Genomic DNA, 142320 nt, shown 5'->3' with positions numbered 1-142320 from the left:
GAGCTAGAGCTAAGCCTTCAAATGAGCACAAGGAGAACCTCCTGCCCACAGACAGGAAAATGGTAACCTCCTTCACTTCCTTTGTGGCTTTAACCTAAACCACAACTCCTCCCTTTGGGTTAGGAGTCTCTTCCACTCATTCAGATGTTTGTCAGCTTGTCTCTCGCTAATACCCAGCATCCATCACTGCCACATAGGAAAAACAAGCTCTCCTCCTTTTTCAACTTTCTCATACAGCCCTTTTGCAGTTTCTTTCCTAAACAAGAATGGCTTCAAAGTACAGCAAAGCAAGTCTAAACTACAGCTCTTCAGGCACAGGCACAGAAATTAGCAATCGCGGCATGAGGGTGCAGGGAGAAAGGAGACATTGGCATACATGCTACACCAGCATTTGGGAATGCTGGCAGTGACGAAACATTGCTGTCAGCAGGAAGAGTGACGCCAAACCAACTCACAGGGCTTTTCCATGAGTGCTAGCACTCCTTCCTAGCCCGGGGCGCAACACCCCTCCTTATTCGCCAAAGAGTTTCAGAGCATGGACGAGGTGCTGAAAGCCAGGGGTGGAGGGGGACAAGTGCAAGGAAGAGCTCTGCTGCCAGGGAGGAGGTCCTTTGCCCATGCATACAGAGGTGAGCTGGGCAGGTCCTACCCCTAGCACGGGATATTCATTAGGGAGAGGTGGCAATTTCTCCCTCATTGAGATCCCATCATCTGCTGAAAGGAGGTTTAACGATGTGAGAAGGCAGTGGCTCCCACCCAAAACCCTCCTGGTCCAAAGGCTTAAACTTATGATATCCAGGTGATACCTGTTTTTCTTTAGAGAGAGTTGGGCCTTGAGAAAGATCTGAGCAGTACTGCACAGGTTTTTATTCTACCTGACACAGTAGAGCATAGGCAGTATACCGGGTAGTCAGAGAAGTACTTGGTGGGTAACCTCACCCACTGTTCCCACTCCAGCGCATGGGGCAGCCACACACGGTGTCGAGTGATGCAGACACTCCCTTGTCACCTTCCCCTCCCAAGAATTTTCAGGACTGTTTAGGCTTAGACACTTTTTATTCCTTCAAGAATTTCAGAGATTTCAAATCATTGTTCTATACCTGATCAGGAAAAAGAAAGAAAACACAGCCTATACCTAGAAATCATGAGCAAGTGAATCAAACACAGGATTTCATTTTACCTTCCTGAAGCACTTTACTTCATTTTGACAGCTTCAGAAGTTTGCTCCACTTTTTTTTCCAAGCTGGGATACAAAACTGGAATGAACTTTTCCCAAAAATAGCAACAGTTTTGGCAAATCAGCAATTTTCTAAGAAAAATAATCACTGGAGAAAAATCCTAACAAAACCTAGTTCTATTATTTGTACGCAGCACCACATAAGAATATGCCTCCATGGTGTAATTCAGCTTTAAGTTCCATAGCAACTCTGATTCAGACATATTGCACACACAGATATTAGAATATGCCTTTGACATCATGAAAGCAATGCAAAATAGTTTATATACAATATGGCCAAGCAATGCTGCTATGGAAACCCTTGCTTCAAATTCCTGTATACGGGGTGTTTAAAATCTTATCCCTAATATTGCTTTAACAGAATTTTGTGTATTTTATTTCCTTGCTCAAGTCACCTCCCTCCTTCTGGACTCTCTTGGAAAAGAAAGATGTTTTTGTGAGTGAAGCAGAAGGTGATGAGATCTGTACTGTATTCTAGTGCTGCCATACATACCAGCTCCATGAGCTACAGCAAGAGAAGTAACTGATCTGTGCCTCAGTTTCTGCAGATGTAAAGTGGAAATGAGCTGACATCTTTCTTTGGCTATGACTCAAATGTGCTTTGAAATCCTTTGTGACAGCCAGAAGATGCATGCATCCTTATTCCTATTTGTTACTTGCTGTAGGCGAGGAGTTACTGTCCTCTACAGACCTATGCTGATGATCTCTCTATATTGAAAAACCAAATCAGGAAGTACAGGCGCCCACTCATGTAGCAAAGAGATAAGTAATAAAGCAGCACACTTGCCAACAACTAAGGAGGTGGTTTCTTAAAAAGACATAGGAAGCTTTCGTGTTTTAAAGCTGACTAATTTCAGAAAGTTCCCATTCCTCTTTTTCTTAAAAGTCTTCAAAAAACATCTGTTTTACCTGCTCTTCTGAAGTGTCTTCTGCCAGGGAGGGTCAGACTGGCTTTAAGATTTAAGGTAGCACTGGGAGCAAAGAGGACACTTTATCTGTCCATTGCCTCCATTAGCAGGGTGCTCCTGGTGACCCTAGTGGTACCTTTCAGGTCTCAGCCCAACAGAGAGGACACTTGCAGCCAGCAGCAGCCATCTGAATCTCTGCTTTGGGGTGCAGCACATCCCAGGACACACGGCACCACCTCCTGCAAAATCTGAGCAGAATGTGCAATCTAACAGTGATCACCCAGCAGCTAAACAAACTCACCCATGCAATCCAGTGATGGCAAATGCAGATTAAGGTGCTTGCATTTGTCTGACGGTGTAATTGCCAGACTGCACTTTCAAATGACTATTTGTTTAACTGTGTGATATACAGATAGAGCTTATGCACTTGAGGCCAAATTCACCCCGCTGTAATTTCCCTAGCTCCAGTAGCAATTACTCAAAGGATTAATTTGGCCCACAGTGCTTCCTAGTATATGTGATTCATCATTTCTTCCCTATAACAAAGAACAATACACTGTTTCAATCAGTGGTGATGTCCTGGCCTCCTTGAGGCTGCCGGACTCCCTGTTTAATCAGACATAAAACAAATCACTTGCAGAGGCAGAGGCGTATAAGCATGCTTTAATTACAATATTGTAACACCAATTAGAGATCTATCTAATCGAGGACTCAGTACTTCCTACTCGGGTATTACTCCCATGTTGGGATAATTACTGCTAATTAAGCTTGGAACTAATTAGGCCAAATGATCTCATTTATACCAACATAGATGACTTCTAGGAGTTCACACGCACAAAAAGAAACCCAGGGCGATTTTGTCATTCCTGGACTCATCAGCACTTCGCTTTTGAAATGGACTGTCCTTACCCAATGGAAAAGCTCTGTTGAAATTCAAATTTGAGATCTCAGATGACCTCAGAGTCTTCCAAGGTAGAAAAATGTTCTCTGAAGTCATTTCCATTGTTTGGCCCAAGTCACCTTCTACTCTAACAGACACAGTGGATTAACAGAGCTGTGTCCCACCACGGCCTCGTTCATTCTAAACCTACAAACCGCTGTCACTCAGTGATGGTTACAACTTCTCAGTGCACTTCAAACTATCTATAGCGCCATGACTGCTGCACGGAGTCAGGAGATTTGTTGTAGGGTGGTGTGCAGTGCTAAGATTTACTATAACTTAAAAAAAATATTCTTGAACACACACACACACACACATGCACAGACAGCCATATGTACTTGCATGATTTGCATCAATGCTGCATATGATTAGAAACTACATCCCAGCACTGTTTAGTAACAGTGGCTCAGCTGTGCTGTATGTGATGGCTGAGGGAAGAGGCTGATTCGAGTTAATGGAGATCCTTGCAAAGCCCGTCTGTGCTACAAGACTCACCCTATTCCCAGCCTGACTGTATCTAACAAAGTTGGCTTTACACTGCAGTCAGAAAAATAAAGGACGGCCCACGAAGCTGTGTTTACATTACAGCTTCTCTTCCTCCTCTCCAGCTCCAAAATTTCTGTGCTGGCTCAGCAGTGAGATTCTCAGGTAGAAGCGAGACCAAGGTAACTACCATTTAGAACTGCCCTTGGCTTACGGAATCAGTTGCAGGCAGTGGGTTGGGTAATTCCCCACCTAACGCTGACACGGCTGAATGGGTGGGTAAAACAAAGCTTAAAAATAAAACCTCTGAGTTCTGCGTTTTTGTGTGAGTATTTTGAGGACTGTGAGCTGGCCAGTATTTAAGCAGTTGCTTCTCACTCAAAGACGGGTTGCACCAGCAGCATGATTTCCTCCTGCAGTATTTGCCGATTTCAATTTCATGGCTCAGTGAAAGAATACCAAAAGACCAGTCCCGCCTCTTGGAGTGACTGGACACCTTTCAGATGCAAGGAAGGACTAGTACCCAAGGACTGCCTGGGAGCACCTATCCTGGCACCCATCTGCCTGCTCCACAAACTCTACAAGTGCACACGGCCGCCTGTCCCTGAGCAGTCCAAGTACCTCAGCACCTCTGCTTAGTCTGTCGTGTCTGCTAAGGCTGCAAGCTGGTGGGTCTGTGTTATCGTACAGTACACAGAAGTCAAGAATGGTTCAGTTACATTCTCTTCACAGGCCATCTCTTTCTGTACATCCATTTTTCCAACTCCTGCCTCAAATTCAAGCCTTCCAGGATTCGCTTCAAGGCACACCATGTAGTGAAACCTGCTTTCCTTTTACTTTTGGGTTTCTCCCACCAGCTGCCTTTACTGCTCCTAAAAGCTTCCTCGTAAACATTTCATTTTCTTATGCTTGCTCATACTTCAGGCTGGAATCCTGAAGCCACTGAATCCAGGAATTCACCATTGTCTCCAGGTCTTCTTCCAGCCTGCCCCTTTATCCTCGCAGCAATCATTGTTCCCTGGTGAGTCACAGACACCCTCCCTTCTCCCCTCCAAATGCCTCATAAACAATCTTCTCTTTTCCAAAGCCTGTCAAAACTCAGCCCAGCAGGATTCCCTACACCAACATGACCTGGTTACAATACCTCCTGGAACTGATCCTCCAGCTGTCTGTGAAATTCCTGTAGAAGTGCCACTTCTTTATGCAGTACCATTAGGAGAAGATTAATAAGTAATGCACAGGAATAAAACAATCCCCAATAAACAGTGTAGTGCTACTCCTCTTTTCTTAAGTGAGCAACATGGATCCTAAATCTGATCTCCCCCTCCAGTTGTTACCCAATCCCCTTCTCAGCTAACAAACTCTCTCCTCCCTCCCCTGGCAAGCCTGTCATTCCTTTCTTCCCAGCTGCCAAGGCCTTCACTGCTACCTCCTCCAGCCTAAATACAGTAGCAGACATGAATGCAAGCATCCTTGCACATATCAAGTCGCATGTTAAAAACGTACGTGCTTCCATACCTTGCAATACAGCAGCCTGCAGATTCATATTTATTTGTGTATCTGCTGGAACCTGTGCAGGAAGAGGTCAGTTGGAGAAGACCTTCTAATGGAAACAAAATCACTGAACCCAAAGTCTGAGCAAGACAGTGGTAAATAGATGATGAGGGCAGCGTTCAGCAGACGCACACACGGGGCCCAGGAGGCCTCTCTGAATGGCATCTTTAGTGTTAAAAGGGAGGAATTCAGGAGCTGTAGATCAGAAGTGCATCCCAACTGGGCATTAGACTCTAATAAATAAGATGCTTTACACTGACAAAGTGCCAGAAACCTCCTAAGGTCCTCCCCAGGCTCTGCATACAGGCATCTCTTCAGTCGACAGTGGTTTGGATGGCAGAAACCAAGCAAACAAGCTCCCTATGTAATAGAAGACAGAAGGGAAGCAACATCCTGGTGGAGGAACAGCAAGCCACAACTACTGCAGAAAGCACCATGACTGCTCTAATTTGGGACTACCATAGGTCCTTCAGACCAGGGACTGTCTCTTCCCAGTGTCTGGACAGCACACTGCACAATGGGACCCCAGTCCCATAGCAGCACTTCAGTATGCAGTGTACAAACACTTACTGTCACCAGTGGCCTGCAAAGAGAGGCCATCCCAGAAGGACCTCCCCAGGGGCACCTGGCAGGGTATGATGGAGGTTTGAGTTGGTGACCTGAGACCCAGACCTGGGGAGGTTGCTCTGAGTCACAGTTCACTATGACCCCATTCCACAACTCCCATATTCATATTCAGGGTCTGCCTACATGCAGAGGCCCAGCTGATGGCCAGCCTTGCTTGGCCCTACATAGCCAACCCTGTATAAGAAAAGAAGAGGCAGAAAGAGCAAGGAAACAGCCAACATCCAGAAATAATCAAAATTTTGCTCTCCCAGAGTGCTAGCCATGGGAAAACATCCAGGGTCCCAGCAATAAGATAGCAGGAGAGTGGGGACACTGGCCCTGTCCCCTCCCATACCGAGTACCTGTGTTGGTACCAGCTGTGTTTCCAAAAGGAAAGCAAAGAGTCTGCTGCTTACTGCAGGCAGCTCCCAGGTTCGTATCCTCAATCCTCCCAAGAGCCCTTGCTCAGGCTCTTGTTGCATAAGACAGGGACTCATCCCTAAGTCTGAGGTTTAGAAAGATGTATTTATTTGTTATTATTTTCAGTTATCTGAGCACAGTAAAGGTCAGGACACTTATCTCCTGGGTTCCTACTCCCACTCATGTGATTCAAAACCAACTGAATGATTTTTTCCATACTTCTCAGACAGAAAAAATCCAGTGGGAACAAAACCTGATACAGGACATTTTCTGAAGAAGAACTGTGGGAACCAAGGATCCCCTGCAACGGATGGTCTTGTGGGCATCCCTGGGTACCTCCTCCCCAGCCTCCACTAGACACAACAAAACAAGAATCAAGACGGGTGGGAAGGCCATGTTTTTTTACCTAAGTTTAAACCTAAGTTGATCTCAAAGACCAGAGAGGTCAGTATCACCTACACGACACTCCCAGAGCCACATTTTGGGTGATAAGACTCAAGGACATAGCTGCACGTCCCATGCCCTGTACACCGGCTGCTCCATAATCTCCAAGATTAATTTACACAAAGCATGGGAAGATGCGCTTTTTCGTTTTGCAGTGAATGACTTCATTAACCTTTCAGGAGCTTGCCAATAGTTATATAGAAGCAATGGAAAAATCATTCTTCTCAGGGAAGGAGATTTCTGCTACGCTGCTATCAGCAGATACCTGGGAGAGGCCGAAGACACCAGGATGCAATGGACCCTGATCTAGTCATGCTCTTCCTTTCCCTTCTGCTCTTCCAGACACCCTCCAGTCTCTGCCTTGCTCTTACAATGTTCCTTCTCCCTTAGCCGCTGACAGCTCACAGCATGACCAGAGAGACAGGGAAGTCAGATGGGAAGGCAAACGAGGCAGAGGAACATGATTTGGGAGTCTGGAGACAGACCTAGCCCAGAGGCAGAGCGGGAGGGAAAGAGCAGGTAAAACAGGTGAATCCGGTATAGAGCGGGAGAGAAGCGGCTGTGGGAAAAATGGGAAAAGGTGTATGGTACCTTCATGGACTGCAAGGGCTACCACTTCAGCATGCTAAGGAAGACTTGGGCTGTTGCAGAGACAGAAGAAAGAAATCAGGAACCGTCTGGTTAGGAGAGCTGAGGCTCATGGCTTTTATGAGCCCAGGACTGAGTCACGCCTGGCAGGGGCAAATGTGGTGCTTCCCAGAAATAAACTCCACCGGAGGCCAGAAAGGCACCATGCCCTGTCTTGTAGGACACTGGATGACAATCAGCGCACGTCCATGTGTGACCTCTTGAGGCCTTGCTGTCAGGAACACCTGGTGAGCCTTGATTTGGTCAGCTCTTCCATCAGCCTAGCTGCAGCCACCCATTCCTGCCCTGGGGAAAGGACTTCTCCACACCACGTCCCCATTGTGGAAGGCAAAATAGAGTCCATAAAGGGATATTAAAAAACCCCACTGCCTTTCAACTCTTGCTGCTGGCCAGGATCCTTGCACTCAAAATTCTGTTCCTGCAGGGATGTGGTTAAACAAGCTGCATCCACTCCAGTTGACCTGGAGGAAACTCTATCCCATATCAGATAGTGGGATGGCCTCTGCGTGGGATCAGGTGGCTCTCTCAGGCATATGGGAGACAGGTTCTTCCTAATGCAGCAACCCCGCTGCCCCTGTCATATCCAAAGACCAAAGACCAACTATTGTCCCCTGCTAAGCACACGTCTCCCACAAACAGAGCACAGGTCTCCTGACCCTTTGGGTGCTGCCTTGCTGGCTCAACACAACTCTTGAGCAAGATGCAGAGGCTTCTCTAGACGTTTGTTGCTAGTCCTCTCCCCCTTCCATCAGGGCTTTCCCTGGCAGAGCATGGGACCTCAAACTCAGCTGGGAGCGATTCAGGAGGACAATCACACTCTTCTTGACAACCACGGATGTCTCCAAGCAGCCAGGCAGAACGCAACCCACGTTTTCAAGGCAAAGTGCCTAGAGCCAGGAGGAAGTTGGGGGAACAGGTGTAAGACAACAGGGCAGGACCAGAACAAACCACGAGGCCACGTCCAAGGAGGTAAGGTGATACTAGGAAACAAAATTTGAGACTACAGACTTCATCAGGCTCCCAGGGAGAACTAACGCATGTGGACATTGAAGTGACAACCACGCTGCAGCTCAGACCAAGACCAAAGCCAAACCTGTGCAAAGGCAGGGGCAGACAAGCAGAGGGAGTCTCACCTTTCTCTGTCAGAGGGCAAGCTCCAGCCCGCCTGGCCGGCTACGGCCACAGTGGGGGAGCTGTCTGGCTGATCCCATGCCCTGTCCTTCTTGTTCAGGCCCTGGCCAGCCAGCCCTGCCAGTGGCTCCCACGATGCTGGGACATGCAGCTGGGGAGAACAAAAAGGGGTCCACAGCAGAGAGACACACAAGGGAGGAATTTGGGGAATAAACTATAGAGAGGCGATAGGAAGAGTGTGCAATGCATGAATAGTGGGGGAGGGTAGAAGATACAGGGTGAGAGAAGAAAATGACATGAACAGAAGGAAGGGAGCTGCAAATAGAAGGGGATGTGGAAACAGCAGAGAGAGACAGATTGCAAGAGCGGTGGAAGTAGAGGAGACCTGAAGGGACAGAATATAATAAGAACTCTTAAAAAGAGAGGAAAAGCGGGGAGAGAAGAAGAGAGGAGAGAAGGCAATTTACGGTCTCGCAAGAGAAGGAAGGGAAAAACCTTCACTTTTTTCTCCTTGGCTTTCAAAGGTTTTATGAAAGCACAGTGAAGAGTTGTCATCCTCATTTTAAGAGGCAACTAAGGCGTAGAGACTGAGAGAGGCAGTGTATGAGTGAGACAGTAGAAAGGAGATTAGCTCCCTACTTAAAGTCTTTGTCAGATACAGGTGAAGAACAGTCTTGACTTTCTTCTCCTGAGCACACCAGAGAGAGCCCACTACCCAAAGATGGCAGGAAGAGGACCTGCTAGAAGAACAAGAGACAAACCAAAGTAATATAGGAAAAAGAGCAACATCTGCTCTTTTTCACTAACACCAAAGTCTCTGGAGATGTGGATTTAGACTTATTCAGAGTAAATTAACCTAGAATGCACCAAAACAAACACTGTTTGAGTGCTTACATGGAAAATTACCCACAGGGAGAAGATGTTGCAGTGGGGGTTCAGGAACTTGCCAACCCTACAAGCTTAAAACCAGCTGCAAGGAAAATTCTGAGATGAAGGGCGCACAGGAGGCTGCGTGATGGAGGCTCTGCTCCTGCAACACTCTCTAACACCCTTCATTTGCACAAATTTGTTTTTAAGTGTCTAATGTTTATCCAGTTTAATTTGTACCACCTTCATGTTTCAACTGCCGCTACAGAAAACAGGCTTTTCGTGCATACAAAGGAACACCAAGTTCCCAATGCCACGTACGCCCAAGCCAAATATAGTTTGTAAGAGCCATGAATAAACCAAATACTTGGTGCCTATTTGCACTCCTATACACACATGGGCAAATAGAGCTTCCCCGTTACTCCCTGCACACTTGAACCCAAGGGATCCAGTACTTTCCTAACCTCAGACAACACTACTTCATGGCTTGCTAGTACAGGAATTGTCTAGGATTCCCTCATCAATGAGTGGCGAAGGTCTCTGCTATAAACTGATGTTAATGGCAGGTTGTGTACCTTGTTTGTTTATTACCGAGGAGGAATGTTTGTCATGCCTGTCAAGTTTATAAAAATATTTCCATGACTTCAGACAGCTTGGCATTTTTACATGCAGCTGAAAGAGTGGGTGAATGTACAGATGAAAAATTGAAAGAACATTATTAAGGGAGGAAAGAGAATATCTCCTAGCACCACCAAGATGGCTTAGAGAGGCCAGGGAGGTCAGAGACATTTCTGAATAAAATGCATTTTTCTTCCCTGGGGGTTTCTGAAGAGCTAACAATAATTAAGCTTTACAACACCTTTCTGGAGCAGATAAGTCAGCTGAGGCCATCTGAGGTTAAAGGACTTGCCCGTGATCACACACAGCAAATCAGTGGCAGAGAAGAGCATTAAATCCAACAGGCTTAGTTTCCATCACCCAAGTCATCCTACACACCTGGCCGACATTCAGATCAAAGGACAGGAGCTGTGCCGACTGTGGACCTGACCGCCAAGCACGGATCCTCCTCGACAGTATAGCAATTGGGGGAAGAGCTGAGAGGCAGGCATCCACAGTAACTTAAAGATGGTAATTGTGAAAACAAGTGACAGAAGGCTGGGAAGCAGTGCCTAGTTACAAACTGCAGTGCCAAGTGGATTAACTATACATCGATAGATTCAGTTACAAAGAGCAGCATGCAAAATGGAAGTGACTGCAGTCAAGGACCCAGGATGGCAAGAAATAATCCCGAAATAAAATCACGGGGTTTGGTAGGAAGAAATCCATGCTTCTGGACCTCATGGAGAAGGTGCAGCCTTGTGTCTCCAGGGGGGCTGTCCCAGGCCACCCCAGGCAGCAAGCGGACAGTGACACCCAAGCCTCAAGGGCTGGTGAGAAGCCTGAGGGACTCAGGTTTACCGGGTTGAGAGAGATCCGTATCACCTAATGCCGAGCCGCCCTTTGTTATCGCTGTCACCAGAGAAGCTGGAGAGTGAAGTGGTGGAGAAAGTGAGCTATTTTCCTGGCCTCCCCTGGCCACCCCCCACTTGTCAGAGCAGGGCTGAGATGCACGCTCTGAATAAGCAGGAGGAAACCTGTTCCGCACTTGGGTCTGCGCTGCCCTGGGCTGGAGATGAAGCAGCCGGGTCGTCATCACTGTCGATCTTCAGCCCTGCATCCATCTGTGCCCAGATGCCTATTCTGTTTTGGGAGGCCCTGAAGGTACCAGATTTTGCAGAAGGCGAGGCCAGATCCTGACACTCAGCGGTTCAGTACTTCTTGTCTGTAGCAGGAATGGAAGCTTACCTCTTCGCTTTCTTTCTTCGCCCACCCACCTCCTTAGGATTTCAGAGTTACAAAATTACCACTGTAACCCCCTGCCCAACTTCATCCTGCATTTACGAGGACAAATGTACCACCCCGATTGCTAGTAATGATCTAATTTCCTCCTTTTTGGTGCAAAAATAGTCATTCAGCACACCATACACACAGCTAGCATCTGAAAAAATGCAGGTGAATGCAGTTAAATGGCAAGGCAAGTACAATCTCAGACCATTTTTTGTACCTGGAGAACTAGACCAGCAGTGTTTTGCATGCAAGATTACAGGTCTGTGTGTAGTTGCATTTTCACGTTCCATTACTGCAATTGCACACGGCCAGTTACGTGTCTTAGCAGCAGCTTACAAAAGCAATTGCTGCTAAACATACAAAACCCAGCCCCCAGATGCACACGCGCAAGACTAAAAAAAATGATCCTTATTTTTCTGCTACAGTAAAAAATATGTATTTGCTAGCTGCCTGCCCCCTGCACAAACACCGCCCCAGTGTATTTCCTTGCACTTATACTCCTATGTTGATCTGCATATTCATTCAAGCCTTGCAATAATCTATAATACATACATCATCTTGCAATTAGAAGCATCCCAAAAATGCAAAAAAAGACCCAGCTTTTGCATAAAAGACTCTTCTCCCAGCAGGCAACTGTAACCACCTCTCTGGCTAGAATGTACTGTCTGTTTAAGGCTCCAGAGAAACACAGCACTAACCCTTTAAGACAGTAAGAGATGAATACTTTTTTTCATTTAAACTATAGGGGAGTTTTACCTAGATAGACTGCAATTTCCTGAGCTCTGAGTCTGGCAAAGTGCCCAGGGCTAAGACCACCTCCTCCCCCCTCCCCTTCTTTTGGCAAAAATCACCATGGCGTCTTTAATAGTCAGAAGCAGGTTTTAGGGGTTTGTTTTTACAAAAGATGCCGAGACTAAAGCCAGTTGTATGCAAGCCCAGGTAGTGCAGAATTTCTTCCAAGGACTAAACTGACGTGCAACGGTCCAAAGCGCATTGTCCCCAAATACCCTACCGAGGGATGGTTCAGGACTGAGTCAGAGGGAAGTGGGCTGAATCACAAATACCCATTCCCGCAAACTGCTCTCCCCCTCCACCCCAAGTTTACAACCCGAGCAGTGACCAGGTTATGGTTAGCTTGGGAGAGCTGATGAGATCACAGTCTGGGGAGATACAGCCTCAGACAGCCTCAAGTTTTTGTTAATCGGCTCCTTGTTTTGCGTGGAGGCAGGGACAGCAGTTGTTATACCAGGTTTACCATATGTTTATAATATTGTTGTTATGGGAATACATGTACAGTTCGTGTCGCTGGCAAGTTGCGTTGTTTTCTGCTGGAAGGACAAAACAGAATTCACTGCCCAACAGAGCGCCGAGTGTGCGCATACTTGTAGCAAAATTTATCGTAGCATGACTCACGCTCGGTGCAAAACCGCATGCTTTGTTTGTGCGATGGGGTGCGAGCCCGCTGTAGTGTCTGCAACAGGAGCATGCAGCACTTTGCAACCCCACGCAAACAATTCTGTGTGCTGCTCCTTCCCTGGGAGGCAGGCAAGCATTACCCCTCATTTTCCAGATTTCAGCAGGAAGGTTGATCCCAGATTTAAAGCAATTTGCCTAAGGCTGCCCATCGATTCAATGACAGGATCTCAAGTTCTGTAAGATCTCCATGTCTGAGACCGCTGTTTCTCAAATGGGACAAGTAAAGGATAAAGCAGGGATGATGTTAACTCAGGTTATATACGCAAATCCACATCACATCTCAGAAATGTTTGCTTCCCCGTGTATCCCAAAATGGTGCTTAGGGCAATGAGTTTGCCTAGAGGACAAGGGAATAATGTCTTTGTGTGCGAGACTGTTATCAAACCTTCCATGCCTGAGATGCCAGCACCCTTAGGTGTAAGGCAGGGCTCATCGGTGGTGCTTGCACCTCGAGTGGGCAGGAGCAATGTCAATGGTTTGAGTGGCTCTACCGCACAGGAGCAGCACTGAGGAACTGCTGAGGAGGAATCCTGTTGTCTGATAGTCCCCAATGACACAAAATCCAGGCTGAAGGAGTGAAATGTTTTGTTTACTGCCAGCCCCACCAACTCCTAAGCCATCACTGAAGATCTCAGAAGCAAGAGAAGCTGACTGGAGCAATGCACAAGCAGTTCAAAGGGAAACCTCTTTACCCATTTAGACTCCTTCTAGACATCAGCAAACAGTGTAAGAAATGTCCAGCTCCCCTCCCCACCCCCCAGCCCTGACACGTTGCCATTTTCTGTCTGTCTCCATGTGGCTAGTCACATCCTGTGCCGTAGTTGAGGAGCGGCATGCAGGTTTTGATTGTGCGCACGCCTTCCGTGGAAGGGCAGCAGGAGATGCAACCGACTGTCCACAAAGGAGCACGAGCAGGAGGCCAAGGCTGCTTATTGGCCTCAAGTCATACTTGCTGATCAGCGTGTCGAGGATTTTAAAGTGCATAGCTGATCAGATCAGCAGCTTGTCCTAGAAGGAGAAAAGTGACATAAAATATGCACAAGCCTTCCTTCTGTCCTGACAGCAGGTTGAGTTTTCAGATGATGTGGAAACAGCAGCCTGCTCTCCTCCCCCCAACATGGTCTCCTCCCATGCCTTTGCTGCAGCGCTGCCGTCTTGTTTCCGACTCTGGAGCCTCCGCTCCCTCCCCAGCCTTTGAGTGGAGGCTCAGGCTCCGGCCAGGGGGCTCCACACCGCTGTTTTTATGCCTGCTCAGCCCTTGGCCTTTCTTTTCAACACGCCAAGCAGGGGCTCATTAGTGTTCCCTGGTGTTAAGCTTTTGTGGCTCAAGCCCATCCAGCGCCAAGCTGGAACAGAAAGAGCATCAAATCACCATTTGAGGGGGAGGGTGGTGCAAAAACTTCCCCTTGCTGCCAACCAAGCTGGAATGCAAACAGGTGATCCTGGAGTGGAAAGATGGAGCACACATACATACAATCTGTGTGTGCAGGAACAGTATGTGAGCTCTGTCTGAGATAAGCAGGCGCTGTTGTTCTGCCTTCGGCTTCTTCCCAAAGAGAGCAACTTCCAGTATGTTTGACCTGACATCAGTCCTCTGCATGTGTATGTGCATAACATTTTTATGGCATCGTTTGTGCGTGCAATGTCTGTGGTATGAGCCTGCTCTGTCACGGGAACGCTGCTGTCAACGGGAAAACCAAAACATGGCACATTCTGGTTTTCAGTCTCAGCTGCCCTGCCCCTCACACCGTAATCTGTTGCTATCGCAAAGTTGGCTGTAAAATACCACCGCTACCAGGCTAATAGAACAAGCTATTACATAAACTGAGGAAAACACGAGAATTGGGCTGTGTCTGTGCAGGAACCACGCTTAGAACATGTGCACATTGCCCCTCAGGAGGAAGAATGTGCTACACGAGCAGGTGTGTTTGCACAAGCTTGCTGTTCCCATGCATGCACAGGAGCAGGGTGTGCAGGAGTACTCATGAAAATGCTTTAATTCATTCACACACCTATTTTTCACAAGGGATGGATATTTTCTCCTTGATGTTGCCAGATTCCAAAAAAACTAACGGAAATTTACAAAGACATTTTAGCACAAGGTACCCCTACCAGAGAAACCACCTATGGAAAAGGCAAGTCACACAGGCTCTCCTGCCATCCCCCCAGCTCTTCCTGGAGTCGGTATCGCCCCTTGAGCTGGCTACAAAGATCTCTTCCCCCCACAGACCGCCCCAAACTTTGCCGAGTCAGAAAACTCAACCTCCTTTTTTCTTCCTTGCCACAAAGTCCTGCTACATTACATTCACCTTAGCTACACTCCATCCTTGCTCGTGTCCTGATTCAGTTCAAAATACTCCTTCTCCTTAAAGCCCTCCAAGAAGCCCGTCCAAGGTCTTCCTTGGGCATCCTCCCTCACCGCTCCCCCATCTATCTACATCCTCTCTCCACAGGTTTTCCACATAGCATCAGAGCCTCCTCCTCCTCCCCAGGTCCAGCTGCCTGGAACAGGCATTTTTCCTCCCTAGCTCACTGCCTGGCAATTCTCCTTTCAAACATGACCCGATACTTCTCCCCCTCCTGTGACGAAAACCCTCAGAGTCTTTTTCCCTGCTCCTCACATACCTCCATCACTGGACTCCCTGACTGTATAGCACGCGGGAGAAAGGTATCACGGAAAACGTTACAGCAAACCACGGGGTTTTGCTTTGATTCTTTTCCTGCTTATTTATTTATTTTTTGAAGGGAGGTAACAAGTCAGAGAGAAGCCGGCTGAGATTTCTGCTGTACATTTTTTTTTTTTTTTTGCAGCAAGATCCTCCATCTTCCTTGCTGGATTGCATAGGGTCTCAGGACAATTTAGACTCCCTCCCCCATCTCCCATTCCTGCTCAGCCTCTTCCACACATGATGCTCTCCTCCCAGCCTCGACTGGCAGAGCACACATCCTCACTCTCTCTCCCGTCTTTCGGCTCCTGCCTCACTCAGGTTGTGTCAGGACATTAGGATGACGAACATTCGTGCGGCTCCGATTCCTGCCGGTTATTTTTTTTTTTAACAAAACACCTAGAATCAACGAAACCTGAACGACGGTCAGACGGCAAAACTTAAACAGACCTCCTCGCGAGGAGGCAGCGAGCGGGCTGCGTGGCTTTCTGCATCCCACACCGAAAGGGGGAAAAAAAACAACCCTCCGAATTGTAACTGAGGTGTAATGAGGGCGGGCGTGAGGACGGGGGGGTCTCTCTCCTCTCAGCCTTTCATTTTTCTGTTGCTTTGGCACATTATCACCTCCCCAGCAGCAGGTTAACAGCCACAAGCCCTCCAGCCAGCAGGCGAGCGAGCCGAGAGATATTTACCCGCTGATAAACGGCAATTGTAAATCCATCTCAGCGCATCTCCAGGCATCCAGGAGGAGGGGGAGGAAGGAGGAAAAACCCCTCACCTCCCATCCCCGCGGCACTTTCCGTGTCCGGCCGGCTCCGGGGGGCAGAGGGGTGGGGGAGTGACAAAAGACCCGGCTTCCCACCCTCCTCCTCGGCTCGGGGGGCGCCGGGCGGCGGGGAGGTGTCCCCCCCCCCCAACCCCGAGGCGCCGGGACGGCAGCCAACAGGTGGGAAGAGCTCCCCGGCCCGCGATCTCTGGGGATCCGCCGCGGGGAAACTGAGGCACGGCCGCTGCCAGCGCGACGCCAAACTTTCCGCACCTCCCCCCCCCCCCCCCCGTTCACCCCGAGTTGGACCGAGCCGAACCGAGCCGAGATAAACAGAGCCGGGCCGGGCCCCGGGGGCGGCGCTCACCTGCTCAGGCGCGGGGCCGGGGCCGCCGCATGGCCGGGCGCGGGGCGAGTCAGGGGGACGCGGCGCGGGGCCTATTGTCTGCGCGGGGCGGCGGGGCGGCGGGGCGGCCTCCCCCCGCGGGCGCCGCCGCGCTTGGTACGGCCCAGGCATTCATGCCAAGCGGCTTTCACACGCCGAGCCTCGTCTGCGGCGGCCGCTGACGAGCCACGAACGAGGCGGCCCCCTCCCTCCTCCTCCTCCTCCTCCCTCCGCTTTCCCTCCTCCTCCTCCTCCTCCGGGAGCGGCGGCGCGGGGTCCGGCGGGGAACCTCGCTCCCGGCGCCGCGCCGGGGATCGGCAGGCGCCGACCCTGCTTCTCCCCCGCCCCGACGCGGCCCGGGGGCTGCCCGGCCCCCCCTGCCCGGCCCGCGCGACAGCCTGCGGGGAGCCCGCGGGGCCGCAGCATCGCTCCCTCGCGAGCACCAGCGCTAACTGTAGCTTCACCAACGCTAACCGTCCTCATTGCTCTCTACAACTACCTGAAAGGAGGTTGTAGAGAGGAGGGTGATGGCCTCTTCTCCCAAGTGACAGGGGACAGGACAAGGGGGAATGGCCTCAAGCTTGCCAGGGGAGGTTTAGGCTGGACATTAGGAAAAAATTCTTCACAGAAAGGGTCATTGGGCACTGGCACAGGCTGCCCAGGGAGGTGGTTGAGTCACCTTCCCTGGAGGTGTTTAAGGGACGGGTGGATGAGGTGCTGAGGGGCATGGTTTAGTGTTTGATACGAATGGTTGGACTCGATGATCCGGTGGGTCTCTTCCAACCTGGTTATTCTATGATTCTGTGTTTCTATTCTATGTTTCACCAACGCTAACCGTGTCTTCACCAACGCTGTCTTAACCAACACTGTCTTAACCAACACTGTGTCTTCACCAATGCTCATTGTGCCCGAACCAACACTGTGTCTTCACCAACAGTCTTCACCAACGCTAACACTGTCTTAACCAACACTGTCTTCACAAATGCTGTGTCTTCACCAACACTGTGTCTTCACCAACGCTAATTGTATCTTCACCGATGCTAACAGTGTCTTCACCAGCAATAACAGTCTTCTCCAATGCTGTGTCTTAACCAACACAGTGTCTTCACCAACGCTGTCTTCACCAACACTAATAGTCTTAACCAACACTTAACCAACACTTAACCAACACTAGCTGTCTTAACCAACACTGTCTTCACCAACGCTCACAGTGTCTTCACCAACACTGTCTTCACCAATGCTAACTGTGTCTTAACCAACACTAATTGTATCTTGACCAACACTAACAATGTCTTCACCAGCACTAACTGTGTCTTCACCAATGCTAACTGTGTCTTCACCAACACTGTCTTCACCAACACTTTATCTTCACCAATGCTGTGTCTTCACCAACACTAATTTTGTCTTCACCAATGCTAGCAGTGTCTTCACCAACACTAACAGTGGCTTCGCCAACACTAACAGTGTCTTCACCAACACTAATTGTGTATTCGCCAATGCTAACTGTGTCTTCACCAGCACTAATTGTGTCTTCACCAGCACTAATTGTATCTTCACCAATGCTAACAGTGTCTTCACCAGCACTAACAGTGTCTTCTCTGATGCTGTGTCTTAACCAACACAGCGTCTTCACCAACGCTGTCTTCACCAACACTAATAGTCTTAACCAACACTTAACCAACACTAGCTGTCTTAACCAACACTGTCTTCACCAACGCTCACAGTGTTTTCACCAACACTGTCTTCACCAATGCTGACTGTGTCTTCACCGACACTGTCTTCACCAATGCTGTGTCTTAACCAACACTAATTCTATCTTCACCAACACTAACAATGTCTTCACCAGCACTAACTGTGTCTTCACCAATCCTAACTGTGTCTTCACCAACACTGTATCTTCACCAATGCTAACTGTGTCTTCACCAATGCTAGCAGTGTCTTCACCAACACTATGTCTTCACCAACACTAGGTTTGTCTTCGCCAATGCTAACTGTGTCTTCACTAACACTATATCTTCACCAATGCTAACTGTGTCTTCACCAACACTAATTTTGTCTTCACCAATGCTAGCAGTGTCTTCACCAACACTAACAGTGGCTTCGCCAACACTAACAGTGTCTTCACCAACACTAATTCTGTATTCGCCAATGCTAACTGTGTCTTCACCAACACTAGTTTTGTCTTCACCAACACTAATTTTGTCTTCGCCAATGCTAACCGTGTCTTCACCAATGCTGACTCTGTCTTCCCAGACTGCGGCTCCTCAAGGGTTGCCACCAGCACAGGAGCCGGTGGAGAATTTGCTGGGTTGCCCCGAGGTTGTGTGGGTAACCTCACACCCACCGGGGCAGGCAGAAGCCCAACGCCTCTCTGGGAAAATGGCAGGTCCTACTTTTCCCCCACACTGAGCCGGCCCTGGGAGTTCCCAGCCTCCCACTGCATGTGCCCAGCATGCCCAGCTCCAGCAGAAAAGCGAGCGGTAAACCTGCAAAGTAAATAATGCAGGTCCACAGCATCACTCCCTCGCAAGCACCAACACCAACTGTGTCTTTGCCAATGCTAACCCTGTCTTCACCAAGTTCGCTGTGTCTTCACCAACACCATGTCCTTGCTAACACTAACCGCGTCTTCACCAACACTGGCTGTGTCTTCACCAATGTTAACTGTGTCTTCCTGCACTCTGGCTCCTTGAAAGCCGCCATTGGCAGAGGAGTCGGTGGAGAATTTGCCTGATCGCCCTAAGGTTGCACCAATAATCTCACACACCAAATGGTGGAGACCCAGGGCATCAGGATCAGCTTGATCCTGCAGCACTGAGCCCACTTCACAGCATAACCTGAGAGAAGGGCAAGGAGAGGTGTCACCCTGAACAAGAGGAATCAGAAAAATAAAGACCTTAGGGGCTTCCAAAAACTTTTGCAGCCATCCGAGGTGTAAACAATGGGGACAAAGGAGCCTGGTTCCACAGTGGGACAGCCTTTTTTCTCCAGCCATGGTCAGCTCTGATGACCCAGGAGAACCAAAGAAGATCTTGTCAACCATGAGGCAGTGCAGCACGCCCGCGTCCAGGCTGACAGAGATTGGGGCAAAGCTTTTTCACAGAATCACTAGGTTGGAAAGGACCCACAGGATCATCGAGTCCAACCATTCCCATCAAACACTAAACCATGTCCCTCAGCACCTCATCCACCCGTCTTTTAAACACCTCCAGGGATGGTGACTACCACCTCCCTGGGCAGCCTGTTCCAGGGCCCAGTGACCCTTTCCGTGAAAATTTTTTCCTAATGTCAAGCCTGAACCTCCCCTGGCGGAGCTTGAGGCCATTCCCCCTTGTCCTGTCCCCTGTCACTTGGGAGAAGAGGCCAGCACCCTCCTCTCCACAACTTCCTTTCAGGTAGTTGTAGAGAGTTGTAGTACAGTGAGGTCAGCTGACAGGGCTCCCTGGATGTTCTGGTTTGTGTGCCCCTCCATCCAGCAAAAGCTAAACCAAAACACAGCCGTTGTGAATCATTAAACTCTGTGCTGCCTTACGCATGGGTTCAGCAGGGTTTACTCGGCCCAGAAAGCAAACCACATGACCGACCGTCATACGTTTCATAACGAAACCGCAAAACTCAATCTCAAAAAACACATCCCTGTCCAGGGACAACAGACAGTTTTTTCTGTAAGTCTCAGCGAAAAAGGTCTGTGGAACCCAGAAGAGTGTTGCACAAGCATCAGCTGGTTTCATTTAATAAAAATAATTATAATAATCATAATAATCACCACTTGGATAGCTTTTTTGTCCAATGATCCCAAAGGCATTTTATTAACCTAAGCAAGTATTTTTATCTGAATTTAACAAGTGGTAGAACAGATTCAGGCAGATGAAGTGACCCACCCAAGGCATCTTCTGAACCTGTAGCAGAAGGCGCAATGCACATTTTTTAACTCAGATGCTCAACAGAAAAGCCACTTCCCAAGTACAGAGCTCCTACAGTCCATTCCCCCTCCAAAACTCGAAACTGTTATGCAAGTCAGAATCTCACTGTGAGAAATTTTAACCAGGTCTAATTTGTACCTTGGATACTAGGGCAGATGCAGATGAGACACTTGCCAGGAAAGAGAAGTAGCAGTCAAGTGGGGAGGGAAGACTGCGACCAAGAATGACTGAGGAGAAAGGAGAAGGGGAAGAGTGAAGCCAGGAGAGAAGGCTGGAAAAACAGAGACAATCTTAAAAATTTCCTGACTGAAAGTGCAGGGTGGCATCAAGAATTCTGTGTGAAAGGACTGCCAGCAGTGTGCTCAGGTGTACATGAAGGCCAACAACATGCTGGTTTGTATCAAAAATGGTGTGACTAGAAGGACCAGGGAAGCAATTGTGCCCTTGTGCTCAGTGCTAGTGAGGCTGCACCTTGAATCATGCGTTCAGTTCTGGGCCCCTCAGTACAAGAAGGACATTGAGGTGCTGAGGCATGTCCAGAGAAGGGCAACAAAGCTGGTGAAGGGGCTGGAGCACAAGCCTTATGAGGAGTGGCTGAGAGAACTGGGATTGTTTAGCCTGGAGAAGAGGAGGCTGAGAGGCAACTTCATTGCTCTCTACAACTACCTGAGACAAGGTTGTAGCAAGGTGGGTGCTGGTCTCATCTCCCAAGTAACAACTGATAGGACAAAAGGAAATGGCCTCAAGTTGCATCAGGACAGGTTTAGATCGGGTATTAGAAAAAAATTCTAAAATTTCAATCCAGCCTGGGTTGGCTCAGCTCAGCTCAGCTCGGTCCAGCTTGGAAAGAGTGGTGAAGCATTGGAACAGGCTGCATAGCAAAGTGGAGGAGTCTCCTTCCCTGGAGGTGTTTAAAAAAAGTGTCAATGCGGCACTTTGTGACATGGTTTAGTAGATAGGGTGGTGATGATCTTAGAGGTCTTTTCCAACCTTAATGAGTCTATGATTCTATGACTGAAGGCAACATGCAGATTATAAAAAATGTAGAGGAACATACAGTTTAGAGTTTGACAGGCAGGAAGACTGAATCAAGCCATTTGCAATCAGGCACCTGGGGGTTGGTAGAGCGCATGCTAACCAAAGCCTCAAGCAAAGGTGTCAGTCAACCCCCCTGAGCAGGCTGCTTCCCGCAGAGAGACAAGGCACAGAGAACTCAACAGGACTGGCAGCACTGTACTACAAGTTCTCAGAAGAGGATGGCTGACACACTCATCCTGTTGAAAGCAAAGCCAGATTATACCTGGCTCCTGGAGCACTTCCCATACAACGGCAAAATGAGAGAGTTGGGATTGTTCAGCCTGGAGAACAGAAGGCTCCCAGGAGATCTCATAGCGACCTTCCAGTACCTGAAGGGGGTACAGGAAAGCTGGGGAGGGACTATTTACAAAGGCTTGTAGGGATAGGACATGGGGCAATGGAAATAAACTGGAGAGGGGCAGATTTAGACTAGACGTAAGGCGGAATTTCTTCACAATGAAGGTGGTTGAGGCACTGGCACAGGCTGCCCGGGGAAGCTGTGGCTGCCCCATCCCTGGAGGTGTTCAAGGCCAGGTTGGATGGGGCCTTGGGCAGCCTGGAATTGGATGATCTTTAAGGTCCCTTCCAACCCAAACTATTCTATTATTCTATGATTCTATGATTCTATGATTCTATGATTCTATGATTCTATGATTCTATGATTCTATACACAGAATGGTCATCATATCCAGCTGCTTCTCCTGCAACCTTCGCAATGGAACGTAGGACAGCACAGGGTCTGCAGCCATGTGTGCTCTTTGCAGCAAGGCTCTGGCATGTCTCCTGAGCCTAACATCCAGCTCAGGATTTCTGAGTCTTTTAAGGGAGAACAAAAGCCTCGCTGTATTGCCACTGGTTGAAGCCTGATCATTTCAAGTACCCACATTCTGCTAGTAAGGAAAACCAATCCAGGCCTAAACTTACCTTCTCTGGAAACAGCTGCGCCCAATAGATAGCCTTTTTCCATTGCTCCAAGTCTCACACTTTCAGATCATTTTTGAACCTTGAAGAAGATGACATGGCTTTGTTTTCCAGTCCCTGGACTTCCTAATGCCTAACCAGTTCAGGGTGAGGCCACATCTTATTGCAGCTGAGGAGAGCTGCTGCTCTTGGCAGGGTGGATTTTCCCTCTTCCTTCATTTCCATAACGTTTCTCTTTTGTTTACTTTCCCATTGCTCTCCTCATGGCCCCAATTCAGGACAGCATGTAAGCACATGTTTAATCTCATTGATCTCATGGCACTCCATGTACGAAGGAAAACATGGGTCCCTTTGCCCAGCGCCTGTTTATGAATTTTATGTTAAAGACACATGAGGTAGAAGTCTGAAATGGTTGCTCTAGAGTGGACTGGAGCGTGGGCTTTCCCTTGCTCTCCACTGAAACCTCAAACAGCCAGGCTGGTGATTCCTGCAGATCCTTCCTCTCCAGTGTGTATGTGTGCCCGGGGATGCCACAACTCTCTTAAGAAAATCATAATGCTTTTGGCAGAAGAGGTGAGCATGCCCTTTCTCTCCAAAACAGCTGGCAGCTCAGGAGCTGGAGCACGTCCATGGGAGATGCAGACAGGAAAGCCCTACGGCAGAGGAGTCAGCGCAGGTTGGATCTTCCATCGCTTCCATTGGTGCTTTAACCCCCTTTGGACACTGCACCTTAACAAGAAGCACCAATCTCTGTAGGGGCATGCACAAAATCCATCCTGAAGGCTTTCTCCTTTAGGCAAAGACAGGTTTCATGGCCAGCTCCTCCTGCTGCTGCTATTGTGCTTAGCCTTGTCAAGTGAGAGGCTTTCCCAGATAGGTGCAGAGTAAAGCTGCTGAAGCCATGGGGCCTCACTGACAAAATCTGGGGGGCCTGAGGGTCTGGGCATCCCGAGCACCAGACATGAGCTGAACAAGGGTTTGCAAGATCATAATTTACACTCAGATGTCTAAAATTCACCTGTGTCCTGCTTTAGGAGACTAAGAGCTTCCTTTTATTTGGCTCATCATTTGTCAAGTGGGAATTACAATGTCCCATTCTTGCAGTCTTGTTAATTTAGATTAAATGGTGCGGGACTTTTGCAGGGAGCAGGGACATAACACATTTCACCATGTGCATGTACAACAGTCTTCTTTGACAGAACCTTGACCCCAGTTATATTGTTTAGGTGGCTGCTATAGAGCAAGTAGTATGTAATAGGATAGTCTAGCCTCACACATATGAGTGTACCTCAGTTTCCTTCTCTGCTGCACTGAAGCATTCAGTTGTTCCCTTCTTTATGAATATACCAAGAAAGTGTAAAATCATAGAATCGTAGAATACTTCGGGTTGGAAGGGACCTTAAAGATTATCTAGTTCCAATTCCCCTGCCATGGGCAGGGACACCTCCCACCAGACCAGGTTGCCCAAGGCCCCATCCAGCCTGGCCTTGAACACCTCCAGGGATGGGGCAGCCACAGCTTCCCTGGGCAACCTGTGCCAGTGCCTCACCACTCTCATAGTGCCTCACCTCTGCTTCCCTGGGCAACCTGTGCCAGTGCCTCACCACTCTCTAATGTCTAATTTAAATCTTCCTCTCTCCAATGTAAAGCCATTCCTCCTTGTCCTATCACTCCATACCTTTGTAAAAAGTCCCTCCCCAGCTTTCTTGTAGGTTCCCTTCAGGTACTGGAAGGTCGCTGAACAAGCCCAACTCACTCAGCTTCTCCTCATATGGGAGGTGCTCCAGCCTTCTGATCTGCTTTGTAGCCCTCCTCTGGATCCATTCTAACACTTCCATATCCTTCTTACGTTGAGGATTCCAGAACTGGACACAGTACTCCAGGTGGGGGTCTCACAAAAGCAGAGTAGAGGGGCTGAATCACCTCCCTCAACCTGCTGGCCACGCTTCTTTTGATGTAGCCCAGGATATGGTTGGCCTTCTGGGCAGCGAGCGCACATTGCTGTCTCATGTCGAGCTTCTTATCAACCAGCAACCCCCAAGGCCTTCTCTGCAGGGAGCTCTCAATCACATCAGCCCCCATTCTGTATTGAAACTGTGAATTGCCCCAACCCACTTGTAGGACCTTGCATTTGGCCTTGTTGAACCTCTTGAGATTCACACAGGCCCACTTCTCCAGCCTGTCCATGTCCCTCTTGGTGACGTCCTGTCCTTCTGGTGTGGCAAATGCACCACTTATCTTTTGTTTATCCTGTCTTCCAAGCGGGAATACATACACCTGCACTATATAAATGTTCTGCACATGCAGGGTAGACTAGACACCTTTTAACGCACTGTGCATACCGCACGTGTACAGATCATCTGCACAGCATATGCACAGCAGGTCTGACAATTTTTGGATTTGTTAGACGTAGTGCGTGCATGCTCTACAGTTCAGCTCCCCAGTGTGCAGTCAACCTACCCTGAATTTCTGGATGTTCAGCTGCCCGGCTATCTGAAAGGCCTGGTGGACAAGTGGAAGCTCTGAATAAACACACACAGTATTCAGATTTCATCCCACCAGAATTCCCTGGAGGAAGAAGATGAGATGTCCAGGAAAGTGCGCACAGGTAGAAGCTCATGATGTTGAAAAAGAAAGGGTAGTTCATCTGTACCTTTACAGCAACCTTCCATACCCCCTCTGATCTCTGCTGTTCTACCTTGCCTAGTACTTGTTCTTCTCATCTGAATGCCCAGGCTGTTCTAAAAGCTGGGAATTTTGTGCACACTGTGCTGCTCTGAACTTGCATGGCGCTCTGTGGTTGCCTGTACACAGGCGTGCAGTCTCATAATGTATAGGCTAGTTGTGATTGCTGTCTGCCCTGTGTCCGTCCCTTGGAGTACATGTTATGAAATGCTGTGCTTGGTCACATTTTGCAGCACTTTGGAGAGCCTTCTGCTCAGGCCCATTAATTTTTTCCATTGTCAATACAGCCCACCTAATTCCATTGCCATCGATGCATCATTCCGGGTCAGACCTCAGACAAAATATTCTGAAGAAAATCTCGAGAATCCCATTATTGCCAATTTTCGAGCCATCTGTTACTTTTCTTTAAGTCCCTGATCTTGGATTCATGAGCTTATGCAAGAATCTCAGCCTTCGCTAAAAAATGAGAAGTAACTTTTCTAGCTCATGAAAGGCTCCAACGCTGGAGTAGGACAAAAGGACCCTGAAGTGATCATACATTTATTTTTTAAATCAGATTTCTGAGCTCATTTTTGCATGTCCTCCCTCTCAGTGTTGCTTTCTGGGGGTTTACAGTGTGCTCTTTGGTTGGTTTTAGACCTTCCTGCTCGAGGCAGAGCGTGCTCCATGGAGTGTGGTGAGAGGAGGATGGCGGCTCTGGAGCAGTGCACTAGAGAGGTATCTTGAAGTCTCAGCCAGAGGAGGGACTGTTCCTCTTGTAGTTGCATTGTTTTATGGTGGTGTCATGCAATGATATGGTGCCTGTTGTGGTTGTAACCAGCAGGCGGAGCTGAGCTGAATAAACAAGAGCGAGCTATTCATAGCCATAAAGAGGGCAGAGCACTCCTCTCCTAGCAACACAACCAGAAGAAGAGAAGAAGAGCTCTGCCCAACTGTTGAAGAAATGTCTGTGCAAAATGTTGATGTTCCTCCCTTCCCAAGCAGTTCTCACTCCATTGCTGTGCAATGCCTGGAGACCTCTCCACCTGCTCTGCTCCCTAGCTTCAAAACCTATGTCCTCAGTGATGCGCTTGTGCAGGTGGTTGGCAAGGCCTGTTTCCTGGGGTTTGATCGGTGAAAACGTTCTTTTCTTGTTTAAAAGGACAAAGAGATGAGAGGTGAAAGGCAGGGAACAAACCTGCGCTGTGGGCTGCGGCAGCTGGGAGCTCCTCACAAGAGTAGGAGAAGCAGGGACGCACACTGCCCTGCTGCCTGTCCCAGAGTGGGTGCTAGACCATCCTTGGTCAAGAACGCACACAATCTCTTTGAGGGCTGCTCCATCATGCAATTTCTTCACCTGCTTTTCCTTGTCTGAAGGCCAAATATATAAACACCCACACATAAGGCCTGATTTTTTATAGTGGGGTAGCAAATCCTAGGTCATAGGTCTGGAAGCTTTGGGTGCAGGTTTGTAATAAAGCCCATAGCTGGGCAATAATACCAGGTGAATGTGCTGGGATGTTTTGCGAAGGAAGCCATCACACCCAGCCATTTGAAAAATTAGGCATGTAGTAGCAAGGTACTGACAAGTGTTCCACACACCTGTAACACCGCCAGTAAATCAAGGGAAAGCATTTGTCAGCTCGTCATTAGGAGACTAATGAGGTAAGCACAGTAGAATTTAGGGCAAGCAGAGAGACCAGCATCCGTCTGCAGGAGATATTACCAGAGACAAAGAAGAGTCAAAGTTTTAAAGCAGGCATATAGTCTCCAAACCCAGTCCCTAAAGAAGTGCATCCCTTGCTCTGACTTCTGCGTGGTGCAAACGTACAACCGGGCCTCTGGGAAGGACCAAGTCTGCCTTTGTCCTGCTACAGCCGTGTAATGATAGATGCAGACTCCTCAGCCCTCAGGACCATGTGCCTACGATTGCATCAGTCCATATGTGTAACATATTACCCCAAATCAGCACACAGATATTTTGACCACTGGCACACCGCAATGAACAGATTGTAAACGGGCATCTTAGTTTTCCAGTAAGTTTTCAATGTGTGAATTTAATAAATCATTGGAAACAAAAAAAAAAAGTACAGGGAGGGGGATAATCATAGACACAATTACATCATCTATCTGAAAGGCTGCATACTAGACTTGCAGATCTCTTGCAAAACATGCCACCACTTGAACTCCAGGAGTAATTATCTTTTATGGAGTTTGGCGAGGAGAGAGGGCTTCCACTCATAGTTTACCATTTGGTTACAAACTATTTGCTGCATAGCAGGGGAATGATCAAACTCAGGAATCCTAGGTTCTGCTCCTAGCTATAGGACGTAGAGGTTAAAATAGCAGAGGGACCAACCAAGTGACATAGATTTACCCTATCCAGATGAAAGGCAGAGTAACTGAAGGGGTAAGAGAACTGTATTCTAGTCTCTTCTTGTTGATTTTTGCATTGCAGGAGTGCAATGCAAAAAAAAAAAAAAACCAAAACAAAACAACAAAAAAAACCCAAAACCAAAAACCCCCAAAAAACTAAATAACCTGTGCAAGGGGTCTCAGATCAAAGCCTTGGTCAGCAAATAAAGTTAGAAAGTGCCCTGATATAGAAATGAAATAGCAGTAGGGGAAAGCCAGTCATACAAAGCATGCTTGCTCCCTCAGTGTAGCCTCCCTGAGTCTGCAGAAAATTTGGCCTGGGACTCTCACTGAGCGTACCTAATTCAGCTGAAGAAGCAAAAGCCAGGTACAGCTAAGAGCACATGATAGAAACAATGATAAGACAAGAGAGAGCAAAGAAAAAGGAACAATTGATTTAATGCCGTCCTCATTCGTATTTAAATAAATAAAGATGCCAATAGAAGGCTCTAGGCACCTTACCACACAATTAACACAACCAAAGAGAAACCAAACTATGTACCACTCCCAAGCAGCATGAAATGATTATCCAGAATGTGCTCTGCCGCTTCCCAGAGGAAAAAAAAAAGCCTTGCTCCAACCCTCCCAGCCTTGCTTTCCAAGGAGTGCCATTTGCAATGAGCTTGTCCTGTGGACTTCTGCTGGGAAAGAGGGGCAGCACACCCCCAAGAGCTGCCACGACCCTGACAGGGACCCCCCCCTCACCTTCTGCCTGCCCACAGACTGAGGACACAGGCGATGCTCCTACTGACTAGCACTTGGGAAGAGGACACAACGTGCTGCTTTTCCTTCTCTGGCAGTGCTTAGCAGGAAAAATGTTGGCTCGCACATGATCCTGTTGACACTGAGGAGTATTTTTGGCCCCAGTATAACAAGCTGAAAAAAAAAAAAAAGAAGAGAAGAGAAGGGAAGAGAAAGTTATTTCACTGGCAGTTATTTCACTAGCAGGGCTGTTACAAGCTCAAAGCTCATAACGTTGTTAGCATTTCCCTCACTGCCATGCAGTTTGAATTGTTTCTGTTTTCCATTAGCATCTCTTGCCCAACGTTGCAGCTGCACACACCCCCCTCTCCCCACCAGCACGGCCAGGGCTGGAGCTGTTGGCCGCCTTCCCCCTGCGACAAGCACTTGCACCAGGCAGCCAGCACCGACACCACTGCCTGACACCAGGCTCCATGACACAGGGTCATGCCAGGCACCAAGGATTTGGGCAGGGCTGTGCGTGTTTTGGGTGCAGTGCCTGGGTGCTCGCAGCCTGCCCGTCGCTTATCCCACCAGCAGCAATTACACGGTGGGAAGAGGTCAGTGCTTGGGCACAGGCGGATGACCCTAGATGACAGCCCTTAACCAGAGACGGGTTTTCCAGCAGTCATACCCAGCACTAAACCAGCCAGTCATACCCAGCACTAAACCAGCTGCCAAGTCACTCTTAGAGCTGAAACAGAGTGATTCAAAGTCAGCTGCAAGTGAGCAGTTTGTGCTGCAGGAGGGTCCATCATGTCCCCTCTCACCAACCCCAGTGATCTCCCCCCAGGAGCCCCCAAGACTGCAGGATGAGCTCAGGCCAGGACAACGGATCAGAGACTGAGATGAAGTACAGGAATGGCATGTACCTGTCTGTATGATGGTCCAAAGAAAGCTAGCAAAGCTGGGGCACTCAGCTGGGACCCAGAGTAGAAAGGCATAGAGTCTGGGTTCCACAAGTGGAGACAGCAGAGGAAATACATTTTCAAACTGCTAACTGATGTTTTATTGCTGATTTTTTTTTTCCTGCCCAAATATCTATTTCTATTATCAGGCAAATTAACAACCTCAGTTGTTGGGAAAAAAACTCTGCTGCAGTAGTGGCTCTCTGCTGTCATCTGTCTACCTGCTCCCAATTCGGCACGAGCTGGCATCTAGACTGTTGAGGTTCTTGCAGAGATAGCAGGTGGCAAGCCTGGATTGGCATAACGCATGGTGCTGAGCGCTGCCGGGTCAAAAGAAAGATTGTACCCTTGTGGGTGCAGTGAGGACCAGCACAGTAGCTAGTTCTCTAGATCTCTGGCAGATCTGGTGTGAAAAGGAGTGCAGCCTCTGAGTCATGTGTGAGCTGGGTATGTGAGATTGACATCATCTCCAGCCTTGGTAGACTGGCAGAACTTGAAAGCACAAGTGGTCTTAAATGAGAGAGAGTGGTTTTGCTAAGTAAATTCTTACATCTCCTCAGCAGTGGCTCTGCCCTCATCGTTGACCTCTGACCATCTGCTCTGACAAACACATAAAGTCTTGCAGCATGAAATTACGAAGAGGAGGCTTTCAACACTCCAGTTATTTCCATTTGTCTTCGGGTTCTCTGCAGGTTCACAGTCACCAACCACAGCAACCAGAGTGATCCTTATGAAGCAGGACAGGGTTGCCAGACTGGGGGCAGGTCTGAAGGTCCTTGGGAAGCACAGTTAGATACATCTCTACAGTGATGGGAATGACACCTGATGACAAAATAGTCCTTTTGAAAGCTGCACTTCACACCGATGACAGGTCAGCCAGTGTCCCAAGAGTTAATCTGCACAGTCCTGCAGTGTTTGCTATGTTGGTGACAGTGACGCCTATGCAGTTCAGAGAGCTGACTCTGCCACTGCTAACTGTCTCAGAGCATAGCAGCATAGCAGAGATGGTGGGACACGAGTTATCTTGGGTCCAGTACTAGTCTTGCTTCCTCAGTTCAGCAGTGCACTTTCTGTAACATGTCTCAGCCTTACTATTTTGTGCACAGCTTCAAAAAGAGCTTCAAAACGACTACATGGGATCAAGGCCTGAGCTATGAAGGCTTATCAGGCTTTGTGATGCTTTCACAGGCACAGGAGCTCAGGTCTTCACCGGCATGGACATCCTTGCACCACCTTTTACATCACGGTGTCAAGTCATTTGCAATAACCAGGGGAACGAGCGACATCAGGAGATTTGTTTCTGGGGGGCAGAATCCAGAGAATTTGCCCTAGAGTGATCTCAGATATGTTTTGTCACCTTTCCCAGTGCTGGGTGTGCCTCAGTATGCACACTCACTTGCTCCCAGCCTGGCAGTCATCATCATGTGTACCCTCAGTGAGCGCTGCCTGGCTGTGAGCCTTCTCCTCTAGTTTCCATCAACCGCCAGAAAAGCTCCCACTCTGTTGTCCCTGGTGGCCAAAGCTCACATTTGGCAGGCACAGCCTGTCTGTCCTGTGGTAAGGCGTGCTTAAGTTGAGGGGCTGAATATCTCTCTTCCCTCATACAGTAGTTATTTTGCTTCCTCTCCTCTTTCTAGGTCCCCAGCCTGAGTGCCTCTGCGTGCTTGCACACTGGATGTGGTCACAGCAGTGCTCAGTCCTCAGCTGAGAGCACCCACAACCACAACATCAAGCACAATCCCTGATCCCAAATAGCACCAGCTGTCACCACCTCGACCCACTGAGACTCAGTGCAATGCGTTTTTTCTAGTTCTTGTGTTCTGGCTGCCCCAAGCCTCGGAAACACATCTGATCTGCTCATTAATCAGCAAACTGCAGCCTTAACCACCATCCCAGCAAGGAGAAGCCACAGTTACTGTGCTGCCTGCTCAGGGGCAGACAGAAGGAAGAGGTAACCCTCCTGTGGGTCAGGGAAGCTCCTGGCAGTGTCTCAGAAGGTCCCTGGGCAATGGGCTCACCCCATCCATGTGCGGCCAGCAATCACTACAGAAGTGCTCCCTGGGGAGCTCCAGTGGCACACCTGGAGGGGAGAGGGAGCCAGGGCAGGTAGCGTGGATGTACTCAACCTCCGTGGGAGCATGTATAGATGGAAACCTCTCCTATCAAACATCTAGCCTTGAAATCGTATGGGCGACCTCATATGCCTCCCAGTGTACTCTAAACATCGTTGGGGTTGATGACAAAACTATGCTGCTTAAGGTGGAAGAGACTGGTCCCCTTCCAATATATTTCTGCCAGAATCTCTTTTCTGGCTCCGGGGAGGACTGGGTTGGGGCTCAAGGGAAGGAGAAGAGATGGGATGTGGTGCCACCACAGAGGAATCAAGCTGCACTCGTCAAAGCCATGCCACCGTTCTCCCAGAGGCAGAGATAGCAAGGGAAGAAAATCCAGAAAGGGGAAAACTGACATGTGGAGCTATCTGGCTCCATAATTCTTTGTCTCTCCGATATTTATTGTTTGTACAAGAACAGCAATCAGCACCCAAGATGATGTCAAGGCCTGTCTGTACAAGGCATTGAATAGGTGTAATGAGAAATAGCTCAGGCCCTGAGCAGCTCAGCTGAAGAGGAGACTAAGGGAAGGGCGACAGGGTTGGGGAAGCAAATTGCTTACAGTGGCAGGGGCTCAGGGGAGAGCTGGGATCACAGACATGGGTCTCCCTGCCTCCCTTCTCTCCCTCTCCCCCGAGCCCAGCACCCTTGGCAACAAAACTGCACTGACACTCCTCCACAGCTCTGTGTGGCTGCACAGTTAATTAGTTAGGTCTGTGAATTAGTTAATTTCCAGGAGCGGTTCTTTCATTACAAACACCACACAGCAGGCATTTTACATCTACAGCTACAAGAGCAGCCTCTAAGCCCACAACCCTTTGTCAAGAGTAAAAATAGAAAGCAGTCACAGTAGATAGGAAGACAGTCAGGAATAAGGCAAGGGCAGGGAACGATGGAAGCACTACAAGTTCTGCAGAAGAATAAAGGCTTCAGAAATATCCAGTTATCTCTTGATAACTCCTGAGCGCGCTGCACGTTTATTTCAGCACAGCAAGATGGTAAAGACAGAAGCTCACGGCTACACGAAGCCATCTCTAACAGTTGTTTGGATTCAAGCACGTTAGACTCATTACAAAATAACAAGGGAGCCCATCCTAGACCAGACATCACATCTTTCCACATTGACTGCAGCTGAACAAGGCCCTTGCATTTCCATCTCATTGGGGTCCAGAGGTCCAACAGCATGGGGGGCTCTAGCAGAGGTCGTGGGCCCAGAGGTGAGGAGCAGGCAAGGCTGAGGAAGGAAGCAGCAGGCAGGGATGATGGAGAGGGGCAACAACTGTAGCCCCCAGGAGCCCCTGTGGAGGAGTGATGGGTAATACCAGGGCAAATACATCCTTGGGGAAGGACTTTCCTGGGAGATGAAATGTTGCAGGAAGGACACTCAGAGAAGGGGGCAGTTCAACCCATAAGCACAGCTATCCTGGGACAGATCAGTGCTCAGGGTAGCCCAGTTGCTTGCCTCCAACAACTGCGAGCAGGAGATGCTGGAAGACAAGCATGTAGAGGGCTGGGCAGGCTGTAGGAAGGCATCTCGCCTTCCTGCCTGGACCACGGATGTTTGTCTGCAACAGAGGTGGCAACGGTGTGTGGCCTGTTCACACGGGGCGCTGAGGGGAGGTGAGCAGGGCTGAAGTGCTGCAAAAGGGGATGTTGCTGTGCAGTCAAAGCGTATGACAGGCAGGGAGCAACTGTGAGGTCAGGGGGGTGTTTCCATGGTGGGGAGCTGGGGAGGTATTGCTAAGGCACAGGAAAGTGTTGGGTGGCCAGAGAGAAGGAGACTGAGAAGGTATTTTAGAAAACCATAGAAGAGAGAGATTAGGAATGTAGAAAAAGGAGATCGATAGATCTCTAGAAGATAACACAGTAGGGAAGGAAGAGGCTTTGGTGAAAGGTGGTGGTGGAAGAACAAAGCAGAATAAAAGAGAGGTGGTGTGAGAAAGAGTATGAACGGAGTCAGGCTGAAATGAGAGACTGAAATAATGGTGGGGAGAGCACCCCTCAGGCAGCCTTCAGAAAAGAAGCGACAAAGAGAAAAAAAGAACAAATCCCCCATAAAACACAAAGGAAAGACGTGGATATCGTTTTATCATTGAGTGTAAGGTGATACCGGTGCAGGAACCCAGTGAGTGAAAACCACAGGCAGAACAGCAAAATTCCCCAATATGTGCTTGGACACCACAGACACAAATAACCAGGAAGGACTGTGTGTTAAAACAGGGTGATCTGCAGAAGCATGGCCTGCTGTCTTTTCTTTGCATTTTTGTGCTGGGCCTGGAGCTCAGGCACAGATGAACCCCAGGCAAGAAACCCTGTGTCAATGGTGCCCTGGCTCTGCAGTCTGCTGTGGGGGCTGCTGCCCTGCTTGTGTAGATGCCAGCCTTGCAAATGCAACTATCTTGCCTGCAGGGAGCCAGGACGCTGAAAATGCTGGGCTGCTATGAACAGCAGGGAGCTTCATCTACTCACCTTGGGTGATCTGCCTTTCGCCTACGCTGAAGGCTTACAACAGCCGCAGGGTGATGATGTGAACACCACTCAGGGTTTGCCTGGGTTCCTCAGGAGAAGTGTGAGGATGGCCTCAACATGTAAAGAGAGGAACCCAAACACCACATGTCTATGGTCCCTAATCCAGCGCTCCGGAGAGGGTACAAAAATCAGCTTCCCCTTGTAACTTCCTTTTTAATATTGCTAGCAGTTTGGGCTGGAAAACGTGACTCGGGAAGAGTCTGTGGAGAGAGAAGAGCAGAGAACATCAGAGAACAGAAATCCCATCCCTTGTCATTCAGATGCCTCCCAGGAAGACCAGCCTGCTGCTGCTCTGGAGGAGGGCTTGGGCAGGGGAGGGTTGGTGTGCTCTGCCACATGCCGTGGGTTTCCTCACTGAGGGGATCAAACTCATCATTTACAGCTGCGATTATCAAAGCTAATCTTTCTGTTTCATTGGTGAAACCGAGGAAATCTCCCAAGTGCTTGTACTGCTAAAATAAGATCTTGTTTGCCCCATCTCTTTCCAGGCATATTTTGTTAGCAAGGGATTAACTAGGAATGTTGACATTTAAGTTGTTGTCACTGCGTATTTGAGGCTGAGTGTACATTAATTACAGGGCAGTGCAGCTCCCAGCCTCAAAGCTCCTTGTTACCAGGAGGAGGGACACAGGGCTGTGCATTCCCTGTGCGTGAGAGGGGACGGACCTACAGAGTGCTCCAGCAGACATTTCGAGGGGGCAGATTAGGGAACAAGAGGAGAGACTCCTGTGCTACAGAGGCAGCCCCAGCTAACATCGTATGCAGGGGAATGGGGCAGTGTGCACTGATTATAGTTACTGCCATTTCAGGTACCCTACAGACACAGGCAGGCATCATCTTTCCATATTTAAGGAACTGGGCAATTACCAGAGATTACTAGAGGTTCTTTGATTACAGAACCATATCTACCTCCAAAAGAAAAGGGGGGGAAAAGGGAAAAAAAAGGATGATGCCACTTCAGTGACTTGGTATGTCTTCATGGTGCTTGGATGGCAGGTAATGTGTGTGTGTGTGTGTGTGTGTGTATGCTTGCTCTCTCTCTTTTCCCCCTGATAGGTCCTCCCATCAATATCTGGCCTGGGCATCTCAGATGACTCTGAACTAAGCCAGCTCAAAATATCAATACAACCATCCATCAAATCTCATTCATGCTGGATTTCAGATCTCATCAAGATCCAAAAAAGGTGCAGGCAGAAATCCACAGTTTTGTTGTTGTCCTAGGATTTCCAGCACGAATGCTTTCAAAATACCACAAGAGAAATGGTGCCTCGGCACACGGACATATGGCAGGAACAGAAAGAGCTGCTTCGGTGCAATTGTTCAGCTCCATTTCACGGAGAGAGCAGCACAGAGGGAGGGCTGCATGGCAGGGAGAGAAACAGAGAAGCACACCAGGCTACACAGAGCTGACAAGAGAGAGCAGGAGGAAATGGAGAGAGGGCAGCAAGAGACGGAATGCAGCTCACAGGGAGAGGCAGCAATGACGACATGACATGCCCACCCCACAGAGAGGAAGAAAAGGGAAAAATAGGGGTGGGGGAGAGAAAAAAAAGAAAAAAACAAGAAGGAAGGAAGGAAGGAAGGAAGGAAGGAAGGAAGGAAGGAAGGAAGGAAGGAAGGAAGGAAGGAAGGAAGGAAGGAAGGAAGGAAGGAAGGAAGGAAGGAAGGAAGGAAGGAAGGAAGGAAGGAAGGAAGGAAGGAAGGAAGGAGAGAAAGAGAGAAAGAAAGAGAGAAAGAAAGAGAGAAAGAAAGAGAGAAAGAGAGAAAGAAGGAAGGAAGGAAGGAAGGAAGGAAGGAAGGAAGGAAGGAAGGAAGGAAGGAAGGAAGGAAGGAAGGAAGGAAGGAAGGAAGGAAGGAAGAAAAGAAAGAGAGAAAGAGAGAAAGAGAGAAAGAGAGAAGAGAGAGAAAGAGAGAAAGAGAGAAAGAGAGAGAAAGAGAAAGAGAGAGAAAGAGAAAGAAAGAAAGAAAGAAAGAAAGAAAGAAAGAAAGAAAGAAAGAAAGAAAGAAAGAAAGAAAGAAAGAAAGAAAGAAAGAAAGAAAGAAAGAAAGAAAGAAAGAAAGAAAGAAAGAAAGAAAGAAAGAAAGAAAGAAAGAAAGAAAGAAAGAAAGAAAGAAAGAAAGAAAGAAAGAAAGAAAGAAAGAAAGAAAGAAAGAAAGAAAGAAAGAAAGAAAGAAAGAAAGAAAGAAAGAAAGAAAGAAAGAAAGAAAAAGAAAGAAAGAAAGAAAGAAAGAAAGAAAGATGAAAAAGAAAGTAGAGGCCAGCTCCCTCCTCTCTGCAACCTCCTTTCAGGTAGTTGTAGAGAGCAATAATGTCTCCCCTCAGCCTCCTCTTCTCCAGGCTAAACAACCCCAGCTCTCTCAGCCGCTCCTCATAAGACCTGCTCTCCAGCCCCCTCACCAACTTCATTGCTCTTCTCTGGACTCGCTCGAGAGCCTCAACATCCTTCTTGTGGTGAGGGGCCCAGAAATGAACACAGGATTCAAGGAGTGGTCTCACCAGTGCCGAGTACAGAGGGAGAATAACCTCCCTGGACCTGCTGGTCACGCCGTTTCTGATACAAGCCAAGATGCCATTGGCCTTCTTGGCCACCTGGGCACACTGCTGGCTCATGTTCAGTCACTGTCAACCAACACCCCCAGGTCCCTCTCCTCCAGGCAGCTTTCTAGACAGACTTCTCCTAGTCTGTAGCACTGCACAGGGTTGTTGTGCCCCAAGTGCAGGACCCGGCATTTGGCCTTGTTAAACCTCGTGCCATTGGACTCTGCCCAGTGGTCCAGCCTGTTCAGATCCCTTTGCAGAGCCTCCCTACCCTCCAGCAGATCGACACTTCCACCCAGCTTAGTGTCATCCACAAACTTGCTAAGTGTACAAGTAGTACAAGCTGTGTGCATTCTTTTTGTTATTTTTTTTCCTCCCCCTGTAAGGGACTCCCTTACTCCTTCTCCTCCTCAGCTGGGTGCTGGGAAGCCTCGTGCTGAGCGCTGGATGCAGCAGCAGCAGTGTGGCTGACTGCCTCCCGAGGCCCTCCTGCTTGGGTGCAAAGTGAAGAGGGCAACTGCCTGTTTACAGTGAGAGGGTGCAAATTAGCCTCCTGGAAGGTCTGGGCTGCTAATTTCCCTGTAGCTCAGGGTTGAGGTGGGGGGAAGACAGACTTCCAGCTGAGGAAAACAACCAGGAAGGTGAGTATCTGCCATTTCCTAGGGGGAGAGAATTCAGAGGAGAACTGTCTGAGTCTATTAACTGATGCTGGCTCCTGCGGAGAGATGGTGGCACACTGGTTTACTTCAAATAGCCTGTTTCCATCTCTAATACCACCTTCAAGCAATCAAGCCCAGCCATATAAACTTCCTTCCCGCTACCTTCTATGGTGTGTCTCTCACCAACATTTTTATTTTCATAACAGGAGACCCAAAGCAGGGTTTGCAGTAAATGAAAAGAACCATGTCCATTTGCATGGTTGCATAATCACGTTATACAGGGATCTTTCAGATGCTGGAGAGCAGAGCAAGTGAGAGAGAGGAAAGTGGGACGTCACGAGCGGGAGCTAAAAGCCAGATCTCTCGATGAGATCAAGGAATAGATGTGAAATCAGTCAGATGGAGAAATGTCTGGATAGCTCTTAGAAACAGCGAGAGTTACAGGCTTAGCTCCGAACATAAACAAAGCAAGATGTTTCTGGGGGTTGGGCTTGGTTTTGTATAAACTCCGTTTCCTCTTCCATCATTGAAACCGGATGAGAAGAACAGGCTGTAGCCAGGACCCTTTGCCTCTCTGCTGAGGGCTTACATAGGGCTCAATCCCAGGGTGGTCAGGCCAGGATCTTTCACCAACATCATATTCACTGCAGAGAGAAAGAAAAATCACTCGCAACCGTGCTGCTGAATGAGAAGCTGAAGCCAAGCATCGCTGAGGAGCAGTATTATGTATTCCAGAACACATGTTTTCCTCTTACTAGATGGTAATTCACCAGCACTGATGATTTTCCCTTTTGGATTCCCCAGTGACTGTCGGTTAGCCCAAGCCTCAGCCTGGGGTCACCAGAACCGCAGCCCTCTGGGACAGAAAGCATCACTCAAAACATAAACACCATTAAACCAAAATGGCAAATTTTGACAGAAATTAAATATTCTCTGAAACAAAGGAAACCAAAGCCAGGCAAGTGAGCCATGTCCTTTCTAAGTATGAGAAATTCATTTTGAAACCTAACATCACCCATTTACATCCCCATTACCCTGAAACTCCCACCTCCTCTCCCTTACTCCATTATTTGTTCTGATGTGGGCAGCAGGAGGTTAAGAACTTCTCCACAAACAGTTAATGGTCCACTTTTTAACTCAAGTACTCCTGTGAATTTTTTAAAATTTAGGACATATATCCATCCAAACCATTTTAAATGTTTAACCATCTGAAGGATTTCTCATCTGCTTCCTTGAGTGTGAAGTCAAACATCGCCTATCCTGTGGAAAAGAGAGAGTGGGAGGACATGTTTTTTACATGTTGTACCTCCTCACCTCCTTTGCAAAGTCTGATTTCTTGCTCATGGAGCAGGCAACGAATACAGCATCTAAAGGAGAGCTTTCCTCAGCCAGAGAGGACAAGGGAGCAACAGGTTCCCAATCTAAATTAACTGTATTACCCCTAGGTCCAAAGCTGTCATCACCAGCCGTGAACCTGTTACATGGCTAACGTGAGAGGCACAAGAGAGCTTTCCCTCTCCGAGCAACCTGCAGCATATGGCAGCAGGAGCCTGCAAGATTTCCAGGGGCACGAGGCACAAATGGCAGGGGCTGCCTTCCCTTTGACGCTTGGGCCTTTTTGCAGCGTTCAGAAAGTGTGAAGAGGCAACAGGCAAAATGTAAACCTGGCCCGCTGTGCTCACATTAAATTCCTCGACATGTGGTGTTTCATGAGAGTGGGATAGCTGTCAGACGTTGCCTCTTGAGGAGACACTCCTCAGCAGATTATGGCTGCTCAGAAAATCCTGGATTCCTCCCCTATGCCAGGCAGCTCCCAGTTACCTGTCTCCACACTGCGGTGCCAGGTTCTGCTTGCTGCAACTGCACCGTGAAAACTGGGTCATTTATCAGTACCTCCGTGCTCAAGGCAGACACAGCTTAGCTAAGTGCATCTTCTTTCACGTCTTCACCACAGTTGCGATCTCCCATGAAAGGCACCTACACCTCTCAGGGACCGTGAACAGCCCCAAGAGTGGGGCTAAAAAATAAGCTGAGAGGGAAGGGTATGTCCACAGTGCGCACTGCTGTGGAGGGGAGGGATAATCCAGTTACCTGCAGATGAGATTTTTGAGGCTCTGGAAGCAGACTAGGAGCTCTGGAAGAAGACTAGGAGGTACATTCACATGCTGCTTGCAGCTGCAAGCCACTTGACATAAAACATGATGCAATTGGCACTGGAAAGGATAGGTAACTTACAGATTTTGCAGGAAGTAATATATTACACACCCATTGCTTGAGATGTGAGGGGCCAAGTTGTCTGCAACATAAATATGAACAGGACCTTTGTAGCAAATTTCCTACTAGTTTTCTGGCTGGGATGCCAAGAGGTCTCTCATTACAAGAATGTTCCTTTTTGGCCCAGACTGTGCCAAATACGTGTTACATGCTGAAACAGGGATCAGGTACTACATAGGGGGAAACTCCAAGCAGTGCTCAGTGAGAGATCTTTTGAAGCTGCTATGAAGAGCTAGCGTCACAGCAAGCTCATACCATGCCCAAAACGACGGGGGTAGCCTGAAAATGTGAGGGGGCAGAAGTAGGGAGGGAAGGTGACTTACTTTGCCTCTGAATAGCTCAAAGGCTTCTGCTCTGCTTGTGGCTGAGCACATCTTCTGGATGGCACCCATGAAACCAGTACAGAAGAGCACAAGGAACAAGCTTACTCCAGGTGAAGCATGACCCACACGGAGAACGGCTTTTGCTGCAGCAGCAGTCCAAGCAAGACAGCTTTGGTAGCTACAGGGCACTACAGAAGTGCTGAGCTGTTAGGAACTGCTTGATGTCTAAGGCTAATATTAGGAGAGCTTATACCAAGGAGCTCACCAAGCCTTGCAGCCACAGAAATCCTCCCCGCTGCACTACAGCCAGCAGGGCAGACTCCATGCCTGGGTAAGCCACAGGGAATCAGAGCTGCAGGATGCGGCCAGCATACGAAATGGTTTTCCTGTTTCAAAAATGTTTGCCAGTGTAGCTGGAACAGAGGTAGGCAAATAGCAAATGTCTACGAGACAAACTGCCAAGGAAATAACACTTGGGTGTACTGGATCAGCTCTAACATTCAGCACTTTTCTCATCACTGTCACTGCAAGGATGACAAAAATCACCAGGGAGAGTACTACCTGAAGGGACAGGTGGCGTGGAAAGCTTAGGAAAATGAATACCATTGTCAAGGTTTGATTTCCCACTTAGGCAAAGATTTTTTTTTTTTAATCCACTGGCAAAAAGGATGCAAGAAAATAATCAGTGTGTAAACAGTGGGAATATCCTGTGGAAACAACCTTAGCTTCTCTAAAGAAATTTCCAAACAATGGACCAGATCGCCTTCAAAGTGACATTTAATCGGAAGAAAGAAGTGGAGCTACTCAGATTTAGACAGGAAATGATCCCATTGTTCTTATGTTATTTCGTTTTACTAATGTTATGAGGAATTGGCTCCCTCTCATTTGGATTTTTCCATACTGGCACAGGACAGATACAACAAATGAAGAACGCTAGGAGGGCTATAAATGGAACAGAACTGTAGTGTCTACACTTAGTTATGCATGTATCTTGCATACCAGAACAAAGAAAAAGACAAGGGAGGGGAGCTTCATTGATACAGAGTAAGGGCTGAGAGTTTGTCTTAGTAAATTTAGGGTGAGATACATCCCAGAGAACTGTAAAACCACAGAGCTTAGCATTAACTTAAATAAACAAATTAAAAAAAACCCTTCAAACAAGAACTCCCATAGCTCTGGAAATGCAGAGTTATGGGCACCCAAAACAATGTGATCTTGATATACAGTGCCACTGTTAACCAAAAGCATGACTATAGGTACGTTATTTTGACATTTGAAACCAAGAACTATACCCTCTTCTGCTAGTCACCATGCTAATTCCTCCATGGCAGTGGGAATCCATCCCTGCATTTTCAAATACCTCCATCTTTGGTTTAACCTTGAGCCTGAAGTGCAAAATTTCTATCTGTAGCACATCACATAGTTACTTCCATCCACTCACAACAGTTTTCTATGAAGTTTACATTTCCATCTTCAGATGTTCCAAATCTGTTCCATAATAACAATAAATGTTTCAAAATTCCTGAAGATACATGTTTCGTGTGAGATGAGTTCTACCCTATCAAAGATATCATGCTCACTAATTCCCACCTGCATCAATAAATACTCACATGGGTATTTATTTTACTTAACCTTAAAGCAAAGCAGCTCAGCTTTGTTGTGTAGACGATCCTTATATTTTCTTGGTTTTGCGAATTTGTATACAGATAAACAACATTCAGGATCTGACATTTCATTTTGATTGCAAGTTGCTGTAATTAAGGACCAAAGCTTTATGAATTTTAATCATCAGCTGTAAGTGGTACATTATCTCTAGTTCACAATGAAAGCAATCAAGTGGACAAGATATTTTTAGAGACATTACTGTGGTAATATTACATTAAGTAGTGGTTAGTACACCATTTTCACACCCAGCGATTTCACACATTAATGCGGCTATAGATCAGCATTAATGACAAGAGAAAGTTATTTTTCAAGTACTATGAGAAGGGTGGTAAAAAGAGCTGCTGGGAATTTACACTTCAGCAGCAGGAGGGGCACCTCAGCAGGGCTGCAGCTGAAGACACTCCAGCAGCAGGGGCTGCTTCCATTTCTCCTGGAGACCAAGGCAGAAGCCCCCGTTCTCCCAAATGGATATGGGTTAATGACAGGAGCAGCATTTCCTTCCAGCTTCTCAGAAGGGAAAGAAGGACAGGAGGGGAGAGCAAGACAAGTACCCTGGTGCTGTCACTTAACCCTAGAGCTGAGTAGAGAAATCACATACCACATCTTGCCCAAGGCTGCCACTTCAGCAATGCAACATTCCCTCCTTTCAAGGAGGGTACAGCAAAAAGCAAATCAGAAACACCATACAGCTTAAAGGAAAAAAAGGCAGGGGGTCTGGCACATTTTAAAGTTTCGGTGTATGCTACTCCACATGGATACAACATTGTCTAGATAAACCTGTCAATACAGACATCTTTTCTTTCAAGGCAGGAGACACTAATGCACAAAGCATGCAGCCCCAAAAGGAGCTTTTAAGGTACTACTGTCCCACTAAAAGATATAAATTCATCCAAAAATTGTTTAGCTGAAACTAGGGCTAATAAGAAACACCGTTCTGGGAAGAAGAAATTCTTCTTTCTTCCTGAAGTCTCATATCTGGGATAACATGACAAGCTCCAGCAGCCTCACTCCAGACCTGCAGGCTGTTTTATTTTACTGCAGAAGTCCCGCAAGGATGGCAGGACTTGGATTCAGAGAGCTCAGCAGCTGGTTGTACCAGAGACAGAGTATGCTACGCTGTCTGCATGTCACGGTGGCAGACAGCTGTTGTCACAGAATCTTGGATTCTGTTGTCAAGCCAGTTCAGCTCCACAGAAGGTGGCACTCCAAGGCTGACACCTTTACAGCCGGGACTTGCTGTTATCAGCATCGTGGCAGCACTTTGCAATTCCAGTTCAAACCACCTTGTTGCACAGGGCAGCTGTTGGTGACAGGTCACTGAGAAAATGCATAGGGCATCCAGATGCAGTGATATAATGGCCTCCTTTGCTACACTCCCTCCCACAGCACTGGTGACGCCCCAGTAACAGGCCAGGCCTCAGATTTGGTCCAGAATTATTGAATGTTGTTATAGAAAGATTGGACCACTACTGCTCTGTGATATAGAGAAGCAGTATGGGAATACCAATCAGACTTTACACACACATTAAAATATCCCTTACGATGTTTGTTTTCTTACTTTTGTTACAGGGTAACCCAAGCTGCCCTGTCACAGAACAACATGAAGTCAGAGCACAAGCAGAGCGCCAGGTTCTAAACCCCAAAGTAAGAGAGGAATTCTATGACTGAGCAGTCGATAATGCTCTCTGCCTTAATTGTAAACTATATATTTATTTGTTTCTCAGCATCCTATAAATGCCTTCAGAAAGCAGCATTTAACTACATCTCCGCGGCCCGTCAGACAGACTATATTCATAGAAGCATCTCTGCATTGCACACAAGGACTGTACAACTTGGAAGAAAACGACTCGGTTGAAATAAGAAATAGACGGAACATGAAAAGATCTACCTGGGAAGCTGAGAAAAATACACACAGTTTTACAGAAAAATCCAATACGCTGTTTGCCCATTGCCTAGCTTCTGAGGCTTCGCTGGGTTGTTTCCACGTGGAGAAGAAATCAGTTGCATCAGCAGAATGTTTCTTGATACACAGCCTCTGTCTTGCATTCCAGTTCCATCTCCCTACACATCGTGGAAATGCATAAAGACAGGCAGTTTCCCTGTACAGAAACTGGAGTCTGCCTTTGGAGCAAGCGCTGCATCCTCTCCCTCACCAGACCGTGCTCCCAGCTCTTCCAGTGGACATTCCCACAGCAGGTCCATAGCTCCCCATGCCCTGTTTTTCAAACAAGTCGTTTGAAATTAATGGTACTCTGTGCTCAGAGCCGCAGCTTGGGGCACTGGCTTCATCTGCGTCCTCTCCCATTACGGGAAAGAAAATGCAATTGCTTCATGATTAGGTCGGGATGGGGATGATTTACATACCCATCTATGCCTGCAATTAAAAACATAATGATAGGAAAACATTAACTATAATAATAAAGGATAAAGTGTATAACAGAACGAGAGAATTCTTAATTATGTATCCAGACCTGTAAGTATAAAAAGGTTTGGATTTATATCACACAGACCTTTCTTCACTGCTTCATTTTGCCTTTCCAGAGTTAGTTACGTGTAAAATGCAAATTTGGCATCAGTTGGCACATGCAGAGGTGCTTCTGCTAAGTGCGAGAGACACAGGGAACAGACACCTTTCTCTCATTCCCTTACATCAAAATGCAAATTTCTCCTTTGGACTTCTGTGCAAACTGGGACTCAAGTCGGTGTTCTGTTAACGATGGTGCCACATATGGATGCTTTGGAGGAACTTATTGTAAGAGTGTTCCTGAGAATCACAAAAAGTGGGAAGGGACCTCTGAAAATTGCCTAGTCCAACCCCGGTCAGAGCAAGATCAGCTAGAGCGGGTTGCTTACAGCTGTATCCAGTCAGGTTTTTCTAACATCTTCACAGACAGAGACTTGACAACCTCTCGTTCCAATGTTCAAACCCTCATCACAGTAAAAAAAGTTTCTTGTGTCTCAGCTTGTACCTGTTGCCTCTTGCCCTTTAATTATATACTATGGAGAATAGTCTGGCTCCATCTTCTTTACTGTGCCCCTCAAAGTCATTTATACACTTTGATAAGATCCCCCTCAGCTTTCCCTTCTCCAGGCTGGACAGTCCCATCCCTCTCAGCCTTTCCCCAGATAAGAAATGTTCTAAGCCCTATATTATTTTTCTGGCCCTTTGGTGGACTTGCTCCAGTAGGCCATGTCTGTTGTGTACTGGGGAGCCCAATACTAGACACCACACCAGATGTGCCTCACCAGTGCTAAGCAGAGGAGAAGGATCATCTCCTTTTATCCATTGGTGTTCTTCCTTGTGCAGCCCAGGAGCTGTTGGCCTTCTTTGTCTCAAGAGCTCCTTGCTGTCTGATGATCAACTTGGTCTCCGCCAGGACCCACGGGGCCTTGTCTGCAAAGCTGCTTTCTGGCCTCTCCACCCCAAGGCTGTACTGGTGGCACGGAATTATTCCTGCCCAGGGACAGAGCTTGGCATTTCCAGTTGTTGAACTTCATGAGATTCCTGTTGGCTCATTTCTCCAGCTTGTTGAGGTCCCTTTTAACAGCAGCACAACAATTTGGAATAATCTGGTGTCTGCAGAACACTCTTCCTGATACCAAAAAGTTAGAGGTTGGCTTAAATCTTGAAGATAAAAAGCATCATTATCTTGCAAAAATAAAGCACTTCTCATGGTCATTTGAATGTCTAAGCACCCTTAGAAGTATGTCTGAGTAGTACCTGCTATATGCAGACCAACGTACCATCACTGTGAGATCACTGTATGACCCAAGAGTGAAAAGTAGCAAACCATGAAAGCTTTTTTCAAAGAAATAAAACCTTTAAGGAATTGTCAGGCTTTCAACAGAGGTCATACCAGTCCTACCAAAAGACACAAATTCACAGGTTTTTTTTCAACAGCCTGCAGGGACTATTTCTGTAACACTCCAGCTTTAAGGCCAGGAGGTGTCTTGGCCTGGTAGCTCTCTGGCAGGGTGCCGTAAATACTGAAAGAATCGTCTTCTACAATCTATGAGTAAATTCTGCTCTTAGGTGTATTCTATGCTTCCTCAGTCTTTGGAGACTTTTCTTCGTAACAGATTTTAGACTTGGAACACTTCACAGTCTGTGAAGGCAAATCATTCTTAATCATTAGTTGGGGGAAGGGGAAATTTCATACCCAGTGAAGTTACTGCTACTTCTCCATCAAACTGCAGAGATGCATCAAGCAAGATTTTTGTAGAGAACTCTCCCAGAACTTGTATTATTCAATATTTTCATTAATGACAAGAATGAAGAAACAAAGGCTGAGCTTATTAAACTTTTAGATGGCACCTTGCTGGGAGGGTCTACAAACATGCTGGAAAATGGACTTAGTATTCAAACCAGCTTTGATTATCTGAGAAAGTCTGAGGGAAAACAAAGATGTTAATCAAAAAAGACGTGCAAAATCCTAGAGTTACTTAGGAAAAATCAGCTATTCAAATGCAGTAGCCAGTGGCAGGACTAGCTACACAGGAGTTACAATGCTAGCATTGGAAGACAGGATTTGGACTTTCTAATAAGCAAACTAGTCTGAGCAGGCTCCATCATTGCATGTCTTTAAGAAGAGGGTGAATGTTGGTCAAGAATGACAGACACAGCTAGCCATGCTATCAGAGAGGAATGGACTAGAATGTATCTCAATGCATCTTACAGTCCTATTTTCTGAGTTTTTGGTGATGCTGTATTGACGAAAGAAAAGTTTCACTGCTTGTTTCAGACTGATGGGTGTCTCTGACCCAATAATCACAGGTGGACCATCTCAGTATTCCTTTTACAATAGATCTAGCCCTCTGATGACAGGAGGTAACAAAAACCCCAACAACTACTGCTTTTAGAAGTGCCTTCTAGAAGCTCTCCTCTGACCAGTAGAAGCCTTTCTCAAATTCTCTACCTACACAGAGTCAAAATCAGTCTCTACCTTTCCTCTTTTATGCCTCTTACTTTAATTAGCAATTCTCCCCATGCTTTCAGCTTCTCTTCTAGTCTTCTTGATAAACTTCAGTAACCAACAATGCTATCAGGATAGGATTTATCTTGCTTTGAGGACTGAATAAGCGTAGTGCTTTTAGCCTTGTGGGTACTCCACATAACACAGCTGCTTGCAGCACATGGTCCAAGGGTCTGGAATTCTAGCCCAAGGATATTCTTTTCAGTCCTTTTACGAGAAAATGTCCCAGGTTGCTGTAGAAGATGTCCCAGGTTGCTGTAGAAGAGTACAAGCCATCTGCTGAACTCTGTGCCAGCTGTTTAAATTCTCTTCTGGTTGCATTCATCTCTTGCTCCTCAGATCTTCTCAATATCTGGTAATTATTCATCCTTTATAAACTGTAGGGTTTGTGTGACAGGTAAAGTACAACTATTATTTTTGTAGCACGGGCAGTGCAGAGAGTATTCTGAGGTCATGTCTTAACATTGCTAGCTTAGTGCCTGTTACAGACTGGTGATTAGTCTACAGCAAAACAAACACAATCAGGAATGTACCTTATGGTCTGCAAAGGACTTGAAAGCTTTTGAGATCACTGGTGTCTCTAACGACACTTCTGTAATTTCCTTATCCTTTCCTGATCTCCCTCCATGTGTCTTAACTTTTATTTTCCCAAATGCAGATAGAGACTGACCAACTTTTTGCTATAACCATCCCCTTTCACATTAGTGATAGATCATTCAAGGTGCCCAAGTCCCTGAATGCTCTCTAACCATCTGCTCTACAAGAACATCAGAATATGATGTGGTACTCTGATGTTACAGCCAATGTGCTAGTCATTTAAATAATGCAATGTGCGGCAAAGTTGCAATGGAAGACTGTGTCTCTAAAAGAGAAGTTCAGCTCTGATAACTGTTCAAGTCAATGGAACTAGTAGGGATGAAGTAGTAGGGATTAAGCTAGCCTTAAGACTTTACTCGTGGCAAATTCTTCTCAGAAAGCAGGTTGCTCTCTCTCCTCAACTCCCATAGACATGGCTACTGGAGAATCCAGTTGGTTCATAGGCCAAAAGGTGTGCCAGATCTGAAAGAAGCCTACAACAAGCAGGAGGCTTAATGGAGAAAGGATTTTTTAAGCCTTGGAGAAGTTCTGATTTGAATTTGCTTCTCCCTAAATTTAATTCAAGCTTTAGAAAGAATATTCTAGATGTTCAGCTAAGACGAGTATCACCATGAAGGGAAGAACCCGCTCCTGGGAAGACATGAACTAGTACTGCTTTTGAGACCTTCCTACCCTATTAGATATGGAATAAGAAGTTGTCTATCTTACTGCCACTTGAGATCCAGCTCTTACAAAGTCTGAGGAAACTAAACTAATCACCATTAGAAAACAAAGGTCAGTAAGTGATAATTAAGTAGCTTGGGGATCTATTAAAAATACTTTAGAAATCAATGTTTACACTGTGTAGTTACAAATTAGCTTCAATGGGCATTGTTAAGAAACCATTTTTATAAGACAAACACTGAACATGTGCACGTTAGAACAGTTCTCCCATGATTAGAAATCACAGCACAACTCATTTGATCTCTTCCCTAAATTAGAAACTTAATACATTGGCTTATTAGCAGAAGGAAATTCTATTACATTCAAGCAATGCTAAGATACAGAAAAGCATAATTTTTTTCAGCTCTGCAAAAAAAAAAATAGTTGGAACAAAACTGCTCACAATTACAGTTCAATGCTTCAATGGTTTAACAACTTGAATGGATTAATGTCTAAGGAGTCACAAACATCTAGCAGTTCTCCAGCGATGGTGATCTTCAGGAAACAAAGCAGATTAAGCAACGACACTGAGACTTCAGGAAGAACAAGAGCCCTCTCAACACTCAGAACTTTGTACACGAACACGTCATTTGTTGACAGCTGAATTAGTACGCAAGAGCTCCCATATTTCACACTGTTTAGGAATTACTCCTAAGCAGGAACCCAAAAGAGCGTTGCACTAATCATTATGTGTGATCTAGCTGTTCAGTGTGTTCAGTGTGAACCACTGCACAATGACACCTCCTCTGAGAATTTCAGAGAGGTTCAGATACCCAAAGTTCTCCTGGGGAGCCAAGTTCATCTACACCAATTAATGGACAATGGCAAGTATATATACAAGCTGTCTGTTCCGCCTGATAAACGTCCTGTTGTCCCAGATGTCCTGTGTTGTCATCTGTGTCCTCTGGAAAACCTGTACTGCAGTTAGGTCGCAAAAAAGCTCATTACTTTTAGCCTTTCTGGACTATAGCTACTCTAACCTGACACCATGAAAAGCAGTAATTTACCCTCTCCTACTGCCCTCTGGAATTTGGGAAACATGCATCTGTTTCTCCACAGCATACACTGCCTACAACAACTGCACATGATCACAAACTCTCCACAGAGCACACCCCATCTGTAATTGCTTCTTGCTGTTATGATGTACCTACCTCACTTGCGAAACACTGCCAATCCCAGACTACAAAATCATACCACGTTTTTATTCCACTTTTTCTGTTTACTTATCTCAACCAACCCACCCATGTAGGCTATCAGTTTCTGCTAGCACAGACGTGACTATCCACTGCAACTGAGCCGCGCCAGAAGTGCAACAGATTGACTCTGCCCCCTTTCTGGCAGTATTTCAACATTGCTTTCCACCGGTGTGGTAGGTTTGGGCACAGGGAATTAGCTGCAGCACACATGAGCTTGCGCCGGACTGTAGTCCTTCGACAGACGTTGTTGTTACGCATTTGAAATCTAGTGTTAGCAGCTACAAGCGACCTGCTCCCTTACAGTGCTGTAGAGCCTTCCAGCGAAGGCTACATGAAAATGGCTGCTGAGGACTCCTGCATCAAGCTGATGCAAGCCTACTTCGTTAACTTCCTTCTAGAGGGTGTTTTCCACCAGCACACATTTAACATCACTGTATTTCTGACTATGGAGGGAGGCAGAGGAGTCTCGTGCTGCCTTCAGGCTCTAAATGGCTTTCTGCATCTTTATTTTCCTGCAACACTTCAAGGATCAGTTTTCTTCATGCCTCAGAGAAGTGGTATCTAAATCGTTTTAAACTGAAAGAGGGACAGAATAAGCTGTGCAAATCATTTTCTAGTAGAACCTTAATTACATCCTGCAGTGTCTCATCCTCAGCAAACCACTAGCAATAAAATTCTGCATTTCATTTGAGAACCGACAGGGCTGGGTTTTTCTGTTGTGTTTTCCCCAATTGACATATACATAATCTAGCCTGGGACTTTGTTCCACAGCATTTTTGTCAAAAGCTCTAGAGAGTATGCCTGCAACTACTAAATCTTTCTCAGGTTCACATTCAATTTGCAAGTTATACAACTGTAGCTAAAGAAAGAGACGTTCTGTTTGCAGGAAGGTGTTTGCCAGATCCCTGCTGGCAATGGTAAAAAGTGATTTATGATCAGTTTTAGTTAACATGGCCTCTCAAACAGATTTTTAAAAGTCTTTACAGACATGGTCTACCTCCAAGGCCTTTTCTATAGGAATATACTCAGTTCTATCTTGTGTTGCTGCCCTGCGACTTAAATGCAAAGGCAAATGGGTACAAATATTGCCAAAAAAATACAAAAATATGACATTTTCTTGATGAGACAAAGGGCTTTCTACCTTCTGAATCTACCAGATGCCCCCGTGATCCACCATTACAAATCTGTGCCTTTTCCAGCTTGTTTTTTGGTGCAGAAGTGTAGATGATTTTTAATCCCTCAGTTCACCCTTCTGTGCAAGACTCCTACATTTTCTTAAATCCTCCAAGAAAGGTGGATTTGCCTCTTCTCATTTTTAGGGCTTCAAATAGAAAGGCTTAAATATATTTCTGGGCCCATGTTTGTATGTGCACTCACACATACGGTTCACACCAAATAGGTGTCCTTCTTCCTTTCTGTGGCTGCTACACTCTGTTCCCACTATGAAAAACTCTTTATAATACTGTCATCACTGCCATGAGCACAGGCTTTCCCTGCCACATACAAACTCATCAAGGGATGAAATCACTGCCGTTCTTGCATCTTCTCTCTATAACCAGATGTGGCTGATTTGTGTTGCTCCCACAGCACGCACAAGTACTTAAACTTTAACCTCAGACGAGCTACAGACACCTTGCCCGCTTTTTCTTGGAACCTCCAGTGTTTCTATTGCTTTCACAAACCCTCAGGCTGGGCTGAGGGCTGGATTACTGACTTCATTCACTGCTAGACTTGGATGGGGTTTCATCAAGACAAAGCTCTGCAATCTCCTGCATTTGTTTTGCCCAGTCCAAACCAGCGGTTCTGCAGGCTCTGCAGGGTCTTGGTCTGAGCCTTAGTTCATGACCCCAACCCTTACTGGGTGTCATATTCTGTTCCTACACTTCTCATGCAATGCTCCAGTTACAGTAACAGTTTCATAATTAGCCTCATTTGCATTAGATAATTGAATATTCAACACCAAACACCCCCAAGCCTGGTACTGAAGATGTGGCTAGCTTCACGGAATCCTGCCAGCCACAGTCCAATACCTCCACAGGGCTAGGTGTTACAGGACACGGCTCAGAGCCAAAGGGGAAAGAAGCTCCATGAGGAGCTCATCAGCTCAGACCCAGAAGCCTGCTAACATCAATCACAGGTTTTGAACCTCAGTGCCCTGTATAGCTTCCTTCCTTCCTGCACTGAGCTTTGAGACTACCTAAGGCTTTTGCAGCAGCCTATCCCCATTGATCCAGCATGAAAGCTTTAAGAAAAGCCACACATTATCTACCTCACAACTACTGGAAGCTTCATTTATAATGTCTGGGTATTTCCCCTTTATACTAGCACCACCTTTTCCAGCTGCACAAAAATCTTCTCTAGTTGTCCGTTCTTCTGGGGAACTTCAGTGAAGATAGGATGACCATTCTTCATATGAAAAAGTCACCATTATTTGAGGAGCTCAGAAAACCTAGGGCTTCTGTTTAGCACAAAAGGGTGAATGAAAGGTGAAAATCCCTCACCAGCACCCCAGCAAAGGCAGACAGTAGTAATTAGAAATGCCAGACCAAAGCTCTGAGAGAAACTGAAGATATAGGAAGCACGTTTTCTTTAGCTCAGTCTTACAACCAGCTTAAAGAACCAAACTCTTTCCCAAGCACCTTTCTTCTAACCTATGTTGAATATGTAAAGCAAGGACACCAGACTTACAGCCAAGTGATTTTCCACTCCAGGCACATGGAACGTGATGAAAGAAAATTTGTGGGTGTTTGTGCTTGATTTGGCTGAGAAAAAAATATGAGGGAGGGACTGGGTTTGAAGGAGGGTATCGAAGATCAGAGCCAGATGCTTCTGCACAGAGCTCTGGATTTGCAGGAAGTTAAGAAGGTAGAGAAGGTGAGGCAAAGGCTGTGTTTGAAGTGGAAGTCAAGGGGTTCTGAGGCTTACAACCATCCAAGATGCTCGGGGGGAACTACAATGGGTGCCAAAACCACACCATAGTTGCCCGGGGTGCTTTCATTATACAAAGCCTGGGAGAGCATAGGCTGTAAACGTAGCTTCAAAAGGAGCTTCATCTTAAAGTCTTAGCTCTCAGGGCCTATTAAACATTAATGCTGACTACCACTCCTACTCTTTGCCTCAGAGAAAGCACCCGAAATAACCTTTGCTGCAGAGAAAACTACCACAGCTCTACCAGCTGTGTAGGAGACTAGTGAGGAGCTGTGAGAAACAATCAGAAATGGTGTTGGAACAGCACTCTGCTGTCTCTATTCAGTTAGCTAGGAAAGAAGCAGAAAATCTGGTGTGGAACCTGAGAGGCAAGACAGAAAACTGTGCAAGAAATGATGGGCAGATTAGCCATTTAGAGATGGCTAAGGCTGACTGACACCATTTGAGGCAAATGCAGATATGTAAAAGTATTGGCAATTTTTGGTTTTACCTTACTTAAAGTTCACACTTTTGGGTGAGTCTTCAGACCAGCCTCCAGTTTTGGATCTATGACTACTGCAGCTGCAAAAGAGACTGTAGAGGAAAAGGAAGAAAGCAGATCTTATGCAGAAACCAAAAGGAAGACAGAAGGACTCTAAGAGAAGACAGAAAGCAGGGATAAATTCCCCTGATTTGCTTAAAAATTCCTTGGGTGTGCAACAGGAACTTAGGATGAGACAGACAGAACTACTCAAGGTTTTCACTCTACGAAGCTGTTACCACTAACCGCAGATAACACGTACAATGTTCACTTATTCCCTCATAGTTCATGCATACAATCACCCAGCTGCCCAGTTGGAGGACAACCCAAGCTGTATGCTCAGTAGAGGGTTGTGCTAACACACTAGCAGCTTCCGAGTAGGTGTTCAGAAAGTCCCTCAAAGTCATTTGTTTCAACAGATGTACACAGAATCCTGCAGTCTTTGTCTGCTTGCAGAAGATGCTGCCTTACAGTCACACAATCCTTGGCAGATACCAGCATTCACTTCTGATCTTGCCCAGACTGGGTAAACACTTGGCACCCAGGGTTTATCAGCTCTTGAAGGTTCAGCAGGACTACCAGCCTCCAGAATTTATCAGTCCTCGGGAAACCTTCATGTTTCTTCTCAGCACATCTTCCTCTTTGGTCTGTTTTCTGGTCATTATTTCTGCACCCAAACTTACAAATACCTACAGGACCAATTCAGTTTCACACATAAAAAGGCCTTTATGACAAATGGAGTTGGTGGCTTGTACGGCTAATCACTCAGTGTTCACTCTCCAGGTTGAAAATTAACAGAAATGCTGCTCCTTTTTATTATGAAGCAGCCACAGCGCCTCATACCAGAACCCAAACGAACCAAGTTGGATCTGGGCTAGGAAAGATGAAAGTTGACATGGTTTAGTAGACATGGTGGTGTTTGGCTGACAGCTGGACTCAGTGATCTTAAAGTCTGTCTTTTGCAACCTCAGTGACTCTATGATTCTACGTTTCTATGATTTGAATACACAGACTCCATGAAGAGAGAACAGGCCTTCCCAAACTCAGCCTATGGAAGAAACATTGATGAGCTGGTCTGGGTTCATGTTAGGACAGTGTCTGATTAGCCCTATCCTTTCTTACTTACGTTAATTTGGCTGCTTATGATTGTGGTTGTGACATCCAGCACTGGATAAATGAAACTGTCTCCCGAAGTCTGATCCAGGCTCTAAGTTGGGGGCAATTTTGAAGACTGTATTCTTATGAACTGTTTTGGAAAGAGAAGGTCATACATGTAATGTTGATGGCATTCAGTCACCAATTCTCAGTCCTGCTGTTTTTCTTCTTTCCTGCAGTTCACATCTCTGAAGCCACAGAGGAGGTTATACAAAAATCAATCTAAACCTTTATACTGTTACGGTAAGATTCATGACTTAGTCCTAACCGATCAAATTGACTCAGACCTTAGTGACAGCAAGAGGCTGGGCCAGGAGAAAGACCCTCTTACAGTTAGGATAAAATGCTTCATGGATTCAGGTGTGCTGGGAAGTTCTCTCTGCAAAAACCCATAGGGAGCACGGGCCACCAGGTATGCAAGATGCAAGTATACAGATAAGCGACAGGCCACACCTGGACTACTGTGTTCAGTTTTAGTCTCTGCTGTACAAAAAAAAATGTGGACAGGCTGGAGAGGGTTCAGAGAAGGGCCACTAAAATGATCAGAGGACTACTATGAAGTAAGGCTGAGAGAACTGGGTTTGTTCAGCCTTGAGAGAAGCAAGCTTGGGGGAGACCTTATTACTGTGCATCAGTACGTAAAGGGTGTCTACCAAGAGGATGGAGACTCCCTTTTTACAAGGAGTCACATGGAAAAGACAAAGGGTAGTGCGTGTATCGGTCACTCCTGGGGAGATTCCGATTGGATTCCAGAAGAACAATTTTCACCATGAGAACAATTAAACATTGGAATAATCTCCCCAGGGAAGTGAATAGATTCCTCTACACCGGACACTTCTAAGGCCCAGCTTGACAGGGTGCTGGGCCATCTCTTTAAAACTATACATCACCTGAAAATGTTGGACCAGATGATCCTAGAGATCCTTCCAGCCTGACATTCTGTGACTCTATTATATTAGATTCTATTCTCTATTCTATTCTCTGTTCTATTCTCTACTCTCTATTTTCTATTCTATTCCATTCCATTCTCTCCCCTCCCTTCCTCCTATGTGTACGTCCCCGTGAGCCAGATGAGAACAAAGCTCCCATGATCCAAGAGGAGGTGGTTAGAGACTTGCTTGTCCAATTAGACACTCACAAGTCTATGGGGCCAGATGGGATCTGAGGGAGCTGGCGGATGTGCTTTCAAAACCCCTTTCCATCATCTTCCAGCAGTCCTGGCTGACTGAGGAAGTCTCACTTGACTGGAGGCTGGCTGATGTTGTGCCCATCTACAAGAAGGGTTGGAGGGAGGACCCAGGAAACTACAGGCCTGTCAGTCTGACCCCAGTGCCAGGGAAAGTCATAGAACAGGTGATCTTGAGTGCTATCACGAAGCACATGCAAGAGAACCGGGTGATCAGGCCCAGTCAACACAGGTTCATGAAAGGCAGGTCTTGCCAAACTAACCTGATCGCCTTCCATGACAAGCTGACCCACTTAGACAGGGGAGAGGCTGTGGATTTAGTCTTCCTGGACTTCAGTAAAACCTTTGACACAGTTGCTCACAGCATTCTGCTTTGGAAACTGTCAGCCTCTGGCCTGGACAGGCGCACACTCTCCTGAGTGGAAAAGTGGTTGGATGGCCAGGCCCAGAGAGTGGTGGGAAATGGTGTGAAATCCAGCTGGAGGCCAGTGACAAGTGGTGTCCCCAGGGCTCAGTGCTGGGCCCAGCCCTGTTCAATGTCTTTATCAATGACCTGGATGAAGGCATTGAGTGCACCCTTAGCAAGTTTGTGGATGACACTAAGCTGGGTGGAAGTGTGGATCTGCTGGAGGGTAGGGAGGCTCTGCAAAGGGATCTGAACAGGCTGGACCGCTGGGCAGAGTCCAATGGCATGAGGTTTAACAAGGCCAAATGCCGGGTCCTGCACTTGGGACACAACAACCCTGTGCAGTGCTACAGACTAGGAGAAGTCTGTCTAGAAAGCTGCCTGGAGGAGAGGGACCTGGGGGTGTCGGTTGACAGCAGACTGAACATGAGCCAGCAGTGTGCCCAGGTGGCCAAGAAGGCCAATGGCATCTTGGCTTGTATCAGAAACGGCGTGACCAGCAGGTCCAGGGAGGTTATTCTCCCTCTGTACTCGGCACTGGTGAGACCGCTCCGCGAATCCTGTGTTCGGTTCTGGGCCCCTCACCACAAGAAGCATGTTGAGGCTCTGGAGCGAGTCCAGAGAAGAGCAACAAAGCTGGTGAGGAGGCTGGAGAACAGGCCTTATGAGGAGCGGCTGAGAGAGCTGGGGTTGTTCAGCCTGGAGAAGAGGAGGCTGAGGGGAGACCTCATTGCTCTCTACAACTACCTGAAAGGAGGTTGCAGAGAGGAGGGAGCTGGCCTCTTCTCCCAAGTGACAGGGGACAGAACAAGGGACAGTGGTCTCAAGCTCCGCCAGGGAAGGTTCAGACTGGACATCAGGAAAATTTTTTTCACGGAGAAGGTCACTGGGCACTGGAGCAGGCTGCCCAGGGAGGTGGTTGAGTCACCATCCCTGGAGGTGTTTAAAAGACGAGTGGGTGAGGTGCTCAGAGACATGGTTTAGTGTTTGATAGGAATGGTCGGACTCGATGATCCAAGAGGTCTTTTCCAACCTGGTGATTCTGTGACTATCTGGAAGGGCTGCACACCCACACCTGCTCTGGGTCCCACCCGCTGAGGCTCCCCCCGCGCGGTGCCTTTATTTCGGCAGGCACAAACGCGTCTCCCCTCACGCCGCCCTTCGAGCGGGGAGGGACAGCGCCGCCACCCAGCCGCCGCGGGAACTACAGCTCCCAGCAAGCACCGCGGCATAACGCCCTCTTGCCGGCGCCGCCGCATCACTTAGCGTGGCCGGCGGCCGCCATCTTTATTGGGGGCACGGCCTGTTTCCCCCACCAGAGCCGCGCACGGGGCGGGGCGGCGCCGGCCGGGGCCGCCATCTTTGTTAGGGGCGTCTCCGCCGTTCCGGCGCGCTCGGACCCGCGCGCGGGCTGGCGATGGGGCGCGCGGGGCTGGCGCTGTGGGCGCTGGCGGCGGCGGCCGCGTGCGGGCTGGGGCCCGGCCTGGCGCGGGGCGCGGCAGGTGAGCGGCGGGGCGGCCGCCTCCACACCCACCTCCTCCCCGGTCCCGCCTCCGCCTTGTCCAGCACCTTCCCCTGTCCCGCATCCTCCCCGTCCCGCACTCACCCCTCACCCTCCCCTTCCCCGTCCCGTCATCTCCCCCCTTCCCCGTCCCGTCATCTCCCCCCTTCCCCGTCCCGTCATCTCCCCCTTTCCCCGTCCCGTCATCTCCCCCTTTCCCCCTCCCGTCATCTCCCCCTTCCCGTCATCTCCCCTCTTCCCTGTCCCACCTCCCCTGTCTTTCACCCTTCCCCGTCCCTCGTCCTGCATCCTCCCCGTCCCACACCCTGCCCTGTCCCACCTACGCTCATGTCCTGCACCCACCCCTCACCTGCACCCTGCGCTGTCCTGCCCCTACCCTGCACCCTCCCCTGCCCTCCAGAATGCCAGGCTGGAAGGGGCCTCTAGGATCATCTGGTCCAATCTTTTTAGGTGATGTATAAATGAGATGGCCCAGCACCCTGTCAGGCTGAGCCTTAGAATCGTCCAGTGTAGAGGAATCTGTTCACTTCCCTGGGGAGATTATTCCAATGTTTAATTGTACTCATGGTGAAAGATGTTCTTCTGGAATCCAATTGGAATCTCCTCAGGAGCAACCGATACCCACTACCCCTTGTCTTTTCCATGTGACTCCTTGTAAAAAGGGAGTCTCCATCCTCTCGGTAGACACCCTTTATGTACTGGTACACGGTAATTAAGGTCTCCCCTAGTAAGGCTCCTCCCACTTTCCCTTCCAGCCCAGGGACCACAGAGGGGTGCCTGACCCACTGCCCCTTTTCTCCATCCCCTTTCATCTGTGTGTCCCCTCTCCTTGTCCCTCACGGCTCATCTTTCCCTGCTTGCTTTAGGCATGCTACAGTTGAACTGCGTGGACCAGAACAGCACTGGGATGTGTTAGGGGGCTGTGGTGTGTTGGTATTGCCAGCTAGACCAGAAATCCTGTTTCAGCTCCCGCTACTTGCTGTGGTAGTTGAAGAGATTAAGTTCTTTTGATTTTTCCTTCCTGTGTATTTTAGATGCCAAATGGAAAACAATAACTGACCAAATTAAGAAAGCTGTTGAAGTCTATAAGCCGTGTGTAAAGGAGAATTGCAGCTGCCACCAAAGGTAAGAGGTTGGCTTCCTTTTGACTACACTGGCCTCTGTTTGCGAGAGGGAATACTTTTGCCAGCACCGATAGATGAGAATTAGCTAGAGAATATTTAGGCTCTAATGGGTCACATCTGTAGCCATCATCATGGGTCATGGTGCTTACAAGAGGAAGGTTATTAATGGCACTGTGTGAAAGAGGTTGGCCTCCATAGGTCTGATGGGTTTGTCCACCTGCAAACTGATTTCTCTCCTTGTTGTCCTCTGTGATTGAGCAACATGCACTATGTCAGCATTTCCTATATGATCATGCAATAAATCCATACACAGTTGGTGGTATTATTGTGTTAACAGTCCACCTTGGCCTTCTTTCTCGTGAGCTTGTAAATTGGAAGAAGTCAAGTATGTGCGAAATATTTTAAAATAACTAGATTAGGAAAGGTTGTTAGCAAACACGGTCTGTGTGTGATCACAGTTTGATGTGACAGTGCTATGTACTGTGCTACTTCCTGTGGTTGGACAGGGTTTCTAGTGGAACAGGGGAGGGGAGAGTTGGAAAAGTACTGTTTCTAGGAAGTTTAGCTCAATGCTTGTGAAAACTGGAGTGGCAGTGGATTAACTGCCTGATTTTCACACGACCATAGTATGATCCAAGAGGAGCTTGTTCAGGAAGACACAGGTCCTGTTTATTCTTTATAACTATGGACCATTATGCAAAATACTAGCATTCTGCCTAATTTTCTTGCAGTGATCTAGTGCAATGACGTAGAGACCTATAAGCAGATGTGAGACTACTGTAGGTGGTACAAATGCAGAAGTAGCCAAGCCAAACTTCCCTTCTGTTCCCACTGGTAAAGCATGACTTCGTCATGGAGACTATTACAGGTGCATAGATCATCACTCTTGTCTGGGTGGGGACTGTAGGACTAGGTTTTTGTGATATCTGTAAAGAGAGTTTTTTATTTAAAAGAGAAGAGGCAATACAAAGAAGAATCAAAATATTCTTTCGTTCTTAAGGTTTGGATTCCAAATGCAGAAACACAGATGCTGAACTTTAGGCCTCCTATTTAAAAAATACCAGAGTGCTCACTCATTTTGGGGGTGAGATTGAGTGCTATGCTGACTTTTAATATCAGATGAGTCACACTGGGCAACTGTTTGTACACTCTGGAGTTCTAGTTCTTCTCAAAATACTTGCTCTTGAAATATTGATGAGGAAAAGCCTCTTTTAGTTTAGCCTTCCAGTCTTTTTCCTAGGTTCCAGTTCAGATATAGCCTGAAGACATCTCCTAATCTTTAAATACATACTCCACCACCTCCTGCCCACCTTTGAGTAGAACATCATCCCAGGTGGTTACAACCTCCAGATTTGCTTCAGAATGTGATACTTGATAGAAACACAATGTTACGTTGCTGTGTGTCTGGAAGCCTAGTTTTCCTGAAAGCAGTAGTTCATCGAAGGGTTGTTAAGGATCACTGCTATAGTGACAGGCATAACAACAGGGTCCAGGGAGATCATACACTACATATGCTGTGTGACGCTTAAGAAACTCGGTTCAATTTGAAAGCTGATTTGGAGGTATATAAATATGCAGCAGAACACTAAAAGCTAGTACCTTTCTCCATAAAACACATTCTAAGTTTTCTGTGACTTAGTGCCCAAGGACTGAAGGTCCTAACTTGGTCATTGCTACCTTTCAGTTGTCAGTTAGTGTTACAGTGACATGGGTGTGCCATAAAACTACCAACTTTCTTCCTGTTCTCTATCTCATTACATCTGCATCCCTGCGAGACTGCTTATCCTGAGATGAGCTCACCTAAACAAGGGCAATTCTTTACATAGTTTTACACTCTTCTAACTGATTACGAAACAGCAGAACCCTGGAGGTTGGATGGAACCTCTTGAGATCATCAGGTCCAGCCCCTCTGCTTAAACAGGGTTGCCAGGACTGTGACAAGTCAGGTTTTGACTATCTCAAAGAACAGAGACCCTACAGCCTCTCTGGGCAACCTGTACCAGTGTTTGACCACTCTCACAGTGGGATCACCCCAGCAGTGTTGCATTAAACTAAAGCATTGATGCAGTGTCTACCAAGAAATGGGAAGGATGTCTCCATGGCTGTTACAGTCTGACAGTGTTCTTTCAATATTCTGAGCACTTAGACCTGACCTTTAGAATACATTTATCTAAACTGCATCTTCCTCCTGTCTTCCCTTACGTACATTAGGTTTATGTTTTCATACTGCATTCCTGGAGCTCAGTGTGATGCACAGATATAACAGAATGCAGGCTCTACGTAGGCCTCTTCTCCTTGGCTGCCTTTCACTGTACATAGCAGTGTTATTTGACGATTCTGCTCCTTGTGACTAGACTCTTGCCTTCTTTTTCATGTCTCAATAGTGTGATGTTGTGTGAGGAGTTTGGTCTTGGTGTGGCCCATCATTCATGAAAAGCCAGAGCACAAGCTTCACAACCCTAAGGTTGAATGAGTTGAAAACTTTTACCCGTAACCTGCTTGGGTATATAAGGTGCTTTCTGGGAGAGTAGCTGGAGTTTTCCGTGTTGATTTGTACTCAGAGTCCAGTGCTGGGCATTCTGTTCAGGCAAACAGCACATAGATAGTCAAAGAGTGAAGTTTGGACCTATGAATCTCTGAGTAACAGCTCTTCCAGATGCCTTAGATTATATTCTTCATTATGCCACGTGTAGCAGAGCTCCTGGAAGGCACACGGAGCTTGTTTATCTAGAGGTCTGTTCTGTACAGAACAGTACTTTAATGCACGGTAGCCTCTGTGTTGTACATAATAATGTCTGATTGTTTTGTTTCAGTGTCTGGAAGCAGGACCTGGCTCCTTTTCGAAGTGGCATTTCCAAGGAGATAATATCAGATGTGGTGAGCCGGAAGCTGGGGACACACTACCAAATAATTAAGAACAAATTGTACCGTGAGCAGGACTGCTTGTTCCCTGCAAGGTAAGAGCTGTGCAGAAGGCCTCATCTCCCTAGCTGGGAGAGAGGAGTGCTTCCAGCTGTGCTAAACTGAAAGTCATTGAGCACAACGATATTTCAGAGGGCTGATTTCCTCGTCAGAGCTTGGAAAATTATGTATGAGGCTTACATGTAGCAGGAAGTAGGTGTCATTGTTATACTCTAGTATACAAAGGGTTGGTTGGTTGTGGAGTGCCAGAGAAAACTGCAGATCAGGCCAGGTTTAACAGGATGGGTTGCTGTGTTGGCGTCCGTACTGTGGTGGGGCTTAGAGGCTGCTATAGGCAGTTCCCAGCCTGCATTGTGGTGTGGCTCAGTCTCACCATCTCTTCTGCTCCTGCACAGAGAGGAGGGCCTGGAAGAGACCGCAGGATTCTGTCCTTACAGCTCTTTGCCGTATTTCTCTGCAGATGCAGTGGAGTTGAGCACTTCCTTCTGGGGATCATCAACCGCCTCCCTGACATGGAAATGGTGATCAATGTGCGAGACTACCCCCAGGTCCCCAAGTGGATGAAACCCATTATCCCAGTCTTTTCCTTCAGTAAGGTATGCACACCTTTAAAAGCTGAGCATTTCTGAGACATGCGTGTCCTCCTTTTTCTTAGGAAGGTATTTTTGAGGATGGCTCCCCACAGATATTCTGAGAGTCAAAATTGCTTGCTCTTTTTTGCTCTTTATTGTTTCCTTTTGCTTCTAGTTTTCTGGCAGTCAGACTTGCAGATTTATTCAATAGAAGAGTTTTTCCCCTCGTTAGCTCCTCTTCCAGGTCAAAAAATGTACCTCTGCCACAATGAACTAGTGCACAGCTGGATGAGAGATGTGCCAGCTGTCATTTGCTACAATGCCTCTGTTAAAATTGTAGTTGTAGTTTATCAGCATTGTTAAAGACTTTTGATCATCAGTCAGCTGTCATACAGTTAATCTCATTTAATACAAATATTTTAGTCCTCCCTTTTAGTGCCGCAGATAAGTGTTTCTTATCTTCTTTTCTGTAATATTATTGTCTCCTGCGAACCCTTTTCCACCGGATCCCTTTTCCACCTCCAAATGTGCGCACACACACAGAGGCACATTTGCTATCTGCTTCTCCTCTGCCAGGCTCCAGAACCCTGCTGTATGTTTTCTGACCTTTCCCGTGGTTAAACCTGACTATAGCATAGTGTCTCGTCCTTTCCAACAAAATATCGTTACACCTTCAGCTTCAGCTAGTCTTGCTTTGCTGTAGTGTATGCTCAATATGCCCAAATCCTGCATCCTCACTACCTTACCCTGATCATGATCCTAAGCTGAAACCTAGCAGACAGCAAAAAGCAAAAAGAAACAGTAAACCATTTGCTTTTGCTAGTTCAAGCCCTATTCTGTTTCTGCTAACTTGTAGCATCTCACTCTGAACCCAGGTCTTCAGCTCATGCAGTCTGAATCATAATACGATCCATAACTATTGCCTAGTCCCTGGCCATCCTAAAACTCTCCCTAGAATTACAGTACAGCATTGCAGGCACTGTTCTTCAATAACCAGGTGTGCTGGCAGATGTAGTAGTAAAGCTAATTGGCTTGCCTCTTGACCATTGCACAGCCTTAACTCTCACCAACAGAACTCATGCTGGTGCAGAGCAGATTACAGAAGTTTAATCTTTGCAGTCATAGTCATCGTCCTGCCTTGGGGGTGCTCTGGTCACCTCTGTCCAATATCTTAATTGTAACCTCAGCCTTATCCTTAAGTGAAGCCTGGTGACCAAGGGACAGCTCACATTTAAAGCAGCTAGTGTTAGGAAGGCTTCAGGATGCTGGTCCAGGGTGCTTTCTAAGGCTGAAAGCAGAAAGGATTGAAAGATTGTCCTATTCTGCATCTCAGAAGGGTTACCCTGGGGTGATGGTGGAGGTATCATGGTTTCTTATCTACACCTGTTTATAGCAAGACTGAGAAGGAGCAGATCATAGAAGCACACACTCCTTTAAGGTGGAAGGGACCTCAGGTGGTCACCCAGTCTAGCACTTCACTTGGAGCAAGACCAGCTAGATCAGGATTCTTCAGGCTGCATCCTGCCCAGATCTGAGTATCCCTGAGGTCAGGGTGTCCGTAGACAGTGTTTGAACACTGTCAGAGTGAAAGTACATTTCCCAATATCTAACTGGAATTTTCCTTCTTGTAATCAAAGCCTGTTGCTTCTCATTTTGTCCCTGCACTTCTGAAAAGAGTCTGTCTCTGTCTTCTCTGAACTCTCCCAATAGGCAGCAGAAGACAGCATTTAGATTCCCCAAAGCCTGCTCTTCCTGTGAGTGAACAAACCCACTCCTAAGCCCCTCTTTACATGCTGTGTGCCTCAACCTCCTGCCTTGGTGGCCTTGGACTCTCTCCAGTATCTCCAGGTGACGCATAGAAGGATAACTGTATAGGAAGTTTGGTATTAGTGCAAGGAAGTGGCCTGGAGTCTGGTTTCATGAAAGGGTTTAGTCTTATTGGAGTGCTGGTCTTCCCTCTGATTATATGGGGATTTAAGCATTTGTAGCTACACACAGGCACAAGTCTTTAGAAAGGTGACTGGAGCTCAGGTCTTCTTCTATTTACTAATGAGCTCTATCTTTTGTTATTTTCTAACATGGAAGTCCCATGTTGTTATGCAGCAAGACGTAGCCTTTTTAAAATCATTGAAACATTTTAATATTGGGCTGACTTCATATGAACCCCAGCAACGTTGTGGTGACTGCAAAGCTCCTGTGGCTGCTTGTGGAACAGTAATGGAGAAAGATGACAGAAACCCGAGAAGGGATGTTCATTACTATCGGGCTCAGTCAATGAACTGAAGTAGATATCAATTTTATTCTTACACTACTCTCCTTTTTCTTAAGACATCCGATTACAATGACATCATGTATCCTGCCTGGACGTTTTGGGAAGGAGGACCTGCTGTTTGGCCAATATACCCAACAGGTTTAGGGCGCTGGGACCTCATGAGAGAGGACCTCAGAAGGTATGTTTTGGAAATGGTTATGTGAGGGGGGAAATTTAATAGAAGACAAACTCACAGTAAAACCTGTCTAGCACTGGGCAGCATTGAGCCAACACTGAAATCTAAGACTATAGGCTTGTTGGCCTGTGATCTTTTCCTGCTGCCTGTCATGAACTATGTACAGCCTGACTGGTGTATGAGAATTCTCCATGGAAACATTGGATGATGTAACTCGAAGTTATAATTAGCTTCTCTATTTCCAACAATTTAGTAAGGAATGCAGAGGACGAAGTATACACATTCTTCATGCTGTCAGAGCCAGATTGCTATCATTTTCAGTGGGATAGGGTTTGTCAATAAAGTAGCAGTTATCTTTTGCCTGCAGAACTCTCTTCTGACACATGGAAATATTTCCCATTGTTTCCAAGTGCTTCACTAGGAGCTGTGGGTTTTGACTGCAGGGATGATCCAGGATGTTTGTATAAGCTTCTGGAAGGCTAAAGGAAAGCCTTCTTTAGATCTGCTTCTACTTGAGTATTATTGTGCAATAGAGAAACCTGGAATCTTTTCCAAGAATCAAGAGTCATTACTGGGCTGAGAGTAAGACAGAAGGCATTTCTGACTGGGAGTCTTTCTTTTGGCAGGATCTTTGATTATAAGCAGAATGAGGGGCTGTTTCCCCTGGAGAGTGACAAGGAAAGTGTGTAGCAGTGAGTGAACATAGAAACATAACAGGGAAAACCACCTTGGTGTCAATCACTTGACATCAGAGTGCAAGGCTGAATGTTTCCCTCTTTAAAATCTGAAGATCTGTGGGACTAATGACAACCGAAGCCCAATGTCATATCATATAATGAAGGTCCAAAGCACGCACTTCTCCTTGCTTTCTCAGTGAACCCCACCTGTGTCACTGGATTATAAGCAGATGGAAAGCTTGACCCGCACAGGTCAGTTTGGGGATAAGGACCCACACGTCAAGCCAGGTGCAACAGAAAAGTACAACAAAGCGTTCCCTAGAGGGAGGCACTGACAGAAATAAAACATATGAACAGCTATTTTGAAGGACTTGATTTTAAACAAAAGTTATTTGGGAAAACAATGAACCCCTGTGTATTAAATGCAGAACACTAGGCAAGTTTTTTGTTTGTTGCTGTTTGGGCATTTTTACTGAGAAATGGCTGTGGTTAGAAACTCTCAGTAGACATTTTGCACTGTCCAGATTCAGTGAAGGACATGAAAATAAAGCAAAAGTACCAAAAGTGGATTCGAATTATAAGTAAATTTTAATACCCTTAGATGTCTAGTGAGGGAGTTTTGTATAATTCATTGTTTTGATTGAAATGTATGCTGAAAAGCAGCCTGTATCGTATTGCCTTAAACATGATATTCACAGGAAGACCTGTTTCATTTGACCTGGCTGAGGTGGTTTTTTTCCCTGCTATAACGAAGAAAGTGATTTCCATCAAAAATGAAGAATCATAAACGGAGATCTTGCTGTGAAAACTGAGGAGAGTGTTGTTTCATGGTTGTATTAACTCATTTATTGCCATGTATAAACAATACTTTCAGATCTGCAGAAAAATGGCCATGGATGAAAAAAATCTCTAAAGGATATTTCCGAGGATCCAGGTGAGTATATTTTCCTGTAACAGGCGATTCTATCAACATATGCTGTGACAGCTGCCTGTAAATTTCCATGGGTCGAGGACCTAAACAAGTGTATCCCAGCATGTGTTTTTTAAAAGTGAGGAAGGAAAGTGAGACATTTTGTACAGCAGCATTTCACCCTGAGTGATTTTCCATCAGAATTGCTGTTTGCAGCTAGATTATTATAGTACCCCTAATACTGTAAACAGAAATTGTGATGGATTTGCTACATTATTTCATAATGAGTAAAACTGTCATGCTAGGAACCAGCTTGTTCTCTTCTGTGAAGGGAACTGCAGGTGCTTGATACAAATTTAAAGATTTGATATTGACGTGCATACTTCTCACCAGTGCAAGTGCTTTGTTTGCTGTGCAAGTGGTTAGCACTGAATCAAAAATATTCCTGCTTTAAGTTATCTGAGTGGTGGGGGATAGTTTCTGCCCTTCCTCTAGTGACAGTTTGAAAACAATGTTAAACCCAATACTTTGTTCCTCCCTTGTCCCCAGTAGGGAAGGATTTGATATCTCAGTAGTTTGGCTCAGGAGATGATGAGGAGTGAGTCTCAGGGGTGCCATAAACTTGTTTATCACAAGTGTCATCTGATTTGTCCTGGAAACTGCTTAAATAACACTTAGATTTTTAGTAAGTGAAATAAAGAAATGTGGCCTCGAGTCATTTTGGTACAAGTAACTCGTTCTCTTCTGCTAATATGCCCTTGGACAGAAATACTCCATATGGTAAGCACTTAGTAATGTTCTTGGGGCACATAGGGAGATCAGCCTCATACAGAGGTGGCGTCTTGAGTCCTGTAGTTTGTTAGCTGTGTTGGGTGATAAGGATTGGCAATTACTGATAGCATTTCTCTTGCAGAACGAGCCCCGAGAGAGATCCTCTCATTCTGTTGTCCCGAGAAGACCCAGAACTTGTTGATGCTGAGTACACTAAAAACCAGGCTTGGAAATCTGAAAAGGTGGGTGGGTGTTGTCTGTCTCCCAAGTGTGAGGCCAGAAAGGGTACCATTGCAAGATTGCTTTGGTGACTGAGAAGCATCTTGCTGTTGGAGAGTTGAGGGTGATCCTCTGGAATGGAGGAGGTTTGTAGTTCCCTTGTTGGCCACACCTCTCTGACGGATGAGAGGAAGGAGTCTCCAGAGTGTGGCAGGCCAAATATTTTTCTTCCATCTACATTTTTTGTTCAAGAAAACCAACACACATAAGAAAACTAATTTATGTCAATCCCCTCCTCATTCTTCTATTACAGTAAAACTAGCCATCTCTTCCCTTTCTATCCCTAGCTGCCTGTGTGGTGTTGTCAGTCTTTTTAAACCTTTTTCTCTCATCTCCATTCCTTGGTCTTGTTGATAACTTTCTGATAACTGTTGCTGGTAATTTTTTAGTTCCATACTTAGTCTGCAGTCCAGCTCTCCTCAGACAGTCTTAGCTAATCCAGTTATGCTTGGTTTCAGAGAGTCCATTGTCCCAGGCTGTTTTCCACTCTGTAGCTGCCAACTAAACATTATCATTTAATGTGTTTGTGCTGACATTTGCTTACAGGCAGTGGGTAATTACTAAACTTTTTTCCTTGTTCCCTTCTAAAAGCCCACCAGAGAAGGTTTTCTCAGAAGTGGGATTGGAGGGTTTTGAGACTTCAGTTTTGTTTCTAACTGAGAAGGAAAACAAATATGAAATCACCGTATAAAGCTTACTGCTTTTTTTTTTTTTTTCATTCTCTCTATTTTAAGGACACCTTAGGGAGGCCTCCTGCAAAGGAAGTTCCACTGGTTGATCACTGCAAATACAAGTAAGAGTTTTGATTAGCAAAACTGTTGAATGGCTGTGGGTTATTTCTTCCTTGCATGGTGTAAGGTCTGGTTTTATTTTAAGGTCTAATTCTAGCAACCAGCTCCGTGCAGGTAAGAAAGCTTATGAACAGGTGTAAGGCAGCTGAAAATTTAGGAGCTTAGCATGGCCTCTTTCAGAGTCAACTTTCCCCTGTCAGGTCAGGAGAAATAAAGTGCTTTGGGGAAGGTAAGGGTTGTAGATGGCTAATAAACATAGAAATTGAAAATGTTATTTTACTTTTTGTAATTAAAAATTTATATTGATTTTTTTCGTGATATTCCTGTACCAAGCTGTGTGCTCAGAATTATTTTTTTTGATGCTACAGTGATATCTTTCGTCTCTTTGAAGACATAAGGAAATAAGGAATCATATCTTCATATGCCTACTGGGGCAAATGTTGCTATTGGATGTATATAGTAAAGAGAGAACCTGTTGAGCAGATACATTATGGATTCATACTTTGTGTGTTGTTTGGGAGAATGCGGTTTTGATTTACAAAGGTTTTTATTTTTTAGCTTTTCTAGGGATGGGCTTTTGGTGTAACAATCTTGTGGGTTTCTGTGTAAAAATAAGAAGTCTTAGTGTGTACGCACTTGTATGTCTTATGTTTTGCTTTTTCTTTTGCTTTAAAATTACCTTGTTATGATCCTGCCAGCTAGAATCTGTTGATATAAGAACTCAGTAATTTGGCTGGATCTGTGTTTTTGTGCCAGAGTGATTGACTTGCCTCATTTTGTATTTCCCTAGACTGCTGCCGAGATTTCTCCCTTCTGTTACACGTAGACTTCCCAAATCTGATGTCTTTTAAATCCCTTGTACTGTATAGGCTGAGATGTTCTCACACACTTCAGTCGTAGCCCAGGGACTGGTAGAGTCAACATAAGCTTCTCAATGCTTCCTTCAGTGTAGGCTGAGAGCACTGCTCAGTGACTCGGCTGAGGTCATGGATGATGGGAGCTGTGTCTGGAACTGGAAAAAGGCATTTCCTTGCTTCCAGACCACTGTTCTTGTTACATCTCTATATGTATTTGTTGAGTGCCTAATACAACAAGCTCCTCATCCCTGCCTTGAGCTCCGAGGTAATACAAAGAATGCAAAATAAGTTCAGTAAGTGACAGGGAGTTAATCTGAACTAAGTTCAGCTGTAATACCCATCTCACCCAAAATATATATAATATATAATCCCCATCTCACTCAAAATAGCTTAATTAAAGGAAGAACTTCCTTGCCCCAGCACAAAATGTTTTACTTCAAAGATTAGTTATATGTACCGAGGGGTTTTACCCACAGGAAAAACAGCTTGCTGTATAATTACAGAAATGTGAATTTAAAAAAGAAAGCAAGTAAGCAAACAAACATCCATCTGAGATGCAGCTTGCTAAGAGAAATCCCCCCCAGTCAAGCCTGCTTTACTAACTTGGCAGAAAATACTGAAAACAAAATCGTGGATTCTTTGTTATCTGCAAAGTCCATCTGTTGTGTGCTAGCCTGTTTAACCTCCTAGGGTTGCAATCCCAAGTTGATATGAAACCATTAGATTCAGATTAAAGCAGAATCCCAGTGGGAAAAGAAAATAAATAAAAAAAAAAGAAAAAACCCCAAACACAACAACCAACTGAGATAAATCTGGCAAAGCAGAACAATGAACAGAAAAGCTCACTGCGAGACAAGAGAGAATTGGGGAAAAGCTCTTCATGGCAACAGTCTCTGAAGTATAGAGTCACAGGATCAGCATCCATGTTGTGACCTTCTGTGCCTTGTCAGCAGTTGTCCATGAAGACTCCTTTCTTTGTCACCAGCAGGTGTCTTTATCAGAGGTAAAGGTTTACGCCTTGATTTTCTCCCCTAGTTTTGACAGACAGCAGAAACTCAGCTAGCACGTCCTTAACTTCAGCTCACCTTTCCTGTGAGGAGCTTCAAAGAAATGTCATCTGTTTGTTTTAGTGACTGGTGCATAGCTCAGTGTGAGGGAGACACCCTGCCCAAGCTGTTACCTGTGAGGGAAAGTTGACCGCTACTCGGCGCCCACTTTGATAGTGCATTTCCTCACAGAAAGCCAAGTATGATCATCCCCCTCTCTTTGCTTGTGCTTTTACAGGTATCTGTTTAATTTCCGAGGAGTGGCTGCCAGTTTCCGGTTGAAGCACCTTTTCTTATGTGGTTCACTCGTCTTTCACGTTGGAGAAGAGTGGTTGGAGTTCTTCTACCCCCAGCTGAAGCCTTGGGTCCACTACATCCCAGTCCGATCAGACCTCTCTGACGTCAGGTGTGACACGGAGCATTGTATGCCACAGGGAAACACTGCTGGATCTGAGGAGGCAGTTTGCTTTTTGTATTACGCTAAGAAGTATCTCCACTCCTAGGCATCCAAAAAAGTCACGTTATTTTCTCTTTATTACTGCCCCTCCAAAGAGTCCTTTGCTCATATTACATGATACAGTTTCACTGGGGTGTGTAGATCCATCACCCTCAATGAAATTGGCAGGCGCTAGACACTTAAATTTGCAAGTGGGCCCTGCTGCACAGATAAGGGGGAAGAGGAACTTGTCACTGTACCAAAACTGTGTTAGCTCCCAGATTTCAGCGTGCTGCTAAGAACTGATATGGAACGAATGAGAAGGACAAGCTTCTCCTTATTTCAGGGCACAGAAGCACCAGTCCCTCGCTCAGCTGTAGATCCTTAATTGCATCCTCTGCAGCAGTTCAGCCAAGGAGCAATGCTCTCTGTTGAGTGAGTCATCTCATAGCATTCTTTTGGTCTTTGTTTTAGGGAGCTGTTGCAGTTTGCCAAGGAAAATGATGCCATAGCACAAGAAATTTCAGAGAGGTAAGTTGTGTGTCCTTTCTGCCTATAAGGCAATCTTCTTCCGAAGCATTTTCATATGCAGCATTGAAGGGGTTACCTATCAAAGACAACGTAGTACTAATAGGGTGCAGTATAAGTGATCTGCAATAACAGCAGGAGGTTTGGAGAACTCGTAACAAGCATGAGGAACCAGAGAACAAGATTATGTGCTCAGGTCTTTGGTTCAAGTGTGACCCGTGTCAGGAACCCCACTGAAAGCTATCAGGAGTTGGGAGCTTTCGTCTCAGTATAAGGTGAGCGGACCCCTGGGAACTGTGTCTGCGTTAAAAGCATTACATATCCAGGTTGACAGCGACTGGCTTCTGAAGCAGCATGCATCAGTGCTGCTCGGGCTGTAACTGATATGTGAAATCTGATATTTATTATCCCAGATAACAAATACCATCTTGAGGGTAACAACAACACTGCAACTGTGAGAGCTGTGAGCATGAATGAAAGTTGTGAAATTAAAATAGATGGTACAGAGCAGTGCGTGTTGTTTCTCATTTGAAACACAGAAGAGTGAAAGTTGATATACATATAAAACAAAACTGAAGACTTGTAGGAACTGGAAATTGGTTCTGACTGTGCCTTGTGTGTCTCTAGGGGACGCCAATTCATCACTGAGCACTTGCAGATGGAGGATGTCTCTTGCTACTGGGAGCATCTGCTGTCTGAATATTCCCAAGCCTTGACTTACAAAGTGAAAAGGAGGAAGAGCTACAGTGAGATCACTTCTGGACAGCTGAAAACAGAACTGTAGAGACTTCTCTGTTTTTCTCTTTGGCTCAAACTGATCTCTGTGGAAATCTGAAGATCAGTGTTTTTTCTTTCTTCTTCTCTCAGGCTTCTTATCTGTTACACTAGAACCACAGAGAACAGCAGTAGGCTAACTCTGAAATTGCTCTCACGCAGTGGGACCGAGTATTACTGTCACTGTGAGAATGTTAGGTAGAACGTTGGATTGTGGCTGTTCAGTGGGGTGGTTGTGCTTGTGTCTGGAAGAGGGTTCTTAGCATTTGGGAATCAGTTACTTCCTGTCTCAGAATGATCCTAAATCCCGTTCAGTCGATGAGAAGACTTTCTTTTAATTTTACTGGACTTTTTGCCAAGCCCTCTGTATTCGTGGGCAAGGGACACAGACTGCCAGCTACACTGAGCTGGGAGATACAGGTCCCTTTTTGGCAAGCGGTCAGTGTTTTCTCACCTGTGTGCTATCACTTGGGATATTAGGTGTTGTCTGACTGAAGCAGGTACTGGGATTTGGAGTAACCTTTTTAGATAGCTTAGAGCTTTTTATGTTTATGTCGGGTTTTAGACGCTGATGGGTAAGGCCTTCATGTGCCACCGAAAGGACAAATGCTCCTTGCACAGTTACACTACCTACCTCACAGGGGAGCGGCCAGTGATGACGATCTTGCCACAGCGCTAAGTGTGAGCAGCAGACAGTCAAGCAGTTGGCAACAGTGATGAAGATGGTTCATCCTCTGACAGATGAGCTGGGTGTGCGCACAGCCATGCAGAACTGAGCCCCTGTTAACAAGCTCTCCCCGGTTGGCTGGCCAGGCATCTGTAAGAACTCAGAAAATATATGCGGAGGTAGCATCAGCTCTTCTTTTTTTTCCAGAAGTTCACGGATTCTCCATTCTGATCCCCTTCTATAATCTTTATAGAGTTGCTTTTTGGTTTTCATTGAGATTTTTTGGGGTTTTTTTTCTTTTTTTTTTTGAGGCTGGTAACACTTCTTTGCTTTTTTTTCCCACCGCTGTTAGATTCCTTTTCTCTTTTCCTTCAGCCTGGTTGAGGGAATGTCTTGAATCACACAGTGGCAGCGACTCCTCACATCACTCATTTTTAATTCAGTCCTGGGTTGCTTGTGCTCACTGTATTTATGCTGCTCAGCTCAGGGGGGATGCAGTTTCCAAAAATGCTCTGTGGCCCTGGAGTAGGGAGGCCTGGTAGGAAGCTGCATCTTCTCTGGGATCCACGCAGAGCGTGGGCAGCAGCATGGGACCCCAGGAGGGCCGCTGCCTCCCAGGTGAGCACCCTTGATGATAAAGCAACGTCAAGGCGTAGGAAGCAGCATGTTAATGGCAGAGCAAAAGCTCATAGTCTCCTCTGCAATCAGTTTGGACTAGAGAAGAAGAAAACACTACAAAGAAGGAAGAATAATGCTAAGTGCCCGTACACATGTACAGGTACAGAGCTCTCGCAGCACTGCCAAGCCCTGGTACAGGGACTGAACTTCCAGAACTGTTTGTCCAGTGCCGGTTCCTGGAGCAGCACAATGGTTACATGACCAATGCCTGGGTTGTCCCAGCTTGCAAAGGAAACAAACCAGGGTACTGGAATAGCCTGGTTTCTGAGGAAAAGAACTGTGCAAGAATAGAACAGTTTGTATTTTAGTCCAGGGAGAGGCAGCACTCTTGAGAAACTGAAACATCTATGAATAATATTTTTAAACTGTTTTTAATAAGGTGCTTTTAGAATAAAACATGAAAACCAAGTGTTGTTGGCTGCATCATTGCTTAGTCAGAACTGTAATAAAAGATCTGGATAGCCTACAGCTTTGCCCCCAAAGACTGAAGCATGTTTTTCTCTTTCTTCTCTGTCTCAGTAATATTTAGGGTGTCTCTGCTTCCAGCTTCAAGTCGCCATAGCTGGAAGCTTAGAATGAGAGAATACTTAGGGTTGGAAAAGACCTCCAAGATCATAAGGTCCAACTATCAGCCCAACTCAACCAATGCTACTGATGTGCTACATCTGCACTGGTTTTGAATGCCTCTGGGGATGGTGACTCCACCAGTTCCCTGGGCAGCCTGTTCAAATGCTTCACCACTCTTTCAGTAAAGAAATCTTTCCTGATGTCCAATCTAAACCTCCCTTGGTGCAACATGAGGCCATTTTTTCTCATCCTATTACTTGATATTGGGGAGAAGACACCAGCACCCACCTCGTTACAGCCTCCTTTCAGGCAGTTGTAGACAGTGATAAGGTCTCTCCTCAGCCTTCTTTTCTCCAGGCTAAGTAACCCCCAGTTCCCTCAACCGCTTCTCATAAGACTTGTTCTCCAGCCCCTTCACCAGCTTTGTTGCCCTTCTCTAGACACATGCCAGCACCTCAATGTTTTTCTTGTAGCAAGGGGCCCAAAAGTGAACACAGTGTTTGTGGTGTGGCCTCACCAATGCCAAGTACAGGGGCACAATCACTTCCCTGGTCCTGTTGACCACGCTATTTCTGACACAAGCCAGATGCCATTGGCCTTCTTGGCCACCTGGGGACACTGCTGGCTCATACTCAGTCAGCTGTCAACCAAAACCCTCAGGTCCTCTTCCAGGCAGTTTTCTATCCCCTCTTCCCCAAGCCTGTGGCGCTGCACAGGGTAGTTGTGACCCAAGAGCAGGACCCAGCACCTGGCCTTGTTGAACCCCCAACAGTTGCCCTTGACCCATTGATCTATCGTGTCTAGGTCATTCCCCAGAGCCTTCCTTCCTTTAAGCAGATCAATACTCCCACCCAGTTTGATGTCATCTGCAAACTTAATGAGGAAGCACTCATTCCCTTCATCCAGATAATTGATAAAGATATTAAACAAGGCTGGCTCCAGCACAGAGTCCCAGGGAACACCGCTGTGACCAGCTGCCAACCGGATTTAGTGTCGTTCACCACAACTCTCTGGGCCATTGAGCCAGTTTTATGTGCAGCAGAGTGTGCCTGTCGTGAGCCAAGAGCCGCCAGCTTTTCTAGGGGAATGCTGTGGGACACAGTGTCAAGGGCTCTGCTGAAGTCCTCTGCTCACTCCCCTCTGTCACCTGGTGAATTTTCAGTCAGATTCCTTTTCTTCTAGATTCAAAATTTTGAAGTCATGACTTCCAACAGGACTCCTTTTCACAAGAAACATGCTGTGCGTTTTTGTAGACAGACAGTGGTTTAGGATTTTGGGGTTAAGAAAACGCTATAGAGACCTGCAGAAAAAGGTACTCTGTTTTTCCTGAAATCATACAATCATAAAATGGTTTGGGTTGGAAGGGACCTTGAAGATCATCCAGTTCCAACCCCCCTGCCATGGGCAGGGACACCTCCCACCAGCCCAGGCTGCCCAAAGCCCCATCCAGCCTGGCCTTGAACACCTCCAGGGATGGGGCAGCCTCAGCTTCCCTGGGCAACCTGTGCCAGTGCCTCACCACCCTCAGAGTGAAGAATTTCCTCCTTATATCTAGTCTAAATCTGCCCCTCTCCAGTTTGTACTCATTCCCCCTCTTCCTAACCTTACAAGCCTTTGTGAACAATCCCTCCCCAGCTTTCCTGCAGCCCCTTCATGCGCTGGAAGGTCGCTATAAGGTCTCCTTGGAGCCTTCTGTTCTCCAGGCTGAGCAAGCCCAGCTCTCTCAGCCTGTCCTCGTACGGGAGCTGCTCCAGCCCTCGGACCATCCCTGTAGCCTCCTCTGGGCCCGCTCCCACAGCTCCATCTCCTCCTTACGCTGAGGATCCCAGCACCGGCCACAGCGCTGCAGACGAGGTCTCCCAAGAGGAGCGGGGTGGGGGCAGGATCCCCTCCCTCGCCCTGCTGCCCACGCTCCCCTCGGTGCAGCCCCGGACACGTTTCCCTCCGGGCTGCGAGCGCTCCCTGCGGCTCAGGCCGAGCTGCTCACCGAGCGGCCCCCGAGCCCTTCACCCCCTCACAGCGCCCCCCGCCCCGCGCCGGCACCGGGCAGCGCCCCGACCCGGGGGCAGCGCCTCGCACTCGTCGGGCCCCGCGGTTCCCCGCCGCGCCGGCAGGGGGCGCCGCAGCACCACACCCCTCCACCCGCTGCCGTTCCCCGCCGCCCCGGCAGGGGGCGCCGCCCTGCGCCGCGGCCATGGCGGAGGGTAACGACGCGCGGCCCTTGTTCGGGCGCCCCGCGCCGCCGCCGGAGAGCGGCTGGGAGCGGCTCCGCGAGCTCTGGCGGCGAGAGTGAGCGGCGGGGGGGCCGGGCCGGGGCCGGGGCCGGGCCGGGAGACCCCGCGGTCCCGGCCGGGCCGAGCCCAGCGCTGCCCTTGCCTTGCAGCGAGCGGCAGCGGCTGCCGGAGGAGACGGTGAACATGGCGAAGGCGGCGTTCACGGCGGGGCTGGCGGGGTGGCTGTACGGGGGGCTGCCCGCCTTCCGACAGGGGCGCGCCGCCTTCATCCAGCGCAGCCACGGGGAGCTCTTCCAGAACCGCGCAGACGCCGTGGTGCGAGCCGGGACACGGCGGGGACGGTGGGGGACAGAGGGAACGGGATGGCCGGGGAGCCCCACGGGATGGGGGGGGAGCCCCAGTGAATAGGGAGCAGCCCCACGGGGTGAGGGAGAGCACCACTGGATTGGCGGGGAGCCCCTCTGGATGGGAGAGGGAGCCCAGCGGGATGGAGGGGAGCCCCTCTGGATGGGGAGGAGCCGACATGGATTGAGGGGAGCACTACTGAATAGAGAGGAGCCCCGCTGGATTGGGTGGGAGCCCCACGGGATGGCGGGGACCCGGCATGGATGGGAGGGAGCCCCACTGAGTGGGAGAGGGAGCCCAGCCTGATTGCGGGGAGCCCCTCTGGATGGGGAGGAGCCCCACTGGATTGGGGGGGAGCCCCTCTGGATGGGAGAGGGAGCCCAGCGGAATTGGGGGGAACCCTTCTTAATGGGGAGGAGTCGACGTGGATTGGAGGGAGCCTTTCTGAATAGAGATGAGCCCCACGGGAAGAGGGGGAGCCCCACTGGATTGGGTGGGAGCCCCTCTGGATGGGAGAGGGAGCCCAGCGGGATTGGGGGGAACCCTTCTGGATGAGGAGGAGTTGACATGGATTGGAGGGACCCCCGCTGAATGGGAGGGGGAGCACCACTAGATTGAGGGGGAGATCCTCTGGATGGGGGGGGAGCCCCACTGGATAGGAGAGGGAGCCCCACTGGGTGGGAGAGGGAGCCCAGCGGGATGGAGGGGAGTCCCTCTGGATGGGGAGGAGCCGACATGGATTAAGGGGAGCGCTACTGAATAGAGAGGAGCCCCGCTGGATTGGGTGGGAGCCCCACGGGATGGAGGGGACCCAGCATGGTTGGGAGGGAGCCCCACTGAATGGGAGAGGGAGCCCAGCCTGATTGTGGGGAGCCCCTCTGGATGGGGAGGAGTCGACATGGATTGGAGGGAGCCCCTCTGAATAGAGATGAGCCCCACGGGAAGAGAGGGAGCCCCACTGGATTATGGGGGAGCCCCTCTGGATGGGAGAGGGAGCCCAGCGGGATTGGGGGGAACCCTTCTGGATGGGGAGGAGTCAACATGGACGGGGGTGCCCCACTGGATGGGAGGGGGAGCGCCACTAGATTGAGGGGGAGATCCTCTGGATGGGGGGGAGCGCTACTGAATACAGAGGAGCCCCACTGGATAGGAGAGGGAGCCCCACTGGATGGGAGAGCGAGCCCAGCGGGATGAGGGGGAGCCCCTCTGGATGGGGAGGAGCCAGCTTGAATGGTGGGGGAGCTCCACTGGATTTGGAGGGCATGCCACTGAATGGGGAGAGCCCAACAGTCTGGAGGGAGCCCCAGCCAGGTTTCCCAGTGGAGTAGGAGTAGCCCCCCTGGATGGGGAGGAACAATCAGAGATGGGGGGAGCGCAGCGGGATGAGGGGAGCCCAAGCTGGGAGTCCCAGTGGAGTGGGGGGAGCTCTGGTGGATGAGGAGGAGCCGACACAGGTGGGAGGGAAGCCCACTGGATGTGGGGAGCGCCACTGAATAGAGGGGAGCTGAGATGGATGGGGGGAGTCCTACTGGATTTTGGGGAGCAACACTGAATGGGGAGAATGCCGCTGGATGGGGGAAGCCTGAGCTGGGGGTCCCAGTGGAGTGGGGGGAGCCCCGCTGAAAAAGGAGGAGCCGATGTGGATTGGGGGAGCCACACTGAGTGGGGAGAGCCCCAAGGGATGGGAGGGAGAGCCCAGCGGGATGGGGGGAGCCCAAGACAGGTGTCCCAGTGGAGTGGAGGGAGCCTCACTGGATGGAAGGGGGCGCTGAGATGAATGGGGAGAACCCCACTGAATGACGAGAGCACCGCTGGATGGGGTGAGTCCTGCTGAGTGGAGGGGAGCCCCAGCCAGGGGTCCCAGTGGAGTGTGGGAGCCGTGATGAATGGTGAGGAGCCAACATGGATGGAGGGAGCACAGTTGTATGGGGAAGAACCCAGCTGTACTGGGGGAAGCCAAACTGGATGAGGAGGGGCTGAGATGAATGGGAGGGAGAGCCCTCCAGGATGGGAGGGGAGCCCTTCAGGTGGGATGGGAGCCCAAGTTGGGAGCCCCAGCAGAGGGGGAGTAGTGAAGGTGGTGGTGTTACACATGCAGAGCAGCCAGAGTTCCTGTCGGGGGCACCTCAACTGTGGCCTCATTTTGTGCCACGGGAGGTTTAGATTGGATATTAGGAAAAAATTCTCTGCTGAAAGAGTGCTGAAGCATTGGAAGAGGCTGCCTGCAGGGAAGTGGTCAAGTCTTCTTCCATGGAGGCGTTCAAAAAATGTTTAGGCGGGACGCTTCAGGACATTGTTTAGTAGGCACAGTGGTGCTGGGCTGATGGTTGGAGTGGGTGATCTTAGAGGTCTTTTCTAACCTTAATGATTCTATGATTCTGTAACCCTCCTGGGGGAACACGGGCAGGCAGGTGAGGCCGAGTGCCTTGTAAAGGCTGTGATGGTGGAGGAAGTTTCTGTCAGAGTTCTCAGTCTGCGGTGACATGAGAGTCCATGGGAGACTGAACGGACTTTCATTAGCATGGCACGTGACAGGCAGCTCTGAGCAAGTCCCCGGTTTTGGTAATTTGGGGCAGAGGTGCCAGGGTGTTTGCTGTACGTGCACGTGTATGGGCTGCCTCATCAGTGATCGTGTGAGTTAGCTGTTGCGTGTTACCCAAATTCAGCATGGTTAACTTAATGGAAATTGCCCTTAGTTGCCTGAAAAGTAGGTAACAGCTTTTAGCATTCTGTTAATGGCCAATTAACGTGTTTTGAGAAGTTTTTTGGCTTTTAATTGTTAGTATGTTGGCAAGTGACTTCACTGTATAGTGTTCAACTGGTGTTGTCCTCTTATCTTGTTAGTGTGAGTTATTTTAAGACCATTTAAAATTCTTTTAGCCTCTTGTTACACCTCACAACAAAAGTCACAACATTTGTGACATTTTGTAGATGTATCTGAACTTTTAGGGGTTTGTTATTCAATGAAAGCGTCTACCTGGATGATTGGGAAGAAACTCCCTTTAAAGCTCTGCCTAATTTTACCTCATTTACTAGTTAGCTTTGGACTCTTGACATAATGGCCTGCAAGGTGTTGGTGCCTGGCTTTGCTGTCCTTTTCTTGACTCTCTTGTGTGTCTGCACCCAAGCTAAGTGCTTCCATCACAGGCACTGGAAGAAAGAATTTATTTTCTTTCTTAGAATTAATTGGAATATTTTTAATTTCTATGAAGCTTCTAGTTTCTATGAAGAACTAAGAACTAGTTTAGTTTGTCCCCCCTTTCTTCTCTGCAACTATCCTTTGCTGTCCTTGGAAAACTCTCCTTGTCTCCTCCCCCAGATCGGCACCAGGATTGGAAGGACTAGTTAATATTAGAAATTGGAATTAATTCTTGGTTGTCCTGTTGGTGGTTGGGGTAAATGTGAGTGGCTTTTCCTCTGAAGATGATAGACTGAATCCCTAAGGGCCAGGGTATCATTCCCAAGCAGCATCAGTCCCATGACCTATCACAAATACCCTGGATCGCTGCGGGCTGGTGGGACTGGCAAAGAGGAGCAGGGGTGTGATCTGTAATCTGTATACTCTCTCCCACCAGCAATCTGCGCATCGGGCTGGTCTCAGGAGCTTCATCCGCTATGGCTGGCGCTGGAGCTGGAGAGTAGCCACTTTTGTGACAATATTCAAGTAAGTATTCCCTAGGGGTGGTGGGAGAAGAGCTGGCTTATCTGAAAACACTAGTGGCAAGGAGCCCTTTGTGCCGGCAGTGCTCACAGATCCTTGAGAGACTACTGGTGATTGATTGAGGCTCAAAGGGTTGTGTTAGCAGTGAGTCTGATGGATAAGGCATGAACTTGAAGAGGATTTAACCTTTTATAATTATCCCAGAATTCAGATCTTACTATGAATCAACACAAAAACTAAAACTACAAAAACCCTGCTCCTTACATCTGATCCATGCTGTTATTGACTTAGATACTGTTCTTCCCTGTACTTGGTGGATTCTTTCTGCTTTTGTTTCCTCTCTTTTTTTTTTTTTTTTGCATTTTTCTCTGGGAGAGTGTTACAGTGTGTTGGCTGTTTCTGGAAGAGCTTTCCATCCCACGCTAATTTTTCTCCTTTTTGTTATGTCTCATTACTCCTAGTTTGTATACACTAGCACTACTCACAGTTCTATGTGTTCTCGTCCTCAAATGCTTGCAGATGATCATCTTCTTAAGAAGTCACTGAACATCAGACCTACCAGTTGTATGTTCCTCTTTAGACCTTCAAATTTTTTCTGTGCACACAACCAATGCAGGGATAGTGTTCTGTTTCCCTGATTTCCTCCCCACGATGTGTCGGTGTATTTCTGACAATATAGCATCAAACTAAGTACACTCTTTCAAATAAAACCCTTTTAAACTAGGAATATCTCCTTCACTGATGTTTAAAATGGTAAATTTACACGTAGTCCTAACCCTGCATTGCCTGTATCTGCAGGTAAGTTCTATTTAAATTCCCCTTGTTTTTTTAAGATACCGCCAGTATTGACTAGCATTGTTTTATATTTCCGTCTCCCTAGTTTTTTTTTTGTTCCTTTCTGAATTTCTTCCTTGATCTCTCTTGGTTTCTTTGGCTCCTTTTGGTTTAGTATGTGTTCTTAGCTTTAGTTAGTGTACTATCCTGGAGCTTTTGATTTCTTCCACTTTTCCTGGGCTTGATGTGTAACCTCATTCTTTTCCACCAGATGTCTCCCCTGCAGTTATAGAATCACAGAATGGTTTGGGTTGGAGAGGACCTTTAAAGATCATCTGATCCAACCCCCTGCAGTAAGCAGGGATGTCTTCCACAAGACCAGGTTGCTCAGAGCCCCATCCAACTTAACCTTGAACGTTTACAGGGATGGGGCTTCTACCACCCCACCCTCAGCAATAGAAATGTCTTCGTTATATCTAGTCTAAATTTCCCCTCTTTTAGTGTAAAACTATTCCCCCTTGTCCTGTCACAACTGACCCTGCTAAAACATTTGTCCTCATCATTCTTATAGGCCCCCTTGTAAGTATTGACAGGCCACAATAAGGTCTCCCCCAAGCTCTCTCTTCATCAGGCTGGACAACTGCAACTTTTTCAGCCTTTCTTCATAACAGAGCTGTTCCATCCCTCTGATCATTTTCGTGGGCCTCCTCTGGATGCACTCCAACAGGTCCGTCTTTCCCGTGCTGAGGGCCCCAGCGCTGGGTGCAGCGCTCCAGGTGGGGGTCTTGCCAGTGCAGAGTAGAGGGGCAGAGTTACCTCCCTTGACCTGCTTCTTCTGATGCAGCTGAAGTTATGGTTGGCCTCCTGGACTGCGTATTGCCAGCTCATGACCGGCTTTTCATCTACCAGTACCCCCAAGTCCTTCTCTGCAGGGCTGCTCTTGATCCTTTCATTTCCCTCCTAAATCACGAATGTGATTTAGTTCTAGTGGTGGGGACTGGCTACATCAGGCAAGATCTTACGCACAGAGGGATTCGCCTTGCAGGGGTAAAGGTGATACACGTGAGGACTGGCTGGCTGGTGGGACTTTTTCATTGCTCAGTTCCTTTTATCCTTCAATTTTCCATTGGAAAACAATATCCTTAATTAAGAAGAAAAGTAAAGAATATCTGAGATCTGAGCTGGGAATCCTGGTATTCCCTGGCTTCTAGCTGTGCAACTGCCTGCAGTAAAGTCACAGAAATCAAGGCACTTGTGGCTGATGCATGTGTGCTCTGGACAGAGGAACAGGAAGGCAGTTAAAGGCAGCCTGAATGTTGGCTTAATGAAGTCCAGCTTTATTGCTACCTGTCATTTTGTATGTGCAGATGCTGACTTCTGTGCCTTATCTTTGCAGCGTGGTGAGCACTGGTCTGTCTGTGTACCGCAATAAAAACACCATCAGTAATTATGCTTCAGCAGGAGGTAAGGCTGCTATAACCTTATGTACTTTTCTCTTTACAAGCGAGGGTCATAAATGGAAAAGCATAAGCAGAAATCGGTGTCTCTTGGATGTGAGTAGGTCTCTAACTTCTGTGCTCCTGGGTTTTGTTTCCTGTTCTACTACATTGTGACTTTGCTCTGTTATTTAACTGCTGTGCGAGAAATCAACACACTTCAGAAACCATGGGGGAGTTTTGTGGTTATCAGTTCATCTTCAAAATATTTGCTGGATTTTTTGGGGTGAAAAAAGCTTGTGTAGGGTAAAGGCAGCACTTAGTGCATAACCTGCTCTCATAACCACGTCTTCAGCAGGGAAAGCATTTCTTATTTCTACTCTTTATAGCAGTTCAGTGCACTGTTTATAAACTGCCCTTTTTATGTTAAGTTTTGCATGTCTGCTTTTGGCAACAGGTCTTTGGATAAGGGGTCTCCTGGTTCAGTTTTACAGGCTCCATTGCCCTTGCAGTTGGATACATGTTTTACTGATCTTTTCAGCCTTACATGGCAGCTACTATTATTAGCTGTTGCTGAACAGGAAATAGAAAAGGGAGAGCGAGGGGAAAACATGCTTCAGCTTGGAGAGAGAGCTTGGTTTTACTTTCATAGATACTTATACTTCTTAGCATTTATTCAGGAGTTTTTTCAGAAGCAGGAGGAGCTTTGTAAAGTGTTTTAGTGCAGAGACCGTGCTGACTGTACAGAGAGGGTCCTTCCTGCTGCCGACAGCACTTTGGTTTCTGTTCTGTTAAAAGTAGATGTTGGGTCACAGAGAGGAGAAATGCAGCAAAGCATCTCCCTCTGTCTGTATGTGATGGCCGGCGAGGGGGGAGGGGTCTGTTTGTGATTTCAGTGGGTTTGTGGTTTTTTTAGCCTTCACAGGTGCCCTTTTCAGAATGCATTTGGGCCTGCAGGGACTGGCTGGCGGCTTTGTGTTTGGAACAGTATTTGGGTGAGTTGTGAATGTTGCTGCCTAGTGACTGAGACACAGCCTCTCTTTAAGGGTGTTTGTTAGGCAGTGGCCTCGTACACCAAGTCTTGACTCATAGTTGGGACTACAGAAGCTTCCCTTCCTCTCCTGCCTTGAAGGATTTTCTGTATCTCTCTTGGGGCATCATGATGATGACTTTTCTTCCAACATCTAAACTGGGCTTTTTCTTCTTTTTTTCCTTGATATATGTTTTGCTGCTTCCTCGATGATAAGAACACGGTGCTCTCCATAGAACATTTACTTGCTGCTCTTTGCTTTTTAGAGGAGACACTAACTACTGCTAAATAGGAAATTATGAGGATGAGTATACAGTCCTGTCCCCTTCCTTGGTGTGGTCACTGATGAGCCCAGTGGTTGTGCACAGAACCCCTGAACATCTGTGTTGTCTGTGGGTAAAGGCAGGAGAGTGTAAGGCACAGCATGTGGGCTCCCTTCTCAGCTTCATCAGCGACTGCTCCTGTGGCAGCTCAGAATCCAGATGGTGCTCAAGGGGTGTTGGATGTTGTGGTGACACCTTCTGAATAAGGGGACATCCTGGGAACTGCCAGGCCCAGGTTAGGAATTTATGTAAAAATGATTTTGTTTTCTCTTAACTCAGGAGAAGCCTGACTTTTCAAGCAGAACTGGGATTTCTTCTCAAAGTACTGACTTGTAAATACCCTCACAAGTGAATTGGAGGATCCTGCCTGTACAAGAGAAAGCTTTGTATGTGCTATTTAGCACGACAGGATGGTGTCAACTGTGGGAGTGTCTGGAAGCAGCCTAGGGAGCTTTATCAATGAAAACACAAGCACCTCCAGAGCTGGACAGAAGCTAAGCAGAGGTGTGACTGTCTAAATTATGGGTTAGGTGATCTACAGGAGCCATTTGAGCATCTTATATCCTTCTACCCCTTTGCCCTGTGGGTGCCCATCAATGAGTAAATTCAAAATATGTTGTCGATGGGGCTACAGTGAGTCACAGCTGAAGACAGGATGTGGTTGGTGACTGGCAATAGAACAGGAGCGCCTTAGTCCACAGTGTGATGTACTGGGGAACGTTACACTCCACTGATCTGCTGGCTGGCCCCTGCATGCTCCTTTTGCTGATGCCGGTAAGTTATTACTGTTGTGTGTCCCCTGGGTGACTTGTGACTTTTTCTGCATCCTCCTCTAGGATCCCTGCAGGTGCCCTTTTAATACTAACGCAGAATCTTGCTGGTGAGAACTTGCAGGAGAAGAGAACTCGTGAACGCAGGGAGCTGTATGAACGGAAGTTAGCAGAGTGGTAAGGAACAGCTCTGTTTGGTTGAGTCTTTGACTAGAACTTAGTTTTCAACCCTAAATGATGTTAGACCTGTGATTCAGTTACATCTCTTGGGAAAGAAGCTTGTTCTGAGAATGTTGCAGCTACATATTTCAGGTTAATCTGGAATATTTTTTCCAGCAATGTTATTTAGCTATGAGATCTTCCCTCCCCATGCAGTAATGTATGTTTTCCTGAGTGTTAGTGTATTCCTGAGGAAGAAAAGCCAGCAGAAGCAAAAGATGGCTGAGCTACAGTAAGTTTTTAAGTCAGAGGTAATAATGCTAAGGCACAGGTAGACGAGGTGCTAAGGGGCATGGTTTAGTGATTGATAGGAATGGTTGGACTCGATGATCCAGTGGGTCTCTTCCAACCTGGTGATTCTATGATTCTGTGATTAAGTGTCTCCAGGTCTGTGTGGTTCAAGCATTCAAAGAAACAGTGACACGCTGGGTATTATAAACCCAGATTCTTCTCTTGGTTTTTGGGGTGTGTCACACAGAAGTCAAGAGACCGGCTGATTTAATCTTCCCAGCCTTAGATGTTGCTGCTCATTTTGTAATGGAGTATTTTTGTTCAAAATTCATGCCCCATCCTTGGCCAGGAACTCTGCATCAGTTTTTCACTTTTGCAGAGGCTGAGAAGGCAAACAAAGTAAGCACATTAGTAGTTCTTTACCAAAACTGAGAGAGGCCTGAACTCTGGCTTTTACTTCATTGCTGCCTTCTTTCTATTCCCATTAAAGAGAGGAAGGAAGGAGGATAGCTGGAGACTTTGGGGAGAAAAGGCTGTGACACTGCTTGCGTGATTTATTAAAAGTCACAAGTAGTGCCAATGCTAGAAGAAACTTTTCAGGAGCTGGGATTCTGCAGTGATGCCTTTGTCAGAGGATACAGGCGTAAAATTACTTTGCAATCTCTCTTCTTTCATTAGGCAATCTAGGCTCAGTGTGACTGAAGACTTAGGCCAAACAGAAAGCAATGCCCAAGGAGGACTGGAGACGGAGAGAGCAGGAGAATCTAGGAGCCACTGAGAGTCTTCCCCAGATCTCTCTTGTAAGCAGCTACAGAGTATTGTGATTCTGCTTCTAGAAGTCTTCAGTCAAGGGGCAATGGAAGTCTTCTGTGAATGGAGTTACATCCTGTGTGGTTGTGAAAAAGCGTTTTGCTGAAAACGTTCATCGATGCATATCACTGCACAAGAGCTTGAGAAGGGCCAACCCTGTTTCATCTGAGAAGGTGAAGGTGCAGACTAGGAAATGTCATCTATATTTGGCAGGGAATGAGGATGCCCCAGAGTCTTGTCTAGAACCCATTTCACTGCTGACAATCTCCAGCCCCATAGCGATGTAGGTACACTGAAGGTAAAGGAGCCTATGAATAGTTTGGATGCTAAAGGTACCCTGACTCCAAATGCTGATTATGCCCTGGTGAAAGCTGCTGTTCAGACAGTGCTTGGAGAACTTGCTGTCAAAGCACAGCACAGGCAGCACCAGAGCAAGTGGTTCTCCTCCTCTCACCATCTCCCTCTTGCAACCTGACTTTGCCAGTCTGGGACCATTTCGGTTTTGATGATGGTGGTTTCTTCACACTTGTTTGCAGAAAACCACTCTTGGTTCCTACAGTACTTGGAGTATTTTGCAATCAGTATTGAGTAAGAAGCTGGGAATGCGACAGAAATACCCTGAAAAAGACATGGTTTGGGTTCCTCCATGGAAGTGTGGTTGAGGGGCCCACTGAAAGGGTGACTTTTTTCCTGGTGGTGATGGTGGAAGAATTGGCACCGTGGACAGTTTTAACAACGATAAAAAGACTCTATCTGGTTTGAAGGTTGGAAATGGGGGGATTACCTTTTGGGGAAATGCGGTTCGAGACAATAAAGCCGTCTAGCAGTGGTGATTGTGTCTGTAAGCTCTTTATGTTAGCAGTGTGTATTTTATGTTAGTACAATATTTGCATTAGAGAAACGTATTTGAGTCATATCCCATGAGCACAGCTCTACCTAAGATCCCACCCGTGTGCAATAAAGTCTGGTGGTGGTGCCAGGCATTCCTTTTTCTGGGCAGTATCAAAGACAGGAGCCAGGAGACTGCCAGCTCTAAGTATTATTTCGTACCAGAGATCAGGTGTCAGGTCATAGCTGTTACCTGTGAGGAGGGCTGAAGTTAACGTAATGATGGTCTGTACCCAGAACGGCTGGGTGGCCCATCACCATTTCCCTCAAAGCAGAAGGTCAGAATTCTGGTCTCCTTTCTTTGTTGGAGTTTTTTTTCTCCCATTAAAGAGAATTACATCCAGACAGGGAGTTCAGTTCTCCTTCCCACAAGAGCAGTCAGTCTGTGCTGGTTGGATGCATTCCGCCGGTACAGCTCATTACCGATGACTGAAATACGAACAGTCGATTGCAGAGAGCATATTCCTCCCACCCAAAGCAGGCTTTTGGCACAGCTTGCATCCCTATGAGATGTGTTTTCTGACACGAATATTTTATTTTTTAAACACCTCAATCTAGTTCATTTTTCCATTGAAGAAATGTGTGTTTAGGGGTTGTCATAAGCCAGCTTTGATTTTCCTTTTCTATGTGTAAGTGAAGGATCTCAATAAGCAGAGGTGTGGATATGTCTCTCCCTGTTCCTTTCTAAGCTCTGCATGCATTGATGACAGCAGTGTTACTGTCCTCTCCCCACTTTCAAAAACAAAGTAGTGGACCTTTCCGAATCACATTTTTCCTATTGTGGTTCCACAGTGATGTTTTATCTTTCTTTTTCTTCTCCATTTTCTTTTTTTTTTTCCTTGTTACATATCCACCCAATATCCCACACTGATCGGTATGACTGTTCTGATGACATTTAGCTGTGTCATTGCTCAGTCTTTCTCTGTTCCTATTTTAGTGGCTATTGGATGCGATGTCTAAGGAATACTGATTTTCTTGTGTCTAGGGCCATTGATGCAGGCCTGTGCTTCCGCGGGAGGGTTGGCAGAGCCAGGCTGTAGCAGTTGTGTAGGTTCTCCCTCCGTGTAAAGCTGAAAGGTCTGCTATATGTCCTTATGCTGCACGTTAGCAAGGGGAAGCAGGGAGCACCATCTACACTCAACTCATGATCAGCAGCCATTTTTTGCTCCATTTCCTGCTGAATTTAGTTCCCTGCACTTCCTCATTTCTTGTATTCACTGTATTTCTTGTATTTCACTTTCCAAATGAGGAGTGAAGAATTGGTTCAGAGCTTATTTCTCAAATACAAATGGGAGGGATTCTTCACACCCCTGCTCCCTCACCCCGTCCCTAGCAAAACCGTGACATTGAAGTTGTTACCTAATCGGAAAGCGAAGGACCAGTAACACAATTAGGAGGGATACAGTGAGACTATCTCACACTAGATTTTTGCTTTTTCAAAAATAAACCTTGTTTTGAAAGGGCGAAGGAAGATCTGTTGCAAACTTGAGTGTCGAGTGCCGTAGCTCCATGGCTCAGTTAATCCCTGATGAACTGACAGAGGTATGCTGAAGTTACAAGTTGGGAACCCAAATGCCGTTCTGTCCCTGCTGTTGAGCCCTGCAAGCAGCTCTGTCTCGATGCCACCTGTGCTTGTTACAGCTTTGTCAGCTGCATCCCCTATCTTGATGCTACGCCCTGTATTTTTTTAGCAGCTGCAAAATGGTGGCTGGGGCTCATGTGAATAACAGAAAGGTTCTACCACTTCCCAGCACGTAGAACAGACATTTTTTATTACCGAGGAAAGAAAACTGAGTTTACAATTTATTTTTTAATACAATTAAAGGAGAAACCCTGGGGGAAAAACAACATTATGTACAAAAAAAACCCGCGATAAACAGAGCAGCTCACCTGGTACAAAGACCCAGATATCAAGCTGAGAAGGTCTCACAGAAACCATGTGTGTGCAATTCACTGAATACAGCATAAGGCAATAGAAAACATGATTCATACTATAACCTGTCTATCAAGTATATAAAAACAAACAGATGCTAGATATATTTGTCAGTGAAACTTCTTCTTTCCTTTAAAAGGACTTAAAGTATCATAGGACTCTGTGGTGATGTAGAAGGGTTTGGTACAGTGCTAAAGACAAACCCTTCTCCAGGAGGCTGTGCAGTCAGTCAGGAGCAGAAGTTAAAACATGGGATAGTCAGAGGGAAAATGTGCTGGTACAACCATCAGAGCTGTGGTGTGTTTGGTAAGGTGGGAATGCATCACGGTTATAGCAGGGAAGGAAGCACAATGCTGAAAATCGGCAAAGTAAATAAAAAAAGAGGGTGTTCAGCCTTCAAGAAGCCAGTAGTTTCTGCTGGAAAGAACAAGCATAGACTGAAAGGAGAGGAAACTTGGAAGTACGAGATGCTATTGCCCGTACATCAAGTGCTGCAGTGAAGTCCGGCTGCTTTTTGGAAACAGCTTTCTGTGTCACCCATGTTTTGCTTGTAACCAGAATGTGCAAGTTTAAGGAGTATTATTTCCTTATCACTCAAATTATCTTCTTTTCTCTGTTAAAAACTCTCCATAAGAATGTTCTGAAGTTCCATTTCGCCTCATACAATGGGAAGGCAGTAAGAAATCTGATGGGCCAGCATAACTCTGCAGGAGTAGAAAGGGAGCAGTGTCGTATTTTTTACTAGTGACTTGGTCCTTCAGCCTCTCATAGCTCTATATCCTCTATAAACTGCTTTAGTCTCCCTATTTCCTCCAGCAATTTCTCTCTCAATCTGTACTTGCTAACAAAAAGTGAAACGAATGGAGTATTTCTCTGCTGAGCCCTAGCAAGGTAAATGGCTCAAGCAACAACACATCCCACAAAGAGGGCAGCACTTTCAGAATTTGGTCTGCGCTGCTAACTACATACATGGATCGAGCACTAAGGGAATGGGTACAGCCTGCAGTGGGACAGAGCGAAAGGGGAAGGTTGTGTTAGGTTAATACACAGAGTTACTTAGGAAGCTTGTTGGGGCTTGGGGCTTTTTCCTCTATTCCCCTGAAAATGAGAAACCTCTTTTTCCTACACAGTAGGCAAGAATATCACCCAGATCGGATCAGTCCTATGCATTGTTAGCATCCTGTAAGGAACTTTCTTCAAGTCCTGTCTAGGTAGAAAGCAGCAGCTTTCAATGCAAAGTAAATCCCTATGTTGCTGTGAGAGACTCCCAAGAATTTGGAAAGCTTACTGTAACGAGTATTCCTAGGCAACTGTACAAACAAAAGCGACCCATGTTTATGAAGCAAGATCCTGAGTTATATTTCATTACAGTTGCTACATAGGAGAGGACTATGGAGTTTTACTGAAATTTAAAGGGGGCTTTACAAGTGCAGGTAGGAAGGAATCAGTATATGGGTTCACACATCACCGGCAGCGAGCTGCGCGGTGTCAGATGTGCTCCTGTATCTCTCGGTGATTTAATGGAGGAGCTGTATCTTGGTACCTGGCTTGGTACCGTCCTTTCAGGAGAGTAAGGTTATGAGAACTTGTGCCACTGCTGTAGATAAGCAATATTAGTCAGCTGTTAGGCGTGCCATCAGTATGGATTGTTCCCTAAAAAGTCTCATACCACTGAAAATAAGCATGAGGCGTACAGTCCCTCCTCAAGGTGCTTTTTAGTGAAAAGTGTGTGTGCTATTGTCTCTTTAGGAGAGAGGGGATGTTCATCTGTAATCATCAAGTCCAAATCCAAAGTCCTCCAGCATGAAGAACAGTGCTGGCAGATACACATGCGAGGCTGAATACAAAAGTTTTGGCTGCTCCCAGTCGCAACATGGAGGCAACAGCCTGACTTAAGACTGTGTGACAGGGTCTGGGGTCTCCAAGAAGGCCACCTCGGCGTTACTAAAGGGTCAGGTGGGTGTGGGCTACCCGCTAGGGCTCTGCAGGCCCACTGATTTTCATTGAAGCAGCATCAAAGCTGAAGGGTCCCAAACTCTTGAAGGTGTGTTGATGCTGCCCCATTGCAGAAACATGGATGGTCCTCCCAGCTGGAATTCCAGCAACCCCGTTGTAATGAGACCATCTCACAGCTTCTGTGCTGCAGATGGGGTTTTGTATTCATTCGCAGGAGATTATGTTGTCAGTCTTCTGGAGCAGAGTTTTCTACTGCTGTCATCCCCTTTTGGGAAGCCGAAGGGTCAATGCAGTAAGCATCGCTGTACAACGAACATTGGGAACTGCAGTGCAGAGTACACAGGATAAGAAACCTGAGGGACGCAAAAGAAAGATTTTACTGATTTCGCTCACCCCCTTCTTCTTAATCCTAAATATAAACCAGAATGTTGCAGAGTGGAAACAAGCGGGGTTCACCTGCAATAGCCTTCCACGAGAGGGCTCCTTTTACAGAAAAGACAGAGCTGTTCAGAGCTAGGCAGCTCAAGGCAGGCACTACAGCGAGCTACAGGCTGGCTCAATGCGTACTGTGAAAACCTTTGGACCGTACGCACAGTTACGAGATGACATTCAGCCACTAAGGAAGCACAACTTAGAATCATAAAATCATAGAATCATAGAATCATAGAATCACCAGGTTGGAAGAGACCCACTGGATCATCGAGTCCAACCATTCCTATCAATCACTAAACCATGCCCCTTAGCACCTCGTCCACCCGTGCCTTAAAAACCCCCAGGGAAGGTGACTCAACCACCTCCCTGGGCAGCCTGTTCCAGTGCCCAATGACCCTTTCTGTGAAAATTTTTTTCCTAATGTCCAGGAGCTTGAGGCCATTCCCTCTTGTCCTGTCCCCTGTCACTTGGGAGAAGAGGCCAGCATCCGCCTCTCTACAACCTCCTTTCAGGTAGTTGTAGAGAGCAATGAGGTCTCCCCTCAGCCTCCTCTTCTCCAGGCTAAACAACCCCAGCTCTCTCAGTCGTTCCTCATAAGACCTGCTCTCCAGCCCCCTCACCAGCTTCGTTGCTCTTCTCTGGACTCGCTCCAGAGCCTCAACATCCTTCTTGTGGTGAGGGGCCCAGAACTGAACACAGGATTCGAGGAGCAGTCTCACCAGTGCCGAGTACAGAGGGAGAATAACCTCCCTGGACCTGCTGGTCACGCCGTTTCTGATACAAGCCAAGATGCCATTGGCCTTCTTGGCCACCTGGGCACACTGCTGGCTCATGTTCAGTCGCTGTCAACCAACACCCCCAGGTCCCTCTCCTCCAGGCAGCTTTCTAGACAGACTTCTCCTAGTCTGTAGCACTGCATAGGGTTGTTGTGCCCCAAGTGCAGGACCCGGCACTTGGCCTTGTTAAACCTCATGCCATTTGATTCTACCCAGCGGTCCAGCCTGTTCAGATCCCTTTGCAGAGCCTCCCGACCCTCCAGCAGATCGAAACTTCCACCCAGCTTAGTGTCATCCACAAACTTGCTAAGGGTGCACTCGATGCCTTCATCCAGGTCATTGATAAAGACATTGAACAGGGCTGGACCCAGCACTGAGCCCTGGGGAACCCCACTTGTCACTGGCCTCCAGCTGGATTTCACACCATTTCCCACCACTCTCTGGGCCCGGCCAGCCAACCAGTTTTCCACCCAGGAGAGTGTGCGCCTGTCCAGGCCAGAGGCTGACAGTTTCCAAAGCAGAATGCTGTGAGAAACTGTGTCAAAGGCTTTACTGAAGTCCAGGCAGACCACATCCACAGCCTTTCCTCGTCCAGCAGCCGAGTCACTTTGTCATAGAAGGCGATCAGGTTAGTCTGGCAAGACCTGCCTTTTGTGAACCCATGTTGACTGGGCCTGATCACCCGGTTCTCTTGCATGTGCTTCATGATAGCACTCAAGATCACCTGTTCCATGACTTTCCCTGGCACTGAGGTCAGACTGACAGGCCTGTAGTTCCCTGGATCCTCCCTGCGACCCTTCTTGTAGATGGGCACAACATCAGCCAGCCTCCAGTCCAGTGGGACTTCCCCAGTCTTCCAGGACTGTTGGAAAATGATGGAAAGGGGTTTGGCCAGCACATCCGCCAGATGTGCTTCCATCCCTGTCCACAAGCAGCAGCCACTCCAGGCACTGGAGCTGGGAAACAATAGCCACTTACAGAAAAAGCCTGGCAAACTTTGATAACAAAAGATTAATGTGGCAGAGTGGATTTATTCAGTAGGTGAACCCCCACCACTCCCCTCACAAAACTCCCCAGAATTCATCCTAACCAACACTCTAGTATCTGTTCCAGATAGGGCCTTCCCCCGAGGAAAACATGAGTGGGTGGTCAGGTTTGGAAATGAGACTAGTGGCTTGAATGATAGCTTCTCCTCCTTTCCATCTCAGAAATGTTAGGCTTTTGGATTACTGCAAATTCATGACTTCTAGGACGCTACAGCTGTTTCTGTCTGGCATCGCCCTGGCAATTCAGCATGCTCTGCGGAGAGCAGGAAATGCAGCCACCTGGATAATGAAGTGAATGACAACAGTTAGCTGTGAATCTTTCCTTAAGTCTCTTAACCTGAAAAATGGCTTTTTTGAGGACACTGCCCTGAATACAGCTGAGCTTTCGAGCCAAAATTAATATAATGCTTTGTAGTCATAAAACCATGGTAAGCCAGACTTTTCCTCAACCCATCCTCCACAATACCTCATTATCAAAAGTAATTCCTTTTAAAACACGAGTGTCCCCTGTGCAAGTCTTAGACAGAGAACTTTTCCTTCTCCATTCCTCCAGCTGCTGAAGGGAACTGAGATCTCTCAGAAGTGGGCTGGCATTGCTAATCTTACTGGGTAAGCTGGAGTTGTTCTCTTGTTGTTCATCTCTCTCTCACCCTCATTTGGTCAAGACTCCATTTCTGTCATTGGTGTTTCTATGTTTGTGCATTAGGTCAGGCACACGGCTCACAGGGCACCATCCAGAAACAGTTTCTAGGGGATGAAGCCACACGTCGGACCTGTAGTTGTGATGAGCTACTCACAAATGAGTTCAACAGGACAAGAACTAAATCACTGCCTAATTCTTAGTTGGGAAGCACATATAACGAGTACAAGGGCAGTGGCAGGAGATGTCACTTCAGATCCCGGTCCTGACCATGCTACAAATCCACCTCTCGGATATTAACCAGCTTCCCTACACAAGTTCAGAGAAGACACTGACAGTTAAAGTTGCCAAATGTTCCTTTTCTTTTGTCTCACTCTCTTTATTCCCATTTAGTCCCTAAAAATTTATGCTAATTAAGGAAATGAGTACCACAAAAACTTGCACACCATCCATGTAGGGCCCATTCTGTGGCAAAAGCAGCTTAGCAGCCCAGGAAATTTTTCACTAGATTAATTTCTAGAAATTTGAAATAACCCAAACAAAGCAATGTAAGCATCATTCCTGTAGTTACCTGACTGGTGAACACCATGTGTCTGAGCTGGCAATAGGGCCCTACCGCTTTTATTTATGCTAAAGGTTGGCACACACTCATGTTAAAAGCCATACATGGTTTTGTGATTAACGTATGAGAATCTAATATTATTTTGGCAAGAGAAGAACGATGAAGAAAACTACCTGCAAATGTGTTCTGGTCATACAGATTCTGCTTCAGATGTCACTTTAGAGCTCATGGCTGGCTTCATACATTCCTTCTCACCCTCTTCCGCTGAATCCTGAGCCTTATAACAGTGAGAACAGACTGAAAAAGATGATACCTCATTAGTATTTGGAGTTCCATACATAAAACTGCTGAATCCAAATGTCTTCTTCAACAAAGTAAAGTTTAAATGAGAATGGGAAGAAAGGAAAGAAGAAATTAAAGGAAAGAAATCTTTTAGGTCTAGTTACTTGGTTTTTTCCTTGTCAGGACTAATCTCTGCAGTGCATCTGAGTACAGATGGCCCATAACCATAGTCTGATCTGATAGAACAGTCTGTTATATATAAATGTTATCTATGTAGTGTCATACGGATAAAGCAGTTTTCATTAGCAAAGGGCTAGGATCTCAGCTTGCAACAAAGACAGGTTGCCACATGCTAAGATAAGGTCAGAAGGGAAATAATGGTAAAAGTTACATATCACAAAATGCAGTTCACCAAGCGAATAGAAGAACACCAGTGTTAGAACCAGCCAACCAGCTATTTCAGTGCTTTAAAAGTAGTTCAGATTAAGCAGGGACTCTTAGTATCTCAGTATCTATGAATGACTTCTGTTTTAATAATTCAAGCTGAATTTCTCTGTAGTATTACAGCAAAATGTACTTGCATAGCATTTTACAACATGGGTCCTAATCTATTCTTTAAGTGACCGCTAATCTCAGTCTCCTCTTGGTGCTTTGTGTTAAATTTACTGAAGAGCCAAAAAAAAAAAACCATCTAGAGAGTTTCCATTCCTAAATAATGGCAAAGATAGGCTGTGAGTCTCTCAATGTAGGGGGTTGTGAACCTCAACAAAGAGTCTACGTGTTTTGGTCACCACCACAATCACACATATGAGAACTCTTATTTCCGTTTTGTTTTATCTTTCTATTCTTCCCTCCCACACTCCAGCTCTTTGAAGCATGGCTTTCTGAGCTCAGAAACCGCTTGTAGCATCAAGGCAGCTCCTGACTCAGCTTTCCAGATGCCAGAACAACAGAGGTACTCTCAGACCTATTCTGAGCTCTTGAAAGGACACCTGTAGCAACACCAGTAGGAAATACTCTAAGGACAGATATTTCCCTTCCCAGAGAGGTGGCAGTGCACAGCAGCACTGAAATGTGGCAGCTGTATAAACAAGGAAGGTGGATTGAAGCTCTAGCTTCAGTTTCTTACAGTACACAGCCGGTCTGGAAACTGGCTGTATAAAATTGCATCACCAGGCTCTATACTCTGAACGCATTAGGAAAACTGGAACAAAAGAGAAATTCTAGTTAATGCAGCCATGTCCTGTGCTGTTGCAGGTGGTCTCATTCTACCACATTGGTGTGCTTTTTACACTTACTTTAAAAGCAATTTGGTTTCAGTGTAAAAGGCTACCTCACAATGGTCCAGAATCTTACTAATTTTATGGCAAGGAACCTTTTCATTTCCACCCTATATTTGTTTGGAACCAAATCTTCCAAATCCAGTTCATTTTCTCCTATAATTAGAAGTTCACTATCCATGCAGCTAACAGCAGATGCTGTGCCCAGCTGTGATTTTCTTGGTTTCAACCTGCTTGCTCCTTTCCCATTGACATAGCCCCAGGGAGCAGCAGGGGAGGACCAGCACTGGTGTCACAGGGGCACAAGAGCAGGAAATGAGGAGGTCCACAGTTGTAGCCAAGAGTCACTACCTTCCAAAAGTTTCCTTTCTTTGTGATAAAACACTAGAAATAAAATTAGCCCAGCCTGACTCAGTGGTCACGTTGGGTTTTGAAGGGATGTGGTTGGTGAGGAGAGGAAAAGAAAAATAGTAATGCTACCCCCCACACATCTGACTTCGAAGCGCACTTGTCTAAAGTTAAAATAGAGGTAGCAGAAGACACAAGTGTTTCAAACATAAAAGTGTTACTAAGTGAACTGAGACCCTGCTCCCTAGCAAATAACCTCTTTCCAACATGAGATACCACTCTGACTGTGATTAGTTAAGATGCCCAAACTGGTGGCTTCTGTTTTAAGTGGGCTGAACATATAGTGCTCTCAGTGTGGGATTCTTGTCTCCAGACTTGACTTCTCTAGTGACCTGACAGAACTTGGCTGGGTAGTATTTATAATACGTGGCAAGGCCTGCTGTCCTTTCTCCAGAACTGCCTTTCAAAGCTGCTAACAGTGTGTGGATAGGACACTGACTCTCAATGCTGGCTGGCTGCCTAGCCACCTTTATAAATCCATTAGATGTCTACCCATATCTTCAGGGCCATTCTGACTAGGTCAGCTTAGACATGATTAGGAGCAACGGCTAACAGATGAGATTTTTCTTTGAGCCACACAAAAAATGAGAGCAAAAATCTACTCAGCTGCCAGCTAACTTAGAGATGCTTGAGATCCCTTTTGCCACTGAAAAACTCCTGGAGACGTGTCTGGAGTTCCTGAATACTTCATAGGGTGGGACAGGATACCTCCCCTGTGCTGGTTTTGGCCACACAAAGAAGAGAAATGCATCTCTCCTAACTGGGGTTCTCCTAGAAGTGGGACACTGTACTGCTGAAGTCCTTTCTGTTGCCCCATGTATTTTTGCAACTTTGTCTCTGTGACTTTTCTGTAGGATTGTCTAAGTAGAGTGTGTAGAGGCATTCCATTTTGAGATTGTCAGTGCTCAGCTGTATCTGTCATTAAGATCACTGGCATCTTCAAGCATCTTAATACTTAAAAATGGACCTTTGTGAATCTCTTCAATTCTGTGTGCCCTGATTTTGGAAATAATCAGATCTGCTGTCAAAATTCCCCATCACTTCTTTATTCTCAAACCTGAAACCTAGTGCTACCTGCACACAAAATGTAGGAAAGTTCTGGGCTGGATTTAGATTTTGTGACAGTAGATGCTGCATGGAAAAAAAAAAAAAAAAAAAGGAAATGAGAAGAAGGTACAAAAATACCTAGTGTGTGTCAGTGTAGTTACTATAAATGTGTATTTTGCACTTACCATGCCTTGAGAAGTATCTTGCTGCTAGGGTGATAGCCAAAAGGGAGATGACAATGATGATACTTGAAGCAGTGATGACATTATAAGATGGAGGTGCAGGAGGGACAATGCACTTATTTGTGTTTTCTAAGACAGAAGAAATCAAATATGAAGGGCTTGACAACATACTGGCATTTTCATGTTAGAACAGGTACATGAATTTCAGTAGTTCTAACTCAGATACTCAGCCTGAAAATTTACCTATTCAATAAACAAACAGACAAAGCTGGCACCTAAGTTTCTTCCGTTTCCCCACATACGCTCTGTGCTGAAATGTTTAACGCATCCACAGAACCTGAAATGCTGGGTCTTTGTCCAGAACAAGACTGAGACAGGCAAGATTTAAAAAGATATAAGCTGTTTTTGAAGCAACTGGTTAGGCTTGCTGGAAATGTCTCAGTCCACACCTAGAAGACTTCCTTTCTCAAAGGTACCCTGCAGTTTTGTTACAGCTTTCACCAGATTTATGCCTAATCTTTTTCCCCTCTGGTGGTGGAGAATGATGCATTAAACAGACTAGAATAGACCTCCTCCTGCATGGCCGGAAAAGCATCTTGTGGCAGAGTTCCGTTTCAGTGGACCTGGAGCCTTTGGCTTTTCACCACTGGAGATGACCATTCTGCCACTTGGACATTAGAGTAGATATGGGCATTCTTGTACAGTACAGGACAACTACATTGCCTCCTACATTTACGAGAGGCTGTATTCTGTCTGGAACTCCGTGTACGTGAAAGACTTGTTTGAAGAGACATTTCCATCCTACCAAATTGGGAGTGGTTCCACATCTTAAAAAGTGGAGAGTTTGTGACTGCTGTTGTCACTATTGATTGCACCCTCCTCTGAGAATCTGTGTGCCAACAGTGTATTATTATTATTACTTTTTTTTGTTGCTCTCCTTTTCTATGTAGCATGGTGCTAATAACCATCCTCCGTTACCATCTCTAGGGACATTATGCACTGCATCCAACAATAACCAATATTCATAAGGCATTTGTTTCTGGCATTTGTCCTAAAGCCGAATGGCACCTCTCCTCATGAGCTCCTTTGATTTTAGTGAGATAAAGAATAAAGTACCTTGATGAATAAAGTACAATTCCCTAGGAAAAATAGTGCTTCTCTAGTTTCCCTTGAAGGTGCCCTTATCTCTACAGTGAAAACATCAGACTCAGAGACATTTCACAATACTTTTTTTGGTAACAACATAATAAAAAATCCTTTTGGTGTTAAGAATTTTCTTGCAAATCCCCCTCTACTGCAAAACATCTAGACTGTCGTGTGCTGCCTTCCCTCATGCTGTTTTCATTTGTGCCTCAAGCTTTTCAAATCACAGAGTTACCTATTATGTTATCAGTTTTAAGCCATGCAGAATTTTTCTGTATGAGTTAACCCTATATTAAATATGTGTATGAAAGCAGAATTTTGTCTAGAGCCCAGCAGACAGTTTCTGTCACTGAAGCAGACACAAGCGTGCTTGTTAAATGAGGAAATTCTTTTAAAGTGCAACCTGAGGCTTTTAAGGCACACACATTTCTCAAGTGCCTCCATTCTGTGCCACACAGCAAGGCCACACTGGTACAGACGGGCACTGAATGGTGGCGGCCCCAACCTGTGGGATCACCAGATCACAACAGGATCCAGTCGCCCTCTCAATGACTCACAGAAGAGCAGTAGGAAGACAGAGCCATCTCTGCATATCAGTCACTGTCATAACTCTCCTCTCCCACGCTTGCTGTCTTACAGCCTTTGAAATATTTTGTTGTGCAGCTCACAGGTGGGATCATTGGGTCATCCTTGCATGAAGAAATACAAAAAACCTACTGCTTTCTGAGAGAGGCAGTTCAGCAGATTCAACAAAAATGGTTCTGTAACACAAACTATGAATAAAACCTACTCAGAAGCAAACTGGTGGACTTGGCGAAGCCGTTGTATTCAATGGAGCAAGTGATGTTGTCTTCTTTGGTTACGTTGAGCCGCAGCTCGCCAGTGACGTTGTACGGGCTGAAGCTGGCCTCAGACACCCAGCTGGCATTCCACGCCACAGACTCATTGTTGAGGAGTCCAGAGATTTTGGGTTTAGGGAAGCCTCCGTAAGAGGAACACCTTACCACCACCTCAGTTGATTCACAAGACTCAGCAAACACTTCTGCTGTTATGTTCGGCTTACTGAAGTCAGCTGAAGTAAGAAAAATTTAGTTACCATTCTGACAGATTATAGCAAGGGCTGCAGTCCTGATCACCCGCGGTCAAAGCAAAGACTCCTCCCTTCCTGTCCCAGGCATTCTTTTCCTTTTGGCCTTTCTTATTCCTTAGAGTTTTCCCCACAGCCTTAACTGGATACGGCCTTGGCCTTTGCTTCTTCTGCTTCCTGGGCAGTACACAGACTTAATGACCCCACCTCTTCAATGCCACCATTTCTCTCTACATATAGCAGCTTGTGGGACAACAGAAGGGATCATAAACCAGGTAGGAAAAGTAGGGACTGAATAAAAGTCTGTATTACAGTCAACGCTGGACAATTTCCTTTTCCCTCCCTCATTAGTCCCTTCCCAGCCAGAGGCTCGCAGAGGGTCCATCTCTGTTGGGAAACGAGGTGAGTCACATGCTGATCTCTCAGCCGAGATGGCCAGCAAGAGGCTGAATTGCATTTTCTGCAGGAGTATCCCTCCAAAAGGCCCAGCTGAGAGCAAGACCAAATCATACTAATCATTGTGAAAATATGTAGCAGAGCACAGGTCCTCTCAGAATATGGACTTCTTTCTTATTGCCAAATACAGTTTTCAGAGGTTTCCCAACCACATGGCTAGTTCCATGCCTTCCCAGCTGGTCAGATGCATTGCTGTAAGTGTTTTTGAGGCCGCATGGTGAAATGGATGAAAGAACTAATATGAGTGAAGAAGGAGAAGAAATGTGGTGTCCTTTTTACCCTGTTTCCCTTTGCCAATCTGGTTCATTGTGTTACAACACACAGTTGCATTGGTACAGCTGAGGATGCCCATGGGCTGCAATGAACAGCACAGGGTGAGGAGGTGGCAGCAAGGGGTGGAAAAAGTATAAGGCAACTTTCTCATTGGAAAAAAATCTCCCATGGGACCACAACTTTAGCAAGAGAAGCAGCAGTCATTAAAAAGAAACTCAGCATGTGGCTTCCTGGTGGGCCTGTCCACACCAACACCACTGCTGCCAAAGGGACTTAAGTCTCCTTCCCACTCCTGCCAGCTGTTAGGCTTGTATCCTGGCCACCCCTCAGCCAGAGAGCTGCAGCAGCTTTCTCAGCTTGCTGGAAAATGACCCTTTTCAGAGCAGCTAAGGTTTTGTCTGTGATTGCTCCCTGCCTGACTCACCATTTGACCACATAACTGCTGGGATTAGGCAGACGGCCTTGTGGCCATAATGTGTCTTCCACAGCTTCCGCTGACTAGGAATCCATGGTCTGGGCAACCGAGTAACTAGTGAAAGAAACTTGCTTAACATTGCACAGCTGAGCAGTAGCAGACAAGGAGAAACCTGGATTTCCTTTATTGCTCTCTACATCCACCTGAAAGGAGGTTGCAGAGAGGAGGATGCTGGCCTCTTCTCCCAAGTGACAGGGGACAGGATGAGAGGGAATGGCCTCAAGCTCCACCAGGGGAGGTTTAGGCTGAACGTTAGGAAAAAATTTTTCACGGAAAGGGACATTGGGCACAGGCAGAGGCTGCCCAGGGAGGGGGTTGATTCATCTTCCCTGGAGGTGTTTAAGGGATGGGTGGATAAGGTGCTGATGGACATGATTTAGTGATTGATAGGAATGGTTGGACTCGACGATCCGGTGGGTCTCTTCCAACCTGGTGATTCTATGATTACAAGTGGCCTGTTAAGACAGCAAGAGGAATTCTGGAAGGAAAGAAACTGGAGTATTTGCAGGGAGGAAAAGAGATGTGTTGTTTCACTCATTCAGTTAACTCCTCAGTTCTCATGGCTAGAGAGGGTGCTGGCAGTGCACTTCCCTTTTTTCATCTCAGTTCCCAGAAAGATCACTAAATTTGCCTCCTTGCATACATGCCTACCATGCCCTCAGGCAGGAAGGCAATGGCCAAACCTCAGGAGCTTGTGGGGTTTTTTTGCTGCCAAATCTCATTCCAGAATACTCCTGGCACATTTTGTTTCTAAGTGTATTCAAATGTATATTTATATTTATATATGTTACCAGTATCTCTGCCTTTGGTTGAAACCGACCACCACAAAAACAGTGGTAGAAATGGAAAATAATGTCAATGGAACTTTCTGTAACCTCCAAGAAAAGATTCAGATTCGTTTTGAGCAAAAGAACTTGAGTTATTTCTTTAAGGTAAAAAGCCTCAAATCTCCATCAGAGTTTAGCCTTAGGCTGTGCACCTGGCAAAATGACCAGCCCTCCAGAAAGCCTGGGCTCCCATGGGATATGGATGTGGGACTGGGATGCTGCTGTGACCACAGAGAAGCAAAGCTATCCCATTCCTCTTTCAGCTTGGGCACTTCCCCTGCACCAAGGATTTTGTCTCTGCTTTGCCCAGAAGACAGCAGGGGGCACAGGTGGCCTGGGGCTCCCACCAGCAGTGGCACCTCGGGAGGTGTTCTGGGACAGGTCCTTGCCCAAGAGGGAGGTATCAAGGGGAGGATGGTGGGCTGGTGGTGGGAAACACAAATTTTCTGTACCTTGGGTAGCTTTGGAAAGGAAAGTAATGAGGCTGCTAGAATGAAAATACAGGGGCCCTAACACACCTTCTAGCACTCTTTTAGACTTCCTGATGGAAGTCTATCTGCTACACTATGACTGACGCTTGGAGGCAATCCACCTACCTGTAACAAAAAGGGTGATAGACTCTTCACACACAAGTTGGTTCTGTGAAGATTTGCGGTGCTGAACTATACACTGGTAAGAGCCGTTGTCCAGGATTTCCACAGCAGAGATCAACAGGGTTAGGTTGCTGGTGTTCATCTCTGTCCTGTTCTCATATCGCTTGTGCATGAAGATTTTCTCCCCGTCTGCGTAGGCAAGCACTACCTCTGTGATGTTCTTCTGCCAGTAGACCCGGTAATTCTGCAGGCTCTCTGAGCTGGGAATTTCATGACAGCAAGGAAGGCCGATGTTTTCCCCAACTTTACTATTGACTGTTTTCTTCTCCAGTCCATAGCCTGTAGGTGTGGGGCAAAAAAAGTCAGTGAGGCAGCAGAATAGCCTTGTGCCAGGACCTGCTGCATAGAGCTCACCTCTTTCGGCTCTGTCAGTGCTGGCTAATGCACCTAATCGCCCAACAAGCTGTTTACAACTTTACCTTTGCACTGAGGGAAAGTCTGCCTTTTATATGATGCTCCAGTCCTACTTAGGATCCCAAGCTAGCAGGCACATGATTTCTGCGTGGATTACTGGAGGCAAAGGCAGGATAGTTATCTGCCTGAACAGAAATTTTGCTGGCCCTTTAAAAACCACCACACCTCAGGGTAAAGAATTGCCATTATTCATGTAAAGGGATAAAAATATACATGGCCCAACTGCTATATCCTTTATTCTTCCTTTTCAGTGCTCAGTATCTGGAAAGTTTGGGGCACCCTCCAGTGGGTTCCATGCATGCCAAACAGGGCCACAGTGGACTATTAGTTTGGAGGGTTGGGGGTTTTTCTTGGAAGGGTTTTTTTTTAATTGTAAAAGAAAATAAAATCCCAAAGCTTTCAGGACCCCAGAGTCTAGAAGCAACCCTGCAGTGATAAACAAAGATTACAGCCACCCTGTCATCAGCCTCCTAGTATTAACAAATGAACAATTTTGCCTAGTCTAGCTAAAACAAATTTATATTTGCCAAGGCCCATGGGCTTCCCATGGGATAACTTGCAAACTAGCACAGGCATTCCCCAACTCCTGCCCACAGACCGTGTCAGTGCCATACCTAGTATACAGGCATGTGCCTACAATAACAAGATGAGGGGAAAATTCAGTACAACTTTGATCAGGTTAGCAGTAATTCCCCTGCTTCACACTCTGACTTCTATGCACACCGCTCCCATGACCAGCCCTGCTTTCCCACTCTCCTTCCTCTTCCCACTGGGTAAGAGCTCGCAGGGACCAGGACTTGACAAGTGAGGGAGCAGCCTAGCGAGGAGTTCTTGTGGTTGTTGGAAGAGTGACCTAATACTTAGACACAGTCCTGTGCTGCACCAAGGCCAGGGCAGATGGTTGGACTTTCATCTCGGTTTGTACAACCTTCAAGATGATGTTTATCAATGCTTACCCTGCTTTGTTAGTCCGGAAAGTTGGGTTGCTTTATGTTTACCCTGCTTGCATCAGTCTCATTACCTTAGCCTCCGTCTCCAGCAGTGAAAGGGGTTACCAATCTGTTGCACCCCATTGACTGAGAGCAGAAAAACATGGAAATAACTGGCCTCAAGATTCAAATTTCCTCTTCCTTCCTTGCAGAATGGATTTTAGTAAATGTGTCTGAGGGAGAAAATGGGAAAGCTCTGACCAGGCAACATGTCACTGATGAGGAGAGTGCAGCATCAACTGCTGGTGGAGGTGAGAACCCATGTGCGAAGCCTCAGCCTTGAAGAGAGAACTGAACACTTGACAAAGCTGAACTGCCACCCACCCCCACCAAAATCTGGCTGATGCTGGCCCACAAGCTACTGTCACTGCTGATGCTTAACCACAGCCACGCTGTACACGGGCACAGAGCACAGCACCACAGCTCGTCTGTGGTGCTGTGACATTCAGATTCAGCACAAGTGTGCAAAACAGCCACAAGCTTGTTGCCCACCAAGGCTGGTTTGCTTAGCGGTGACTTACAAACTCCTGTGATGCTGTCGGACAGCCGGCAGCGAGACCCCTGCAGCCTGCTGACCTGTGCCCAGAGGCACACCCTGATGAAGCGCTTCCCAGTCCTCCAGCTGGTGCTGGAAGGAGACAAGGAGATGCTCAGCCAGTGCATGCACAGATCTTGGGGCAGCAAGCAGAGCTACTTGCTGAAGTTCAGCCCAAACAAGGAGCCTGGGACAGAACTTGAAATAAGCTTTCAGCCTCCGCCCCTGCAGTACACCTACCCCTGTCCCACTTGCACACTTTACATTAAATCTGTAAGAAATACAGCCAAAAATACTGGGGAAGTCCCAGAAACACTGTGGAATGTTTTAGCATTAAGTAAATAAAATATAATATGTAATTAAACAAGCAACTTCTCATTTAAATGGTATCCCTTCACTAAGTCACTTCATTGGTTTTCCAAAGGGAAAGATTCAAACACATTTTTTTCCCCCACTACCTGTACTTCCCCTTACAATGCATCACAAACTACAAGCAACCAGACTGGGGCAGACCAGGAACCCACTCAGCCCACTGATCTGTGTCAGCCAGCAACTGGTAGAAAATGGTAGAAAACCCAGTTCTTTCACACTGCAGGGGATAAGAACTGTCATGCCCTGCCACCTTTCGGCAGTCAAGAATTCAGGGATTTCTTGACGCTGGCAGTTTAATCACCAGTGCTAGACTCACCTTTCAGGGACATTTCTTGCCCCTCCAGGAATGTACGTATGTTTTTGGCTTCCACAACATCCTGTGACAATGAGTTACATGGTTTGATCACATGCTGTCTGCAAAAGCATTTCTTTCTGCTCACCTTAAAAGAGACCCAGTTTAGGCTGTGATTCTTCAAGTTCCTCCTGGGTGTCTGTATGCGCTTGTGTGTGCATGTGGATATGTGTTTTTTCCCTTGATCACATCTTCACTTGTGCTTACAGTTCAGCTCCTATTACTGCTAGAGAGACTTAAGAGTAGCCAGACAAACTTTGGGATTGTGGAGTCTGATAATTTCCTGTTTTATTTTGTGGCAATAGCGGAAGAGTAGGTGTACAGTAAATGTCAGAGTGACATCGCATCATGTGTTGCATGAGGTTTCCATTCCTTGCCCCTAAGAGTCTCCTTTGCAACCAAAAGGAGAACAAAAACCTTCTCAGCAGTGCATGTGCAGGGGCTGGAAACTCCTGGTGATGTCACGTCTATCCTTAAAAGGCTCTACACCCTTGAAACTGCAACCTGAATTCTGCCAGCCTGAGGAACCAAAGTCCATGAAGAGTCATTCAGCCCCACAAAAGTCCCCTTTCACTTTAAAGGTGAACTGCAAAGCAAAAATGAAAACTCAGTTCTGTCCGATTTCTGTGCTGAATGCTCTCTGTAACCAGGCAGTGGGGGGAGGTATCCATTATGGAAACAATTTTTAATGACTGTTCTAGAAAAAAAAAGATCCCTCCTCTTCCTACCACTCTGAAGCTCACACAGTCCTTTGCTGTGCGCAGATGTCCCTCCATCACTGGAAGCCTGCACTGTGTGGCAATGCTGAAGCCACGAAACGGCTGACTTTCTGTTCCCCTGGCACAAAAATACGCTTCATTCAAACTACACCTGTGCTGCAGAAGCCCCATACAGCAAGGCTAATTAGAGGAAAACCATCTTTTCTTGATTGCTCTGCAAGCAGGATCGCTGTTGAGCTCATATCTCTATTTCCTTCACTCCTTGCCCAAACTGTTTCAGAAATTCCTTGGCCGCAGAGAACTTGGTTATCCTAACCACACCTAGAGTTATGTGGTACGGGAGAGCAGACTGACTTGGTGACAGAAGTCCTGCAGAGACATTTGACTGTAAAAGGCAGTAAAAGACCCCACAAGTCTCTAGAGAAGCAGTGTTGGACTGGGGAAACCTTCAGATAGTTCCTGGTGAACAGAACCCCCAAAGCCATTCTCTTTCTATTCTCTTCTATATTTCTATACCCTTCTGAACTGCTTTCCCTTTTTTTGGTCTTATCTGGTGTTACCTTGCTTTGCACACAACCCACAAAGCAACACACATGAAGAGAAAGGTCCTTCTTGGTGGGCCTGGAATCCTTTACCCCTGTGTAAGCAGCAGGTAAAACATTGGATCTGCACACTTTTTCAACCAACAGTCCTACAAAAAGCTCTGAGGCAAATTGTCAGTGGCCCTCCAAAAGCAGAAGGATCAAACCAGCCTTGCATTGCTGGTTGTTTGGGTTTTTTTTCCAATAACATTCCCTATTTGTCTTTGCAACAGCAGCTGCTTTCTCTACTTTTAAATTATTGGCATCACTGCCTTTGCCTAGGACCATGCACCAGGGACTCTCACTCTGCTGGAGCATTGACAACTTTCTTGCCCTCTGCCTGTGCATGGACTGGAAAAAAGGACTTGAAGCAGCTCTGGGAGGAGATGCACATCATGTCGTGGCAAGGCAAGGGCACTTCTGGTAACTGGGCCAGCTGCGGAAAACACTGTCTTGTGGAGCTGTGGCTTTCTCCCGTCAGTCATCACCTGGGGTCAGGATGGTAATCACACCCAAGAGTCCCTGGGTAATTCTGCAGCCCAGGTCCCTCATTTTCTGTGAATAGCACATTTGCCCCAAACTTGCAGGATTTATCCTTTGAGGACAATGCAGTATTTTACAGGGATTTCCAAGCAAGACAGATACCAATTGAAAAATTGAGAAATTTTGAAAAGTTGAATCTTTGAAGAACTAGACATTCTGCCTTGGTCCTTTCTTTATCCCTGGTGATTTTACCAGTGAGGAATCAGATTCTCCCAAAGCTTTTCTTGGAGTTAAAATTCAGGAAACATCCTGCACTACACTGCAATATATGAAGTAACACTTTGTATTTAAATCAGTGTCGTGAGAGACTTATGAATAAAGTGATCACAGAAAGACCCCATTAGATGCCCAGGTAACTTTCATGTGAAGACATTGTTCCAGTAGTGCAGTAAAACACTGCCTTCCCTGCATTTCCACTGTAAAGACTCAGCACGATGAGAGAGATGGGATGAAACAGAGAAAAGTGGGTTCTCGTAGGCTTTCCTGACTGTCCTCTTTAAAGAGTCAGTGGCTGCATATTAACCTGAATACAAGTGCCTTGCAAGCCTCCTAGGCTCCTTCTACTCAGATTCCATTCCAGCAAGTAGAGGCATGCAAAGGGTTGTCTCAACATGCAGAGAAAGAAGGAGCCACCTTGCACAACCCCAAGCCCAGCCTTCTGGTCACAAAATACCGGCCTGCTGCTGCTCTACACTGCTCTGGCAAAGCAAAGCAGCTGCAAACCCAGATTGCTTCACTCATGCCACAGTGACCTCTTGCAAGGTTATATTGCCTTACTCATCCCAAATGTGGTGAGAGGAGGAGAAGAGAAGGCAGCTCGAAGGATAACAACGCCCTTCATTTGGCAGCAGTTCCACTCATTCTCACTTCCCTGTACCTGCTCATGCTAGTCAAGCATGCCTGCAGCAATTAAGTGACAGGATTAATCTGAGTTTATGATGATGTCATGGCAGGTCTGAGGTAGGGAAACAGTTTGAAAAGCTTTTTTGTAGAAGTTAATCTCTGCTAGCTTCTACACTGTAACCTCGGGGCACCCAGCTTGGAGCAGTATAGCAAGGGCACAGCACCCCTCATGTGGCTTTATGCACTTCCCATCTTCACGTTGCCACATTCCTCCCAAGCAAAGCAGTAACCTTGCTTTGCCCAGCTCTGTGCTACTTGATTTAGCAATGATTATAATACATCCATGGTGTTTTGCCGCCTGACTCCTTAAACAGGCTTCATTCCATCTTAACGCTGTTGTGTCTCACGTGCTAAGTCTTTAGTGAAGAAATCCTTGAAGTCATGAAGCAGCAATGAAAACCAGAGAATATCTTTCCTGTGTTTGTAGACAGAAAGACAGCCCATATTTGGGGGTGTGCACTAATACAATTTTTTTTCCCAGCAGAGGGCCAGTTTGAGCCTCTATTGGTGACAACTGAAGTTGTCTCCCTGAGCATACTTTGATAAGCAGTGATGTACTGCCAGTAACACTCATTTCTGAGTGGTTCACAGGGCACTCTCAACAGATGTCGGTGTCCTACATGGGCCCAGTTTCTCAAATACACCGTCCTCCTGCTGAAGCTCTCCATCTGACTGCGGTTTCGTTTGCAGGTTACTCACCAAATGCTCTATTTTCTCCAGTCTCAATTGCTGCTCACCAGAAAGCAGATTTCCCACCCCCTTGATTGCCTTTTTGCCACAAAAGCCAGCAAGGCAATCCAGCAAGATGGGAATGAAAGGAAGCACCGTTATTGAGTCATAGCTCTGTCAAAAATTTGGCTTCAAAGGAAAGGAAACTCCATTAATCATGAAAAAGTTTCATGATTGCCAATTAGCAACTGAGAAGATGAAAGGGAATCTGAAATAATTTGGTAGAGGGGCTCACTGCAGTGCTAGGGCAGTTCCAGCCAGCCGGCAGCTCTCCCTCTTGCTCCTGCCATGCCCAGCTCCGTGTTTCCTGTTTCTGTATTTCCTGAGATAAAGATCTACTGCTTTCTGAGTCACTGCTGCCCTGCACTGGGACAAGCCTGGGTATGTCCAGTCTGCTGTGTTTATAACATGAGTAAGATCACAACTCTTTACAAGTCAGTCCGCAAATTTCTGGCACTAGCCAGGGGGTCAGATCCAAGCAAGGATCTGGAGATGAGATGCCCAAATACTTGGGGGTGGGATGGGGACTGTATCATGTCTTAAGGTCTTCTGCTATGCTGCAGGTCTCTCTGCACAGGTGTTGCTCCAGGACGAGAGGAAGGATGGCTTGCTTATCTCCCATGCCACATAACGGCAGGGACACTGGCGATGGGGACAGAAGGACATCTTTGACTTGGGGAAAGAAGCAAAAGGAAGAGTCCTTCTGAACCTTCCTCTTGTCTCTGTTCCAAGCACGTGTAGTGGGTGACTCCTCTAGAATAAAAAAGGGCAGCAAGGAGCCCTAAATCTGGATGTCCTTGGAGGATTTGCATGTTTTAGTTCCTTTCAAGATCAAATTCCCGCAACTGGCTCTGCACTCTTATGATTACCCAGCTTGAGGGCAGAAACTAGATGTGAGAGTTGTGTAAGACAGGCCAGGCCATTGGGGGCATTTGTCATACACAAAGACAAAAATAAATTTGTTAATTTTTTTCCCCTGCGGACTCTGTACCTCACTGACCAGATCACTTTGCACATCCTTTATATTCATCTAGCAGCTGAATGTCCTCAGATAATTTTCCTATTCCTCCAGCACCACTGCCATGCACACTGCTATCCTGGAGTTGAGATCCTCCCCACCTCTTAAGGCCTCAGTTTTCTTCAGTGTTTGCTACATCTCACGGCCTTGTGCGCTCTCCAAGAAGCCATCCCACTCTTGAAACTAATAGAAGGTGAAAGTGCCCAGTAACCAGGAAAATCAAGTATGATACCTCTCATATAAGCCCACTCAAAATTCGAAAAATTACAATATTTTTTTTGCTCCTAAACTACTTGCCCACAGCCGTAGCAATATCCACCAGAGCAGCTAACAATGAGACAGGGCTGCCGGCTATTATCTTGTTACAAAAACCTGGTCCCTGCTCAGGCACTAATTCACAAGCACTCTGCTGATAACAACCTTGACAATCACCCCACAGCTGGAGGACTGGAGAGAGGAGAGATTAAACAGCCCCATGCAAGAGAGCAGCATGGCGAATGGTAATTAACTGAGGGATGACTAAGGCAATGAGACCAAAGCAGTCCAGAGGTGTCCAGAAACTAGAAAGCTGCAGAGAGGGTGAAATGAGAGACTTGGGCAGGGACCGCTGGCGGCATCAGCTGGGAACATCACAGGGCAGGACAGCACGAGGAGGGTGCTCTCTTGGCTGGTAGGAAGCAGTGTCTGACAGCAAGGTCTGTTCAGACTGAAGTATTTCCCCTGACACAGGGATGAAAACCTTTTCTGCAAGGCATTTAAAACTACACTGCAGGGTACCTGCTATGGTAAGAGTAGCAGTGCACAGAGACTTGCCTTGATGGTCTTTTCTAACAACTTTTTTGTATGGTATGGTGGCATACTGGGCTTGCCAGAAGGTGAACGTCTTTTGAGTGCAGTATAGCTAGAGATGCCACCATTAGCCAGCAGTCAGCACTTTTATTTTAAGCCAGGGAGTCCCCTGGGACCAATGATATTTTAAAAGCATAACAGTGAAAAAGCAGAAGCAAAGCCTGTGGCATTTCCGCGTTGGGAAAGATTTACATATTCTCAAATGACCTCCTAAGACTCCCGATGGTGGCGTCCCTCTAAGGGGACAGAACAGCTACAATTAAACATGAAGTTCATCTATTTAGGAACAAAACCGACATCCTTTCGCCAAGCAAACAGACTTGACTGCATTCAGCACGTTTTTCTTGCCATTTCATGGAAAATACCACATCTACATTCACACAGCACTTATAGTAGGAAACATATGTTTAAAAGGAAGGAGAGTTTCTCTGAAAAGTAGAAATTCTTCTCCAACCTGACCTGACCTTGGGGGTACAGCCAGACAACAAACTGGCACTGACCTCAAGCCTTCCTCACATGAGCAGAGGCAACTGGGCTCCCCGTTCCCTTCTAGCTCTACATGTTGTCACTGCTTTCCTTTTTTTGCAGGGCTCTCCAGAGGGTGGTTCAATACACCACACTGGTGTAAAACAAGGGGGAAAAAAGAAAATTTCTGCTAAGTTGGAATCAGGACAAGGATCAGACACATACTAGAACTAGTACAAAGGAGAGGAGGATAACGTATCCAGAAGCAGAGTATTGCATCTTTCAGTGGCAGTGACCTATTTGGCCCCTTCAACTGTACTGCTTGTCTGCATCCCTCTCCGAGGAACTCAGTATGGAGTTTAAAAGTAGACTGGCACTAAAGAGAGCAAGTGGACCACTGCAAAAAAATGAATTCATCACAAGTGAGTCAAGGGGATAATCCCAACAGTGGCAGCCTTCATTTATGTCAGATTAATTCCATCCATTAAACCACATTTCTCACTCAGAACTGAGGCAAGAAAAAGCAGGAGAGGTATATGGGTGAACAGGGCAGCAACTTCTGCCAGTAACCAACCACAGCGTGTAAAAACTTCAGCCCAAAACTTTGCATGTTTAAATTCAGGAATGTCTGACATTCACATTGCAAAAAGGTGACAAATATCTCTGTGATCCAAGAAATGCAAAAAAGCTGTTGCCCTCAGAGCAATGTGAGCTCACCAGAGTTATCTGGGTTCATTTTGACCTAATTGGAAAAGGAAACAATGTGAGTGAAAGAAATATTTGACCGGTAGCTTTACAAACTTAGTATGCAGGCATATCACTGTATTTTGACTATGTAAGAATATAGCTTGTCTTTAATTTTCTGTGTTTTTCCTAAATAATTATTTCATTTAAAAAAAAATACTACAGAAGAAGTAAAACAGAGTCTATAAGCAAAAGTGGGAGCCTTTAGTTGGGTTTCTGTTTCTCCAGACAAGTTGTTACATCAGGTTTCACTCTGGATAGACAGACAGACAGAAAAAAAGGACTTTCTTAGTTCCACTGCTCTTTTTTTTTGAACTAAAGACTTTTCTGCATATGTGGAACAGGAGGAGACAGAAACTCATCCAAACAAAAAGAAATTAAAAGAAACAGCTGAAGGCAGCAAGATACATAAGACAGAAACTCAGTTTGCATCCAGTTATCAAGTGGGAAAATCTGGCACGTAAAGAATAATTTCTGCCGTCTCCACCATACAATCTGACCTAGGCACAACCCATCACAGAGCTGGCATGGAAATTAGCCACCAAGCACCTAAAGCACATTGCTAGACACTTCAATATTTGGGGGTGGCCACAAAACAGGGAATATTTCTTTTTCTCAACCCTCTTTGTCCCTTTCTGAAACCCAGCTCCATTCCGAGATCTTCACTGGCGGTAAAATGCGAGAGGGGATTCCCAGAATGAGTTACTTGTGAGCCAATGTTCGCTCGCAATGTGGAGGGAAGTGTCTGTCCCCAGTCCTGCCACCTCTCCCATAACTCAGAAAAGCTGTAGGGATTTTCCTCAAAACATCCCAAAAATTTTGACCACTGGGAAGAAACCAAGAACTAAACAGTCCCCAGATGAATTAAAAGACTCCAGGGAAGTCTAAACGGAATACTCCATGGATAAAACCCAGGCTCGCTGGGGCCCCGCAATTAATGCCGACACCATGTTTGTACACACAGCAAAGAAATGTCGTACTGGGTGACTCCTAGAAACATTCTCTTAATACAGCAAACTGGGACTTGAGAACATCCTGATATTTGTAGATAGGTGTGAAGGTGCAATGGCAGGGGAAAAACAAGCCCATGGAAAAATATCTTCACCAACAGGATTATCAAGCACCAGAACAGCTGCTCAGGGATGTGGTTGAGTCGCCCATCCCTGGAGGTGTTTAAAAGGCGGGTAGGTGAAGTGCTTGGGGATATGATTTAGCAGTGGACAGGTATAGTTTGGCTTAATGACCTCAAAGGTCTTTTTCAACCTAGTGATTCTATTATTCTATGATACTGATGATGCATTCAGACTCTAAATAAATAAGCTTGTGCTGTAATCAAGGCTGCAATCAAGGCTGTTCTGCCACTTTTCTCTGTGCTGAGGCAACAGGGTGTTCATGCATATCAGTGTCTCCAGCAGCAGATGACATCTCAGAAGGAGCCGTAAATTACAGCAGCATTTCAGTGGGTCACTGCAGGTGAATCCCAGAGTAGCAAAATTCAATTCAAAAAGAAAAAAATATATTTATGTAGCTTGAGAAAGCACAATTTCCTACTAAAAACAACCTTCAAAACATCCTTTTTAATTAAGGCCCTCTCAAAGCCTTCTGCTGCTATGAGGCAAAAAATCAGCCTGGCATTCCCTATACTACTATTTCATTCATGCAGGGCATATGGAGAGCACCTACTTTTAACCTAGCACGCTATGTGACCTTTCGGAGCACTACAGCTCGGACATGTGCAAGCACCAGAATACCCAGGCTAAGCCCAAGGATGCAATGTGTAGCCACAGAGTCTGGGTGCCAGCTTTGACTGTGCCTTGGTGTGGTCATAACCAGTCCCACATGGGGTCAGTTCTGTAAACGCTGGCCTTGGTGACTCACTTAACAACGCGCGGGAAGTCACTGGCAGGGTCATGGCAGGCTGCCTTTCTGGGCTTTGCCATTTTGCCATGACAAGGTCACGAGCTGGTCCTTGTGGTCGCTGTGGGTGTCCTAGGGAAGGCACCCAGTAAAGCTTTTAAAAACTACTTGTTTGTGGGTGCCGTAGCATGTATTTTCAAGGCTTACTGAAGTAGGAATGCCTCATTTTGGAGAGAAAGGTGGCAGGGTGTGTACATGCGCATACAGAGGGAGAAAGAAAGCTCATCAGATGTTCAGTCCTTGTCAGCCTGCCAAGTAACCTGCTCCCGAGGCACCAGAACTTCCACAGACTCATTGTGTGGGAAGCATCGAACAATTATGCTCCCAAAGCTGATATAATGCTTTTAAAAAAGCCTTTTCTCCACTACGCCTCTTGCAGAATTAAACCCTAGAATTTTGTAATTGATCAGATTTGGAGAAGTAAGTCTTCTCAGCAACGCTGATGGCATATGGACCTGTGCCTTGTGTTTCCCAGCCCAGGCATTTCTCTCCACACTTCCCAGCCCATTCCCAAGCCCTTGGTGCCGCCAAGGTCCTTACAGCTCCCTCACAGCTGCTTCCTTCTCTTTCTGTTCGCTGAGAGCAGTGCAGGCTCTGGCTGCTCAGGTGCTGCCCATGCAGTGGGCAAGGATGCCACATGTCTGCTGGCTCTGCCCCCCTGTCAAATTTGGTTGAAGCTGGGCAGGGAATTTCAAACTTACAAGCAGGAGTCTAAAGGAAGAGATGGAGAGATGGAAAGCAGGATAAACTATCATTCCTTTAGTGAGCCATATCAAAAAGGTACAACTACAAGAACACCTTGTTTTCTGTTATTAAGCTCTTATTTCTAGTACTGGATATTAGCATGCATCAGACCATATACCCAAGTACTGCTTATCTTTGGTCTTGGAATCAGCATCCTTTTTAGAGAAACTACATGATTAGCTAATTACTGCATGCTCATAATTACATTGATAACATAGCACAAGCTCTTACAGTACAGAGAGAAAAACAGTTCTGCACATGATGGATTGTTTGCCCATTGCAGTACAGGCAAAATACATCTGTGCTTGACATGTATCACAAGCACAGAGGTAAGGGAAGGATTGTGGAGGAAAACAGGAGAACAGAGACCTCATGAGTGGCATTTTGGCAGTTGCTTTTTTTTTAAAAGTGAGCTCTGCTGTTCAATCCCTGCTAAATTCTCTGAGTTTTGTTTTAAGATTCTGAGAACAAAACTCAAAATGAAACTCAGCACCAAATATCTCCCAGTTTCACAACATCAGCATGAAATCCTAATTTTGCGTTACTTGATTTTTAATCAAAGCCTCAGTTCAGCCCAGGTTTGCTCCAGAGTATCGTTAGCCGTAATGAAAGACTAAAATTGCCAATGAGCACAACCTATTTGGCACCCACAAAGAATCCCAGCTGAAAGGTGAGTTTTGTATGGTTTCAAGGTTAAGATTTCACACAACTAAGAAGACTCATCCCAAGGCTCTTGAGGTTGAGGGGACCTGTGGACTTCAGCAAGCTTTGCAACAGGTCCTTGGAGAAGGACGGGGACAGACCTTGTCTTCTGACAGGGAATTATGTTGTTGGAGAAAACCTTTGCTGTGTGTGGCACTGCCTGGGCAGCAGATAGCCCTCTGACTCGCCATCCTGCCCGGCCATTCCTACTCTGCACTCACTTTTAGCCGTCCAAACAGCTGCAGAATCTGCCCTGCCACTGAAGCTGCAGGCTGACAGGCGGCACCACCTGCTCGCTGCAGATGTCAGGCACTCCAAAAATTCCCTCTTCACTCTCACTCTGGCTGGAGTGCGTGACCACCTCGCTCCTCAGCACTCATGGTCAGCAAGCAACCCTTCCCCTCATCGCTTCCCTGGCAGAAGACACCAAAACAAATGGCCTGGGGACACCCCGAGACGGGTTGCAGGAGCTGCCTCCCACTTGGGCCATCATGCCTCCCCTCCACCCCGTGCCCCCACGCTGGATGCTCCTGCTTACCCAGACGAAGGCAGAGCAGCACGAAGAGCCCAAGCCCAAGCCACTTCCTCAAGTCCAGTGCCGGTGGGGTGGCAGGCATGCATGCCATCTTCCTGTAGCTCCTGGGTCGGGAGGAGAGGGGCACACAGTTAGGGGAGCGACATCCAAGGAGCTACAGCACCCGCCACCACGCCCCTATCCTTCCTGCCCTCTGCCACCCCAGAAAACAACATGCATAAGCCCAGCCAGCTCCACTTCCCACCCCGGTGCCCCAGGATACCTGTGGTTTCCTGAGGCCACCCCCTGAAGTGGGGAGGAAGCAGGGGTCTCAGTGCCTGGCCATAGGCACCCAGCTCCTGCCGCAGGGCCACCGAGACAGTCGCTCCTTGTCAGGGTGCAGGGGGAAGGCAGGGTGATAGGCGGGCGTGTGCTCAGCCTCATAAGTCACCTCACGACCGCCCACGGCTTCCTTGTGGGTCATACGTCAGCCTGCAGTGCCTGTCGCCCAGAGACGGGCACGGGTGCTGCCTTTGACCCCAGTGCTGGTTTGGCTGCAGCTCCAGCAAGGATCAAGGAGGGTTTTAGTCTGAAGGGGTAGGTATTGAGCGTAAGGCAGCATTGGCTCTGGTGGGGCTTCCCAAATCCGTGTTTAAAACGCAACTAAGTTAAACATCTAATGCTACTGCGGGAATAATCATATACAACCGTACTTAAAGTTAAAACACCCCCACACACACCCCCTCCACACCATCATTTCAGGACCAGCTGGATGTAATCCATCAAGTTCAATAACATAAAGAAAATCTAGGAACGACCACATAAGCTGCATGTGTCGGCTGCCACGGCCAAGTACTCAGATAGGGAGCAGCCACTGGACGCGCCACCAGGACCAAATGGGCTCTGGAGAGCATCCATCAATCCTGGTGGAGGGGGTGTAGAGGGAGCATTTGCTTTCCCAGCCCCAAGTCCTCCTCCTCCATGAGGCACCCAACCCTCCCCCATGGACCCATTGGCAGCTCCTTTCCCCTGTTCCCTGGCTTGCTCTGGCTCTGGACAGCACAGGGGAGAGGCATAAGCTGTCCTTGCTCTAAAGCCTGGAAGGGTAGAGTCCTCATGAGCCTGACTGGTCAATCAAAACCAGTCTGAAGCACATCCTAGACGGAAAAAAACCTCTGCTTGGTAAATAAGAGATTGAGGAAGTAAACATGTGCTAAGTGATGTAGGTTTGTACAGATATTGTACAACATCCTGCGAAATAAAACAAAACCAGTACAGAGCAGGGGTGTATATTTAGCTGTTGTAATCACAACAAGAAGGTTACACACCAATGAAAACCTGATTTTCTTCAATAAAAATAAAGTGCAAATGCAAACCAAGATTAAAATAATTTATTTACATGCAGATTTCTGGCTTGCTGATTTAAATTACTTTGATTTAAAGCAAATGCATCCCTTTTCTCAGAAATGATTTGCCACTACGTTGCTCCAGATTTTCTTCATCATAGCTGCCTTGGATGAGATGGAATAGATGTACTTGGTGTAGAGTGGGATCCGGCTTATTGTAATTGTAATACAAATCAAGATTTTATTTTAACATAATTAACAAGGTGATATTCTATAAAGAAATCAAACGGCAGAACAAGAACAGGTTACAACTTCTCTGCAGAGAAGAATGTTATTCTGTACTTAACAGCAGAGAGGAGTTTGCCATTGAGTCAGATTGGGACTCTGTGTGTCTCTGTGGTGGGATTTCCAGTGCATGTGTTTGGTGATTTGGGGTCTGATTTAAATCCTGTACATTTGTACTCCACCCATGCATTTTCAAACAGGGCCATCAGCATTTTTGTTTGCAAATGCATGTGTTTACATGCAAGTGTTTTCACGGTACTGAGAGAAGAGAGAAATATCATGACTATAGTCATTGATCCACTGTTTCCCCATGTCACAGTCCCAGCTCTCAGGCCAGTGATCCATCCTCCTGTCACCACATGCCCCGTATGGCTGTGCAGCATTTTAGGCAAACAGGGACTGCACCTCTCTGCAAGTCAGACGGGCCTGCGGTATTATAGAGTTACAGGCAACCCTGTTATAGCTGTATAGTTTACTGCCTTACTTTCATTTTAAACTCAAGATTTTAAGTTATTTTTCACTATTTCTGCCATTAGCACATTACAACTAGAAAGAAGCTTCAGCCTGTTACATCCACATCTGCGTTTCTGGCTTGGGGTTCAGCCCTGCTCTTCAATAAGCAGTCCCAAGTAAAGCAATTGAATTCATCAGCTGCCAGCCTGTAGCAAGGAGGCATCATGCCCCTTACTACCCACAGAGAAACCCAGAGCAGCTAATTGCTTCATTAAGCCTGCCTAGATAGGCAGCTGATCTCATGGATGCTATTCTCAGTCAGAGCTCCTTCTCTTTTTCTAGGTGTCATGGCTCTTGGTATCTTCTCCTTCGGAGAACTCTGTGATTGCAAGGAGACTGCAATAACAGAGAGAGTATAGAGGCCAAGTGCTTTGTTCAGCTTTGATCATAGGCAGAAGTCATTCCATCACGTAAAGCTTCCCTAAGCACATATCCTTGATTCTTGGAGGGTATTACGCATCCTTAGGATGCTAACGAAGTTGAAGGACTCATACATATTGAAGTCACAGTTCAGAAGAGATTCCTTTGTGTGAGCACTGTGGCAGGTACTGTAAGCCCACTAATTCACAGAGAAATCCCCATAGGAATAAGTTTTCTCACACACATTAATAGGCTTTCAGCATTTCATCTAAAAGTACTCCAGAAACAGGTTTAAATGGGTAGAAGAAGCACAGCAGCCTGAAAAGGGAACTTTGATTTAATAAGAAAAGGCCTTAAGTTCTGCTAAAAACAACTGTGGAAAAGAGGAAGATGTGAGAGCATCACACACACCACAATTTTCCTTTGCTTTCACAAAAAAAAAAAAACATTAGGAAAAAAGCAGAAAAGACAAGTGAAATTTTGCAGCCTATGCACTATGTAGAGGAAATTAATTTCAGTAATCAGCACTTGTGGTAGAAGTCCTTCGCATTCAAAGGGAAGGCTGTTCAAATTTATCACTGCTAGATTTATCCTGTAGACCCACTGACCAGCTTTTTCTGAATGGCAAAGCCACCACTGCAGAAATGCACTTCTACTGCAGCCAAACATCATTACTGTGAACACTTAGTGACTGGTAAAACCAGAAAACTATAATTTTCCCTCTATTCCTCAGTCAGCATCTTGAAGGAATATCAGAAGGGGCAGAACTGGGTAAATAATGAAAACCAAAACACAGCACCAGTGAGTATCCATAACCACATTCCCTCCTGCAGAACTTGGATCCCTTTTACTAGTTTTAATGTGAACAGACATTTGCGTCCACATTATATTGAACTAAAAGCACATTTACATGCTTTTAATACAAGAATGTCCAGGATGAATGCAAAGTACACAAGATGTGTTTCCAGAGATATATATCACCAAAAAATGGGTGCAGAAATGTCCTAAAAACATCTTTGTCAGAGAAATGATCCCATTGCAAAACAGAGGAACATTTCAGGAAGCCTTTTTCATAGATTCATAGAATCATTTAGGTTGGAAAAGATCTTTAAATCATAGAGTCCAACCATAAATCTAACACTGTCAAATCCACCGCTAAACCATGTCCCCAAGCACCACATCCAGATGTCTTTTATATGCTTCTAGGATGGTGACCCAACCACTTTACTGGCCGGCTTGTTTCAGTGCTTGATGACCACTTCAGTGAAGAAATTTTTCCTGATATCCAATCTAAACCTCCCTTGGCACAACCTGAAGTCATTTCCTCTCATCCTGTCAGCATTTGATGGCTGCAATACCAGCACATGGAATACAAGTTATATGGAGTAATGAACCAAATTCAGCCGATAACACTTACCAGTTCACCAGAGGTTTCCTGTAAGAGAAAAGCAGAAAACAGCCTTAACAAAGTTGTTCCAGCATCCTGAAGAAGCTAAGTCATTCACACAAAGACAGACTGTCTCCTACGCAATGTCAATAACAAAAGAAAAAATTCTGTAGGGAAAGAGGAAAATCCATCAGTTTCAAGTTACAGAAAATCACTTTCATCTTACAAAGGAAAATAACAATAACAAAACCCCCACAGCTCAAGAGATTTCTTGTTCTCATTTTTCCCCCTAGCCATCACCAACCTCCAAATTGCAAAGCTGGCAAGATTTGAAGAAATCAAATGCTTCATCTCAGCACAGATTAGAGCCCAAGTATGGTCTTGTCTACAGAAAAAAACAAAAGGGGCTGGGGGAGATGACTTTCAGGAAACAAGGGCAGATTTCACTTGTGCAACCTCCTTCCAGATGGCACCAGCCCCTCGGGGAATGGGATAGAGCCTCCCCGCCTTATGCCCTGGACCCTTCACCAAGAGGTCTCAAAACTACTTTAACCCCATGATGCTGGGTGATGGCCCATTTTGGGGGTTTGGCATTTGATGTGCAGCGGTGCTTGGGCCAAGTGAAAGAGGAAACCTGGGACAGTGTCCTCGTGCTGGGCTTAGTCCTCTCCCTGTGTTCAGCATAAGTTGCACATGTTTGTTGGGGATCCCTCCTCTGGCATCACCCCCTAGGTACTGTGCTTCTCCACCACCCTGGGCCCAAGGAAGTCCTCACTGGACCTGTAAAAGCCATTTTAAACCTGGAAGATGGGTTCAGAGCCAGCATTCATTCCCTGCCCCTGTACAGTGTTCTGTGCAGGTTTTGGTGCACTATTGTTCTGCAACCCATCCAGTGTGATGCATGCTCCAGAGGTCAGTGGTACTCTGGCCTTCAAGATTGATTTGTATGCTCTGGCAAGCCTTTCAGAGTATGTCTGCTGTGCCATGGCAAGCCAGGAGTGACCAATAAAGCTAATAAAAAATATTCTGAACTTAGAAATAGAGAGGAGGAAATGTAAGAAATTAATTCAAGTAACGTAAATGCAAAGTGACCCCACACTGTTTGGCGAGTGTAACTTCATTCCAATTACTGTGTGGGTATTTGGTTTTTACTGCTCAAAGCACCGGGGTTTTGTCAAAACCAAAGATGCTGTAATAATCTGAGATCAGCCTTCTTCAGTTACCCTCACAGCAAACTGCTGTACAGGACCCACCTGATCTCTGTACACTGTTGTTGTGAGATGTCACTGTTTGTGTATCCACCACGCAGAAGTCCAGCACCGCCCCACAGCTTGCAAGATGACAGTCATAGCTGCCCTTATCCACCCACCCCTCCAGGGTAGCTCCTGAAAGCTCTTTTCTTGGAGCAGAGGTGATTCATCTTCTCAGAAAGGAGACCTCCAATCTCCCATGGTTTCCATACGAGTGCGTGAAGACAGAGCAGCAGATAAACTGTTTTTCCTCAGCAGAACAGGCCTCTCCCTGCCAGGGAGTCACAGTCCTCAGCAGCAGCAGGCTGTGAAGAAGACACGGGCTGATTTTTTTGTTTTGCACCAGCTATTTCAGCATACGAGTGGCTCAAACTCTGTTCCTGGCTGCACTGTGCTGTATGTTACTATTTGTGCTGGTTGCTTTGTAGGCTGGCTCAGAAAAGGCTGAGAGACTTGGTCCAGTTTCATAAGCAGTTTAGGCTGCCAGGGCATGGCAGCTCTGTTGGTGGGGGGAGCACGACTGTGGCTGAGATATCCTCGCCTTGGCTACTCTCACTGTAGCTCCAGAAAAGAGAGCAGGTAAAACGTGGCACTATATGCAGCAGCACTGACTGCTACACCAGGCGAGCAATCAGGTAGGCACTGCTGAAACGCGGCACATGGGCTGTATTTTTCCTTTTTTGTGCTGTTACACAGAAGAGTTGTAAATGCAACAATGAGCAAGCATTGAAAAGGGACCTACCTAACCTCTGTGTGGTATGCATGTCTACAGCACGCTCCCTGCCCTGTTCTCCTGCCTCAGAAGGCTGCTGGAGCTCTGCTTTTCCTGGCAGGCAGGGCACCTGCATTCCCTGCTCCAGGTGTTAGCAGTGCTGGAGTGCAGCTGAGGACAGCCGGGTCCCTGAAAAGCCTGCCTAATCAGGCATTTTGCTATTTGGCACAAGTGACTGCATCATGGGCAAGATGATTTTCAGTCTGGTTCCTTTCCAGATAGGACAGCATTGCTCTACATCACCTGGGGAACAGAGCCTGCCCTTGCGTTCACTAGGGAAAAAAAGTGTAAGGCTCTGAGTCAGCTTCTGAACAAATTGCATGGAGACCTCGGTCCTAGAGGTCTTGCAGAGGTCCACGGAAGTTCAAGCTGTCCTAATCACAAAACCACAGTGACAACGAGAAACTTGTATAGTGTTAATGTAAGCAAGTAAATGTTTAGATGTATGTGTCATCATAATGATGTGCAGATATGAAAATATATGTGTCAAATGAATGAATCAAAGTCCAAAATAGCATGTTTGAGAAGCAGCTATTTAGATCTGCCTTCTACATGAGGTCAGCTGAGCATTTGTCCTGCCAATCTGAGGAATTTCTCACTAAGGGCTGATAACCTGTAAGTGGCTTTTGCACATCAGAATGTTGTTTTGATTTTAGTAATCCACGGTTGATTCACATGGTCCTTATTTTCTAAGATGCAGGCTTGCTAAAATCCCAAGAATTACTTCCACAGAGTTGATCAGAGAGATGGATGGATCTCACTCTGGAATATTTATCCCTCAGTACCCTCCTGGAATGTGGTTCAGCACGCTAACTCAGCAAAGAAAACAAATAAAATCAACTTGCTTTTCTTGGCCATCTTTGTGAGTTGCATCAGTTCACTGGAATATCAGATGAGCCCAAGAGCCAGTGTCAGCAGCAGGATCTGGTGGGCTGAGGGCAGAAAGAAAGGACATGTCCCTGTTGGCAAAAGCCAGTCCTTGAATCAGCCCTGACTGTTGTGTATAATGACACACAAACCATTGTGGTCGGAACCTCTCCTATCTTTGAGAGTGGGCTAGGGCAAATCACACTCCATACCAACTAAGAGCATATAAATGAGGTGTTAATGAGTGTGCTGCTACCTTGCAGCCCAGTTTCCTACCTGCCATCTCCCCATCGGGACAAGCACAGCGTTTGCAAGTGGGAGTACCATTTTGACACAGATTTGAACATGTAAAGCAACACTGATTTCAACAGAGTCACGCCTGAAGAGCAGAATTATACTCTCTGTTGAAAGCAGAGCTGAAAGCACTACCTGTAATCAGTGCTGCTAGACATTGCTATCCTCTGCTTTGGTTGTGGTTAGGCTTCATTTGAAAAGCATTAGCTCTGCTGGGATGAATTTTTATGTAACAGAAAATCCACCAAAAAAAAGGAACATATATCTAAGATTACCAGTAAGAAAATAAGAAGCTTTTTTAACTTGTGCTGAGGTTGTGCCTCTATATCCTTGTGGGGCTCTGGTTTGTTTCTATGTTGCAATAAGAAATTAAAGGATCAGCAGGGCATTGTCAAGGTCTCTGCTTTTTCCAACCCTATGAAAAAATACGCCCATATGTGTGTTAAAAGGCATTAGCTGGTTTCAGTTCACATGTGCTCAGTAGAGGGATCAGTACAGAAAGCCTCCAAAACCTCCATCTGTAGCAAGGTTGTGCCGGCAACCTGCAGACTTGCCACTCCTGACATTATTTTTCTTGCCAAACACAACATTTTTTGGCAGATTTGCTTATTTAGAAACAGCGATGTATCTGTCCTTGTTGATGTATCTGCAGACACAGCTCACTAGTGTACACACAAATCAGATGGCAACATGGGAAGTGCAAATTCAGGGCTTTCAGGAAGCAAGTCTCAAAAGGACTCAATTCCAGAAACCTGCCAGGTTGACATTTGAAGGTGGGAGGGGGAGTTCAGGAGAAAACAAACAAATGCAAAAGCCCCCAAAGCCTAAAACAAGAACCAAACCTGAAAACATATGAATCTCAAACCTAGATGTGGTGTCCAGCTTTAGTTTGTTTCTTTTCCCTTCAAACCTAAGAGTGATTTTCTGTAAGTGCAAGCCATGGGGCTTTCCCCTTTACATGGGCATCACACTTTTTTGATGGAAACCCTCAGATCTCTGCAACACGAGTAACTTTCACTTGGTTGTGCCTTCCTTCGGAGGCAACATCCATTTGCTGTGAGGCTCAGGTGAACCTGTCTGTTGAAATCAGCTCCTTCGCTGATATATCTCGTCTTCCACTCCAGACACTGGGAGAGGGTGAAGACTGAGGGGAGATCCAAGATCTAACATGTGCTCATGAAAAGCCATGAGAAGAGACAATGCGATCCCACAGCATAGGTGCTGTGTTTGGCCTGTTCAGCAGGTGTGTTCATGACAAAATACACAGAGGTTCTCTTTCTGGCATTCCACACTTGAGCCTTGGTTTAGAGATATCTGCAGCCTTCAGGCTGTACTACGATGAGGACCTTTAGAAGGTTGCAAGCATCACCTGCAACCCTAGGATCACCTTTGGAAATAAGCCTGAAGCAAAGATGTCTGGAAGAGTTCTGAGCACTCAGCCCTGCCTCTGCTGCCACAGGTATGGTCCTCCCCAGGGTAAGGTGGCACACTTAGCAGTGGACAGCCAGCATCACCAGCCCTGTTGGGTGATTGTGGATTTGCAGTGGGCTCGCAGAGAGGTAAAACTTGCTGCCCCCATGCCCTGGTGAGACACTGGCACCATGCATTTTCCAGCATCAGTAACCTGCTGTGATTGCCATGGAGCTTCTCCCACCCAAGAGCCGTGCCTCTGCACACCTCTGGGCACTGGCTGTACTGTTTTGGTCTCTCCCCACGCAGCCATCTCTCTTCTTAGCCTGGCCCTCTCTGCCCTGTCCTCTGTCAGCCTGGTAGGGCTGCCCAGAACCAGCCTGTATGCCCGCTGCAGGGTCCCTCTGCCTCCACAGTCACCCCAAATTGCCTTTAAACCAGTTGGGGATATCTCACCTGTGGTCATCCTTTTCTCAGCTATGCTACGGTCAGAACTCACCATCAATCGATCAAAATTCCCCTTCTGTCATTTCTGAATGGCAGGGGTCAAGCTGGGAGCAAAACATCTTACATCAACTCTGCACAGACAAGCTTACACTTCATGCTTCTGACGCTTACCTTATTCCAGTCTTAGGTGCTATCATCTCTTCTTGCACTGAAGCCTGAGCAATCTCTGCGGTGACTAGCCCTTCAAATCTGATTGAATCTGATCAGAGCCTATTTTTCTGCTGGGTAAACAAGATCACCCAGTTGAGGAGCATCATTAATAACCTCTTTCCATCCTGCTCACTTCCCTTGAGGCATAACCTCCTGACATCCTTTCTTTAGGTAAGTTCTTACAACGCTCACATTAATCCCCTGTTTCTCCGGCTTAATGGCCTTGCCTGTAGCGCCTTAAGGACTGCCTTTCTGAAGTCCCCTGTCTACATAGTCAATTATCTTACCAAAATAAATTTACTATGATAGCCTGGCATGAGATAGCCTTGTAAACTAATTTTGCACTTTATCTCGTTTCCCGTTTACTGAGATCAAGCTAGTTGGCTGCTTGGAGATCCCAGCTCATATACATCTGCAGCCTTAGTTTCTTGATGATAGCAATGACCTTTGCTATGCTGGTAGAAATTCTTACTACTGGACTGTGGGTTTTTTCACATGCTAGTTCATGAACTTGGGGATTACGCTTACCCTCATTTCCCTCTACCACCGCTCACACACATAACTGCCTCTTTTTCAGCAAGGCACACAAAGAGTTCTTTTGGTTTGCTTCCTCTTGGCCAAAGCACAAGGCTCATACCAGCCTCATTTATGGCTGGACACGTTTGTGTCATCCAAGCATGGCCTCACAGGTTTCACTATCACATTCAAGATAACTTAAGCCATGCATGGCTAGGTTACATCAAAGCGGCTGACATGTCAGGGATATTCAGTGGAAAAATGAGAAGGCTCCAGAGACCAAGGATGGGATAGGCAACATTTCACTTCCCAAGCACCAGTCCCAGTGCAAGCAGATGACTGAACAGCATGCAAAAAGATCTCACACTCCTCTGTCTCTTACAGCTCCCCAGCTACTACAGCGTGACGGTGGCTTTGACAGACTGAAGGCCAATATGTTTCCCACATGCAGTAAATGCCTGCTCTGACACAAAGCCTGACCCCTGAGCTTATGCTCTTGCCACATCCATGTCAAACAAGAAGCTGTCGTGCGCTCCCGCTGCTGAGGGTTTGTGGTGGAGCACAGTGAAGGGGTCTTTGATACAGAATGAAAGTGCGAGAGTTATTTTCTCCTCTGCTCCAAGTAGAAGCGTCTGCTCAGAGGTAGCGCAGAGCCACTCTCATTGGAGAGGTATGGACCACAACAATACTGGACCTACAGTCAGGGTGAGACACTTATTCCCATGCCTCCCTCTGTCTCTTGGAGTTATGATTTTCTTAACTTTCAGCTGACTTTTGACAACATGTGGTCTGACATATATCACCAATCAAATGTGTTTGTTTTTTTCCCCAAGTCAGATCCTCTAATACTGTCTTGCAGCTTTGTGCAGCCACGTATCTGGCAGATCAGTGGCAGATCATCTTCCCCCAGATCTCAAATGCTGTCTCAGTTTCAAGACCAAGAGGTTTCACAGTTAGAAGCTTCCTTTGCCTAGCAATTGCTGTCAATTGCTTGCCCTGTCCTTTCTGCCAGATGAGGGCCGTTGTGGAAACACACTAGAGGGCTAACCACAGCACAGCAGTGCCTTTGGTGGCCTCCTCCAAAGGCTTTGTTCCCTTGCAATTCTGGGTATGCGCATGGGGTGAGGGCAAAGCTGGAAGAGAGGAGGCCAGCAGTCCATGTCCTTGCAGCCCCTCCCCACTCCTCCTTCCAGGAGGACTTCTCCATGCATTAAGGCAGTGTCGCCATTGAATTGCATCACACAAAGTGCGTAAGTATGGAAAGGAAGCAGACAGATATTTTTAAGCCGTGTTAGATCAGTGGATAAATAGGAGCATTCAGTGGTCTTGTTCATATGTTCCTTCTTCTGTCACATACCAGCACTTCCCAATTCTCCGAAATCTAATTCATGAAGAATGAAACGCAGAAGTAACATTTCAAATGTCATATTTTGCTGTCGATAAGCCCTTTCCCACTAATTCTCATGCCTCTTAGTTCTTTTGGTATGTGGCCAAAAGCAGAAGCCACTCCCAGGAATAGCAGTGTTTTAGAGAGTTGGAAAGGAAACAGCAAGGAGAGAAAGCTCAGGTCCTGACTCAGCATCAGAGAAATCACTGTGGTGGAAAATAACTACCCAAACAAATATCTCAAAGCCACTACAGGGCTTTTCCTAACCTATCAAACCCAGGATTTTGCCTAGTCTCGGTTTAAGTCATTCAAGCTGAGGAAAGTCATCCTTCAGCCTGGCAAGTTCTGGTGTTGTAAGTGCTTCCTGATAAGCTAACAGGAATTTTTGAGCACCATTCCCACCCGCCTGCTTTCCTAGACCTCAGCTGGTGCCTCCACATCTTCCTCAATCAAGTTTAGCTCTCATGCCAGTAAACAACCTGTGACTTCCTTAGCTTGAAAACATTTGCAATTTACTAGCAGAAGAAAGCGGAGACCCTAATCCCCAGCTTTGTTCCTTACCCTTACCTTTTTTACACCCTCTATCACCTTCACCCAATTCTATTTTGGCAGGATGGAGGGCCAACGAGGCTTTACACTGCAGGTGGCTGACCCTCATAGCAGGAGGTGGATGCAGGGAGCTGGCAGGAGGGAAAGCTGGAGTGATAGAGGACCAGCAGAAGTTTTGAGGAGGGCCCAGTAGTTGATTTGCCATCACTATAGTGTGGAAGCACAAGCTGCCTGTGCGAACCACATGTGCTTCGCCACATCTGTTGCTCCTGCAACATGAGGAGCCTCAGCTGAGCTACTATCAGGATTATGAGATGCACTGTGCTCTTCTGTCCCAGAAAGATATACTCTCTCTCCTGTGGCTGTTCTTCACATCCCTTGCATCTGACATGTCTTTTCTACAGCGCAGCCTGCAATTATGTTCCCCAGACTGAATATTTTCACTCAGAAAGGAGAAACCTGCTCTCAAAGCAGGAAGTACATTTAACAGTTTAAACATTGCTGCTTACGCAATGCAGGGAAAGCATAACATTTCAAAACCTACAGCATGATGAAACCTCCTCCCATTGCCAAGTAGCTGGCCACGTTTAACCCACGACATCCTTCTGGGGCTTACCTTCATTGACAGGTGCCAAGAACCTCAAAATTTAGCCTGCCAGTGGCTGTAAGGTGAGTTGAGACTGGTTATAAGGCAGGCTTGATAGGCCCCTCTGCTTGCAGGCACAACAACCCTCTGATAGTCTCCCTTGGTCCCCTCGATAAACTCAGGAAGGACATGGACACAACTGCCAGCAGCTCATGGAAAGAAAGCACAGAAGAGACAACAATGCAGGCCTGCAGACACTTTCACCCTGCAGGTGGGGAGCACAGTGCCAGCACTGGCACATAATCGAAAACGAAAATGTCACTTGACATTTTCATCATCATTGACATTCATCAAGGAGCCAACAGCCTGCTAGCCCTGGAGCCTCAGATCCACTGCGTAAGCCAAATCCCAGGCCCACAGAGGCTGGCCAAGATTGTTTCACTGACATCCCCTGGCTTGAAAGCAGGACTTGAAGCCTCCTCGGGAGATCTTTGTCCTTACACACTCCCATTTACCAACAAGCCAACTATAAACCTAATGGAGGGAAAGTAAAGATGAGTTTGCAGTTCCATTTCCTAGATGTGGATGTAGGAGGTAACCACAGCCCTTAGCTCCCTAAGATATTCCCTGTGTCACTAACCTTGCTAACTGTCCCAAGTCAGCACTGCAGTGCCTCCCTCTGTGGTAAAGCCATCGTCCTGTTTATCTTCTACCTTGCAGAATTATGGTTATGCATTTTGTTATTTTTTTCTCTTTAAAATCTGTATTAAAGAGGGCCGTTGGAAGCATCTTGAGTAGAGTGGCATGAACCACAACGCACAGACCACGCTTATTTTCCACTGTTTCCCTTTTGCCCTGGGCAGCGAGACAGACTCTCTTGTGGAAGGAGGCGAGACTGGACAGAAAGAGGAAGACATTTCTGCAGTGAAGTCCTGTTTCTCGATTAAGGAGCTGAAATCCAGTATTCCCTGAAACCAAGTTGGTCACCTAGAGGCACCTCCTCTGCTGCCATCTCTAAAACCTGTTTGAGCCAAGCTCTTCAAAATGCCTCCTACTATTCCTCAAATCTGCCCACGTATGGTCCCATGTCTAGGCAAAAACATCTGAGCAGCTGACTTCCCTGCAGGCACAGGCTATGTTTGTAGCCAAGGCTCTTGCCTTCTTTTTCAACTGTACTTCCCTGGACAGGATGGAAGGAGGCAAGGGCCCCCCAATGTCACTACCACAGAAGTGAGGCAACAAGCGAGGGTCACCACCCCACGAAGGGTTGCTGGACAAACTGAGGCAGAAAACACCCTGCTGTGCCTAGGGTGAGGGAAGCACAGAGCCAGAAGCACGTGCCACTGCTGGATGCCCATGCCCTGCTGCAAACATCCAACCAGAGCACACGCAGCAGCGCCGAGCATCCTGCAGCAGTGAGTGTCTCCCTCACACATGCAAGCAGGGTCATGCACCGCTGCCCCAACACTAATCGCTGCCAGGGCTCCCTGGAGAGAGCTGGCCAAGTCCCCAGCAGACCTCATGTGGCATTTTCTGTCCCTGTTTTGAATGGCCCTGTTATATCGTATTATTGTTTACTGGCCAGTGACAAAGAGAGACACGCACCTGGGGACTGAACATTAGGGTAAGCCCAGAAATATTCCCCATTAAAAAAAAATGCCTGCTGTTATTACAGAGAAAAAAGTGCTATTAAAAGAATGAAAGACTGTTAAGAGGTTGGCACTGGTCCAAAATGAATGTGCCTGAGGGCCCCAGAAGACTCCCTGGAAAGTCACCTTTGAAGTCAGGGGACACTGAGGAAATGAACAGGAGAGGTGACAAATGAGAACTCCGTTGCAGTCCCCTTTTGGGGACAGCATTAGGATCTAGAACAGGGGCCCTGATGTATTTAAGAGGGTGCACCATGCACCTTTAATGTTCACCTTCTTCCAGCCCTTGGCCTGAAAGCCTCATACAGTTGTGAGAAAATGTCCACAAAGTCTGAACCAGTACACTGCTTCAGGGCTGCCATGCTACCTTTTGCAGCCCCTCCAAATAGGTGCCCTCAACCCTAGGTTCATCTAGAAAGGCACATTTTTTTTAGTCAGAAAGAATTACCCTTTTTTTCCAGATGAATATAAAGGAAAATTCTAAGTGAGTGCTAACCACAGTGTCCAACACATGGCAGGGGCATGTTAGTGAGCTGCTCCAAGGTGGTACTTTCCAGAAGGCATATCCTAGCCATTGGTCTGCCGCAGCCTGAATTTTCATTTAAAAAAATACAGCAAAAACCCCAGAAAGGTGTCACATAGTGAGTCTTTAACTCTTTTCATGGCTCTGCACCAGAAGGCTACTCTTACCAAGCAGGAGTGGTCATGCCTACCTCCCCATGCCATGGGGTGAGTCAGAGCAATGCTGCCCTGCATCACCTCAGAGCTGGAGGTGCTTCCTGACAGAGAGCACTTTCCTTGCCCACCTCATGGGTATCCCATGGGACTTGCACAAGGAGATCCTTTGGGGATCAATGCATGCATTCAAGCTTGAAAACTGCATTCAAGCTTGAAACACTGCATGTTTGCAGGCTTGTACTACTGGCTCCTGCTGCTGGCTCCATTGTACACCATACATCAGCGAGAAGCCCTCGACGTTTCTCTACGGCACATCTCAGATGTCACTTAATTCCATTGCACATCTTGGTTTCGGTTTTTAGAATGCTGAAAGAGCTTAGGAACACAGAAAAAAATGATGAGATCTAAAGATCTCAGTTCTGCAGACACTTTGTGCTGATACAGAGATGTTCTCCCATTTTCCTGTCCCTTTGGGGAACCCTGCAACTTCCCTATCCTTTAGGCTGCAGCAGAAGTTCTTCCTTACAGATAGCTAGCCAAGAATGGGAAGGGTTTTCCCTTTCACAGGCCCAAACCCTAGGAGAGAAAAATCCTGCTTTGCTTTTAAGCGCTGCGCCAACCTGAGTAAATTCAGAGCCGTTCTGTATAAAACAGAATGAAGCAGAGAAGCAGAAAAGGTCAACAGGCCCTATTGGCAGTACTGAGACACCAGCAACTTCTTTTCTTGCTTTCTTTCCTCTTACTATTTTCTCTACCGTATCACCAGTGGGATGCAGAGGAGCAGCGGATAGTGAATGGGCACTGCATGCTGAACTGCTGCTGGTGCCGGGATGGACACTCCTGTGCAGCCCTGCGCTCTCAGCCACCTGAAATCCCCCGTGGCCCTGCTCCAGCATCCTACTCTCACTTGCCCCCAAATTCCCCAGGGACTCTGCTCTGACCCATTGCTACATTTGTGATTGCCCTGAAATCCCCCAGGACTGCAGCTCAAAAACTACCACCTTTTTCTCTCACAGGCATGGGGGATTTTTTTTTCCCTTTGTGTACAAGGCACTGGTATCTCCTGGGGTGAACTGGGGCAGCAGAGACCTGGTGTGCGGCACGTCAAGTGACCGCTGGTCGGTAAAAACGTTTGGCCTCTACAAAACACAGCCTGAACCGTGCTCAATCCTGTTTTTTTCCTCCTGCTTCTGGCTGCTGTTCCTGCCCGTCCCATTCACTAGATTCCCTCGGCCACCTAACCTCCACCATTGTTAAAAATAAAGGATAAAGCAAGTCAATGGCATCATCAAGCGCCTTGAGAAAAAACATAAAGCAGCATCACCGGACCTAGAAAAGACTACGTTGTTTTGGAGGCAGCTGGGGTCAGCTGGTGGCTGAGCTGGGGGTGAGGGATAGGGCAGGAACATAGGCAAAGACCCCTGATAAAGGCTCCACTCGGGCTGCAGTGAATGGATGCCAAAAAGAAAGGAGGGGAAAGGAAAAAACAAGTCTGAGCAAAGCCACCCTGGGTGTCCCGATTCTCCCAGCGGCACAGATCCAAAGCGGGGCCACGGACTGACCGTGCTCCCACGTAGATGGTGGAGAGGGGCTGCGCACAGAACTTGTGAACTGGTTTCAACAGAAAAAAGCAAGGGAAACAGTGAAAGTGCCTTTCATTTTCGTATATATATATATTTTAATAAAATGCACTTCATTTCCATGCGGTGACTACGAAGCTGGTGAAGGGTCTCGAGCACAAGTCTTAAGAGGTGCAGGTGAGGGAACTGGGGTTGTTCAGCCTGGAGAAAAGTAGGTTGAGGGGAGGCCTTATCGCTCTCTACAACTGGCTGCTCCTTACTAGAAGAAAGACAGCAGAGAGTTTCCAGAGAAGGGAAACGAAGCTGGTGAAGGGACACGAATGTTAGGAGGAGCTGCTGAGGGAGCTGGGGCTGTTTAGAGAAGAGGAAGCTGAGGGAAGACCTTCTCGCTCTCTTCTCCCAAGTAACAAGTGACAGGATGAGAGGAAATGGTGAGTTTTAGGCTCGGTATCACAAAAATTTCTTCACTGAAAGAGCGGTCAAGCACCGGCACGTCTGCCCACGGAGGTGGCCGAGTCCCCATCCCGGAGGCGTTTACAAGACGGATTGGGATGCGGATTAGCAGCGGACAGGGACGGTTGGGCTTGACGATGCCAAAAGGTCTTTTCCAACCAAAGGATTCTACGATTCCGCGGCTTCGCTCCCACCCGCGGGTCGACTGCCGCGTCCCCGAGGGCGCCGAGGCAGAACCGGGCTCCCTCGAGGACGCGAACCGAGCACCCCTGTGTCCTCAGGCGCGGCTGCAGCTTCCCGCCTCCCCCCGGGGCGCGGCTCGCGCTCGGCCCCGCGCACACAATGGCGCCGGCGGGGCGGGCGGGGCTGGCGGCGTGAGTACCCGCGGCGGGACCGGGCGGGGCTGGGGTGTCCGCGTAAGGTGGGTATGGAGCTGTTGGAGCGGGTCCAGAGGAGGCTACAAGGATGATCCGGAGGCTGGAGCAGCTCCCGTAGGAGGACAGGCTGAGAGAGTTGGGCTTGTTCAGCCTGGAGAAGAGAAGGCTCCCAGGAGACCTTATAGCGACCTTCCAGTGCCTGAAGGGGCTGCAGGAGAGCTGGGGAGGGACTGTTTACAAGGGCGTGTAAGTGATAGGACGAAGGGGAATGGCTTTAAATTGAAAGGGGGAAGATTTGGATTAGACGTTAGGAAGGAATTCTTCACAACGAGGGTGGTGAGGCCCTGGCACAGGTTAATTGTGGCTGCCCCATCCCTGGAGGTGTTCAAGGCCAGCTTGGATGAGGCTTTGAGCAGCCTGGGCTGGTGGGAGGTGTCCCTGCCCATCACAGGGGGGTTGGAACTGGATGACCTTTAAAGTTCCTTCCAACCCAAACTATTCTGTGATTTTGTAATTCCCACTGGGATAGGCAGCTCTACTTGGACCAAGGACTCAGTGCTCATCTGGCTCGGGTCAGAAATGGTGTGGCCAGCAGGAGTAGGGAAGGTGTCATCCTCCTGTACTCGGTGCTGGTGATGCCGCACCTCGAATCCTGCGTTCAGCTTTGTGCTCCTTACTAGAGGAAGGGACAGTAGAGCGTGTCCAGAGAAGGGCAACAAAGCTGGTGAAGGGTCAGGAGCACAAATGTTAGGAGGAGCTTCTGAGGAAACTGGGGCTGTTTAGACTAGAGAAGAGGGGGCTGAGGGGAGACCTTCTTGCTCTCTACAACTTCCTGAAAGGCTGTAGTGGAGCAGGTCTTGGTCTCTTCTCCTAAGTATCAAGCGATAGGATGATTGGAAACAGCCTCAAGTTGCACCAGGGAAGGTTTAGATTGCATATTAGAAAAAAAAAAAAGTTTTGCTTAAAGAGTGCTCAGGCATTGGAACAGGCTGCCCAGGGAAGTGGTGGAGCATCCTTCCCTGAGGGTATAGGGTGTTCAAAAGGGAGTAGACGTGGCACTTTGGGACATGGTGTAGTTGGCATGGTGGTGGTGGGCTGGTGGTTGGACTGGATGATCTTAGAGGTCTTTTCCAAACCTAATGATTCTATGATTTACATCATCTGCCAAGCCCTGTCAAAACAAGCAAGCTCAATCTCACATCTCTAGAGTAGGGAAGTCACTGGGCACCCTATCTATCCTTGCTCATGTTGTGAGCTGCACTCGGCAAAAGTGATTACGGTGGGTATGGTCACATAACCTGTGCACATTTCTTTTGTCCTGCCCTTGCTTTTCAGTGTTTGACACGGCTATGATATGAAGTGTTGTCCTGGGCTGCTGCAGCCATCTCAAGAGGACATGAGGGCTGCTGCAACTACCGTGAGAGGACATGGTCAGCTGCCCCTGGCAGTCGAGGCTTGTACTGAACTGGGAAAGATTTTATTTTCATTCTCCCTCTCTTTTTTCTCTTTTTTTCATAGTGTTTTCTTCATTGAAGCAGTCCTGGGGCAAAAATCGTGTCCAAACATGATGGAAAAGTACGTGGCATCGATGGTGTTGAGTGCAGTTGGTGACACTCTGGGCTATTACAATGGGAAATGGGAGTTCCTGCGGAGTGGCCCAGCCATCCACAAAGAGCTGGCAGAGATGGGGGGACTCGGCAACTTCAGCATCCAAGGTTGGAAAGTCAGTGATGATACAGTGATGCACTTGGCCACAGCTGAAGCCCTGGTAGCTGCTGGGAAAAATCCAAGTTTAGCACATCTCTATTCCCTGATTGCAAAGAACTACAAAGAGTGCATGAATGACATGAAGGGCAGAGCTCCAGGTAACCACTCCATAATAGTGTCTGGGCAGGGCTGTCCTCTTGCTAATGTCTCTTCCTTTCCTGCAGCTTGGAGCTGAGGCTGGCATTAGATTTGCATTTGTCTGTTTATAGTGTTAATTGTATTTCATGTAAAGGCAAAAGTTTTCCAATGCTATTTCAGGATGAACTAAAGAGAACAGATTAAGGCAAACTGAAGTGGTTTGGGCTTTGCTGAAGTAGATAAAAAAGATATTGTTTTGCCCACTTGTATGGAATTTTCCAGATATGGTTGAGGCCTGGCCTTGAACTCAGGGAAAGGATGCTAGCTTTTGCGCTGGGGAGTTTGCCTTTTCGTATACTCATTGGATGAAAAATGCAAATTCAGCCATGTATAATGTGTGCCCTGAGACACTGTGTTAAAGCAACATGTTTAAACAGAATTAATATGGAAGTTCTTATAATAAATGCGATAAGTTACACATAAAATATATTTAAAGGCACAAGGATCCTTGCTTGGAAGAATTGCATTTATCGAACCTAAAGTTTCCTGTTTGCTGTCTCCGCATGTCTGCTTTCTGTGCCAGGACAGTCAAGCCACAATCATATTTTCTGAACCCTGTTCTTCCATCATTCCTCTTTTCTCTGCATAGACACAGAGGTGCCAAGTTTGGGTCACAAGCAGCGAAGACTGGCAGCGTGTAGCAATATTCAGGAAGGGCACCCTGATAGGCTGCACTAGCCAAACCATATGCAACGTATTCCTGTAGTGGGTCTGCTGACCCAACTCTTCCCCGAAGACCCCGTATCTCTCTGTGCTCATGGTCCAGCCTCTTCTGGATGCTTGAATTAAGTTTAAATTGGAGCTACTGAGGCCGGGCTTCTAATTTGACTAGCGCAGGCAGCGGGAAGTATCCAGGAAACACAGTCGGCCATCCTATCCAAAGTTTGTACGTCAAAAAGAAATGGCCTAGGCTTGCCTATTTGAAGTGGCCAGAATAGATCAAGGATACTCTGATTTGATGTTAAACATGGGAAAGGCCAAATCATGCATTGCTCCTCTTACGGTCACTGAGTGTGACAGAGCGGTGCATTTCCAAGGTAAACCACACTGGAAAGTCAGCAGGAATTTATTCTCCTTACCCTTCTAGTGTGTCTTCCTACCCTTGTGTAAAGAACTAAACAATCACTATTCTTTAACTCAGATAGCCTTAGTTGTTGGAAGTAGCCTAATTAATAAACTATTTAGGAAGGGTTAATGATGCTTGCCAGGATAGCAGGAGTCGGCAGGTTAAATTTCAAGAGGCTGCTGTTCTGGCAAAGGGGCATTTGTAGTTCCCCCAACTGATGAGGGCTGCCAAGGTGGACTTACCACAGCTGGCAGTGTGACAGTGCCTGGAAGCTATTTTTCCCTCTACTGTCTAAGCTTAGCGACCAAAACATGAGATAAAAAGGAGAAGAACCTAAAATTTAAATGTTAGTTATTAATAGCTAAGGATAATAGCACACCTGCTGCAGGCCTTCTGTGAGTAACTGAGCTGCAATATGCCCAAAAGCAGCTCCCACTTGGAAGTGAAGGATTTTAAAGTAAGCTTGCTGTGGACACAGAGTGACTTCTGTAGTGGGTCCATGGACACTTAACCTTGTAAAATTTTGGGAGAAGTGGGAAAAGTAACATGGAAAAAATGGAAGTCTGTTTGGAATGTTCTTGCAATAGTGTTCTGGAGTGCTCATGCTGCATCCACAGGAAAGTTGTTTAGCTTTGAGAGCTTATATCCTGATTCTCAACAATTTAATGCCCATTGATGTACTACCAATGGGAATACCTAATCCATATCCTTGAAAAGCTGTCTGCAGTCTGGAGTCTCCATGCTATATTGATAAATGGAATGATGGAAATTGCATGTCAGTAACTTCTTTCAGCAGTTCAGAGTAAATTGATTTTGGCTGAGAACATAACCCAAGGTGATGCTGTTCTGGCCAAAGTACTCACCAGGGAATTGCAGCCCTTAAGGCTGAAAATGGAAAGTTGCTGCTGCAACTTTCACCCAACAGAGGAGAGATTCCCCCAGAACAGTGGGGGAAGTCACGTTGCTCACCCACACAAGGGAGTCTAGACCTGAAAACCAAAATCTGCAGTGACAAAGGAATTCCCACAACCTTATGAATCACCGGATGGTGATGGCAAGGTCTCTCACGTATGCAGGCCCAGGAGAGAACTCACTGTCATAATTCAATGCCAGGTTAACCCCTGCATCCATTATTGCTGTTTGTGATGTGCCACCGCCCCAAATTCATTGTTCGTCACGGATAATGAAGCCAATGAATTAAGTGGCGCAGACATGGTATATTTCTTTTTTTCGTGGTACAACTACACCTGCCTCAACAGCTCTCCAAGAAACTTTCTGATTCAAAACTGTTGCCTATGACTCAGTGTCTTTCAGTCCAAGTCCTCTCCCTGTGGAATTATTTATAACTATGTGGTGATTTTAACTTGCCTTTTTAATGTTTATTAATGGATCCCAGACAACTGTCTGTGCTCTTGAAGAGCCGATGTAGTTTGAATGGGAGCCTACCCCAGAAACAGCATTGGGTTGTACTTGAAACTTTTTTGGGTTGGACTTTGTTACTTGCTACTTTTTGCTTCTATTTTTTCTTTTCTTAGACCAGTATCCTTCTCTGATTACTTTTAGTTTCTTATCGTTAGTATGAAGGATTCCTAGCCAGGATTTGGTGGATTTCCAAAATGGAATTTCCCAATTAAAAAACTCTCAGAGAGTTTTTTTTTTCTAAACCTGTTTTTTAAAAAAGGACTGACAATGTGATTTCAGCTTAGTCTTCCTAAATTAGCTTTCAAATATTTTAACTGTTTAGAAGCATGAGGATAGTACTTGCAATACTTCATCAATCACAAGAGTCTTAGCTGTTGTATACTGGTTTGTTTTACACAATTTGTTTTCATTTGCAGGTCAATCAGTAGTCATCTCCTAAAGTAATAAGTGCAGATTTAAAGCTGCAAGTAAACTTTTATTGCAAAATAACCAGTCTTTCCTTACAGTTTAAACCTTGTCATCTTCCTCATTTTCTTTTGACTATGGTTAATGCAAGAACAATCTCACTATTTATCACGAACAGAGTTAGCTGCTCTCAACCTGCCCAAACATGTCTTGAAGAAATATCTTTCTCACAGTCCCAGCAAGATTATAGAGTTCCTTTTGCTTTTGTTATGCAGATTTTGAGTTAAACTACCCTTTGCTCTCTTCCCTTCTCCTTGCCTTCCTGGCAGAAGGTCTGTTCTACCAGGAACATATGAACAGGGTAGTTGGCACAGCTTTTTAAAAATGTAGCTTTGTTGGACAGGTTCTTTTTACTGTCCTATTACAGATCATAAGTGCGTCAGTTAGAATTTTTTAAAAATGCCTCAATTTTCTGTCAGTCATCCTAAATTATACGGATTTCCCTCTGGAAATTATACTGATATCCCTCTTAACGATTTTGATACATAACAGCCAGTGCTGAATTAATAAACTATGTGAAAAGGAGGTTTAGAGGCCTGAAGACATTCCCACTTTGAGACTTCACAAAAGCAAACTCCCAGGCAGTTCAGTTAGGGGCTGGTGATGATTGATCCCAGCAGAGCCTGGTGCTGCCCACACCAAATGCTCTGCCTACTGCTTCTTTCAGCAGAGAAACACAGCCCTACAGTTTTCATTCTGTAATTCACTGGGAAGAAGGATGCGTAAGGAACGTCTGGGCTGAAGGCCGCACTGCTTGGCCGTGTGGCACTGTGCAAAACCAGCAGGTTTCATCTATTGGGAAGAGTGTCTGGTGTGCCAGCACAGCCAGCATGGATGAGACTGGTAACATGGTAGATCTGCTTTGTGCCTTGGTCACGCTGTGGGGAATTCATGAGAGCTTGAGTGGCCTGGCATTGTGGGCTGCACTGATCAGCAGCCCGTTTTTTCCTATGAAGGAAATTTGCATAGGGTTTTCTATTCCCAAAGTTTTTTTCAGTTGACAGGCTTGCGGGGCAAATAGCTTGACAGTCACAGGGCCAAGTTGCTTTTTCATTTGAGACAACCAGTCATGGGAGCTGGTCCACTTGTTCACACTACACAGAGGGCTGTATCCTGCATCCTGGTAAGCCTGTAACGTAACAACACTGCCAGAAAAGCAATGTGCTGAAGGCATTTAGACCAGAACTATAAAAGGATCCACATGACGTTATTCCTGATAGCAGCCAGCCATTATTTATTTTTAGCTCATGTCCAGCAGCCAGTCCTAAAGCTGTGCTTGGATGTGAAGGTATTTCGGTTACAAGCGTGCTGTAAATACCATGTGCAGTTAAAACAGACTGCTGTTTACCAAATCCTACTGCCAAGCATATGCATGAAACTGCAGAAGAGTAGAGCTCTGCAGAGTACTTAGTGCAGTACCTAGCTGTGATTTGCAGGCTCCTAGATCACTGTGATAGAATTGCACTAAGGTAATTGAATTTTAGAGTTATGTGAAGTTTCTAGACCAGGCTTCTTCCTTACTACTCTGTGCTACTTAATTTGACCTTCAAAGTAACAAAGCACCTGCAAGCTTATCAGCTACCTGTCCCAGTCAGGCAGCAAAGTAAAGAAGCAATGGTCTCATTTTGGGTGCATGAGGGTATCAACTGCTGCTGTTACGGTGTGTGTCTGAGAGAGGACTAGGCACACTGTGGTTAGGAGAAGACTAGCCTTTTGTGTCCACATTTGCCATCAATCAAAGATAATTTAATGTTTCAAACTTCTTTCCTCTTCCTTGTACACAAGCATTTGGGCTTAGCTCTCAAAACTTGTTTTATGGTCTTGGCTGGGGAAGCTGTCTGGGCTCTGAAATTTGGATGTGCTGTTGCAGATGGCTTTATCCTATGAATGTGCTGGAATAAGAAGTGAGTTTCTGAAGAAGCAGCACTGGAAGCAATAGAGTAATTTTTTAAAAAAGTAAATAGCCAAAATATGAAAGAGACGGAGGTGGGCAAGGAGGAGTTATGGTGTGACTTCCCACTAGAAGAGAGGCAAAATTGGACTAGGGTGTCAGCTTGGAGCTGGAGAAAACTGAGGAAAAGGGATGAAGTAATGTACAGTCTTGAAGAGCATGGAGCATGAAAAGTCATTATTTCTTGCAGTGTAAAAATTAAAGCGGAAATTAAGGAAATTGTCAAATAGCAGTTTAAAACAAAAGGAAATGCTTTGCATTACAAAATTGTGGCTCTGGTTACCATGGGATTCTAAGGAGTCTGAAGGAATGCATGTGTTAAAGCTAAGCAGTTCATGGTTCCTAGGCCCACGGGAGTTACTGAATACATCATTTTGGAGCCGTCTTCTGACTCGAGCAGGTTTTCTTCACAGAATCACAGAATCACAGAATAACCAGGTTGGAAGAGACCCACCGGATCACCGAGTCCAACCGTTCCTACCAAACACTAAACCATATCCCTCAGCACCTCGTCCACCCGTGCCTTAAACACCTCCAGGGAAGGTGACTCAACCACCTCCCTGGGCAGCCTGTTCCAGTGCCCAATGACCCTTTCTGTAAAGAATTTTTTCCTAACGTCTAGCCTAAACCTCCCCTGGCGGAGCTTGAAGCCATTCCCTCTTGTCCTGTCCCCTGTCACTTGGAAGAAGAGGCCAGCACCCTCCTCTCTACAACGTCCTTTCAAGTAGTTGTAGAGAGCAATGAGGTCACCCCTCAGCCTCCTCTTCTCCAGGCTAAACAACCCCAGCTCTCTCAGCCGCTCCTCATAAGGCCTGTTCTCCAGCCCTTTCACCAGCTTTGTTGCTCTTCTCTGGACTCTCTCCAGAGCCTCAACATCCTTCTTGTGGTGAGGGGCCCAGAACTGAACACAGGATTCGAGGAGCGGTCTCACCAGTGCCGAGTACAGAGGGAGGATAACCTCCCTGGACCTGCTGGTCACGCCGTTTCTGATACAAGCCAAGATGCCATTGGCCTTCTTGGCCACCTGGGCACACTGCTGGCTCATATTCAGTCGGCTGTCAACCAACACACCCAGGTCCCTCTCCTCCAGGCAGCTTTCTAGACAGACTTCTCCCAGTCTGTAGCACTGCATAGGGTTGTTGTGCCCCAAGTGCAGGACCCGGCATTTGGCCTTGTTAAACCTCATGCCATTGGACTCTGCCCAGCGGTCCAGCCTGTTCAGATCCCTTGGGGATCTTCTTGGGGAAGCATTGTACTTGCCTCATTTTTTAATAGTCTTTCCATAGTTACCTGTTAGTGGTTGTGTTTGGACATGAGCTAGTGAGGTGGGAAAACCTTTGGTCTGACCTATTACAGTTGTTTTTCAGCTTACTGAAGTACAGTAAAGCCAGTTACACATACCATGTTGTGGTGAGGGAGATGATGTTATGTTCATCACTTTCTGACAAACTTAGGCTGCAGCACGGGAGCTCTGGAAAACATTTCATATCAGCAAGGCAATGGGAAAGACTCCTGGGGAGCGCATGGGGTCACTGTCTTTAAAAAGTCCTGAAAAAAGCTCAACAAATGTTAGGAAAAAATGTAGAGGTACTTAGGCATGTCTTGGATCAGGGATCAATGCGATCTGATGGCCCTCCAGACCACCTTTATATTTATAAATGTCTATGTAGATATATGGGTACATAATATGCAGAAAGCACCAGCAGTTTAAGGCAAGAAACATATCTGAGCAGACAACCGATGTTTTTACAGGCAAGCCTGGATCCCTTACGGGGAGTAATGCTTCCTTCCCTGCCATCCTGCCTGCCATCTCTTGGTTTCCAACCTATGTAACCCTGTCGCCTACTGATGCATTTTTCTTTTTCTTTCTTTTCTTTCCTTTCTTTCTTTCTTGGGCTCTGCTGCTCCTGTCCAGGTCGAGTGTGTGAGGAAAATGCACCGAAGCTAGATCCAGGGCGTCCGGACGGCTGGAGGATTCCATTCAGCCCTCAGGCAGGAGGCTGCGGGGCTGCCATGCGCTCCATGTGCATCGGGCTGCGTTTCCACCGTCCTGCTGAGCTGGACACCCTGGTGCAAGTCAGCATTGAGAGCGGCCGAATGACCCACCACCATCCCACTGGCTACCTGGGGTCCTTGGCTTCAGCCCTCTTCACCGCTTTGGCAGTGAACGGCGTGCCCCCCCCGGCCTGGGGGAAGAAGCTGCTGGAGCTGCTGCCACGGGCAAAAGCCTACGTGAAGGAAAGCGGCTTCTTTGTGGAGGAGAACATGGGCCAATGGTGAGCTGTGCTCCCAGCACTGGGTTTTGTTAAAAGAATCCTCACGTAGGAGATGGCGAGCTTGGTTTCTACTTAAGCTTCAATAATCGCATTATGGCGAACTCCTAGAGCAGGATTTGCCTGCCGTGGGATCAAATCGATTGAGAAAGTCTGTGAAGTCCCCCACGGGAAAAGTATCTCTAACTTACTTAAAAGAGAAATTCAGATTGTGTTCGAGTCACATAGTCGTGACATTTTTTTGGATCCAGTATGACGTTGCTAGACTTGTCATCTCAAGCAACCGTGATCTGACAGAAGATAGGAAGCAAGGCTGGGGCAAAGCAAGAGGCTTAGAGCTGAGCTCAGTTTGAAAGTTATAACCAAATCTGACTGCAGATTCAGTGTGGCTCCATGTGCAGGGACACAGACACATACACACAGGGGCAGAGGTACTCTGCCTTTGGGAGGATGACTCAGTTCTCACTCTGAGCCTTTGAATCTTGTGCAGCACAACAGCAGCAGGTGCTGGGCTGCCTCCTCCCATGTGGCTGGAGGGAGGGGAAATCTTAGCTCACTGAAACATATCCTTTCGCCTCTTACTGTAAATCATGTCCCTAGTTTGATAAACGGGCGATGCCTGCCATTTAGCTGAGCCATTGCTCTGGACTCTTGACATGCAAGTTTTCAGCTGTGGCCCAAGCGCCTGCTTGGGTGCCTGCCTCTGCTGTGGGACATCTCTTAGAGCCTGTCCATCTTGTCTCCTGTTTTGCAGGTATTACTTTGAAGAAAAATGGGAAAAATACCTGGCGGAGAGAGGCATATTGGATGGGGTCTCGCTGCCCACCTTCCCCTCCAACTACGGTGTGGAAGAGAGAGACTCATTCTACACGTCCCTCAGCTACAGCGGCTGGGGGGGCAGCAGTGGGCACGATGCCCCCATGATTGCTTACGATGCGCTGCTGGGCGCAGGGGACTCCTGGGCAGAGCTGGCTCACCGGGCTTTCTTCCACGGGGGTGACAGCGACTCCACCGCAGCCATTGTGGCCTGCTGGTGGGGGGCCATGTACGGTTTCCAGGGGGTCAGCCCGTCCCTCTACTCCCACCTGGAGTACAGGAACCGCCTGGAGCAGGTGGCCAAGGACTTGTACCACATCGCTTAGGCAGGGGGTGGCAGGGCCCACCAGGGGCACACTTACTCCACGCCCCTTGCTTACAAGGTTTTGCAGACTTGGCTTGCAAACCTGCTGGATTAATGCATGAGTGTAAGTCAGAGCCAGGCCTGCTTTTGCTGTTTGTGTGTGTTGGCTTCAGTGAGGAGGCTATTTTTGAACTTGCAGCTTGGGGCTTGTGGGCAGCGGGTCGGGGAAAGAAGTTAAAAGGGGGTTTGATGGGAGCACACAACCAGCATCTGTCCCTTGAGCAGCTGAGCCCCGAGACATCCCACCTTGTCAGCACGGCAGCTGCACATGATCTGGTCCTCACAGGAGCACCCACTATAGGGTTGCTAGCGATGCTCCAGCAGCAGGACAGGCAGCAGACCCCGCATGGGCTGCCCCAAATCAGTGTCCTGCCCATACAAGCATGGCAGAGGGGTCAGGGACGCACACGTGGCTGCAGAGGGCTTACAAAGATAGCTCCTGGCTGGTGGAGATGGCTCCTGGCAACCCGCAACGGCTAGCTCAGACACGCTGCCTTGTACCACTGATAGGGAGTGCCACGGGCACCACTTAACCGTCTTGCACCGAGCATGTGTAAAGCTAAAGCTTCTGCTCCTTAGCATGGAGATTATAGCAGGTACAGCTCAAGACAACCTGGGGAGCAAACAGACAGTTGTGTCTGGGGACGATGGTTTTTTTACATGGTAGTATTTAGCAGAGGGTATTTTTTTGTTTTAAATAAGCACGGAAAAAACCCAAACCCAACCCGAGAACTGTCAGTGTGTGTCAATGTCAGTGCATTTTCCACCATTTTTGCTATACAGGTAATGCTTATGCTAGTTCCCTAATTCAGTTAATGGGAGAGTTCAAGACTACTAACTAAACTCTTATTCAAGGTAAAAGTGGATAATGAGAATTAAAAAGTTTGCATTTTATGCCAACTTAAGCAACTTCTATAGTGAACTATATTCTTCTGCTTACATCATGGTTCCTAAAGATTATTTGCTTAATATTTGCTGTGGATAATTCTATTAAAAAAATCATGGTTTTTTTTCTTCAATCCAGACTATGACACAATAAAGCACTTGCTGTTTTCAGAGCAATGTCAAAGATGGTGTATCCCATTCAATAAAGAGACCTGACATACCTATGTTAAATGTTATATTCTATTATGGGGTGAATTAAGGGATGGAAGGAAATAGTATGAAGAGCCAGAGGGTGCAAGGTGTCTGCAACCTCCAGCCTGCAAGAGAGAGATGTGCTACTGAGGCAGGAGAGTTGATACATCAGGCAATAGTTGTGGTGGGAGAGGCTGCCCAAAGCGGGGAAGAGGGTTTAGCAACTGTTGTAGTTTGAGGCAAATTAGAGTCAATTTTGTGACTAACTCAGTTGCTGTAAGTAACTTCATTTTTCTGAAAGTTAACTGCATGTTTTTGAGGCAGCATTCTCAAAATCTGACAACACAGGGCATGGGTATGCAGAAAGGCCAATGCTTACACTTGACCAAGGCCAACCT

General features: G+C 46.9%; 3 protein-coding genes across 7 annotated transcripts; 2 read left to right on the top strand and 1 right to left on the bottom strand.

The window, feature by feature from the left end:
• The first annotated feature begins 56188 nt into the window (after nt 1-56188).
• On the top strand, nt 56189-72280 carry POGLUT1 (protein O-glucosyltransferase 1). Its single transcript, XM_069869925.1, has 11 exons — nt 56189-56332; nt 57387-57477; nt 60290-60433; nt 60859-60994; nt 63299-63420; nt 64969-65028; nt 65918-66017; nt 66789-66847; nt 68987-69154; nt 69659-69715; nt 70340-72280. Exons 1-11 carry the CDS (start codon nt 56248-56250, stop codon nt 70494-70496), a joined length of 1179 nt encoding a protein of 392 aa, XP_069726026.1. The 5' UTR covers nt 56189-56247; the 3' UTR covers nt 70497-72280.
• A 2300-nt stretch (nt 72281-74580) lies between these two features.
• ADPRH (ADP-ribosylarginine hydrolase) lies at nt 74581-141954 on the top strand. Of its 4 annotated transcripts, none has more exons than XM_069869733.1 (6): nt 74581-74687; nt 74782-74947; nt 78553-78641; nt 80809-80876; nt 139308-139668; nt 140420-141954. In XM_069869733.1, exons 1-6 carry the CDS (start codon nt 74593-74595, stop codon nt 140805-140807), a joined length of 1167 nt encoding a protein of 388 aa, XP_069725834.1. In that variant the 5' UTR covers nt 74581-74592; the 3' UTR covers nt 140808-141954. The 4 variants fall into 4 exon arrangements, with proteins under 4 accessions (XP_069725834.1, XP_069725857.1, XP_069725841.1 ...); XM_069869756.1 differs by lacking the exon at nt 74782-74947 and adding an exon at nt 132102-132448 and having other exon boundaries at nt 74586-74687; XM_069869740.1 differs by lacking the exons at nt 74581-74687; nt 74782-74947; nt 78553-78641; nt 80809-80876 and adding exons at nt 130525-130580; nt 132102-132448.
• On the bottom strand, nt 86873-114140 carry LOC138727376 (T-lymphocyte activation antigen CD80-like). Of its 2 annotated transcripts, none has more exons than XM_069869769.1 (7): nt 113951-114138; nt 113692-113792; nt 100521-100856; nt 97597-97878; nt 95667-95792; nt 92638-92761; nt 86873-89361 (listed from the first exon to the last, which is right to left on the bottom strand). In XM_069869769.1, exons 1-6 carry the CDS (start codon nt 114109-114111, stop codon nt 92655-92657), a joined length of 1113 nt encoding a protein of 370 aa, XP_069725870.1. In that variant the 5' UTR covers nt 114112-114138; the 3' UTR covers nt 86873-89361; nt 92638-92654. The 2 variants fall into 2 exon arrangements, with proteins under 2 accessions (XP_069725870.1, XP_069725879.1); XM_069869778.1 differs by lacking the exon at nt 86873-89361 and adding an exon at nt 91143-91541 and having other exon boundaries at nt 113951-114140.
• Nucleotides 141955-142320: the final 366 nt, after the last annotated feature.

Source organism: Phaenicophaeus curvirostris, chromosome 1 (genome assembly GCF_032191515.1).
Source record: "Phaenicophaeus curvirostris isolate KB17595 chromosome 1, BPBGC_Pcur_1.0, whole genome shotgun sequence".
NCBI lineage: Eukaryota > Metazoa > Chordata > Aves > Cuculiformes > Cuculidae > Phaenicophaeus > Phaenicophaeus curvirostris.
This window is presented reverse-complemented; position numbering and strand designations above follow the sequence as displayed.

What these genes read in the sequence shown, in the direction of transcription:
- POGLUT1 (XM_069869925.1), top strand. Translation starts at nt 56,248, where the DNA reads ATGGGGCGCGCGGGGCTGGCGCTGTGGGCGCTGGCGGCGGCGGCCGCG. An exon ending in GACTGCTTGTTCCCTGCAAG is followed by an intron (nt 60,434 to 60,858) that starts GTAAGAGCTGTG and finishes ATTTCTCTGCAG; the next exon opens with ATGCAGTGGAGTTGAGCACT. An exon ending in GTTGATCACTGCAAATACAA is followed by an intron (nt 66,848 to 68,986) that starts GTAAGAGTTTTG and finishes GTGCTTTTACAG; the next exon opens with GTATCTGTTTAATTTCCGAG.
- ADPRH (XM_069869733.1), top strand. Translation starts at nt 74,593, where the DNA reads ATGGCGGAGGGTAACGACGCGCGGCCCTTGTTCGGGCGCCCCGCGCCG. An exon ending in ACTTTTGTGACAATATTCAA is followed by an intron (nt 78,642 to 80,808) that starts GTAAGTATTCCC and finishes TTATCTTTGCAG; the next exon opens with CGTGGTGAGCACTGGTCTGT. An exon ending in TAATTATGCTTCAGCAGGAG is followed by an intron (nt 80,877 to 139,307) that starts GTAAGGCTGCTA and finishes GCTCCTGTCCAG; the next exon opens with GTCGAGTGTGTGAGGAAAAT.
- LOC138727376 (XM_069869778.1), bottom strand. Translation starts at nt 114,111, where the DNA reads ATGAGGCTGAGCACACGCCCGCCTATCACCCTGCCTTCCCCCTGCACC. An exon ending in GTGGCCTCAGGAAACCACAG is followed by an intron (nt 113,793 to 113,950) that starts GTATCCTGGGGC and finishes CTCCCGACCCAG; the next exon opens with GAGCTACAGGAAGATGGCAT. An exon ending in GTCCACCAGTTTGCTTCTGA is followed by an intron (nt 95,793 to 97,596) that starts GTAGGTTTTATT and finishes CTTCTGTCTTAG; the next exon opens with AAAACACAAATAAGTGCATT.